The sequence below is a fragment of the Ranitomeya imitator genome, chromosome 1 (assembly GCF_032444005.1).
Source record: "Ranitomeya imitator isolate aRanImi1 chromosome 1, aRanImi1.pri, whole genome shotgun sequence".
Taxonomy (NCBI): Eukaryota; Metazoa; Chordata; class Amphibia; order Anura; family Dendrobatidae; genus Ranitomeya; species Ranitomeya imitator.
Window position 1 is genome coordinate 112,261,810 of NC_091282.1, and position 144,179 is coordinate 112,405,988.

General features: G+C 44.7%; 1 protein-coding gene across 1 annotated transcript; it reads left to right on the top strand.

The window, feature by feature from the left end:
* Positions 1-45,345: 45,345 nt before the first annotated feature.
* Positions 45,346-104,801, top strand: MTX3 (metaxin 3). Its single transcript, XM_069749795.1, has 9 exons — positions 45,346-45,510; positions 65,009-65,078; positions 77,765-77,841; positions 85,637-85,729; positions 87,028-87,210; positions 88,836-88,912; positions 93,973-94,130; positions 98,765-98,853; positions 101,431-104,801. The coding sequence occupies exons 1-9, from the start codon at positions 45,442-45,444 to the stop codon at positions 101,539-101,541; spliced, it is 927 nt and encodes a 308-aa protein (XP_069605896.1). The 5' UTR covers positions 45,346-45,441; the 3' UTR covers positions 101,542-104,801.
* Positions 104,802-144,179: the final 39,378 nt, after the last annotated feature.

Here is a 144,179-nt window from a genome sequence, read left to right on the forward strand (position 1 = left end):
CCTGGAATCAAGTCAATAGCACAATCGCAGTCCCTGTGCGGTGGAAGGAAACTGGACTTGGGCTCATCGAATACATCCTGAAAATCAGACAAAAACTCTGGAATTTCAGAAGAGGAAGAAGAGGAGATTGACATCAAAGGAACATCATTATGAACCCCCTGACAACCCCAACTAGTCACAGACATGGACTTCCAATCCAACACAGGATTATGTACCTGCAACCACGGAAAACCCAGCACGATAGCATCATGCAAATTATGCAACACCAGAAATCGACAATCTTCCTGATGGGCTGGCGCCATGCGCATGGTCACCTGTGTCCAAAACTGGGGCTTATTTTTAGCCAAGGGTGTAGCATCAATGCCCCTTAAAGGAATAAGGTTCTGCAAAGGCTGCAAGGGAAAACCACAACGCCTGGCAAACTCAAAGTCCATTAAGTTCAAGGCGGCGCCTGAATCCACAAACGCCATGACAGAAAATGATGACAATGAGCAGATCAAGGACACAGATAACAAAAATTTAGGTTGTACAGTACTGATGGTAAATTAACTAGCGATCCTCTTTGTCCGCTTAGGGCAGACTGAAATGACATGAGAAGCGTCGCCACAATAATAACACAACCTATTCTGACGTCTGAATCCTTGTCGTTCCGTTTTAGACAGAATCCTATCACACTGCATTGGCTCAGGAGTCTGCTCTGAGAACAACGCCACAGCGCGCACAGTTCTGCGCTCCCGTAAGCGCCGGTCAATCTGAATGGCCAGAGACATAGAATCACTCAGACCGGAAGGCGTGGGAAACCCCACCATAACATATTTAACGGATTCAGAAAGACCCTTTCTGAAAATTGCCGCCAAAGCATCCTCATTCCATTTAGTCAATACAGACCATTTTCTGAATTTCTAACAATACAATTCTGCCGCCTCTTGACCCTGAGACAGGGCCAACAAGGTCTTCTCAGCTTGATCCACAGAATTAGGTTCATCATATAATAATCCTAAAGCCTGAAAAAAGGAGTCTACATTAAGCAAAGCCGGATTCCCAGACTCCAGGGAAAACGCCCAATCCTGCGGGTCGCCACGCAGCAGGGAGATGACAAATTTAACCTGCTGAATGGAATCACCAGAGGATCGAGGTCTCAGAGCAAAAAATAGTTTACAGTTGTTTTTAGAACTCAAAAATTTGGACCTGTCTCCAAAAAACAAATCAGGAGTAGGAATCTTCGGCTCTAAAACAGGAGTTTGAACAATATAATCAGAAATACCCTGTACCCTAGCAGCAAGCTGGTCTACACGAGAAACTAATTCCTGAACATCCATGCTTGCACAAGGCTCCTCAGCCACCCAGAGATAAAGAGGGAAGAGAAGATAAAGCAGACTGAAGAAAAAAAAATGGCTCAACACCTTTCTTCCCTTCTTCTGAGATGCATTTAACTCATTATGGGCCAGTTGTACTGTTATGATCCGGTGACTTTGGAGCAGCATGAAAACTTTCACTGGAGTAGGTGGTAACTATACTGACCACAAATCCTGATCTTAACACTGCAACTAGAAGTAGCCGTGGGGTGTACCTAACAAGCCCTAGACACCTCGTCACAGCCGGAGGACTAAATACCCCTAAAGATGAAAATAGGAATACTATCTTGCCTCAGAGCAGAACCCCAAAGGATAGGCAGCCCCCCACAAATATTGTCTGTGAGTAGGAGAGGAAAGACACACACAGTCAGAAAACAGGATTTAGCACAAGAGGCCACTCTAGCTAAAATAGGAAAGGATAGGACAGAGTTCTGTGCGGTCAGTATTAAAACCCTTCCAAAAATATCCACAGCAGATTATACAAAAATTCCTCCATCTAACTAAAGACGTGGAACGTATATCTGCAACTCCAGAGACTACTAAACTCAGAGCAGGAATACAATAAAAAACAAGCACACAGCTTGTGTGCCATAGAAAAAGAAACAGACACTTATCTTTGCTGAAATGGCAGCTAAGCAGGAGAAGCCAGACAGAGATCAAATACTTCCCAAGAAACATTGACAACTGGCAAGAACTAATAAGTCCTGCAAACCTAAATATTCCAGTCAGAACTGCAATCAGTAGATACACCTGTCCAGGACTGCAGCCCAGAGACAACTGCATTACCACCTACAACCACCGGAGGGAGCCCAAAAGCAGAATTCACAACAGTATATAGCACAGCCACGTAGTATATAGCACAGCCACGTAGTATATAACACAACCACGTAGTATATAGCAACCACGTAGTATATAGCAGCCACATAGTATATAGCAGCCACATAGTATATAGCAGCCATGTAGTATATAGCACAACCATGTAGTATATAGCACAGCCACGTAGTATATAGCACAGCCACATAGGATATAACACAGCCCACATACTATATAACACAGACAGCAATGTAGTATATAACACAGCCACGTAGTATATAGCACAGCCACGTAGTATATAACAGCCACATAGTATGGAGCAGCCACGTAGTATATCGCAACCACATAGTATATAGCAGCCACGTAGTAAATAACACAGCCCACGCAGTAAATAACACAGCCCACACCAGTATATAACACTGCCCACGTAGTATATATTAGTGTGGGGCCATATGTCTGTTAAAAAAAGAATTAAAATAAAAAATAGTTATATACTCACCCTCTAGCGTCCACCGATGCGCGCGAGAGGCGAGGCTGCCACCAGCTTCAGTTCCCAGAGAAGCATTGCGAAATTACACAGATGACTTAGCGGTCTCACGAGACCAATCAGCGACTTGGGATTTCCAAGACAGACAGACAGATGGAAGTGCCCGTTAGACAATTATACGAGTATATATAGATTGTGGTCATATAGACTGTTCTGTCTTCCTCCACGTAGGATGCTGTGTGGATTACAACATACGGCTAAACCTTCATCCACATCCCAGTAAACAGACTGTGTTGATGCTTAAGTCTTATTTATTAGGGTGATGATAACCAAAACTATAACGTTGAACAACAATGGTGGACAGTATTCATAGTAGATGATCGAATAGTGAATGATGTTGATGTACAAAGTGGATGTTCAGTGAATAATCATAGTGGATGACTGATCATAGTGGATGACTGGTGAAAAACTGTAAAGAATAACAGCATTTCAGTATATGCACATACAGGGTGCAATCACATAAATAACTGGGACATTACGGCAAGAATTATACAGAGTGCATTACACAGTAATTCTAACAGCACTGCCCTATTCTATACAAGAATGCATCTATCTAAATGCAGAGTACACATTAACCTAACTGCAAGCTGCAAAACACATCTGCCTAACTATATCTGACTATAGGAGCTGCATAAGGCTTAAATACTAACACAAACATAAGATGCATTAAACCTTTATAAACGTACCGAGATCCGTTAGGACAGGGGTAAGAAAGTAAGCGAGACAGGAGCACGTGTGCCTCTCTGCAGATCTCAGGAAAAATGGCTACTGAAGCTTGTCTTCACAAGAAGAATGTGGGCGGAACTAACCCATAAGACATTGCTCTTAGGAGGGAAAGGTTGGTAAACAACATGAAAAGTAGGCAACTGATGACCTCCAGTGGCCACAACTTGAATAACATGATAATTAACTCTGCACATTAAGATGGGCAGAACATAGACAGATATTCCAGTCTCTGCTTGGTAACTCTGCAACTCATTTAGGGTTACCTTTGATCTTTCTTGCCCGGGCAGAGAGTTTTGGTGGGCGTCCCTCTTTGTTTGTTGGCGTGTTCTTTACATTTGATGATAATGAATTTGATAGTGCTACTGGAGATCATCACAGATTGGGATATTTTTTTTTTATAACCCCACCCTGAAGGTATGTGCACACGTCAGGATTTCTTGCAGAAATTTCCTGAAGAAAACCGGAAATTTTCTGCAAGAAATCCGCATTTTTTTTGCGTTTTTTTTTTAGCATTTTGCAAGCGAAATTAGCTTGCAGAATGCTAAAGTTTTCCAAGCGATCTGTAGCATCGCTTGGAAAACTGACTGATAGGTTGGTCACACTTGTCAAACATAGTGTTTGACAAGTGTGACCAACTTTTTACTATAGATGCTGCCTATGCAGCATCAATAGTAAAAGATAGAATGTTTAAAAATAATAAAAAAAAAAAAAATGGTTATACTTACCTGCAGACAGCCGATCTCCTCAGCGGCGTCTGTTCCTATAGATGGTGTGTGTGTGCAGGACCTTCGATGACGTCGCGGTCACGTGAGCGGTCACATGAGCAGTCACGCGACCAATCACAAGACGGCGACATCATCGCAGGTCCTTCACACAGAGCATCTATAGGAACGGAAGAGAGAGCATGCACCGATGAGAGGCGGGAGGACTCCGGGGCCATCAGAGGGTGAGTATATCACTATTTTTTATTTTAATTCTTTTTTTTAACCAATTATATGGTGCCCAGTCCGTGGAGGAGAGTCTCCTCTCCTCCACCCTGGGTACCAACCACACATAATCTGCTTACTTCCCGTATGGTGTGCACAGCCCCATGCAGAAAGTAAGTAGATTAATGCATTCCTAGGTGTGCGGAGTCACCGCAATTCCGCAAATTTAATGAACATGTTGCTTTTTTTTCCGCAATATGATTTTTTCGCGGAAAAAAATGCAACATTTGCACTAGAAATGCGGAATACACTGTAAATAATAGGAGGCATATGTAAGCGTTTTTTTCTCGTTTTTGTCGCGTTTTTATAGCGAAAAAACGCGAAAAAAACGTGAAAAATACTGATCGTGTGCACATGGCCTGACTTGTTCTTTTTCACAACTTTGTCCTTGATGTCTTTGGAGATCTCCTTGGTCTTCATGGTGTTGTTTGGTTAGTGGTGCCTCTTGCTTAATGGTGTTGCAGCCTTTGTGGCCTTCCAGAAAAGGTGTGTAATACTACCAGACCATGTGACACTTACATTGCACACAGTTGGACATCCTGTCACTAAGCATGTGACTTATGGAGGTAATTGCTTGTACCAGAAACTTTAAGGGGCTTCCTAGCAAAAAGAGTGAATACATATGTACATGCTAATTTTTAGTTATTTGATCGCATAAACTTAATTTATGTTTCTCACTTCACTTCACTAACTTCACCAGCTTAGACAGTGGCAAGATGGTAAGATGTGTAAAGCTCATAGAGACTTATCCAAAGCGACTTGCAGCTGGAATTACCGCAAAAGTAGACTCTTCAGGGGGGTAAATAGTTATGCACCCTGAACTTTTCAGTTATTTTGTCCTATTTATTGTTTGCTTCACATTAAAAAGAAATCCAAATTTTCATAGTCGTAGGCATGTTCTCAGATGATCAACCACAATCCAACACTAGCATATATAAACCTCAAAAACAATAAATAATATACTCATTTCCCCAAAAGAAAGGAGAAAAACCAAGGCATACAAAGATCAAAATTGTACACAAAATATTTTATTAAAGAAACAATATAAACAAAAATGATGAGCCACACGGATATATAAATACAGAAAAAACTCAATTAAAAACAAACAGCAACGGACCAAAAATTAGAAAAAATTGCCGAAAAAGTGGCATGGGCAGTATTACTATGAAATAAAGGCACTGGAATAATATGTGCAACAGATCCTATATATGTACAAAAATCGCAGCTAAAGTGCCTAGTGCTAAAGAAAAGCAGTCTCAATGGAACCGCAGATCACTGAAAGTGCTAGAGTACATATAAGAAATGGTATTAACCAGCTTCCTGCCTCAATCATTAAACATTCTATCAGCAGCCCCAACGCCACAAGGCCATATGGAAGAAGCCTGGTAGGCGAAACGGCGCTGTCGGGGTGGCAGCACGGACCTGATAAGTATATTCTTATACAGCATGTAAGTTATACTCATTTGCACATTAGCCTTGTGGCGTTGGGGCTGCTGATAGAATGTTTAATGATTGAGGCAGGAAGCTGGTTAATACCATTTCTTATATGTACTCTAGCACTTTCAGTGATCTGCGGTTCCATTGAGACTGATTTTCTTTAGCACTAGGCACTTTAGCTGCGATTTTTGTACATATATAGGATCTGTTGCACATATTATTCCAGTGCCTTTATTTCATTGTAGTACTGCCCATGCCACTTTTTCAGCAATTTTTTCTAATTTTTGGTCCGTTGCTGTTTGTTTTTAATTGAGTTTTTTCTGTATTTATATATCCGCGTGGCTCATCATTTTTGTTTATATTGTTTCTTTAATAAAATATTTTGTGTACAATTTTGATCTTTGTATGCCTTGGTTTTTCTCCTTTCTTTTGGGGAAATGAGTATATTATGTTCTCAGATGAACTGATGCAAACCCTCAAAAAATAGTGAAATTCCAGGTTGTGAAGTAGCAAAAAACAAAAAATACCAGGGGGTGAATACTTTTGAAAGTCACTTTACATACGCTGCGTTCCAAATTATTATGCAAATGCTATTTTTCTCTGATTTTTATAAATGATTGATGCAAATGAGTTAATATAATGTTCAAATCATCAACCATTAGAGTATAAATCTAATTTTCTTGAACAAACCTCCCAACGATAACAGTATTTTTCAAAACTTAAAAAAAAAAACATTAAAATGCACTGTTTCAAATTACTATGCATACCAGAGTTTACAAACATGTTATAGGTTGTAAAGAACTGAAAATGTTCAGTTGTTGAATTTGCAGCATAAACTGTATGTGCACACGATCAGTAAACGCTGCAGATTGCACGCTGAGTACTTGCACAGCGTCCAACCCGCAGAATCCAGATGTTACAGCATAGTGGATGGGATTTCAGGAACTCCTATACCCACTAAGCATGAACAGACACCGGCGGTTCACCTGCCCAGACGGCACCATACCTATTTATCTTGTAGAGACACAAGCCTCCACAAGAGAAATATCACCCGTACAATGTATTGGTAGCAGTGAATCTGCACGGTTCAATGAACACATGCAGATTCACCTGCGTTCAATGTCGGCAGCACTTTGGATGCAGCGGACATGTGCTGCGTCCAAAGCGCTGCAAATTCTTGATCGTGTGCACATACCCTAAGAGGTCACATTTACTGAAATCAAAAGTTTTTTTTCAATCAAAAACATCCTAACAGGCCACGTTACATGTTGACCCTTCTTTGATATCACTGTCACAATTTTTGCATCCACTGAACTGAGTTTTTGCATAATTTCTGCTTGAATTTCTTTGCAGGATGTCAGAATAGCCTCCCAAACCTGCTGTTTTGATGTATACTGCCTCCCAACCTCATAAGTCTCTTGCTTCTTTGTAGATACTCCAAAGGTTCTCAATTGGGTTGAATTCAGGGGAGGATGGTGGCCATGCCATGAGTATCTCTCCTTTTATGCCCATAGCAGCGAGTAGCTCGTTGTAGCATGAGATGGTGCATTGTCTTGCATGAAGATGATTTTGTTACTGATAGCATGGTTCTTCTTTTTGTATCATGGAAAAGTGGTCAGTCAGAAACGATATATACTTCACCAAGGTCATTTTTACACCTTAATGGACCCAAAATGGGTTTACCAGCTCTTTCCCTATGATTGTAGCTCAAAATATGATTCCACCAGCTCCTTGCTGACGTTGCAGCCTGGTTGGGACATGGTGGCTATCCATCAACCATCCAACTGAGCATTCAGGATTGCACAGCACTCATCAGTAAACAAGGCTTTTTTAAAAACTAGTCTTCATGTATGTCTGCACCCACTGCAACTGGTTCTGCTTGTAAGCACTGTTTAGGGGTGGACGAATAGGAGGTTTAGGCACAACTGCTAGCCTCTTGAGATTCCTACACAGGGCTGCCATCAGGACTTTCAGGATTCCCCTGACCGCTGACCCCAATTTGTCACGATTCACACCGTGACCGTCACCCCTACGTCACGGGTCGGGGTGACTTTAGGCCAACAGACGGCTATCACATGTGCAGGGGGGCTTATCTTAGTTATCCCTCCACTGCTAACAATGTGATGAAAAACACCCACAAGGCTATTGACCTCTTAGTTTCCAGCAGGGGCTTATTTTAGCTATCCCACTGCTTTTCAATATACCACAAACTGCAGGGATTTATGTATATCCCGCTTACAGTTCCACTTAACACTTGCAGCTCTCTGGCGCCCCCCTTACTCTCAGGTCAGATTAGGTACTGCACCCTGGGTAATTGGTCACCCGACAGGCTGCCTGCTATGTACTGGCTATTGGGCACGCTGCAGCGACGCGATAAACTACTCCCACTCAGGCAGGAACAATAATTATCAACGCCGCAGTCGCTACAACATAATCCAAAAGTCAGCACACTATCGCTGCCACCAGCTTCGATTAAACGGGTCCGAAGCTAACCCAACACAACAGTAGCATATTTCCCTTCAGAAGACTTAGGGTATGGTTTTTAGAGCATGGAGAATGAACTAATATATAATATTATATCCCATAAAAATTAGGCAGTGCTTTATCAAAAATATTTTATAAAGATGTTACAAATGAGACAATTGCAAATATGTACAAGGGTAATTATGAAATAAACAGGGATTAAATGAGAAAAGGTAACACTCACATGTTCAAAGCATGGCAGGCAACCATACGTCCCAGCTCATTGGACGTGCGCAGGGCTCTTCCAGGAGAAGCAAGCAAGCAAGCAGGAAGAAGAAGATGACTGAGCTGAGAGCCTGCCACAAACTTAAGACCTGCAGCTAGTGACATCACAGAAAGGCTGGCTTATCCAGACCCTCCTCTCTCTACATTCTGACTAAACTTTAAACTATTCTCTCTAATTTCTATAACTTCCCTACAAAACATGTCATAGTCATAACAAACCCATCATTCATCTCGGATTAACGTGGGCATTCTAATGAGATCAAATATGTCCTATCTGGGATACATATTTACAGAGAAATCCCTACTTCTTTACCAGATGGAGTTAGAAGCCCATGTTTCGCGGGATGGGTAGGTCCACCGAGTGCGACCAAGGATATATATTTTCGTGTTCGTAACGTAAACATTGTGCATAATATCTTACAAAAACAAAACAAAGAACTTTCATGAATCCTAGAAGTTTCTAGTTCACTGAACAAGAGCTAACACGGCAGGAAATGCCGGTCGTAAATACCTTTCGGCCATAAAACTCCCCCCAGTACATTGGCAAAGCAGCTCTTGGCTGAGTGAAAGGGAAGGGGGGCTTGTTAGCCCACAGCCTTGAGCAAGAGAGCTACTTATATGATATTTCATACCATATCGTGACACCTCCCCCTTTTGGTGTACGCTAGGGAGGCAGAACCCCATGGTATGCCTCCATGGGCACCTCAGTAGGTTCACCCTGGCGGGACAGTCCATCTGCATTCCCATGCTCTTTGCCCGCTTTGTGTTCAATGGTGAAGTCAAACTGCTGAAGGGCAAGGCTCCCGCGTAGCAACCTGCCGTTGGTTCCACACATGGCGTTTAGCCAGCGCAGAGGGTTGTGGTCGGTCACCACAGTGAAGGGGCGACCGTACAAGTAGGGCTGCTAGCGCTGCAGGGCCCAGACTATGGCCAGGCACTCCTTCTCGATGGTGGAGTAGGCCACTTCCCTCAGCAAAAGTTTCCGGCTCAGGTATAACACAGGGTGCTCTTGGTCCTCCGAGTCAACCTGGCTGAGCACAGCACCAAGGCCAAACTCGCTGGCGTCGGTCTGCACCAAGAACGGTTGACTGCTGTCGACTGCTTTCAACACAGGGGTGTTGCACAGTGCGGTTTTCAACGCCTGGAAGGCCCCCTCACAGCCATCTGTCCAGTTGACAATGTGGGGTAGCTTCTTCCTGGTGAGGTCCGTCAAAGGTTTTGCCAGGCTACTATAGTGCTGTACGAAGCGCCTATAGTACCCTGCAGTGCCCAGGAAGGACATCACCTGTTTCTTGGTCACGGGAGTGGGCCAGTTCACGATCGCGCCCACTTTCTCCGGCTCTGGCTTCAGGGTGTTCCCGCCTACCTGGTGCCCCAGGTAGTGAACCTCCCTCATGCCCATCTGGCACTTTCCTGGCTTGATAGTCAGTCCTGCTTGGTGAATTCGCCTGAGCACCTCCTCGAGATGCTGCAGGTGTTCCTCCCAGGAGGAACTGAAGATGGCAATGTCATCCAAGTACGCCACGGCGTACTTCTCCAGTCCTTGAAGCAGGAGGTTGACCATCCGCTGGAAAGTGGCAGGGGCATTCTTCCTGCCGAAGGGCATGACCGTGGACTCATACAGTCCAAAAGGTGTGATAAAGGCGGACTTCTCCTGCGCCTCGGGGCTCAGGGGAATCTGCCAGTATCCTCGACTCAGATCCATTATTGTTAGGTAATCTGCACCAGCTAACTTATCCAGCAGCTCCTCGATGCGCGGCATTGGGTGCGCGTCAGAGCCTGTGATGGCGTTGAGCCCTCTGTAGTCCACGCAGAACCGGGTGGTCCGGTCCTTCTTTGGCACGAGAACTACAGGTGATGCCTACGCGCTCTTTGACCATCAAATCACCCCCAGCTGTAACATCTCATCGATCTCTTGGCGCATAATCTGCTGCACCTGGTCAGAGATTCGATAGGGTGTTCGCCGTAGTGGGGCGTGATTCCCGGTGTCCACCTCGTGGACTGCTGAGTCGTCCCAGGTCTGTTGGAGAACACGACCCGGAAGGGTTCCAGTGTGGTTTGCAACTGCAAACGCTGGGGTTCAGTTAACGAGGCGCTTACCTCCACGTCCTCGATGGACCCATTGGCCTTGGCTTGGGCCAGCATGTCCAGGAGGGTGTCTTCCTCCCCGTCTTCGGGCAAGCTGCAGACCGGTAGGACGAAAGGTTCACGTTCGTGATGAGCCTTCATCATGTTGACGTGAAAGGCCTTTCGCCTACCACGAGCGTGGTCAAGCGTGACCACGTAAGTGACCGGGTTGAGCTGTTGGTGGACGACGTACGGGCCCTCCCAGGCTGCCTGAAGCTTATCCGTTGGTACGGGGACCAGCACCCACACCTTTTGACCCACGTGGTAGGTCCGCTCCTGGGCGTTCTGGTCGTACCAGTGCTTCTGGTCAGCCTGAGCCTGCGTCATGTTGTCATGCACCAACTGCGTCAAGGTCTGCATCTTGTCACGGAAGCGCATGACATACTCCACTATGGACACTTCAGAAGGGTTCGGCTCCTCTTCCCAGGATTCTCTTACCAACCCAAGGGGTCCCCGGACTCGCCTGCCGTACAGGAGCTCGAAGGGGGAGAACCCAGTCAAGGCCTGCGGAACCTCTCGGTAAGCGAACAGCAGGTGTGGGAGGTACCGCTCCCAGTCGCCCCCTTGAGTCTCAACCAGCATGCGTAGCATCTGTTTGAGGGTACCATTGAAGCGTTCACACAAGACATTGGTCTGTGGGTGATACGCACTCGATACCAGGTGCTTCACCTGCATTCTCTTACAGAGAGCCTCCATTAGGCGAGACATAAATTGGGTCCCTTGATCAGTAAGCATTTTCCTGGGAAATCCTACACGTGAAAAGATGGCCAACAGGGCATCCGCCACCTTATCTGCCCTAGTTGACGACAGAGCTACTGCCTCTGGGTACCGGGTAGTGTAGTCTACCACAGTAAGGATGTATTGCTTTCCAGAGCTGCTGGGGACGGCCCCGCCTTCCCCACTCTTTGACAAGTGATACAGGAGCGGCAGTAGTTTGACACATCTGTCCCCATCTTAGGCCAATAGAAGTGTTGAGACAGCCGGGCCTTAGTTTTGCTGATTCCCAAGTGTCCAGCTAGCGGGATCTCATGGGCAGTCCGCAACAACTCACCCCGGAATTGCTGCGGGACGACCAGCTGTCTTTCCCTCAACCACTCCTTTTGTGATTCTCCGGGTACGGTCTCCCGGTATAACCTTCCTCTTTCCCAGAACACCTTCTCCTTATCAGCCTCGGAGAAGTGCATCCCGGCAAGTTGTCTCAAACTCTCTAGGCTCGCATCTGTGTGCAGAGCGGCCTGAAACTCCTGGCTAGGGGAAGCCAGAAGCGACATCAGGGTCCCTTCCCCACGGGAACCCTCTTGGACCTGCTCTTGGTCCACCTCTGGTTCGTCACAGTGGTGACTGAGGAGGGTCCGGAAGGCTGACAGTTATCTGCGTTCCGGCACTCTGACTGCGGGTGACAGCAGCTACGTAGGCTGTCTCCCCGGGGATTTCTAAAGACCCATCAGCTGACGCTGTTATGGGCTCTGTTGTGAATTCTGTTATCGAACTCCCTCCTGTGGTCATGAATGGTACTTCGGCGAGTTCTGTCCATGGACTCCCTCTGGTGGCTGTGAGTGGAGCTGCTGCTTCTGAGGTTCCTTCCACATGTGACGTAGTTTATTCTTTGGCTGGCTGCTCTATTTAACTCCACTCAGATTGTTACTCCATGCCAGCTGTCAATGTTCTTGTACTGGTTCAGTTCTCTCTTGGATCTTTCTGGTGACCTGTCTACTCCAGCAGAAGCTAAGTCCCTGCTAGTTAATTATTTGTTAATTGTTTCCTTGTCCAGCTTGCTATCATGATTTTGCCTTGCTAGCTGGAAGCTCTGGGATGCAGAGTGGCACCTCCGCACCGTGAGTCGGTGCGGAGGTCTTTTTGCACACTCTGCGTGGTCTTTTTGTAGTTTTTTGTGCTGACCGCAAAGATACCTTTCCTATCCTCAGTCTGTTTAGTAAGTCTGGCCTCCCTTTGCTGAAACCTGTTTCATTTCTTTGTTTGTGACTTTCATCTTAACTCACAGTCAATATATGTGGGGGCTGCCTTTTCTTTTGGGGAATTTCTCTGAGGCAAGGTAGGCTTTATTTTCTATCTTTAGGGCTAGTTAGCTCTTAGGCTGTGAAGAGGCGTCTAGGCAGCGTTAGGTACGCTTCACGGCTATTTCTAGTTGTGTGATATGATTAGGGATTGCGGTCAGCAGAGCTCCCACTTCCCAGAGCTTGTCCTGTGTGAGTTTAACCATCAGGTCGTTCCGGGTGCTCCTAACCACCAGGTCCATAACAGGGCTCTACCTCCCCATCCACCCCCAACACTCCAGGGGCAGTGCTACTTATGGGCCAGTTACCTTCCTCGGTGGCACTGGTCACTTTCATGGCATCACCTTCCTCACGGTTCCCATGCATCTCCCCATTTCCTGTAGCACCGACACTTGCCCCTGTTTGGGGTTCCTCAGCCGTCTCACTCCGCAGAGCGACGTGGCTGGGCACGCCTGTACTTATGGACACATTAACCTTCACAGAAAAATCATTATCAGGTTCAGCTGGCACAGGTACAACATTTTTACCATCAATCCTAGGGAAAAAATGGTTAATAGATGCATCATTACAAGATAAAGCATGGTCAGGTAACACATGCGATTTCCCATCATTATCATCATCATCAGGGTTAACTTTACCCTCATTAGTAGGTTGGGGAGGGGTGTCAGGGACGTAGTATGCAACCATCCTCCCCAAATCAGTCCCCAACAAAACATCAGTGGGCAAATTATCAGACAGCCCCACTTCCTTCACTCCACTCCCAGCACTCCAATCAATATAAACCCGGGCCATTGGTAAGGGACAGCTGATGCCCCCAATCCCAGTGACAGTTAGGGTTTTCCCCGGAATGATTTCTTCAGGGGCCGCCAGTTCGGGTCGGATGAGGGTTCGTTCAGCCCCGGTGTCCTTGAGGCCTGTAGCAACATGGCCTCCCACAGTGACGTGCTGTACGTTGTCATACACCCTCCCAACCACACCACCCACCAAAAGAACTGCTGCATTAGGCCCTGGGGCCTTGGCTGGGGGGTTCTTCGGCCTGTCTGGACAGAAGGTACTGATATGCCCAGGCCGCTTGCAGTAGTAACACTGGCGAGGTTCGGAGGTAGGTCTGGTGTTGTTGGCCACAGGGCCAGGACCTCTGGTGTGTTGGCTGGCAGGGGTACTGGCATTGGGTGCAGGCTTACCCCCTCTTCAGCTGGTGGTGACTGGCTTCCGTGCTTCCGATCTACGATTGGCGTCATAGGCATCGGCAATCTGCGCTGCTTTCGTCACGTCTTTGGGTTATCTGTCCATCACGAACTGCTGCACCTGAGCTGCGCAAAGATGAAAGAACTGGTCTTTGATCATCAGGTCTCGCAGCTCTGCAAAGGTGGTCACTGACAGTCCTTGGGTCCACTGGTCAAAGTGGGTCCCCAGTCCATGCACCACATCACTGTAACTGTCGTGTGGGCCACTTTGGAGGGTCCGGAACTTTCTACGGTACACCTCGGGAGTAAGCTGGTACTTTGCTATCAGGGCCTGCTTGATGACCTCATAGTCTCCATCTTGTTCTTGAGGGAGGGCAGCAAACGCCTCCAGAGCTTTACCTCTCAGCCCTGGTTTCAGGTATCGGGCCCATTCATCTGTAGGCAGCCGGTACTGTCTGCAGGCTTTCTCAAAGGCCCGCAGAAAAGTGTCCAAGTCCCCGTCCTTCTCCATAACAGGAAAGTGATCGGGCCGGGGCTTAGGTATCTGAGCGCTGCTGGGCTCACGTCTCTGGGCGGTGGAGGGCATCCCCCCTGCCGGAGCATCTCCAGTTCATGTTCTCGCTGGGCTTGGCGCTCGGCTCTCTCAGCCTCCCGCTCGGCTCACTGGGCCTGGGCCTCTCGCTCGGCTTGCTCCTGGTATTGCTGGATCAGCTGCAGACGTCTCTCTAGGTCATCTGCGGAGCCTTGATGCAGAGCCAGCTGCAGGAGGTCTGCGCCCCCTTGGTTGCCAGTAGGGCCCGTATTCAGTGGTTGGACCTCTGCTGCAGCACCATGTTCGCTTGTACTGGCTCCTGCGGCCTCTGGGCTCTGTGGCCTGGCTTGGTCGGCTTCCCATTGCACCAGAACTGCGACCAGTTGGGCTTTGTTTTTGCCCGCAAAGTCAATGTGCTGTGACTTGCATAAGGCAATAAGGGTGTCTCTCGTCTGCTGCTCATAGAAAGTTCTCCTTGCACAACCATGGTTGCCAAATAAAAGATAGGATAGAAAAACGAAGAGAAAGGGAGGGGATAATTACCAGTACACAATTGTCTCACAACTAAAAAACACTGAGTTCGTTCTCCAAACTTATTTGCGCAGAGTCAAGAACTTTCTGCAAGTTTTTAGTGAGAGGAATGATTGCTCAAACCGAATCACTAATGCTCTAATATCCCACCGCCTTGCCACCAATTTGTCAGGATTCCCCTGACCGCTGCCCCCAATTTGTCACGATTCACACCGTGACCGTCACCCCTACGTCACGGGTCGGGGTGACTTTAGGCCAACAGATGGCTATCACATGTGCAGGGGGGCTTATCTTAGTTATCCCTCCACTGCTAACAATGTGATGAAAAACACCCACAAGGCTATTGACCTCTTAGTTTCCAGCAGGGGCTTATTTTAGCTATCCCACTGCTTTTCAATATACCACAAACTGCAGGGATTTATGTATATCCCGCTTACAGTTCCACTTAACACTTGCAGCTCTCTGGCGCCCCCCTTACTCTCAGGTCAGATTAGGTACTGCACCCTGGGTAATTGGTCGCCCGACAGGCTGCCTGCTATGTACTGGCTATTGGGCACGCTGCAGCGACGCGATAAACTACTCCCACTCAGGCAGGAACAATAATTATCAACGCCGCAGTCGCTACAACATAATCCAAAAGTCAGCACACTATCACTGCCACCAGCTTTGATTAAACGGGTCCGAAGCTAACCCAACACAACAGTAACGTATTTCCCTTCAGAAGACTTAGGGTACGGTTTTTAGAGCATGGAGAATGAACTAACATATAATATTATATCCCATAAAAATTAGGCAGTGCTTTATCAAAAATATTTTATAAAGATGTTACAAATGAGACAATTGCAAATATGTATAAGGGTAATTATGAAAAAACAGGGATTAAATGAGAAAAGGTAACACTCACATGTTCAAAGCATGGCAGGCAACCATATGTCCCAGCTCATTGGACGTGCGCAGGGCTCTTCCAGGAGAAGAAGCAAGCAAGCAAGCAGGAAGAAGAAGACGACTGAGCTGAGAGCCTGCCACAAACTTAAGACCTGCAGCTAGTGACATCACAGAAAGGCTGGCTTATCCAGATCCTCCTCTCTCTACATTCTGACTAAACTTTAAACTATTCTCTCTAATTTCTATAACTTCGCTACAAAACATGTCATAGTCATAACAAACCCATCATTCATCTCGGATTAACGTGGGCATTCTAATGAGATCAAATATGTCCTATTTTGGATACATATTTACAGAGAAATCCTTACTTCTTTACCAGATGGAGTTAGAAGCCCATGTTTCGCGGGATGGGTAGGTCCACCGAGTGCGACCAAGGATATATATTTTTGTGTTCGTAACGTAAACATTGTGCATAATATCTTACAAAAACAAAACAAAGAACTTTCATGAATCCTAGAAGTTTCTAGTTCACTTATAGCTGGACAAGAGCTTACACGGCAGGAAATGCCGGTCGTAAATACCTTTCAGCCATAAAACCCCCCCCAGTACATTGGCAAAGCAGCTCTTGGCTGAGTGAAAGGGAAGGGGGGCTTGTTAGCCCACAGCCTTGAGCAAGAGAGCTACTTATATATTTCATACCATATCGTGACAAGGACATTACTGCCCTTACTGTTGTATGGGGCCTGGTGAGCAGAAGTAAAAAAGGGCCAGTCTGGGCCCCCCTTTTGTGCCTCTGCTCACTGGGACCCAGGGCATAATGAAGCATTGTGCGCTGGTGCGCCACCACTGGCGGCACACATCTTGATGCAATGAGCCTTCTCGGAGTTGCACAGCACAGCTCAAAGGGAAACCTTCTGTTTCATCTGTGACTCACTGGTGACGTCATCGCGTACGCACCAGCAGGTACCCCCGCCACTTGCCAGGACACCAGAAGCGGAGCTGCGCCTGCAGGGGATTGTGTGAAAGATAAGTATGAAAAAGGTGTTTTTTTTTTCAAATAAATTAAATTAAATGGGCTTGGGGGGGGGAGGAAATGATGATGAATTGAGGGTGTGGGATGGGGAACAGTGAATGATAATGTATTGAGGTGGGGGAGTTTAAATAATTATGAATTGGGGGTGTGTAACAGCAAATGATGAATTGAGGGGGATGGGGCAGCACATGATAAATTGAGGGTGGGGACAGCAAATGATGGCTTGAGGGTGGGGAGGTGGGGAGAGCAAATAATGATGAATTGAGGGTGGGGTGCAACAAATGATAAAACGTTGAGGGAGGGGGAGAGCAAATGATGATTTGAGGGTTGGGTACAGCAAATGACAATGAATTGAGAGTGTGGGAGAGCAAATGATGATGAATTGACACTGGGGATGGGAGACAGCAAATGATAAAGAAATTGAGTGTGGGGACAGTAAATGATGAACTGAGGGTGGGGGAGAGTAAATGATTAATTGAGAGTGGGGGACAGCAAATTATGCTGTATTGAAGATGGGGGAGACCAAATGATGATGAATAGAGGGTGGGGGTGAGAGAGAGGATATGACATAATGAATTGGGGCTCAGGGGAGCATGTAAATATAATGAACCAGGGGAGTGGGAGGTATAGAGTGGGCGACGTTTTGGATGGAGTGTGACTTATAATGAATTGGGGGAAAGAATACAGGTTCTAATTAATTTATATATTTATTGGGTGAGGAAAGTGGCTATTTATAGTTAGTGGGGGCACAGAGGTGAATTAAAATTTACATTTGGAATGTGGGTTTCATAATAACTAATTATATATTAATAGTGGGTGCACATCTGTTTTCAGCTGCGTAGTGTAGGGGAAAAAGTGAGGAATGTACTGGAATAAGTGATGGCGGTCTGTGCTGAATGAAGAAGAAAGTGAATATGAAGGACTTCAACTAGCGATGTTACCCATGATTCAGTGTGTTACCTGTACACTAACACTGTCCATTAAATGGGGCCCATTATTTTGTATGGACAATATATGAGGCCCATTATTCTGTATGGAGCAATATATGAGGCCCATTATTCTGTATGGAGCATTATATGAGACCCATTATACTGTATGGAACAATATATGGAGCCAATTATTCTGTATGGAGCATTAAATAGGACCCATTATACTGTATGAAGCATTAAATGTGGCCCATTATTCTATATCGAGCAATATATGAGGCCCATTATTCTGTATGGAGCAATATATGGGGCCCATTATTCCGCCAATGCAGCCAACGCAGCTGCACCGAGGCCAGGAGATGGAAGGGGATCCTTGCAGGCAGACAGGACCATTGTCACCATCCGGCAAGTGCCAAGGCTCACTTGTCATTGGGGCCGGTGAGTCGGGGGAGGTGGGTGCACAGTGCCAGCACTATATGAGGTCCACTACACTGTATGGAGCAATATGTGGGGCTCATTATACTGTATTTAGCAGTATATCGGGCCCATAATACTCTATGGAGCAACATATGGGACCTATTATACCGTAAGAAAGACTAGGTGGTGCCCATAATACTGTATGGAGCACTATGTGGTGCCTATAATAATGTATGGTGCACTATGTGGGGCCCATAATACTGTATGGAGCACTATGTGGTACCTATAATACTGTATAGAGCACTATGTGGTGCTCATAATGCTGTTTGGAGAACTATGTGGTGCCCATAATACTGTATGGAGGACTACCGTATATACTATAAGAGGAAAATTACTTTTGTAAAGGGTATACTGCTGACAGTTTCTGCTGGTAGGGTACACTTATCAATATCCCGTTTACATCTAAAACTACAGGCACTGAAACCCTGAAACCTGTGGACTCTCAATCACCTGAATCCCCTCTGTTGTATGGTATTGTAGAATTTACAGTAGATATCACTCATGTAATGTGAGCATTACTGTATTTTTCGGACTATAAGGCACACCGGACCATAAGACGCATCTAGGTTTTAGAGGAGGAAAAATGATAATTTCTTACCGGTAATTTGATTTTCCAGATCCATGACAGCACCGGTACATGAGAGATGGCATCCGCCCCCAGGAACAGGAAACCTGCAGTGGAGATAAAAGATGGGGGCGGCACCTCTCTCCTCAGTTTGTTTACAGAGTATGCAAGGTAACTGCTTTGTTAGTATGGGTATATGTACATTACATTATTTCCCAAAAGGTTATTTATCTATTATCATTCTGTACATTTTAGGCGGATATTATCCCATCTTACATATGTATCTATGTAAAGATTTTTTTTTTGTGTGTGTGAATCACACAACCATCACCAAGATAGGGCGGGAATTAGTGCAGTGCTGTCATGGATCTGGAAAATCAAATTACCGGTAAGTACCGTATATACTCGAGTATAAGCCGACCCGAGTATAAGCCGACCCCCCTAATTTTGCCACAAAAAACTGGGAAAACTTATTGACTCGAGTATAAGCCTAGGGTGGAAATGCAGCATTTACCGGTGAATTTCAAAAATAAAAATAGATCATTATTTCCCCATAGCTGTGCCATATAGTGCTCTGCACCGTTCATATTTCCCCATAGGTGTGAACCATATAGTGCTCTGCACCGTTCATTGTGCCCCCTAGCTGTGCCATATACGGTGCTCTGCACAGTTCATTGTGCCCCATAGATGTGCCATATACGGTGCTCTGCACCGTTCACTGTGCCCCATAGCTGTGCCATATACGGTGCTCTGCACCGTTCACTGTGCCCCATAGCTGTGCTGTGCCATATACGGTGCTCTGCACCGTTCACTGTGCCCCATAGCTGTGCCATATACGGTGCTCTGCACCGTTCACTGTGCCCCATAGCTGTGCTGTGCCATATACGGTGCTCTGCACCATTCACTGTGCCCCATACATAGCTGTGCTGTGCCATATACGGTGCTCTGCACCGTTCACTGTGCCCCATAGCTGTGCTGTGCCATATACGGTGCTCTGCACCGTTCACTGTGCCCCATAGCTGTGCTGTGCCATATACGGTGCTCTGCACCGTTCACTGTGCCCCATAGCTGTGCTGTGCCATATACGGTGCTCTGCACCGTTCACTGTGCCCCATAGCTGTGCTGTGCCATATACGGTGCTCTGCACCGTTCACTGTGCCCCATAGCTGTGCTGTGCCATATACGGTGCTCTGCACCGTTCACTGTGCCCCATAGCTGTGCTGTGCCATATACGGTGCTCTGCACCGTTCACTGTGCCCCATAGCTGTGCTGTGCCATATACGGTGCTCTGCACCGTTCACTGTGCCCCATAGCTGTGCTGTGCCATATACGGTGCTCTGCACCGTTCACTGTGCCCCATAGCTGTGCTGTGCCATATACGGTGCTCTGCACCGTTCACTGTGCCCCATAGCTGTGCTGTGCCATATACGGTGCTCTGCACCGTTCATTGTGCCCCATAGATGTTCCACATAAATTTGTGCCGCCGCTGCCGCAATAAAGAAAAAAAAACACATACTCACCTCCCTTGATTGCAGCTCCCGGCGTCTCGTTCCGGCGCCTCCATCTTCCCGGCGTCTCTGCTCTGACTGATCAGGCAGAGGGCGCCGCGCACACTGTATGCGTCATCGCGCCCTCTGCCTCAACAGTCAGAGAGCAGAGACACCGGGAAGATGGAGGCGCCGGCCGGGAAGATGGATCGGCGCCCGGCGGCTGGAACGAGGACAGGTGAATATGCTATACTCACCTAGTCCTGGCGATCCTCGCGCTGTCCCCTCCTGTCTTCGGTGCCGCAGCTTCTTTCTCTATCAGCGGTCACCGGCACCGCTGATTAGAGAAATGAATAAGCGGCTCCGCCCCTATGGGAGGTGGAGCCGCTTATTCATTTCTGTAATGAGCGGTCCCACGTGACCGCTGAAGAGAGGAAGAAACTGCAGCGCCGAAGCCCGTGGGACGGCAGGGACAGCGCGAGGATCGCTGGGACTAGGTAAGTATGCCTCAGCGCCCTCACCCCCTCACCTGCCGACCCCACCGCTACCGTGACTCGAGTATAAGCCGAGGGGGGCACTTTCAGCCCAAAAATTTGGGCTGAAAATCTCGGCTTATACTCGAGTATATACGGTAATTATCATTTTTTCTCTTCCCCATGACAGCACCGGTACATGAGAGGAAGAAATAGAAGAGCTCTTAGGGTGGGATAACAGCAGATAGTACTTTTCTTCCAAAGGCGAGATTTGATAGTCCCAGATTTAAACTGTAATGGCAGAAGAAAGTAGAGGGTGAAGACCATGGTGCTGCATTACAAATTTGCTCTATAGACGCATTTGCTATCTATGCCCATGATGTGGCAATAGCCCTAGTAGAGTGGGCCGTAACACCAAGTGGAGGGCTATGCCCCGAAGAGGAATAGGAAAGTGATATAGCCATACGGAGCCACCGTGCAATGGTTGATTTTGTGGCCTTTTTTCCCGTTTGCCCCCTGAAAGGAGACAAAAAGGGCTGAAGACTGTCGCCATGGCTTTGACACTTCTATATATTGAAGTAAGCAACATCTGACGTCCAGACAATGGAAGGTTTCTTCTCCCTGGGATTTTGGGTTAGCACAAAATGAGGGCAAAACTATCTCCTGATCCCTGTGAAATTTTGAATTGACCATTGGTAAGAAGGCCGGGTCAGATCTTATAATCACTCTGTCATCCAGAAAGGTAGTGTATGGGGGGTCTACTGATATAGCCTGGAGTTCACTTATGCGCTTGGCTGAAGTAAGGGCAATCAGGAGAACGGTTTTTAAGGTTAGAGGCTTTACCGATATAGAAGAAAGAGGCTCAAAGGGAGAGGTGGTTAAAGCATTTAAAACTAAATTTAGATCCAAGGGAGCAACCTTTGGATGAGGTTTGAATGGTCTGGCTGTAAAGTAGGCTCGAATGAACCTACACACCCACTCAAAAAAATCCGTGACCAGGTTGTCTGACCCTTTTAAGTGCATGCTTGTAATAGATAAGAGATGGCTTTCGGCCCAACGAAATAGCCTTCTTGCTTCTTCCATTAGGAGACTCGATCTTGTTCCTCCTTGTCGATTTATATATGATACTGTTGAGCTGTTGTCGGACAACACCACTAAATGTTTCCCTTTGATGTTTTCTTCTGTTTGAAGAATTGCCTGCCTTACAGCTGTTAGTTCCTTCAGGTTTGAGGAAGCCATTTGCATTTGAGGATCCCATAGACCTTGTAGGATTTGATCTGACAGGTGTGCCCCCCAGCCTAATGGACTTGCATCCGTGGTCTGTACTGCCGGATTCTGGATTGACCATGGGACCCCTTTTTTTAGATTTCCGGATTTTAGACACCAATTTATAGAGTCCAGTACTTGTGGTGGTAATATGATCTTTCGATTTAGGTTGTAGGGGTTTTTTGCTTGCTCTGACAAGATCTGCCATTGTAAGTCTCTTGCATGCAGTTGTACCCATTGGACCGCTGGAATCGTTGCCATCAGCATACCTAAGAGGGACATGGCCTCTCTCACCGAGATGGACTGGGCTGCCTGTATTTGTATTACCCGTTGTTGTATGGCCTCGACTTTCCTGTCCGGAAGGACACAGTCTTGACTGATTGAATTTAATTGAATCCCCAGGAACTCCTGTATCTGGGCTGGAATCATTTTTGATTTCTTTAACCCTTATCCGGCTGAATAGGTACAATTGTAACTATTCCGTTTTAAAATTGCAATAACTTGTTTTTGAAAAGACGTAGAGGGCTGAAATTTCGTGACATCTCTACATTTTTGGTCCAGAATATATTGGCCAAATTTCAATAAAATATCTCCACCCGCTTCCGAGATAAGGGGTCGAGATCTTTTTGCATCCATAACAAGCTGCATAGGTACAAATGTACCTCATATATTTTGAATGAAGATAATGCAAGGGAAAAAGCATAAATTTTTTTTTAATGATAATGCTATTTAACTATTATAAACAAGTAAAAAACTGTTCATTTACATTATAAAAGAAAATGTAAGAAACTTTTTTTTATTGATTTTATTTGCAAGTAATGCATGTTGGCTTTGCTACAGAGTGTTCATCGCAAATGGGTTTCACACAAACCACACAAGACTTTCTAGTCTTGCGTTGTTTTCGCCTCAGGTCTCTGCAGACATAGCAACTACCAACAACAGGGGAGGGTCCACGACTACCATGAGGTATTTTGGGGCCAGCTGCTGGCTGCGATGCTACCACAATGCATCGTCCAAGCACCATTTCTACTGCACCTCGAAGAAAATGGTTTCTCATTATCATTTTGTTTGTACTACGATCTTCAATTGCAATCATACACAGCTGATTTGCGAGATCTTTCAGGAACTTTCTTCGTTGATCCTTTGCCCTGAAGCTTGGATTGTGTTCTCTGTAGATGATGTAGGATGCTAACCCACTGACATCAATCATATTGTAGAAAAATGCCAAAGTCCAACGTGATGTTCGTCGTTTCACAGTGTACTCTCCCAACATTTTATCCATAACATCAACGCCACCTTTTGTTATGTTGTAGTATTTTATTATCTCTGGCTTGGCTGCTAGTGTCTCTTCAACTTCTCCCGTCATGTGCATAGATGATAGAAGCACGACTGATTTGTTCTTCTTTGGTACATATGAACAGACTGTTGCATCATGATTGTAGGCAAAATTTGTCGAGTATACAGGCCTTTCTTTGGCAGGCTGCATGTTGTTAGGTAGGAACCTTTTGTTTTTTCTCACTGTACCAACTAGTGTCATGTTCCAGGAGTTCAATACCTTAGCTAGTTCCATGGTTGTAAAGAAGTTATCGGTGGTGACATTTCTTCCAGAGCCTTTATACGAGCTCACTAGGTCCAATACTGTTCGTTCTCCAATGTTTACTTGTCGAGGACCATCAGTTGGTTTCCCAGTGTAGAGCTGACCTTGTAAAGGGTAGGCATTTGATGAGTCACAAGCCCAGAAAATCTTTATGCCATATTTAGCTGGTTTTGAAGGTATATACTGGGTAAATTTAGTATGACCTCTAAATGGAAATAATTGCTCGTCGACGGTGATACAATGATATGGCTTGTAGGCTCTCTCCAGATTACTGTTCAGCATTGTCCAGATGTCCCGTATTGGTGCAGCTTTATCTGTTTGCACACGTTCTGCACGTGTATTTTCGTTGTCAAACCTGATAAATCTGAGTATCATCTTGAAGCGGTCACGAGACATGGCTGCACGTATAAGAGGCAGAGCAGCAACATTCCACATTTCCTCCAGATTCTCTTTGTTGGCTCTGTGCACACCAGCAGCAATCAGTATGCCCAAAAATGCATGAAGTTCAGTTTCAGTAAATTGCTTGAATGTTTTTTGTGGTGGCCGTTTGGAAGAATCAGGAAAACGTTGTACCAGTTCGTTGTTGTAAGCATCACAAACTCTCTTGGCCTTTCGATTCGTTTCCCGTAATATGATGTCACACATCTCGGGAGTCATGATGGACTTGAATAGCTCTTTTGCTGTATATAGGTTGCTGATTGCTGCAGGGCCACCTCTTTGTCGTAGGACATTACGAGATTTTGTTTGTGCATTTGGCAGTGGATTACTGCACCATTGAGTTTCATCCTTAGCAGTCCAAATGTCGCCTGCACTTTGAGGCACAGAATCATCCTCAACACTTTCGTCTGATTCGTATTCATTTTCATGCTCTATGACCATTTCTTGTTCAATGTCTGAATCTTCTTCAGTAACATCCACTTGTGGTACATAGTTTTCATCATCAGATGGAACATATGGTTCATCCTCATGCTCAGAATCAGATTCTTCTAGCATTCGCATTATTTCGTCAGACGTAAATCTGTAAATATGAAAAAATGTAAAATAAATAATTTTCCGAAATACTACATTATTGGCTTTTCACAAAATTATACTAACCTGCAAACACGTTTTCTTGGATTATGGCGGAAACTAGATCCAGCATTACTATCACTCATGATGACTTGCTAGATGAATTTTGGCTTCGTATTTTGTGCTGAATATAAATAAAACATCGTAAAACAATATGTAGATACTAATTATTATCCATTTTTCGTATAAAAATTATACCTATAGTGATAAGTTTCATACAAAATATATGTAAGCCAAGTCCAGGCTGAAAGACAATTTGACTGTTCTGTCCCCACATAATGAGAATAAAGGTATAACTGGCTGTTAGATGCTGTGAGACTTTCCTACCTTCGTTTCCAAGAAATTGAAGACTTCACAAGCCTAGAAATGTGTGCTCACAGCAATGAGATGAACAGCAAAATGGCTAATGAGAGGAGGGAGGCAGGAAGACAAGTAGAAGCCACTCCCAGTTTGAATTAACTTAATTGACAGCAACATAAGTGACCAGTAACAATACTGAACAATAGATATCAGCATAACATTTGTAGCTGAATGAACTTTAGTTTCTGAAACCAAGTAAAGTCTTCCCACAGTGGAGGTATATGTGAAGGTACAATTGTACCTATGCAGCCTGTTAAGGTTGTAAAATTATGCAGCCTGACAAGGGTTAAATTTATTATCCACCCCAATGTGGTCAATAGCTCTCGTACTCTCGTAACTGCCTTTGTGCAGTCTTCCTGATTGTTTGCTATAAGGAGAAAATCGTCCAAATAAGGCACTAGTAGAATATTTTCTCTTCTCACGAAGGATGCTATCTCTGAAATTATTTTTGTGACGATACGAGGAGCAATTGATACCCCGAAGGGGAGACATTGGTACTGTAGATGGGTGTCAACTTGGTCCAGCTGTACCACCAACCTCAGATACCGTTGATGCTCTACCCAGATTGGTACATGGTAGTAGGCATCTGTAAGGTCTATTACCGCCATGTAACAGCCTGGATACAGTAATGTTACTGTCGTTTTTAGAGTTTCCATTTTGAATTTTTCTATTCGGATGTATGGAATAAAAGAACAATTTACTGTACATTTTACTTAAAAATATACCTATAAAGAGAAAAATCAGACAAACTGAAAATTTTGCAGTGGTCTCTTAATTTTTGCCAGAGGTGGTTGGGCTCAGCAGAATCCTAAAGGAGATATATCTCTCCATCTCAGTAACAAAAATATAAATTTACATATTTTTAGAGGTGTGGGGGCCCAAATAGAACTTTTGCTATGGTGTCCTATGAGCTCTATGTATGCCCCTGCTTGCAGGGCAGTGATAATGAGGGTAATTTGGCCTGTTGCTCAGAACCCAAGGGGAGTCCCACTGCCAAATTGTCCTCATCATAAGTGGCATGCCAGACAGGGAGGGGGGCCCAGACATATTTCTTGTACAGGGGCCCCAGGCTGTCAGTGTTTGCCTCTGGATGAGTTTATTTGAAAAATAAAAAATGACATCTTTATGACACTCAAATCCAATTTGCATAATTTGGAAAGCGGCGTATAAGAGTTCCATATAGTAATAAAAAAGGGCTACAACATAAGGATAATGTCTCTGCTCCCACAGCTTATTTTGAGGATGAGATGAAATTATAGGAAGCAGGAAGCACATCATTATGGAACTGATGATTTTTCCAGACAATGACTTACAGTAGAAAATCTCTGAAGTCAAATTAAACAACATTATTTTAAATACTTGCAGATTTAGGCAAACGGACATAAAAAGAAAAAACACAGCTATGATTGATTGCATATATACTAAACATGGCTGCTAATTGCAGTGAATTGATGGTTCGCTGAAGGAATGTTCATAACTGTGTTCTACTGTAATCTGGAAGAAATATAAAACTTGGACTACGACCTATAATAAAAAAGTGGCAAAATATTGATTTGAGACACATAATGGGGTGGAAGCATAAAGCTAGTGTGGCATAATCTGGTCGTTAGGCCGGGGTCACACTTGCAAAGCGAGAAACTCGCACGAGTCTCTCTCATCGATACCCGTCACTGCCAGCGGCACTCGGGACCGGAGTGTGCGGCTCCATGTATGTCTATGCAGCTGAACACTCCGGTCCCGAGTGGCGGCCGCAGTGCCGGGTACTGATGAGAGAGACTCGTGCGAGTTTCTCGCTTTGCACTCGTAAGTGTGACCCCGGCCTTACCTATAGACTCCTACACTATATCATCTAGGATGGGCCCAAGAGCGGACACGAACCCCTGTACGAAAGCAATAGGTATATGGGCACTTTGCAGTGCTATAGCTCATCATAATGCACAGTTGCACCTCCTTTCGAGGTGGTAGTGGCCCCCTTACCTCTTGGGCCCCTGTGTGGCTGAACAGGTTGCACTAATGGCATGTTGGCCCCTGGATGGACCCCTATGATTATCTCATACAGTACCTGATTACACCTAATATTATGAAGAGAGCATGTCAGAGTTAAGTCACGTTTTGAAGTAAGCATATGACAATGGGGGGCAGCGCGTCCTGTGGAGCTTACCTGTTGTTCCATCAGGTGGGGTCCTGCACATGCGCAGAACAGGGCAGCATGGTGGCTCAGCCTTGCAGAGCTGGGGTCCTGGGTTAAAATCCCAACAAGTGGACCAAGAGAGGAAATCACAGAGCAGCACAGCTCGGGTACACGGACAAACTGAGATGCATACTTCAACAGCTGATGGTCCGACTGCTGATCACGGGTGCTTGCATGGAAAGTAGAATTGGATAGCAAACAACTCGCAGAATAAATGCGGCAGCACTCACCGATGCTGGAGTGAAAGAAAGTCCTTTATTCAAGCGTGTACAAAGACATCTTCACGGCTCGGGGGTGTGTGGTGGCAACGGTGGTGAGCAGGGAACGGCGACGGCCATTTCGGGCTGTGTGTAGCGCTTCTACGGGTCAAATCCCAACAAGGACATCATCTGGAAGGGGTTTGTATGTTCTCCCCGTGTTTGTATGGTTTTCCTCCCACACTGCAGAGACATAGTGATACGGAATGCAGATTGTGAGCCCAAACGTGGACAGTGATGATAATGTCTGTAAAGCGCTGTGGAATTAATGGCGCTATATAAGTGTGTAAAATAAGTAAACTAAATAAATACATAAACAGACCTTCTCCTGGAGTTTTGAAAGCCAGAGCTGTCAATCAAGAGAAGAAGTGGCAGTAATCCAAATAGTGGCTTGTACAGTGCAGGCAGGCGTTTAGCCACACCAAGGGGGACTGAGAACCTTCATTTGCATGTTACAATAAACAATAAAGTTGTTTTTTGGGGGCAATTGAGGAACAGATTAAACAGCCAAAAGAACCATTTGTATTGTTGCTCTATGTCCTACAAGGGTTTGCCGTTAGTTTGAAGTGTAAATTTGGAGTGACAGACTCCCTTTAAACTATATAATCCACACCAGCTGGGTGAAGACTGGATTTTCTCATGTGATTTGGGCAGTTATGACGATACAATAATGTAAATATAATGGTAATAATGACACTCTAAGGTCTCTAGTGACATTTTAAGCTGCACATTTTTTAAAGCAAATGATAAATCAAAACTAAGGCCCCGATTCATTGTGACTTGTGCTTGTACACCAGGCTCGTTCAGATGTCCGATTTTCACGTACGAGTGCTATTCATGGTTTTACGGGCAACACTTGTACCTGTGACAGTCTATGGGGCCATTCATATGTCCGTGATTTTTTTCAGTTAGAAAATCGCAGAGACATGCCTGATTTTTATCCAATGCTCAGATCTAAATCGGCCATGCAAGTCTATGAGTGAGTGAAAAAAATCGGACCGCACTCGGATGACATCTGTGTGCGGTCCGATCAGAGAGGAGAAGGTGGAGAAAGTTATTATTTTTATTTTTTTACACCTTCGAGAAAGACTGATGACACTCGAACCACGCTCTGATCAAAAATAATAGGTCTGCGGAAAAATAGGGCATGTGAATGAGGCCTTAATGAGGGCCGTGAAGGAATCAGGCCGTGTGCACATGTTCAGTATTTGGTCAGTATTACGTCAGTATTTGTAAACCAAAAACCAGGAGTGGGACAATCAAAGGAAAAGTATAATAGAAACACGACACAACTTAATAGTAATAATAATTAATAATAATGTAGCGCCAACATATTCTGCAGCACTTTATATTTTAGAGACTTGTACAGACAATAAAGACATTACATAGTAACACAGACGTCAGATACCGGGAGTGAGGACCCCGCTGCTCACAAGCTACAATCTGTGAGGATATAGGGGGACACGAAAGGTGGATGGTAGTAAGTGCTTGTGTTGTACAGTCATCAATATAATACATAGGGTGTACTGTTCACGTAATGCTGCATAAACCGGTCACCAGCCAGTATGTTGGCAGATATAGCGGGCTAGTAAGTGATGAAGGGTGTGAACAGATACGAGGCCCGAGGGTCCTGGTTTTCAAGAAAATGTTGTATGGGCAAAACCTGGATACTTAGATAAGTATGTTGAGGAGATAGATCAATCTGAAGAGATGTGTTTTTAGGCCACGCTTAACCCCTTCACCCCAAAGCCTGTTTTCACCTAAGTGACAGGGCCAATTTTTACAATTCTGACCACTGTCAATTTATGAGGTCATAACTCTGAAACGCTTCAATGGATCCCGGTGATTCTGACACTGTTTTCTCGTGACATATTGTACTTCATGATAGTGGTAAAACTTCTTCGATATGACTTGCATTTATTTGTGAAAAAAACAAAAATTTGTCGGAAATTATGAAAATTTAGCAATTTTCAAACTCTTAGTTTTTATGCCCTTAAATTAGAGAGTTATATCACATAATATAGTTAATAAACAACATTTCCCACATGTCTGCTTTACATCAGCACAATTTTGGAAACATAATTTTTTTTTGTTAGGAAGTTATAAGGGTTAAAAGTTGACCAGCGATTTCTCATTTTTGCAACAAAATTTGCAAAACCATTTTTTTTACGGACCACCTCACACTTGAAGTGACTTTGAGGGGTCTATATGACAGAAAATGCCCAAAAGTGACACCATTCTAAAAACTGCACCCCTCAAGGTACTCAAAACCACATTCAAAAAGTTTATTAACCCTTCAGGTGCTTCACAGGAATTTTAGAATGTTTAAAAAAATTGAACATTTAACTTTTTTTTTCACAAAATTTTTACTTCAGGTCCAATTTGTTTCATTTTACCAAGGGTAACAGGAGAAATTGGACCACAAAAGTCGTTGTACAATTTGTCCTGAGTAAGCCGATACCCCATATGTGGGGGTAAACCACTGTTTGGGCACATGGCAGAGCTCGGAAGGGAAGGAGTGCCATTTGACTTTTCAATGCAAGATTTGCTGGAATTGAGATCGGAGCCCATGTCACGATTGGAGAGCCCCTGACGTGCCTAAACAGTGGAAACCCCCACAAGTGACACCATTTTGGAAAGTAGACCCCCTAAGGAACTAATCTAGATGTGTGGTGAGCACTTTGAACCTCCAAGTGCTTCACAGAAGTTTATAATGTAGAGCCGTAAAAAATATTTCATATTAATTTTCACAAAAAATGATCTTTTTGCCCCAAATTTTTTATTTTCCCAAGGGTAACAGGATAAATTGGACCCCAAAAGTTGTTGTGCAATTTGTCCTGAGTATGCTGATACTTCATATATGGGGATAAACCACTGTTTGAGCGCATGGCAGAGCTCGGAAGGGAAGGAGTGCCATTTGACTTTTCAATGCAAAATTGGCTGGAATTGAGATCGGACGCCATGTCGCATTTGGAGAGCCCCTGACGTGCCTTAACAGTGGAAACCCCCCACAAGTGACCCCATTTTGGAAAGAAGACCCCCTAAGGAACTTATCTAGATGTGTGGTGAGCACTTTTAACCCCCAATTGTTTCACTAAAGTTTAGAATGTAGCATTGTGGAAATTAAAAAATCATTTTTTCTTTCCACAAAATGATGTTTTAGCCCGCAATTTTTTTTTCCCAAGGGTAACAGAAGAAATTGGACCACAAATGTTATTGTCCAATTTGTCCTGAGTACGCTGATACCCCATATGTGGGGGGGAACCACTGTTTGAGTGCATGGCAGAGCTCGGAAGGGAAGGAGCACCGTTTGAAATGCAGACTTAGATGGAATGGTCTGCAGGTGTCATGTTGCATTTGCAGAGCCCCTGATGTACCTAAACAGTAGAAACCCACCACAAGTGACCCCATATTGGAAACTAGACCCCCCAAGGAGCTTATCTAGATGTGTTGTGAGAGCTTTGAACCAACAAGTGTTTCACTACAGTTTAAAACGCAGAGCCGTGAAAATAAAAAATATTTTTTTTCCACGAAAATTATATTTTAGCCCCCACGTTTCTATTTTCCCAAGGGTAACAGGACAAATTAGACCCCAAAAGTTGTTGTCCAACTTGTCCTGAGAACGCTGATACCCCATATGTTGGGGGGGAACCACTGTTTGGGTGCACGGCGGAGCTCGGAAGGGAAGGAGCGCCATTTGAAATGCAGACTTAGATGGATTGGTCTGCAGGCGTCATGTTGCATTTGCAGAGCCCCTGATGTACCTAAACAGTAGAAACCCACCACAAGTGACCCCATATTGGAAACTAGACCCCCCAAGGAACTTATCTAGATGTGTTGTGAGAGCTTTGAACCAACAAGTGTTTCACTACAGTTTATAACGCAGAGCCGTGAAAATAAAAAATATTTTTTTTCCACAAAAATGATATTTTATCCCCTATGTTTTTATTTTCCCAAGGGTAACAGGACAAATTGGACCCCAAAAGTTGTTGTCCAACTTGTCCTGAGAACGCTGATACCCCATATGTTGGGGGGAACCACTGTTAGGGCGCACAGGAGAACTCGGAAGGGAAGGAGCCCTGTTTTACTTTTTCAAAGCAGAATTGGCTGGAATTGAGATCGGATGCCATGTCGCGTTTGGAGAGCCCCTGATGTGCCTAAACAGTGGAAACCCCCAATTCTAACTGAAACCCTAACCCCAACCCTAACCCTAGCCCCAACCCCAACCCTAGCCCTAACCCTAGCCCTAACCCTAGCCCTAACCCTAATGGGAAAATGGAAATAAATACATTTTTTTACATTTTATTATTTTTCCCTAACTAAGGGGGTGATGAAGGGGGGTTTGATTTACTTTTATAGCGTTTTTTTGGCGGATTTTTAGGGTTGGCAGCTGTCACACACTAAAAGACGCTTTTTATTGCAAAAAATAGTTTTTGCATCACCACAGTTTGAGAGCTATAATTTATCCATATTTTGGCCCACAGAGTCATGTGAGATCTTGTTTTTTGCGGGACGAGTTGACGTTTTTATTGGTAACATTTTCGGGCAGATGACATTTTTTGACCGCTTTTTATTCCGATTTTTGGGAGGCGGAATGAACAAAAACCAGCAATTCCTGAATTTCTTTTAGGGGGGGGCGTTTATACCGTTCCACGTGTGGTAAAATGGATAAAGCAGTTTTATTCTTCAGGTCAGTACGATTACAGCGATACCTCATTTATGTAATTTTTTTATGTTTTGGCGCTTTTACACAATAAAAACTATTTTATATAAAAAAATAATTGTTTTTGCATCGCTTTATTCTGAGAGCTATAACTTTTTTATTTTTCTGCTGATGATGCTGTGTGGCGGCTTTTTTTTTGCGGGACAAGATGACGTTTTCAGCGGTACCATGGTTATTTATATCCGTCGTTTTGATCGCGTCTTATTCCACTTTTTGTTCGCCTGTATGATAATAAAGCAATGTTTTTTGCCTTGTTTTTTTTTTTGCGGTGTTCACTGAAGGGGTTAACTAGTGGGATGGTTTTATAGAGCGGGTCGTTACGGACGCGGCAATGCCAAATATGTGTACTTTTATTGTTTTTTTTAATTTACATAAATAAATGGATTTACTGGGAAATGTTTTTTTTTTTTTTTATTTGGGGATTTTTTTTTTTTTTTTTTTACACATTCTATTTTTTTTTTTTACTTTCTAACATTGTCCCAGGGTGGGACATCTCTGTATTAGATCAGATCGTTGATCTGACACTGTGCATAGCACTCTGTCAGATCAACGATCTGACAGGCAGTTTAGCTGGCTTTCCGGCGCCTGCTCTCAGCAACTCTCAGCAGGCGCCGGCTAGCCAGGTCATTTCATGACCCGGAAGGAGTCCGGCGGCCATCTTGGATCCGGGGACTCCTTCCGGGTCACCAGAGCAACGCGATCTCATTGCGTTGCTCCGGTGGGAGAGCGCAGGGAGCCCCCGTCCCTGCGCGATCCCCCTCTATGCCGCTGTCACTATTGACAGCGGCATCAGAGGGGTTAAATGCCCGCGATCGGCGATAGCGCCGATCGTGGGCATTGCTGCGTGGTGTCAGCTGTCATATACAGCTGACACCCGCACCCGATCACCGCGGCGCTCAGCGCGAGACCGCGGTGATCGGTGCGCCGTACTAGTACTGCTGCTGGCACAAATGCAGTGCCGGCAGCGCAGTACTAGTACGGCGCAAGGCGCGATGGGGTTAAAACTCTGGGTATTGCTTATTTATTCATACTGAAGGCTTATGACAGGTCACTGATCCCTCACCTGCCCTCTATTTTACATACTGAATATAATTTGTTTTGAAATGAAATTCACATTCAGTAGGCGGCGGTGGCGGCAACTACGCAGCAGCATGATCGCATGTGTAATGTCCATGTAACGATTTTATTTGGTGATAGATATACATGTATTCAGAAAAAACAAAATCTCTCAAAGCAGAGCCGGCCGTGCCTGCGCAGTAGCATGTATTGGCGATCTGACAGATGCTACTCTGCAGGCGTCGCCGGAGCCATCTTGGTGGGGACAATCAAAGATCAAAATGGTGCTGGCTACACCTGCACTGTAGGAGCTATCGGCCGACGCTATTTTGGAGAGATTTAGTTTTTTTCTGAATACATGTACAGTACAGACCAAAAGTTTGGACACACATTCTAAATTAAAGATTTTTCTGTATTATCATGACTATGAAAATTGTACATTCACACTGAAGGCATCAAAACTATGAATTAACACATGTGGAATTATATACTGAACAAAAAAGTGTGAAACAACTGAAATTATGTCTTATACTGTAGGTTCTTCAAAGTAGCCACCTTTTGCTTTGATGACTGCTTTGCACACTCTTGGCATTCTCTTGATGAGCTTCAAGAGGTAGTCACTGGGAATGGTTTTCACTTCACAGGTGTGCCCTGTCAGGTATAAGTGGGATTTCTTGCCTTATAAATGGGATTGGGACAATAAGTTGTGTTGTGCAGAAGTCTGGTGGATACACAGCTGATAGTCCTACTGAATAGACAGTTAGAATTTGTATTATGGCAAGAAAAAAGCAGCTAAGTAAAGAAAAACAAGTGGCCATCATTACTTTAAGAAATGAAGGTCAGTCAGTCAGAAAAATTGGGAAACTTTGAAAGTGTCCCCAAGTGCAGTGGCAAAAACCATCAAGCGCTACAAAGAAACTGGCTCACATGAGGACTGCCCCAGGAAAGGAAGACCAAGAGTCACCTCTGCTTCTGAGGATACGTTTATCCGAGTCACCAGCCTCAGAAATCGCAGGTTAACAGCAGCTCAGATTAGAGACCAGGTCAATACCACACAGAATTCTAGCAGCAGACAGATCTCTACAACAACTGTTAAGAGAAGACTTTGTGCAGCAGGCACTGATGAGTCCAAATTTGAGATCTTTGATTCCAACCACCGTGTCTTTGTGTGATGCAGGAAAGGTGAACAGATGGACTCTACATGCCTGGTTCCCACCGTGAAGCATGGAGGAGGAGGTGTGATGGTGTGGGGGTGCTTTGCTGGTGACACTGTTGGGGATTTATTCAAAATTGAGGGTATACTGAACCAGCATGGCTACCACAGCATCTTGCAGCGGCATGCTATTCCATCCGGTCAGGGCTGCCACTAGAAATTTTGGGGCCCCATACTGGCAAAATTTTCGGGGCCCCCTTGAAACTCCACCCAGGCTCCACTCTAGCCCCGCCTCCAGGCTCCACCCCACGAACTGTCCACAGTCCCACCGCTCTCTCTTGGAAAATCTCCACTTCTCACCTATCACACATTGACAGTTCCCATCACCAGATCACACATATAGCCGGCAGCTTTTGTTTTGGCCAAAAGATTTTTTAAGCCGCCACCATAACACGGTAGACACTTTTGGCCGGGCCCTACTCTACTGTAACCTACTAATTATTTGTTAAAATATGCAATACAATTTAGGTATATTTTTATTTATTTTTCAATTTTTAAAATGACCTATAATATCACATACAAGGAACAAATACCACAGCACTATGACCAGATGACATATTACCACCACAGTGATCGAATAATATAAAATACAAGGAACAAATACCGCTACACCATGACCAGACCGCATATAACCACAAATGACTGAATACTACAATACTGATCAGTAATAAAAAAAAAACCACAATACTATCACCATCAGTGCCATTATACACAGGAGATCTGTAATTAGTAAGCAGTGTCTGTGTACAGGTAATACAGTGATCACCGGTGACATTATACACAGAAGCTCTGTATATAATGTATAGGTAATACAGTGATCACTGGTGACATTGTACACAGGACCTCTGTATATAGTATACAGTGTATAGTGTCAGTGTATAGGTAACACTGACTCACCAGTGACGTCTCTAGGTGAAGTCCTTCATCTTTCATCCAGCACAGACCGCCATCACTTCATCCAGCCAGGACTCGTCTCTGCAGGAAATAAAACAGTTATTTCGAGTTCCGCTTGTAGAACACATTACTTAATTTTCCCAACTTCTACATTACACCACATGAAGAAGGCAACATAGTATCACTCTACACAGTAACAGGACCTCCCCCCCATTTAAAACAGTATACTCAAAAAATAAAATAAATACATCACTGCAATAATAATATCCTTTAATTAGCCCCTATGGTAATATTCGCCATCCTAGCCCCCGTGTGTCTCATTCCAGGCTCCAGCCATATGTTCTCCCATCCTGCCCTCATGAGTATCCATTCTGCCCCATATGATCTCCCCATCCTGCCTCATCTGTCTCCATCGTATCCATCCTGCCCCATCTGTCTCCAATCTTGCCCCATCTGTCTCCATTCTGCCCCATCTGTTTCCAATCCTGCCCCATCTGTGTCCAGCACTCTGCCCCATCTGTGTCCAATCCTGCCCCATCTGTGTCCAGCACTCTGCCCAGTCTGTGTGCAATCCTGCCCCATCTGTGTCCAGCACTCTGCCCCATCTGTTTCCAATCCTGCCCCATCTCTGTCCAGCACTCTGCCCCATCTCTGTCCAGCACTCTGCCCCATCTCTGTCCAGCACTCTGCCCCATCTCTGTCCAGCACTCTGCCCCATCTCTGTCCAGCACTCTGCCCCATCAGTGTCCAGCACTCTGCCCCACCAGTGTCCAGCACTCTGCCCCATCTCTGTCCAGCACTCTGCCCCATCTCTGTCCAGCACTCTGCCCCATCTCTGTCCAGCACTCTGCCCCATCTCTGCCCAGCACTCTGCCCCATCTCTGTCCAGCACTCTGCCCAGCACTCTGCCCCATCTCTGTCCAGCACTCTGCCCCATCTCTGTCCAGCACTCTGCCCCATCTCTGCCCAGCACTCTGCCCCATCTCTGCCCAGCACTCTGCCCAGCACTCTGCCCCATCTCTGCCCAGCACTCTGCCCCATCTCTGCCCAGCACTCTGCCCCATCTCTGTCCAGCACTCTGCCCCATCTCTGTCCAGCACTCTGCCCCATCTCTGTCCAGCACTCTGCCCCATCTCTGTCCAGCACTCTGCCCCATCTCTGTCCTGCACTCTGCCCCATCTCTGTCCTGCACTCTGCCCCAACTCTGTCCTGCACTCTGCCCCATCTCTGTCCTGCACTCTGCCCCATCTCTGTCCTGCACTTTGCCCCATCTCTGTCCTGCACTCTGCCCCATCTCTGTCCAGCACTCTGCCCCATCTCTGTCCAGCACTCTGCCCCATCTCTGTCCAGCACTCTGCCCCATCTCTGTCCAGCACTCTGCCCCATCTCTGTCCAGCACTCTGCCCCATCTCTGTCCAGCACTCTGCCCCATCTCTGTCCAGCACTCTGCCCCATCTCTGTCCAGCACTCTGCCCCATCTCTGTCCAGCACTCTGCCCCATCTCTGTCCAGCACTCTGCCCCATCTCTGTTCAGCACTCTGCCCCATCTCTGTCCAGCACTCTGCCCCATCTCTGTTCAGCACTCTGCCCCATCTCTGTCCAGCACTCTGCCCCATCTCTGTCCAGCACTCTGCCCCCCTGTGTCCAGCTTTACTGCCCCCCGGCCCCCACCCTGTGTCCAGCTTTACTGCCCCCCGGCCCCCACCCTGTGTCCAGCTTTACTGCCCCCCGGCCCCCACCCTGTGTCCAGCTTTACTGCCCCCGGGCCCCCACCCTGTGTCCAGCTTTACTGCCCCCCGGCCCCCACCCTGTGTCCAGCTTTACTGCCCCCCGGCCCCCACCCTGTGTCCAGCTTTACTGCCCCCCGGCCCCCACCCTGTGTCCAGCTTTACTGCCCCCGGGCCCCCACCCTGTGTCCAGCTTTACTGCCCCCCGGCCCCCACCCTGTGTCCAGCTTTACTGCCCCCCGGCCCCCACCCTGTGTCCAGCTTTACTGCCCCCCGGCCCCCACCCTGTGTCCAGCTTTACTGCCCCCCGGCCCCCACCCTGTGTCCAGCTTTACTGCCCGCCGGCCCCCACCCTGTGTCCAGCTTTACTGCCCCCGGGCCCCCACCCTGTGTCCAGCTTTACTGCCCCCCGGCCCCCACCCTGTGTCCAGCTTTACTGCCCCCCGCCCCCCACCCTGTGTCCAGCTTTACTGCCCCCCGGCCCCCACCCTGTGTCCAGCTTTACTGCCCCGGGCCCCCACCCTGTGTCCAGCTTTACTGCCCCCGGGCCCCCATCCTGTGTCCAGCTTTACTGCCCCCGGGCCCCCACCCTGTGTCCAGCTTTACTGCCCCCCGGCCCCCACCCTGTGTCCAGCTTTATTGCCCCCGGGCCCCCACCCTGTGTCCAGCTTTACTGCCCCCCGGCCCCCACCCTGTGTCCAGCTTTACTGCCCCCGGGCCCCCACCCTGTGTCCAGCTTTACTGCCCCCCGGCCCCCACCCTGTGTCCAGCTTTACTGTCCCCCGGCCCCCACCCTGTGTCCAGCTTTACTGCCCCCCGGCCCCCACCCTGTGTCCAGCTTTACTGCCCCCCGGCCCCCACCCTGTGTCCAGCTTTACTGCCCCCCGGCCCCCACCCTGTGTCCAGCTATACTGCCCCCCGGCCCCCACCCTGTGTCCAGCTTTACTGCCCCCGGGCCCCCACCCTGTGTCCAGCTTTACTGCCCCCCGGCCCCCAACCTGTGTCCAGCTTTACTGCCCCCCGGCAACCACCCTGTGTCCAGCTTTATTGCCCCCCGGCCCCCACCCTGTGTCCAGCTTTACTGCCCCCGGGCCCCCACCCTGTGTCCAGCTTTACTGCCCCCCGGCCCCCACCCTGTGTCCAGCTTTACTGCCCCCCGGCCCCCACCCTGTGTCCAGCTTTACTGCCCCCCGGCCCCCACCCTGTATCCAGCTTTACTGCCCCCCGGCCCCCACCCTGTGTCCAGCTTTACTGCCCCCCGGCCCCCACCCTGTGTCCAGCTTTACTGCCCCCGGGCCCCCACCCTGTGTCCAGCTTTACTGCCCCCCGGCCCCCACCCTGTGTCCAGCTTTACTGCCCCCCGGCCCCCACCCTGTGTCCAGCTTTACTGCCCCTGGGCCCCCACCCTGTGTCCAGCTTTACTGCCCCTGGGCCCCCACCCTGTGTCCAGCTTTACTGCCCCCCGGCCCCCACCCTGTGTCCAGCTTTACTGCCCCCGGGCCCCCACCCTGTGTCCAGCTTTACTGCCCCCCGGCCCCCACCCTGTGTCCAGCTTTACTGCCCTGGCCCCCCCCCCCCCCCCGCATCGCCGCTCTCAAAAAAAAAAAAAAATTCTACTTACCTGCCGCGCTCCTCTCTCCACGCAGCTGCACCGTGCACTCGCCGGCGACTGACAATGACGTCAGACGCCGGCGACCAGCACGCTGCGGCTGGCGGCTGTTAATTATTGACATGCGGGCCCGCACGTCAATAGCGTACAGCTGTAGCGCTGGCCGCCGCTAAGGGTCCGGTTCAGCCTGCGGCTGCCGGTAGGGGCCCGGTGAGCAGGTAAGAGGGGGCCCGATGCGGGCCCCCTCTGCTCACCGGGCCCCATACGCCAGTCACGGCTGTAATGCCCTGATGGCGGCCCTGCATCCGGTTTGCGCTTAGTTGGACCATCATTTATTTTTCAACAGGACAATGACCCCAAACACACCTCCAGGCTGTGTAAGGGCTATTTGACCAAGAAGGAGAGTGATGGGGTGCTACGCCAGATGACCTGGCCTCCACAGTCACCAGACCTGAACCCAATCGAGATGGTTTGGGGTGAGCTGGACCGCAGAGTGAAGGCAAAAGGGCCAACAAGTGCTAAGCATCTCTGGGAACTCCTTCAAGATTGTTGGAAGACCATTCCCGGTGACTACCTCTTGAAGCTCATCAAGAGAATGCCAAGAGTGTGCAAAGCAGTCATCAAAGCAAAAGGTGGCTACTTTGAAGAACCTAGAATATAATACATATTTTCAGTTGTTTCACACTTTTTTGTTAAGTATATAATTCCACATGTGTTAATTCATAGTTTTGATGCCTTCAGTGTGAATGTACAATTTTCATAATCATGAAAATACAGAAAAATCTTTGAATGAGAAGGTGTGTCCAAACTTTTGGTCTGTACTGTATATCACCAAATAAAATACAGAACAGGGGTGGAGGGCACCATCAACAATACGACAAAACAATAGCGGATCTGCCCAAAGTATGCCAATACTGAGTTAAGGTAAGGGGAAAAGAGACATACCATAAACTGAGGAACACCCTCAATACAAAGTGTATTATTTATTAGAATAATTTATTAGAGTCCAAAAAAATACACAACAATACATTAAAAACATTAAAAACAATAAACAAACAACCCCATAGAGAGGTAGAACCCCCTAGGAACCGGACATATGAATCAAGTGTCAATGATTATGGTATTGCAATACTACAATAAATATACTCAGAACAAATATTTAAAGAATCCCTAATGGACATTGCAGGACATAGGTAAGTGATGCAATGTAATCTTTCCCAGCAAAATCAATTGCTATTATGTAGGTCTATTCAAGGTTTGTAGATTATACAGGCAGAATAATGCAGTGATGTATGACCAGCCGAACTGCACAGATAAATACCATGTATCATAGATTTGCAAGCAGACAGCTGGCATTACTGGAGTAACAGCATATGAACCGCTGGCACTGCTGGTGAATCCTAGGGGCAGATGCGGCCCTTCCGCTCCCCGCTGCACTCATTTTGGCACAGCTGCTTGATATTGGCACGAAAGCGCCACAAGCTTCAAAGATTTTATGCAATTCTTCGCTACACGACATTCTTGCCATTTCTCAGTGTTTCACACTAATTTTCTGGGAAAAAGACTTTGTTGAATCAGATCCCAAAGCTCCTACCAATGGCACACCTCCCAACCGTCCCGTATCTTGCAGGGCAGTCCCGATTTTGAGAGTCTGGCCCGCGATCACGGGGGAGGGGGCTGTACTTGTCCCGCACTGTAGACCCGCACACCACATTTATGGCTTCCGCTGCTCTGTGCACACAAGACCTGTGATGAGGTCACAGGAGGGGAGGAGTCAGGAGTCACATGATCAAAGACCTCCGTGTATTGCAGGACTCTGCCGTGCTGGTTGTCATGGTGCTAGATGAGGGTAAGCTAAGCTTAAGCCTCTTTCACACTTCTGTCGTTTGGCCAACGTCGCAATGCGTCGTTTTGGAGAAAAAACGCATCCTGCAAAGTTGCCCGCAGGATGCGTTTTTTCTCCATAGACTTGCATTAGCGACGCATTGCGACATATGGACACACGTCGCATCCGTCGTGCAACGGATGCATCATGATTTTGCGGCCCGTCGTGACGAAAAAACGTTCAATGTAACGTTTTTTCGTCCGTCGGAACCTCCATTTCCGACCGTGCATGCGCGGCCTGAACTCCGCCCCCTCCTCCCCGGAACTCATAATGGGCAGCAGATGTGTCTGAAAACTGCATCCGCTGCCCACGTTGTGCACTATTTGCACAACGTCCGTCGGTACGTCGGGCCGACGGTTTGCGATGGTCCTGTACCGACGGAAATGTGAAAGAGGCCTTAATGTGTGGGGTCAGGAGGGGTTTACAGTGTAGATGTAACAGAGCCATGTGTGTATGAGGTGTACGGAGCGGAGCCGTGTGTGTATGAGGTGCACAAAGCAGAGCCGTGTGTGTATGATGTGTACGGAGCAGAGCCATGTGTGTATGATGTGTATGGAGCAGAGCCATGTGTGTATGATGTGCACGGAGCGGAGCCATTATACAGTATGGAGCATCATGTGTGGTTATTATACAGTATGGAGCATCATGTGTGGCCATTATACAGTATGAAGCACTGTGTAGACAATATACAGTATTAAGCATCATGTGTGGCCATTATACAGTATTGAGCATCATGTGTGGCCATTATACATTATTGAGCATCATGTGTGGCCTTTATACTGTATGGAGCATCATGTGGGGCCATTATACTGTACACAGCATCATGTTGGGCCATTATACAGTATTGAGCACTGTGTGGCCATTGTACAGTAATGAGCATCATGTGTGGCCATTATACAGTATTGAGCATCATGTGTGGCCATTATACAGTATTGAGCATCATGTGTGGCCATTATAGAGTATGGAGCACTGTGTTGCCATTATACAGTATGGAGCATCATGTGTTGCCATTATACAGTATTGAGCAGCATGTGGGGCCATTATACAGTATTGAGAATCATGTTTGGCCATTATACAGTATGGAGCATCATGTGTGGCCATTATACAGTATAGAGCATCATGTGTGGCCATTATACAGTATGGAGCATCATGTGTGGCCATTATACAGTATGGAGAATCATGTGGCGCCATTATACAGTATTGAGAATCATGTGGGGCCATTATACAGTATGGAGCATCATGTGTGGCCATTATACAGTATGGAGAATCATGTGGCACCATTATACAGTATTGAGAATCATGTGGGGCCATTATACAGTATTGAGCATCATGTGTGGCCATTATACAGTATGGAGCAGCATGTGTGGCCATTATACAGTATGGAGCATCATGTGTGGCCATTATACTGTATGGAGCATCATGTGTGGCCATTATACAGTATGGAGCATCATGTGCAGCCATTATACAGTATGGAACATCATGTGGGGCCATTATACTGTACACAGCAATATGTGGGGCCATTATACAGTACTAGATGGTGGCCCGATTCTAACGCATTGGGTATTCTAGAATATGTATGTAGTTTATTTATGAAGTTTTCAGAATAATGCAATAAATACACAGGATTCGGCCGGGCTGGCGCGACCAATTAGTGAAGCATGGTTCAAATTCCACGCTAATTCGTGGCTGGACTGCTCCTGTCGCTGATTGGTCATGCCCAGCCAGCCACGAACAATCAGTGAAGCCAGGGCTGGCTCCAGTTTTTGAGGGCCCCGGGCGAAAGAGTCTCAGTGGGCCCCCCTCTTTAACACATACCACGATTCATGATGCACAGATACAGCAGAGAAATATACCACAGCCAAGTAGCATATAAAATAGCCCACAGAGCATATAATACAGCCCACATAGCATATAGCACAGCCATGTAGCATATAGCACAGGCCACGTAGTATATAGCACAGGCCATGTAGTATATAACACAGCCCACGTAGCATATAGCACAGCCACGTAGCATATAACACAGCCACGTAGCATATAGCACAGCCTTGTAGTATATAGTACAGCCCACGTAGCATATAGCACAGCCCACACAGTATATAACACAGCCCACGTAGTATATAGCACAGCCCACGTAGTATATAACACAGCCCAAGCAGTGTATAACAGCCCACGTAGTATATAGCACTGCCCACGCAGTATATAGCACAGCCCACGTAGTATATAGCACAGCCCACGTAAAATATAACACAGGCCACATAGTATATAACACAGGCCACGTAGTATATAACACAGCCCACGTAGTATATAGCACAGCCCACACAGTGTATAACACAGCCCACATAGTATATAGCACAGCCCACGTAGTATATAACACAGCCCACGCAGTGTATAATAGCCCATGTATTATATAGCACAGCCCACGCAGTGTATAACACAGCCCACGCAGTATATAGAACAGCCCACATAGTATATAATAAAGCCCACATAGTATATAACACAGCCCAAGTAGTATATAGCACAACCACGTAGTATATTGCCCAGCCATGTATATTGCACAGCTACGTAGTATATAGCACAGCCCACGTAGTATATAACACAGCCACGTAGTATATAGCACAGCTCACATAGTATAAAGCACAGCTCACGCAGTATATAACACAGCCCACGTAGTATATAGCACAGCGATGTAGTATATAGCACAGCCCACGTAGTATATAGCACAGAGACGTAGTATATAACACAGCCCACGTAGTATATAACACAGCCCACGTAGTATATAGCAATGTGGGCACCATATCCCAGTTAAAAAAAAGACTTAAAATGAAAAATAGTTATATACTCACCTTCCGTAGGCCCCCAGATCCAGCAAGGCGTTTAGCGATGCTCCTCGCGACGCTCCGGTCCCAAGAATGCATTTCGGTCTCGCAAGACCGCTATGTCATCATCTCGCGAGACCGCAATGCATGGCCCGCAGCTTCGCGAAGAGTGGGAAAGGCGCCGGAAGGTGAGTAAATAATGATTTTTTATTTTTATTATTTTAACATTAGATATTTTTAGGCAGCATCAATAGTAAAAAGTTGGTCACACAGGGTTAATAGCAGCGTTAACGGACTGCGTTACACCGCGGCACGATATATCAGATCCTCAGCGACGTAGTATATTGCCCAGCCACGTAGTATATTGCACAGCGACGTAGTATATTGCCCAGCCACGTAGTATATTGCCCAGTTATGTAGTATATTGCACAGCGACGTAGTATACAGCACAGAGCCACGTAGTATATTGCCCAGGCATGTATGTAACAGGTTACAAAATAAAAAAGAAACATATACTCACCTTCCGAGGGTCCGTTGTAGTCCTGTTGCCTGTGTGCGGTGCACGCGGCAGCTTCTGGTCCCAGGGTTGGTATGAGCGCAGGACCTGTGATGATGTCGCGGTCACATGACTGTGACGTCATGGCAGGTCCTTCTCCCATAGCATCTTTGGAAGCGGAACCTGCCGCTTGCACTGCCGAGGAGAGGACGCGACGTCGGAGGATGAGAATAACGTTTTGTTTTTTTATTATTAGTATTATTTGTAACATTAGATCATTTTACTATTGATGCTGCATACGAAGCATCAATAGTAAAAAGTTGGTCACACAGGGTTAATAGCTGCGTAACCGGAGTGCGTTACAAGGCGCTCCGGTAACGCTGGCATTAACCCTGTGTGAGGGCTGACTGGATGACTGCAGGGAGTAAGGAGCGGGCACTGACTGCGGGGAGGAAAGAGCGGCCATATTGCCGCCGGACTGTGCCCGTCGCTGATTGGTCGTGGCTGTTTTGCCACGACCAATCAGCGACTTGGATTCCATGACAGACAGAGGCCGTGACCAATGAATATCTGTGACAGAAGGACAGACAGAAAGACGGAAGTGACCCTTAGATAATTATATAGGACATAGATGAAGCACTGTGTGGCCATTTTTTTTGTTTATAATTATTGTTTATGAACCAGTGCGATCAGCAGTGCTAAATGGGTGTGGTTGGGGCGTGACTAGTTGTGAAATGGGTGTGGTCAGAGGCGTGGCCTAAAATTCGCCACAGCGCGCTGCACACGCCGCAAACTTTGTTCCTCTTTCCCTTCTTCAAAAGTTGGGAGGGATGCAATGGTGCATAACAAACTGTAAAAATTATAAACAAGAGAAAAATCGCAGGAAAAATTACTTGAGAGCACCAAAGTTACGCCTAGAACCCATATTTACAAAAAATGTTGCATCGAAAGGGTTAATAAAAGAAAAAATGGTTAAACAAGATAAAAAAAAGTCCTGATTTTTATGTTTTCTCAAATAATTATTCCAAATAAGTTGTAAGTTTTATGTTCGGGAAAAAAAAGACATTTTCTCCGTAAATCGGACCAGAAATGCCGCGTGTAGACGAAATGTGCACAGGGCGCTCCACAGGACGCAGGCGACTACTACCGTTACGTAGGTGGATGCGTCAAATGACGTAACCTAGGTGGGAGGGGTGTACATGGAAGTGGGCGGGTGTACAGTGAAATACATAAAGTGGGCGTGGCCTATTAATGTTTACCTTAGCGGCTTCCCCCCTGTAGTAGGCGGAGTTATTTACAGGTCTCGCGCAGTGTATGTAGCGCTCTGGCTCCGCCCCTTCGGGGGACGGACGTTGTGAGAGGTTGAGTCTCCGGCAGGAAATTCCGGACCGGCGCTCGGCTGTTGTGGCCGGTTTGCCCCGGGGCTCCCCGTGATGGAGCTGAGGTATTGGGGTGGTGACTGGGGGTTGCCCTCCGTGCACCACGAATGCCTGGTTGTGCTGGTAAGAGCGGTGTGACCCAGCAGATGTTGCAGTGGACAGGTGCACCCAGAATCATTGTGCGATGCTCTGCACCCCCCTCCTGATGTGCGATGCTCTGCAGCCCCCATAATCGTGCGATGCTCTGCACCCCCCTCCTGATGTGCGATGCTCTGCAGCCCCCATAATCATTGTGCGATGCTCTGCAGCCCCCTCCTGATGTGCAATGCTCTGCAGCCCCCTCCTGATGTGCAATGCTCTGCAGCCCCCTCCTGATGTGCGATGCTCTGCAGCCCCCATAATCATTGTGCAATGCTCTGCAGCCCCCTCCTGATGTGCAATGCTCTGCAGCCCTGTCTGATGTGCAATGCTCTGCAGCCCCCTCCTGATGTGCAATGCTCTGCAGCCCCCTCCTGATGTGCAATGCTCTGCAGCCCTGTCTGATGTGCAATGCTCTGCACCCCCCTCCTGATGTGCAATGCTTTGCAGCCCCCTCCTGATGTGCAATGCTCTGCAGCCCCCCGCCTGATGTGCAATGTTCTGCAGCCCGCCCCGCCTGATGTGCAATGCTCTGCAGCCCCCCGCCTGATGTGCAATGCTCTGCAGCCCCCCGCCTGATGTGCAATGTTCTGCAGCCGCCCGCCTGATGTGCAATGCTCTGCAGCCCCCCTGATGTGCAATGCTCTGCAGCCCCCCTGATGTGCAATGCTCTACACCCTCCGCCTGATGTGCAATGCTCTGCAGCCCCCCTGATGTGCAATGCTCTGCAGCCCCCCTGATGTGCAATGCTCTGCAGCCCCCCTGATGTGCAATGCTCTGCAGCCCCCCTGATGTGCAATGCTCTGCAGCCCCCCTGATGTGCAATGCTCTACACCCTCCGCCTGATGTGCAATGCTCTGCAGCCCCCCGCCTGATGTGCAATGCTCTGCAGCCCGCCCCGCCTGATGTGCAATGCTCTGCAGCCCCCCTGATGTGCAATGCTCTACACCCTCCGCCTGATGTGCAATGCTCTGCAGCCCCCCTGATGTGCAATGCTCTGCAGCCCCCCTGATGTGCAATGCTCTACACCCTCCGCCTGATGTGCAATGCTCTGCAGCCCCCCGCCTGATGTGCAATGCTCTGCAGCCCGCCTGATGTCCCAGATGTGTTCAATCAGATTCAGGTGTGGGGAACATGTGGGCCAGTCCATAGCTTCAGTGCCTTCATCTTGCAGGAACTGCTGACACAGTCCAGCCACATGAGGTCTAGCATTGTCCTGCATTAGGAGGAATCCAGGGCCAACCGCACCAACATATGGTCTCACAAGGGGTCTGAGGATCTCATATCGGGACCTAATGGCAGTCAGGGTACCTATGGCTAGGACATGGCGGGCTGTGCGACCCTCCAAAGAAATTCCTCCCCACACCATTACTGATCCAGTGCCAAACCGGTCATGCTGAAGGATGTTGCAGGCAGCAGAATGCTGTCACGTCTGTCACATGTGCTCAGTGTGAACCTGCTCTCATCCGTGAACAGCACAGTGCACCAATGTAGAATTTGCTAATCTTGGTCTTATCTGGTAAATGCCAATATTCCTGCACCCACTTGTGGTCGTTGGTCCCTCATACCACCCTCATGGAGTCTGTTTCTGACAGTTTGAGCAGACACATGGATGTTGGTGGTCTGCTGGGGGTCATTTTGCAGGGTTCTGGCACTGCTCCTATTCCTCCTTGCACAAAGGAGGAGAAAGCGATCCTGCTGCCATCCTACGGCCCTCTCCACGTCTCCTGGTGTACTGGCCTGTCTCCTGGTTTCTGATCCATGCTCTGGACACTATGCTGACAGACACAGATACCCTTCTTGCCATGGCTCGCATTGATGTGCCATCCTGGATGAGCTGCATTACCTGATCAACTTTTATAGGTTCTAGACACCTCCTCATGCTACTGTACTGTACCCCTAAGGGTGAGAGCAGTGACAAAATGCAAAAGTGACCAAAACAGCTAAAAAGGATGAGAACAGAGAAATGGTCTGTGGTCACCCAATGCAGAACCACTCCTTTATAGGGTTGTTTTGCTAGTTGCCTATCATTTCTACCTGTAGTCTGTTCCATTTGTACAACAGCCAGAGAAATTGATTCACAATCAGTGTTGCTTCAAAACTGGACAGGTTGATTTAACAGAAGTGTGATTGACTTGGTGTTACTTCGTGTTATTTAAGTGTTCCCTTTATTTTTTTTGCGTAGTGTACATGAAAATAAGCAACTTTGTGATATATCTTACCGGAGAGATTTGCTTCTTTCTCTCCCAGAACTAATCAGTCAGTATCAAAATTCCCAATTCTGAGATAAAGGGCTCATTCTCATTTGCAAGAAAAATGGAAGTGTGCAATCCGATAAAAAATCTGATTGCACTTTGACTAATGTTGTTTTACGAGTCCCTGCTCATCTGCAATTTTTTTTTCTCCTCAGCTCAGATCAGACTGCAAAAAAAATTGCAGCATGTTGTGATTGCCCGTGTATATCGGATGAGACTCACCAATGGAAGTCAATGGATGTGAGAAAAAAACGCATGGCACACTGACCATGTGTGTGACAACTGATTTATACAGTACAGACCAAAAGTTTGGATTCACCTTCTCATTTAAAATTTTTTCTGTATTTTCATGACCATGAAAATTGTACAGCTACATAGAAAAAGTCAACCACCAGCACACGGATGGGGGATGCACGCTCAGGAGTCCAAGGATCCAGTCGGACCCATAGTCACAAGTAGAGAAAAAGGAGCAGCATCCATACCAGGTGAATCGTGTCCAAAACGGTCTTTATTCAGCCATAAAAACGATACAACGTTTCGGTCATATACTTGACAAAGGCCGTCTTGGCCGAAACGTATCGTTTTTATGGCTGAATAAAGACCGTTTTGGACACAATTCACCTGGTATGGATGCTGCTCCTTTTTCTCTACATGAAAATTGTACATTCACACTAAAGGCATCAAAACTATGAATTAACACATGTGGAATTATATACTTAACAAAAAAGTGTGAAACAATTGAAATTATGTCTTATATTCTAGGTTCTTCAAAGTACGGTAGCCATCTTTTGCTTTGATGACTGCTTTGCACACTCTTGACAATTTTCATAGCCATAGTCATGAAAATACAGAAAAATCTTTAAATGAGAAGTTGTGTCCAAACTTTTGGTCTGTACTGTACACACCATCTCCTAGAAAACGTGACATTTCATCAGCCGAGTACAGTAAATTCATAGTGTGACCTGTTAGAATATAATAGATTACATACAGTCAATACACCTAGAATAGATAATAAGATGTCAGTTGCATATACTATCAGTGCAGTGAGTGTGTAGTTTAATGTTCATGTATTTAACTAATAGGGATGAGCAAGTATAGTCGTTGCTCTGGTTTTCCCGAGCATGCTCGTGTGGTCTCCGAGTATTTGGATGTGCTCAGAGATTTAGTTTTTGTCGACACAGCTGCATGATTTACAGCTGCTAGCCAGCCTGACTACATGTGGGGGTTGCCTGGTTGCAAGGGAATCCCCACATGTATTCAAGCTGTCTAGCAGCCATAAATCATGCAGCTGTGGTGAGGAAAACTAAATCTTCGAGCACTCACAAATACTCGGAGACTACCCGAGAGTGCTCAGGAAAACCCGAGCAACGAGTATAGTCGCTCATCACTACTAATAATTAACTTAAAAGAAAAAAGTGGCATTGATCCCCCGAAATTTTATTAACCAGCAGAGGGAAAACAGACAGCTGTAGGCAGATGTTTATACCCTGGGAAGGGGGTAATAAATATGGAGCTTCCCAGGCTATTAATATCGGCTCACAGATGTATACTTAGCTTTTACTGGTTATTAAAATGGGGGACCAAAAAAATGTTGTATTGGCTCACCTATAATTAATAATAAGCAATGGCTGGGCAGACAGCTGCAGGCTTATATTAATAGCCTAGGAAGGGGCCATGGATATTGGCCCCATTCCAGACTATAAACACAAGCTCTCAGCCGCCCCAGAAATATTGCATCCATAATATGCGCCAATTCTGGCGCTTAGCCTCCACTCTTCCCACTTTCCTTGGTGTGGTGGCAAGTAGGCTAATGGAAGTGGGGTTGATGTCAGCTTTGTATTGCCAGTTGACATCAAGTCCAAGGGTTAGTAATGGAGAGGCGTCTATAAGATGCCCCCATTATTAACTCCATAGTCATAAATAAAAAAACACCCAGAACAAAGTCCTTTAATTGAAATAAAGACACTGACACCTTTATTTGAAACCAAAATTAAAAAACAGTTATACTCACCTTTACCCCTAATCCATTAAAGTCCATGTCCCCTGTAAAAAAATAAAATGATAAACAGCCATAATCCTCACTTGTCCGAAGAGATGCTAATCTACTGAAGCTCATGTCCCCTGTAAAAGAAAATATTAAATAACCATATTCCTCACCTCTCCAAAGAGAAGATAATCCATTTGTCCTGCAAAGAGTGTAGCTCTGCTACATCTAGATGCATGCTGAAAGTTGGCATGATGTGAAAGTTCAGCCTGGCAGCCAGCAGAGACACTGAGTTGCATATCATAGCACAGCATCAGTGTCTCATGGTGATGTCAATAAGGTGAGCGGAGTTCTTAGCTGATGAACTCACTGACGTCATTGCTAGGGAGTGAGAACTTTCACAGAGTCATCAAAAGGGTTATTTTCATAATACAGCATATTCCTGGTAAAGGTATGTTCTCATAGACTTTTCTGACTTGGATTCTGAAGTTGATCCACTTCAAAATTCATGTAAAAAAAATTGTGTAAACATACACTATCCTAAGGGTATGTGCACACATCTTTTCCAGGCGGTGGACCCTTTTCAGGAGGATTTGCATTGTTTTCTATTGTAACGTATAGAGCATGATCCTCTCACTTCTTTTAACCTCTTGGTGTCTTATGAACACCTCTGAAGAGGATAAAAGACGCTCAAAAGCTCGAACAAATGAACAGCAAGTCCAAATTAGTTTTACATAGAAACGCATATGTTCATCCTTTTGAGACTCAAAAATACGTTGTGTATACATACCTTGAGGATTTTTTTTACTGATGCTTCCCCGTGTACTACTTTATGGAGCTTCAAAAAGGCAAGATAAATTAATGTACTAAATATAAAAAAAATGTAAAAAACACTAATAGTAGAGATGAGCAAAAATATTGGTGGTGACCCGATCTGACCTATGGTCAATGCTTGTCATGACCCAGTGTGAGGCCCGGAAAGTGACAGACACATCCAGGAGTTGCCAGTCACAGAAGTGAAGTCCATCCGGCATTAGGACCGAAATAGAGTACCACAAATCTTCCCACTCATCTGTATTAAAACTTATGTTAAAAAAAAAAATCATGAAAAATGTTAAAATTGATGACACAAGTTGTCACATAAATCCTTGGGAATATGAAGGGAAATGTGATTTGGTGCTACAGCCGACTTTCGCACTTTTACCTTGTGTTAGGCCGGGTTAACATCAGGTTATTGATCTCTACTCAGTGTGTACAATGGTAAAAGCTGCCAATGTCTCACTTCATGTCCTTAGGTATCCATAATGACACTTTCATCTTTGGAATTGCAAAAAAAAGGGATGGAATATTGCAATTTATAATGTAATGCTATACACTGGTATCCAGTAAAACCTATACTGCACAGTACACTTCAATTGTACAATGAGGCTCTATGGGATGGTCTCTTTTTCTGACTTATATGTTGATAGTCGGTCATGAACGTGATGTAATCAAGGTCTAAGTTTTGCTGAATATCCCCTCATGTTTCAATCAGAAGGGTTTGAGACGTTTGTTATCTTGGTTCTCAGTATATTACCACTTTTATAGCTTTTGTTCTCTCAATACCAGTTTTCTCTAATCATTTCCAGTTTAAACACGATTGGGAACAATGTCGTCCTTCCCGGCATGTGAAAGATGTCCAAGAAATCTTGTTTGTGCTGGAAATCATTGTGCACATAGTACGAGCTCCATTTCAGCACTGTGCGGATATGAAAGTGGAAATAAGATAATTGTATTTATCATGTTTGATATTACTGTTGTGTGAATGACGTATCACATGACTATCACAGATAGAACACCCACCCATTATAGTCTATAGGGCTAATTCAATGTCATCCAAGAAAAAAGTGAAAAGCGGCATCGCCAGGTACTGCAGTAAAATCCTTTATTCCACCAATCTAGCAAAGAACACAGTAGGCAGGGAGTGAGCGAGAGACTGTGAAGGACGACGTCTGTTTTGCGCTATCGAGGCGATTGTAGGGGGTCCAAACCGTCATCATGGTAAGAAACACCTTGATAGCGCGAAACAGCCGTTGTCCTTCACAGTCTCCCGCTCACTCCCTGCCTACCATGTTCTTTGCTAGACTGATGGAATAAACAATGTTACTGCAGAGCCTGGCGAGTGCCGCTTTCTCTAGTCGCCTTCCACGACAGCAGCATCGGAGGATGTCTCCCTGCCCTAATGGGGGACAGGAAACACAAAGTGGTTAAATATCCTCCCCTTCCTGCAACCACAAGTGTTTTTCCTTTCCCCCTTTGGGGCATGAAGAGGTCCTGCTGTGGTGCTGCCGTGGCCAGCGACCGGAGTACCCAGTTTTCCATTACCTATTGCCGGGCAGCTGAAGTTCGGGGGCTCCGCTCTCCTTCTTCCATACACTGCTCCTGTCATCATGTTGCCATGTGACTCGGGACCCTCCTTTACCGCTACTCCCGCGCACCCTCCGGGGGTAAAGCGGGGCGAGTGATGTGCGGCCGGGGTCCTCTCTAGCTCCCCGGGTTCCTCCTTTCTTTGTGGTGCGGACAGCGTGGTGCACGCGCACCGGAAGTGACGCAATCCCGAACTTCCAGTTTACTTCTGGTGCGTTCCAGAGTGCAGAACACACGTGTGCCGGCATCACCGCTGATCCCACAGGATTCCTCTGCCACATGGGGTGTTTCCGGGGGTCCCTCCCCCCGCACCACCTGCAGACCTGGGAGAGGAAGAGCACGATTAGATGATGCTGAGACCTCAATTATTTCATCCTGGTCGGCGATGCCACCAGGTAAGATCCTCTGTCTGTTAGTGACTGTGGACGGACAGACAGACCATGGACGGTGATAAAATTCCCCTCTCTGCCTCTGCTGAGCTCAGCGTCCTCCCTCCTACTGTAAGTAGTGGATGAAGGTCCTTTTCCCCTAGGTGGTTTAATAGGCTTAGCCCCCCCTTCTCTCTTTCTTTTAGGGAGACAAGGCCCCTGCCCCTAGAAGGGAAAAAACGTCCAGTCGCAAGTGTGGTGTATGTGCTGCCAGGCTTCCTTCCACATACATCAAGCAACTTTGCCAATCCTGCACTGATGAGGTGTTACGGGCCGAACAACCCTCCCTGCTGAGAGTATCAAGTCCCTCATTAAACAATAGGTTCAGTCCTCGGTATCGGCCCTGTCCCATACCTTATTACCACAGCCCCCTCCTCCAAAAAAGAGGAAATTAGCAGCTGTGGAGTCTGATTCAGATTCTGGTGAATTACACACTTCAGACTCAGAGGATATATGGGAGAATGAGGACTCCACTTCCACCCCCAAAGATGATACTAAAAAATATTATTTTTCCTCTGAGGACATACTGGAGTTAATCAGTATTGTGAGGGGTACAATGGGGGTAGAGGAAGAGGAGGTGAAACAATCCATGCAGGACGAAATGTTTCGGGGCCTCAAAGCTAGGAAGCTAAAAGGATTTCCCGTGCAATTAAAATGTGCAGAGCCTCATTCTTCACGAATGGGAATCTCCAGAGAAGGGGCTTAGTGTTCCCTCTGAATTAAAAAATCGCTTCCCGTTAGATGGAGATATTTTCCTTTGGGATACTCCTAAGGTAGATGTGCATTTGTATAGAGTGCCGAAAAAGACAGCCCTCCCATTTGAGGACTCCTCTCAACTCAGGGACCCCATGGATCGCAAAATTGAATGCCTGCTAAGGAGATCCTGGGATACCTCCACTAACCTCCTAAAAACAAACATAGCATCTACCTGTGTGGCTAGATCACTGTTTCACTGGCTCCGAACCCTGGAGGATCACCTAACCCAGTGTACTTCTAGGGAGGTGATTCTGGATTCCCTTCCCCTTCTCCAGAAGGCGACGAGGTTCCTGGCTCATGCCTTGGCGGAATCAGTTTGGGTGGCAGCCAAATCCGCTGTCCTCTCTAACTCAGCTAGGAGGGCCCTATGGTTGAAATCCTGGAGTGGCGACATCACATCAAAAGCAAAACTTTGTGCCATTCCATTTCAGGGTCACTATTTGTTTGGTCCAGCCCTCAACGATATCTTAGAGAAGGCTACGGACAAAAAGAAGGCACTTCCAGAACAAAGGAACCCCAAAAAATTGTTTTTTTCATTCCCCAAAGATCAGACTTCCCAAAGGGAATTCAAGTGGAAAGGCAAAACAGGCTGCTGGAGTTATCCCAAAGGGGGGAAGGGCAGGAATATCCTTGTCCCCCAACACCAGCAAACTCCTGACAAACATTGACTACTCTCGGCCTGTGGGGGGTTGACTCTCGAACTTCGTCCACCAATGGAGGACCATCTCAAACCAGTGGGTGCTCCGAATAATCCAGTATGTATTAAAACTAGAATTCAAGAGTTCTCCCCCTCAGTGCCTAAGGATCACCTCGTTGCAGGATCTCCATTCCCGGAACTCACTATTTTCGGGTATTCAGGATTTACTACAGGCAGGCACAATCTCTCCTGTACAGCTGCAAGAGACAGCCAAAAGGCCATTATTCTCGTCTCTTCTTGATTTGAAAACCTTCTGGGAAGCACAGGATCATCATCAACTTCAAGCCCCTAAATCGGGTGATCACATACAGGAGATTCAAGATGGAATCAATCAAGTTGGCAATTCCCCTTATTGCCTAGAATTGGGTGATGGCTACAATAGATTTGAGGGATGCTTATTACCATGTTACCATTCATCAAAAGTACCAGAAATTTCTCAGATTTACAATTGCCCAGGATTATCAAATCAGCCATTACCAATTCAATGTCCTCCCGTTTGGCATCTCGTCAGCACCTCGAGTGTTCACAAAAACCATGACGGAAGCGGTGATCTTCATTCGACATCAGGGGATTTGTATAATACTATATCTGTAAGACTTCCTTATTGTCGCCCCAACGGTCTCCCATCTAAACTCCGATGTGACAAAAACTCTAGAGATCCTGGAAACCTTAGGTTGGATCCCGAACCTGGAGAAGTCAGACCTTCTTCCCTCCACAAAAAATAAATTTCTAGGGGTCCTGCTAAATTCAAAAGTAAGGAAATCCTTCCTGCCCAGAGAGCGTCAGCTCGATCTGGTACAGAAGATCTCAGAATACAGAGTCCTGAAGGCCCCTACCCTTCGGCACTCTATGTCTATCCTGGGTTCCTTAACGTCCTGCATTCAGATGGTAACCTGGGGCCAAGCCCATACAAGAGCTCTTCAGACTCATGTACTCTCATCCTGGGACAGACAGCAGAACTCCCTATCCAAAAAAGTTCCTCTTCCCAATCACGTCAAGTTATCCCTGACATGGTGGCAATGCCGCAAAAATATCCAAAAAGGGGTCAGCTGGGACCAGCTTCCCTTAAAGATACTCGTATCAGATGCCAGTCGAAGGGGATGGGGAGCCATAGTGGAAAAGACCCACTTCCAGGGAATATGGTCTCCAGACATCAGAGCCAGCTCATTAAACTTCAGAGAGCTGAAGGCGGTAGAACAAGCACTGAAGGCTGCATCGACCCTCCTCCATGGTCACCATGTGTGGATATATTCCGACAATATGACCATAGTAGCGTACCTCCGTCACCAAGGGGGTACGAGATACGCAAAATTAAAATTGGTTGCTGCAAGAATTTTTTCCTGGGCAGAAAAACACCTCCTATCCATCACAGCGGTCCTTCTAAAAGGATCCGCCAACACCCAGGCAGATTTCCTCAGCAGGAAGGACATACATCCGGGGGAATGGTGCCTAGACCAGGAGGTTTTCCTCTCCCTAGTAAAGCGATGGGGGACCCTGGATGTGGATTTATTCGCCAACAGCTGGAATGCAAAAGTAGGAACATATTTCTCCCTGAACGCCACGGACGGAGCGCGGGATGTAGATGCCTTTTCCCACCCCTGGAGGTTCAATCGCGCCCACGCCTTCCCTCCAATCCTGATTCTGGCAAGGACAATACAGAAAATTCAATCCGATGGGGTTACTACGATTCTGATCGCCCCCATGTGGCCAGGAAGGAGCTGGTACAGTGCCCTGATGAACATGACCCAGGAGGGTCCACTACCATTACCTCAAAAGGACGACCTCCTTCGTCAAGGTCCCCTGTTACATCCGAATTTACACAGGTTGAACCTGGCGGCCTGGCTGCTGAAGCCAAAATACTAAAAGCAAGGTCTGTGATGAAGTGATTCAAACGCTTCATAAGAGCAGAAAACCAGTGACTAATGCCATTTATGGCAAGGTATGGAAAAAATTCATATTATGGTGTTCCCAGAACACTCCAGATCTGTTCCATCCAAATATTGCACAAATACTTGATTTCCTGCATATAGGCCTTGATATAGGACTCAATCCTAGCACCTTAAAGGTTCAGGTTTCAGCTGTTAGTTCCTTTTTCGACCAGAACTTAGCTAGTCACCATTGGGTAAAATTCTTCATGACATCAGCTATTAGAATCCGTCCCAGAATTCATAATCGCACTGCCCCTTGGGACCTTAATTTGGTTCTTAATAGCTTAACCCAAAACCCATTTGAGCCATTATCAGAAGCTAGTTTGAAGATTCTTACTCTTAAAACTGTCTTTTTAGTGGCAATTACTTCCGCTAGACGGATAGGAGAACTACAGGCCCGGTCTCTGCAGGAGCCTTACTTTAACTGTAACAACAAATAGTATTATCCTCCATCTAGACCCCACTTTCATGCCAAAATTAACCTCAGAGTTCCACAGCGGGCCCTCATTTTGCCCAAATCCTTCCAATATAAAGGAAGAATCCTTCCACACCCTTGATGTCCAAAGGGTAGTTCTCTATTACCTCCAACAAACTCAAATATGGAGGATTGATCGGAATTTGTTCATTCAACACTCCGGAAGAAACAGAGGCAAGAAGGCGGCAAAAAACACGATCACTAACTGGATCAAGCAAGCCATATCTCTTGCATACTCATCTCAGAACGTATCTCCTCCGTCATCATTGAAGGCCCATTCTACACGTTCGGTATCGACATCATGGGCGGAGAGAGGAGACGCATCTACGGAGCAGATATGCAGAGCCGCCACCTGGTCTTCAGTCCATACGTTCACCAGGCACTACAGACTGGATTTTAATAGGGATTTAACATTCGGCAGATGAGTTCTGCAGGCTGTTGTCCCTCCCTAAGAAATTAGTTTGTTGGTATCACTCCGATACTGCTAGAGAAAATAGAATTAGTCTTACCGGTAATTCAGTTTCTAGGAACCTTCCACGACAGAACTAATTTCTCTCCCTACCTGATATTCTTATTGGATGATTCCTGCACTTGAGTGGTAACTATTCATGCTACTTTGTCCAGAAAAAACACTGGTGGTTGCAGGGAGGGGTATTTAACCTCTCTGTGTTTCCTGTCCCCCATTAGGGCGGGGAGACATCCTCCGATGCTGCTGTTGTGGAAGGTACCTAGAAACCGAATTATCGGTAAGACTAATTTTTTTTTTCAGTTTTTTCTTGGATGACATTGAATTATTTCTAACGTGAGCACCACCAATAGTTTCTGTACTGAACTGCTCCACGTGTGGAGATCTTTTATGCCATCATTAGGAAGGACTGGTGCCGAAATAGCTCCACTTGAATCTCTGATAGTCTATAGTGCTGTTCACCCTATAGCCACAAAATAATCACAGAGACAAGTCTGTTTTTTATTTGAATCTCAGATAAAAATTACCCATATAAGTATGTAGAAAATCGGAGACAGCACATGGATGGTGTCGGTGCAATCAGTGTCCTGTCTGATTTAACATCGCAATGAATAGCGGGCGCTTTTTCAGTTTTTTATTTGTTCTTCATTTGTCACTGAGAAAACTCAGAAAAAGGGAACACAATCAATGCAGAACTAATAAGCACACCAATGAATACAAAAGGATCATTTATAACTGTATTTAGTATACATTTTGTTATATCAGTGAAACTCGGATCCAAAACACTAATGAATAATGGTTTGTTTGTAATAACACAGCAGGCCTTAGACTTTGTTCACATATCACTTCTGATTCCTGCTTTATCTATCCCGGAAGCATAAAACCATTCAAGTGGTTTTTCACTACTAGGACCACCTCTTCTTGACCTAACTGTTTAGCCCCAATAAAATAATGAAGCTTACGTTCGCCTCCCGTGCTGGCGCCATTCCGTGGTTTCGGCACTCGCGGTCTCGGGGCTCTCTTGGGGTTGCATGACGCGTGGTGCCCAGTGTCCAATCAGCGATGGCGTCACTCCTCCTTCTGTCGCATAGAACATGAAGAGGAAGTCCGGGCTGCAGCTGATCTCTGGCTTCCTTTTCATGTTCAAAATGTTGGAAGGTGGAGACAGTGGCGCCAGCATTGGTTTGGCGCCGGTCACTACCGCACGAGAGCCCCGGGGTGAGTGAGTGCCGACACCGCTGGAACAGCACCGACATGGGAGGTAAATATAGGCTTTATTATTTTTGGGGGGGGCAAATATTTAGATCAAGAAGGTTTTGTCCTAGTAGTAGACAACATCTTTAGTAAAGCAGTTATAGTATCCAGCCATTTGAAGGGGTTTAATTTTACCTAAACCATCATAACTTCCTATAAAATTGTTGTCCAACAAATCCCTCACATTAGTTGCTGTATTTCAGGGATGCTAGCCGGGCCTATACCCCACTGTAGAGGAAATAGTATTGTAGGTCGTTTGGTAAAATTCTTGCAGGTGTCACAAGTCATCAAATGTACGACCTCTGTGTATCCATGAAGTCCTGGCTCATAAGACATGTCGTGTCCAGCACATGTGCAGTGTGTGAGTGGACAGGCAGCACCTTGCTTCACGGCGTATGTAGTGTATGAGTGTATGGCTGCTTCTGAGATTGTGGACCCCCAACATGATTATTTACAGGTAAAGCAAGAAACTTTATTAATGTATCTTTTTTATTTAGGGCTTATTCACACATCAGTATTTGGTCAGTATTTTACATCAGCATTTGTATGCCAAAAACAGGAGTGCCACTTACAGAAGGAAAACTGTAATTGAAAGATTGACACCTATTCTGTGTTTTGGAGACTGCCCTGGTTTTGGCTTACAAGTACTGGTGAAACATGGATCAAAAATACTGATGTGTGAATAAAGCCGTATACTGTAAGTGACTTCTTCACAAACCACTGAATAACGTTTTGGCAGCTGTTCAGGGGCTTGTTATTTGACGACAGACTCCCTTGGGTGATAAAAATATTTCTCACCTATCCACAAATGTTTCTACCACCAAACATTTACTGAAACCTGATGCCGTGCAGGTCTGGTGCCTGATGAAGGGTTTGCAGCGTCACACCAATGTCGCGTCCTCTCCATTGCATTGCAAGCGTTTAGGCTGCATTCACACATTCATGTGTTGCTTTCTGATCTATGAACTAGCCACGGGTCTCCGACAGCCTCACAGGCATATATGAAACTGTCACGTTCCGGTCAGGAGACCCTTGGCCGGTCTGTGCATTATGGTCTATACTTAGGCATCGAAACATAGATGTGTGAATCCAGTCTGAGTCTGCGCGGAGCGGCAGTGTGGCCCCATTCATGTGAGTCGAGCTGCAGTTTCCTGTACAGCCAGATGGCCAAGAATGCCACTTTGTAGGGTATGAAGTAGGTTGGTGGTCCCAGAGTTCGGACCCTTACTGACAGTTTAGGACATATACACCATCACTTGGTGAGATGTGAATCACTCTTCGGGTAGGTTCATATGTATATAAAGTCATTCAGAGTTTGTTACAGAAAACTCGGACTATTCTTTTTACCCTTCGCCACGACAGCACCCCACATGAGAGAGAGGGATCCGCCCATAGGAACAGGAAACCTACAGAATAAAAGGAGGCGGTCCCCTCTCCTCCTCAGTTTAGGTTTCCTGTTCCTACAGGGACCCGGCTTACCTACAGATGAAGAGGATCCCTGGGCCATGCACCCGCCTGCGCCGGTTTCTGTGGGAACGGCAGGGGCTGCGGTACCAGAAGCAGCGGCGGGGGAGCCCCTGCTTGCAGCCTCCCCCCTCGTCTGGCCAAACATTCACGGTCCGGGTCCGGTCACCGTAGGTCCGGCCGGCACTGTGAGGACGCGCGCGCTGCAGCGGCCAGCTTAATAGCCTCCGGCTGCCGCATGGTGAGTGAGAGCGGCGCGTCTAACCCGGAAGTCGCGGGAGCACTTCTGGGTTGGTCCGGGGAGGCAGGAGAATGGGCGGCAGTTTTAAAAATGCAGCGCTAGCGTCGGGCCGGTGTGTGTGAAATGGCTTCACTGGCCGATGAAGCGCACCTGCCCGCAGTGCAACAGCGCTCTCCCAGCAGGGAGAGAAGCACGAGGAGCAGCACAAAGAGTGGTGGCCGACCTCCAGAGAAGAGTTCTACCACCAAACGAATTCCGCCTCCAGAACCGGTACCTGTCAGCTTCACTGGGTGAGTTTTTGAAAGAGTCTCTTCCTATATGCTGATATATGTTCCTCCTGTATCCTTCCTCTAGACTAAGAAAAGGACACACAAATCTAAGCATAAAGAGTGTGCTTTATGTACGCAGCCCCTCCCGGATGATTATGCCAAAAAACTGTGTGCGGAGTGTATCATGCAAACTCTACGGCAGGAAAATATCATGACTCCCTCAGATGTCAGAGCTATTATCCGAGAAGAGATGCAGGGTTTGGCGCAGACAAGTAGCGCCAGTACCCGTCAGCCTAGCAGGTCCCGGTCTCCGGTTAGTTCGGAGTCAGAGGTAGGTCCTTCCCCGTCATACAAACCATCAAAGATATTGTTAAAAAGGAGTGGGACAAGCAGAATAGAGGGTTTTTACCATCATCCTCTAAAAGGCGCTATCCCTTCAGCGATGAAGACCTAAACACCTGGTCAAAGGTGCCGAAAGTTGATGCTGCGGTAGCCTCCACAACCAAACAGTCGGTCCTACCAGTGGAGGATTCAGGGGTCCTGACAGACCCGCTGGACCGTAAAGCAGAAGCTTTACTAAAGAGGTCATGGGAAGTCAATACGGGGGCGTTCAGGCCCGCCATATCTAGTACCTGTACTGCAAGATCTCTACTAGTATGGACGGAGCAATTGGAGGAACAGATTAGAGGCAAAACTTCGAGGGAATCTATCCTGCTGAAATTACCTCAAATTAAAGAAGCAGTAGCATTCCTAGCTGATGCCTCAGTGGACTCGCTACGTCTTGCAGCCAGGTCAGCCGGCCTAGTCAACACAGCCCGGCGTGCACTCTGGCTAAAGAATTGGAAGGGGGACGCACAAGCTAAAGCGAAACTTTGTGCGATTCCCTGTCAGGGTGAGTTCCTTTTTGGGAAGACGCTGGATGAACTCCTGAATAAAGCAGGTGAAAGGAAGAAAGGCTTCCCTAACCAATATCTCCCATCCTACAGGAGAGCCTTCAGGAGACGCCCCTTTACTAGGAACAAGCCGCTTGAACAAAGAGAGCGATGGGAGTCGAAGGACCCAAAGCAAAAAGGTGCCTTTTTTAGCGGGTCCCATAATCCGAGACGTAAATACCGCTAACCAGGAAGTAGGCGGCAGATTAAAATTTTTTCTTCCCCAATGGGAACAGATAACATCCAGCCAGTGGATTCTGGACATTGTGCAATACGGCCTTAAATTAGAATTTGATCGAATCCCTTGGGATTCCTTCATAATAACATCTCCAAAAGGTCAGGACCAACAGAGGGCTCTTGAAATAGAGATCCTATCTCTTCTATCTAAAAAAGTCCTGATAGAAGTTCCCCAGGATCAAAAAGGGAAAGGGTTCTACTCCCCTTTATTCCTGATTAATAAACCAGATGGTTCATTTAGAACCATCATAAATCTTAAAAAATTAAATTCTTTCCTGCGTAATCATACCTTCAAAATGGAATCCATTAGTTCTACCATAAAACTCTTATTCCCTAGGTGTGTCATGGCCGGAATAGACTTAAAGGACGCCTATTACCATCTTCCCATACATGCCGAACATCAGCAGTACCTAAGGGTAGCAGTCACCCTGGAGGGAAAGGTTCGTCACTTTCAGTATGTTGCAATGCCATTTGGGCTTTCTATGGCTCCCCGCGTCTTCACTAAGGTGATACTAGAAGTGATGGCTCATCTACGCCAACGAGATACCTTGATAATACCCTACCTAGATGACTTTTGTAGTGGTAGGAAGCTCTGCACTTCAATGTAAAACTCGTTTATCTAATACGATCTCGTCCCTACAGGAGTTAGGTTGGATCGTCAACTTCGAAAAATCTCGGCTGAATCCAGAAACCGTTCAGACATTTCTAGGAATCCAGCTAGACTCCGTAAGTCAGAAATGCTTTCTTCCTCAGTCAAAGAGGTTGACTATACAATCAAAGGTATCAGACGCAATACGCAAACCCTACATGACACTAAGAAAGGCCATGTCCTTACTGGGGTCATTATCATCATGTATCCCTGCTGTACCTTGGGCACAATTCCATACCCGTCAATTGCAGTACGAAGTATTGTCGGCTCAGGGGAAAGACCGTTATCTAGAAAGTAGAATAACTCTTTCCAGTAATGTCTTAGAATCACTATCCTGGTGGCTAGACATGGACCACCTATCACGGGGTGTGCCATGGATAATAGACCCGTCTAAAATAATTACCACCGACGCCAGCCCTATTGGGTGGGGAGCACATATGGAAGACAATCTGGCCCAAAATACTTGGGATCAGACAGAATTAATATGTTCCTCCAACTGGAAGGAGTTAAAAGCAATAGAATGTGCCTTATATCATTTTCTTCCGCAGATTCATGGAACAAATGTAAGAATTTACTCAGACAATTCCACCGCAGTGGCATACTTGAACCGTCAGGGTGGTACAAAGTCAGGAAGTCTGATGACCATAGCTGCAAACATCTTTCAGCTGGCAGAGGCTCATCTAACATCCTTAACAGCCCTGCACATCAAAGGTGTAGAGAACATCAGGGCAGACTACCTCAGCAGAAACGAGTTGCGTCAAGGAGAATGGACCTTAAACAAATCCATATTCAGAAGGATAACAGAAGCATGGGGGATACCACAAATCGACCTATTTGCCACAAGAGACAACCGGCAAGTACAAAGGTTCGCTTCCCTGAACACCAGGGATCACCCAGATATGTTGGACTCTCTCCACCATCCTTGGCGGTTCAGACTGGCATATGCCTTTCCTCCAATGTCTCTGATTCCTCTAGTGATCAGAAAGATCAGGAGGGAACAGGCAAGAGTAATCCTCATTGCACCATTCTGGCCGAAAAGACCATGGTTCTCTTGTCTCCAGACCATGTGCCTATGCGATCCTTGGATTCTCCCATCAGACAAGGAGCTGCTGTACCAAGGCCCCTTTTTCCACCCGCAAGTGAAAGGTCTTCACTTGACGGCGTGGAATTTGAGAGGCAACTATTAAGTTCCAGAGGGTTCTCAACAGAACTAGTAAACACCCTCTTATTGAGCAGGAAAAGATCTACCACCCTAATATATAGTAGGGTATGGAATAAATTTTTAGACTTCTACACGGTACCGTTCACTAAGCAAGTTCCACTCACACCTATCCTAGAGTTCTTGCAAAAAGGCCGAGAGTTAGGACTATCTGTAAATACCTTAAGAGTTCAGGTCTCGGCATTAGGAGCCCTATATGGATGCAATATAGCAGCTAATAGGTGGATCTCCAGATTCATAAAATCTTGTGAACGTAGTAAACCGGTCCATATTCCCCGTCTACCTCCGTGGGATTTAAATCTAGTATTAGAGGCCTTAACAAGCTCTCCATTTGAACCATTAGATTCAATACCTTTAAAAATCCTAACATATAAAGTAGCCTTACTAGTAGCCCTATCCTCAGCTAGACGGGTTAGTGACATCCAGGCCCTATCAGTAGACCCACCTTTCTTACTGATATTTCATGATCGGATAGTCCTGAAACCAGACCCCTCATACCTCCCTAAGGTAGCGTCCACCTACCACAGGTCACAAGAAATATTTCTCCCTTCCTTTTTTGATTCACCTGTAACTCCAGAACATAAGTTCCACACCTTAGATGTCAGAAGAGCCATCCTGACTTATATAGAAAGGTGTCAGACATGGAGGGAGAGTAGGGCTCTGTTTATCTCCTTTCAGGGCCACAAGAAAGGACATGGGGTCACGAGAGCTACCATATCTCGGTGGATCAGAGATGCTATCTGCTTGGCCTATACGTCAAAAGGCGAGATTCCTCCAGTGGGTATAAAAGCGCACTCAACACGAGCCATGGCTTCCTCCTGGGCGGAACAAGCAGATGTACCGATCCATTTAATATGTAAGGCTGCAACTTGGTCTACACCTTCTACCTTCTACAACCATTATAGACTTGATCTGTCCACGTCTTCTGATCTGACCTTTGGTAGAGCTGTTCTTAATACAGTAATCCCACCCAAATAATGACTCTCTGAAAATCTCTCATGTGGGGTGCTGTCGTGGCGAAGGGTAAAAAGCCGGATTACGTACCGGTAATGCTCTTTTAATGAGTCCACGACAGCACCCATGTATTACCCTCCCTAAATTATGCACAGCTCTTTCCTTTAAGGTCACAAATAATGGTTGTATAGAGTTAAGAAATTTATGTGACTGAATAAGAATGAATACTAACACTTTTGCGGTTCCCTTTTTATACTCTGTAACTAAACTGAGGAGGAGAGGGGACCGCCTCCTTTTATTCTGTAGGTTTCCTGTTCCTATGGGCGGATCCCTCTCTCTCATGTGGGGTGCTGTCGTGGACTCATTAAAAGAGCATTACCGGTACGTAATCCGGCTTTTCTGACTTGTCATCCATGTGCAGCTCTTGTACAGTCCGTTATTTACAGCCGCTATTACTCATTTCCAGGACCATTTAGTTTCCTATGCTACAGAACTGCAATGTGTCCATAAAGATCGGATGCTATACTGTGGCTCCGTGTGACATCCAATTTTTTTTTTTTTTTTTACACACAAATTTGGTCAGAAAAAAAATTTGTCACCTGCACTGCCCCATTGAATGACATTGCTCCGAGTGCTGTCTGTTTTTTTTTTTACGGACAGAAAATACAGTACATTCGTGTGAATGAGCCCTTTAAGCTATTGACTGAATAAATATCTTTCTTTCATTTCGTTCTTAAGGCTTCCATATGTTTCAGGGCGACTTTCACCCATGGGCTGCCTGTTGCCCTCTGTTTTCTGCTCTTATTTCTGCGAATTTTAATCATAAACATATTTGTTTTCTTAACTGTTATTTTGCTTTTGTTTTTTAGGCCTATGCAAAATTTGCTTGTACCCCACTAATATTAAATCCTGTGGATTATACCTGGGCAGGCTCACAAGGTATTTCTATATTTCTGACCATACTTGGTTTTGTGTATTGCATATTCTTAAAGAGAACATGTCAAATGATTCCTTTTCCCTGAAAAATGGGCTTCGAGAATTACAGGCATGCTCCCTAAGGCCGGTTTCACACGTCAGTGGCTCCGGTACGTGAGGTGACAGTTTCCTCATGTACCGGAGACACTGACTCACGTAGACACATTGAAATCAATGTGTCACTGCACATGTCAGCGTGTTTTCACGGACCGTGTGTCCGTGTGCAAAACACGGAGACATGTCAGTGTTCGTGGGAGCGCACGGATTACATGGACCCATTAAAGTCAATGGGTCCGTGTAAAACACGTACCGCACACGGACGCTGTCCGTGTGCAGTCCGTGTGCCGTGCAGGAGACAGCGCTACTGTAAGCGCTGTCCCCCCACGTGGTGCTGAAGCGGCCATTCATATCTTCTCTCCAGCAGCGTTCGCTGGAAAGAAGATATGAAAAATCCTTTTTTTTGTCCTCGTGTTTAAAATAAAGATCCCTGCCGATTACAGTCATGAATATGCGGCTCTACCTCCCATACTGTAATAAGCGGCACCACGTGACCCCTCATACAGGAGAAGGTGCGGCAAGGACAGGACGCTGCGAGGGAGCCGGGTGAGTATTTTAGTAACAGTGGGGGGGGGGGGGGGAAGTCCCACAGGGGGTGGGAGGGGGGTTGCGACAGGGATCTTTATTTTAAACACGAGGACAAAAAAAAAAAAAAGGATTTTTCATATCTTCTTTCCAGCGAACGCTGCTGGAGAGAAGATATGAATGGCCGCTTCAGCACCAGATGCAGGGGACGTGTGCCGCTCGTGTGCCACACGGATGGCCTACGTGAGCTCACGGAGACACGGATAATTCCGGTACCGATTTTTCTCACACCTAGCTGGGCTAGATTGACGGTTCTCTTCTGCACACATAGGTGGAGACCTGTCTATGAAGCAGAGCCAGGTGGGGAGAAACCAGAGGGGACTCATCCCACAGACTATTCTCATTTCCACCTCTTGTTTATACTACAGTGGGTACAGAAAGTATTCAGACCCCTTTAAATTTTTCACTCTTTGTTTCATCGCAGCCATTTGGTAAATTCAAAAAAGTTCATTTTTTTCTCATTAATGTACACTCTGCACCCCATCTTGACTGAAAAAAACAGAAATGTTGAAACTTTTGCAAATTTGTTAAAAAACAAAAACTGAAATATCACATGGTCATAAGTATTCAGACCCTTTGCTCAGTATTGAGTAGAAGCACCTTTTGAGCTAGTACAGCCATGAGTCTTCCTGGAAATGATGCAACAAGTTTTTCACACCTGGATTTGGGGATCCTCTGCCATTCTTCCTTGCATATCCTCTCCAGTTCCGTCAGGTTGGATGGTGAACGTTGGTGGACACCCGTTTTCAGGTTTCTCCAGAGATGCTCAATTGGGTTTAGGTCAGGGCTCTGGCTGGGCCAGTCAAGAATGGTCACAGAGATGTTCTGAAGCCACTCCTTTGTTATCTTAGCTGTGTGCTTAGGGTCACTGTCTTGTTGGAAGGTGAACCTTCGGCCAAGTCTGAGGTCCAGAGCACTCTGGAAGAGGTTTTCATCCAGGACATCTCTGTACTTGGCCGTATTCACGTTTTCTTCAATGACAATCAGTCGTCCTGTCCCTGCAGCTGGAAAACACCCCCATAGCATGATTCTGCCACCACCATGTTTCACATTGGGATTGTATTGGGCAGGTGATGAGCAGTGCCTGGTTTTCTCCACACATACCGCTTAGAATTATCACCGAAAAGGTCTATCTTCATCTCATCAGACCAGAGAATCTTATTTCTCATAGTCCGGGAGTCCTTCATGTGTTTTTTAGCAAACTCTATGTGGGCTTTTATATGCCTTGCACTGAGGAGAGGCTTCCGTCGGGCCACTCTTCTATAAAGGCCCGACTGGTAGAGGGCTGCAGTGATAGTTGACTTTGTGGAGCTTTCTCCCATCTCCCTACTGCATCTCTGGAGCTCAGCCACAGTGATCTTGGGGTTCTTCTTTACCTCTCTCACCAAGGCTCTACTCCCACGATTGCTCAGTTTGACTGGTCGGCCAGGTCTAGGAAGACTTCTGGTGGTCCCAAACTTCTTCTATTTAAGAATTATGGAGGCCACTGTGCTCTTAGGAACCTTGAGTACTGCAGAAATTCTTTTGTAACCTTGGCCCAAATCTGTGCCTTGCCACCATTCTGTCTGTGTGCTCCTTGGCCAGTTCATGATTCTCATTTGGTCTGACATGCACTGTGAGCTGTGAGGTCTTATATAGACAGTCCTATCAAGTCCTATCATTTTCATTAAACACAGCTGGACTCCAATGAAGGAGTAGAACCACCTCAAGGAGGATCACAAGGAACTGGACAGCATGTGACTTAACGCCTTAATGACCGCCAATACGTCTTTTAACTGACCTGAGATATAAGAGCATAGCCTCCCCATACAGATGACAATCCAGCATCTGTTGGTTGTACACTATAGCTGACAACTTGCTGTATCAGCCACGATCAGTATTTGCACCTTCTAAATCTGTTTAACCCCTTAGATGCTGCTGTCAATAGTGACTACATCATTATAAATGGTTAACAGAGTGTGGGGGCTTCTTCTTTATCCCAATTGTTGCCCTCAGATCATGATTTTGTTGTCCTGATGTTTGTGATGGCAATTCATGACCAAATAGCGGCCTTAGAGTCTGACGGCTGTAGTAACTGTTTAGAAGTTAGCAACATTTAGGTGGTAAAAATACACATTTTCATTTCTGTCATGCCACTTTGCATTAATTCCTGTAAAGCACCTGAAGGGTTAATAATCTACCTGACAGCAGTTTTCAATATGTTTAGGGGTGCTGTTTTTAAAATGATATCACGTTTGGGGGTTTCCCAATATATGGGACCCCTAAAGTCACTTCAAACATGGATAAGTCCCTAAAAAAATAAATGTGGTAAATTTCTTTGAAAAAATGAAAAATTGCTGCTACATTTTTAAACCTCCTAAAATGCTAACAAAATAAAATAACATTTTACAAATGGTGCTGATGTAAAGCAGACATGTGGGAAATGTTATTTATTAACCCCTTCATGACCCAGCCTATTTTGACCTTAAAGACCTTGCCGTTTTTTGCAATTCTGACCAGTGTCCCTTTATGAGGTAATAACTCAGGAACGCTTCAACGGATCCTAGCGGTTCTGAGATTGTTTTTTCGTGACATATTGGGCTTCATGTTAGTGGTAAATTTAGGCCAATAAATTCTGCGTTTATTTGTGATAAAAACGGAAATTTGGCGAAAATTTTGAAAATTTCGCAATTTTCACATTTTGAATTTTTATTCTGTTAAACCAGAGAGATATGTGACACAAAATAGTTAATAAATAACATTTCCCACATGTTTACTTTACATCAGCACAATTTTGGAAACAAAATTTTTTTTTGTTAGGAAGTTATAAGGGTTAAAATTTGACCAGCGATTTGTCATTTTTACAACGAAATTTACAAAACCATTTTTTTTAGGGACCACCTCACATTTGAAGTCAGTTTGAGGGGTCTATATGGCTGAAAATACCCAAAAGTGACACCATTCTAAAAACTGCACCCCTCAAGGTACTCAAAACCACATTCAAGAAGTTTATTAACCCTTCAGGTGCTTCACAGCAGCAGAAGCAACATGGAAGGAAAAAATGAACATTTAACTTTTTAGTCACAAAAATTATCTTTTAGCAACAATTTTTTTATTTTCCCAATGGTAAAAGGAGAAACTGAACCACGAAAGTTGTTGTACAATTTGTCCTGAGTACGCTGATACCTCATATGTGGGGGTAAACCACTGTTTGGGCGCACGGCAGGGCTTGGAAGGGAAGGAGCGCCATTTGACTTTTTGAATCAAAAATTGGCTCCACTCTTTAGCGGACACCATGTCACGTTTGGAGAGCCCCCGTGTGCCTAAAAATTGGAGCTCCCCCACAAGTGACCCCATTTTGGAAACTAGACGCCCCAAGGAACTTATCTAGATGCATAGTGAGCACTTTGAACCCCCAGGTGCTTCACAAATTAATCCGTAAAAATGAAAAAGTACTTTTTTTTCACAAAAAAATTCTTTTAGCCTCAATTTTTTCATTTTCACATGGGCAACAGGATAAAATGGATCCTAAAATGTGTTGGGAAATTTCTCCTGAGTACACCAATACCTCACATGTGGGGGTAAACCACTGTTTGGGCACATGGTAAGGCTCGGAAGGGAAGGAGCGCCATTTGACTTTTTGAATGAAAAATTATTTCCATCGTTAGCGGACACCATGTCGCGTTTGGAGAGCTCCTGTGTGCCTAAACATTGGCGCTCCCCCACAAGTGACCCCATTTTGGAAACTAGACCCCCCAAGGAACTTATTTAAATGCCTAGTGAGCACTTTCAACCCTCAGGTGCTTCACAAATTGATCTGTAAAAATGAAAAAGTACTTTTTTTTTCACAAAAAAATTCTTTTCGCCTCAATTTTTTCATTTTCACATGGGCAGTAGGGTAAAATGGATCATAAAATTTGTTGGGCGATTTCTCCCGAGTACGTCGATACCTCATATGTGGGGGTAAACCACTGTTTGGGCACTCGGCAGGGCTCGGAAGGGAAGGCGCGCCATTTGACTTTTTGAATGGAAAATTAGCTCCAATTGTTAGCGGACACCATGTCGCGTTTGGAGAGCCCCTGTGTGCCTAAACATTGGAGCTCCCCCACAAGTGACCCCATTTTGGAAACTAGACCCCCCAAGGAACTTATCTAGATGCATATTGAGCACTTTAAACCCCCAGGTGCTTCACAGAAGTTTATAACGCAGAGCCATGAAAATAAAAGATAATTTTTCTTTCCTCAAAAATGATTTTTTAGCCTGGAATTTCCTATTTTGCCAAGGATAATAGGAGAAATTGGACCCCAAATATTGTTGTCCTGTTTGTCCTGAGTACGCAGATACCCCATATGTGGGGGTAAACCACTGTTTGGGCGCACGGCAGGGCTCGGAAGGGATGGCACGCCATTTGGCTTTTTAAATGGAAAATTAGCTCCAATCATTAGCGGACACCATGTCACATTTGGAGAGCCCCTGTGTGCCTAAACATTGGAGATCCCCCAGAAATGACACCATTTTGGAAACTAGACCCCCAAAGGAACTAATCTAGATGTGTGGTGAGGACTTTGAACCCCCAAGTGCTTCACAGAAGTTTATAACGCAGAGCCATGAAAAAAAAAAAAAAATTATTTTCTCAAAAATGATCTTTTAGCCTGCAATTTTTTATTTTCCCAAGGGTAACAGGAGAAATTTGACCCCAAAAGTTGTTGTCCAGTTTCTCCTGAGTACGGTGATACCCCATATGTGGGGGTAAACTACTGTTTGGGCACATGCCGGGGCTTGGAATTGAAGTAGTGACGTTTTGAAATGCAGACTTTGATGGAATGCTCTGCGGGCGTCACGTTGCGTTTGCAGAGCCCCTGATGTGCCTAAACAGTAGAAACCCCCCACAAGTGACCCCATTTTGGAAACTAGACCCCGAAAGGAACTTATCTAGATGTGTGGTGAGCACTTTGAACCCCCAAGTGCTTCATAGAAGTTTATAATGCAGAGCCGTGAAAATAATAAATACGTTTTCTTTCCTCAAAAATAATTATTTAGCCCAGAATTTTTTATTTTCCCTAAGGGTTACAGGAGAAATTGGACCCCAAAAGTTGTTGTCCAGTTTCTCCTGAGTACGCTGATACCCCATGAGTGGGGGTAAACCACTGTTTGGGCACACGTCGGGGCTCAGAAGGGAAGTAGTGACTTTTGAAATGCAGACTTTGATGGAATGGTCTGCGGTTGTCACGTTGCGTTTGCAGAGCCCCTGGTGTGCCTAAACAGTAGAAACCCCCACAAGTGACCCCATTTTAGAAATTAGACCCCCCAAGGAACTTATCTAGATATGTGGTGAGCACTTTGAACCCCCAAGTGCTTCACAGACGTTTACAACGCAGAGCCGTGAAAATAAAAAATCATTTTTCTTTCCTCAAAAATTATGTTTTAGCAAGCATTTTTTTTGATTCACAAGGGTAACAGGAGAAATTGGACCCCAGTAATTGTTGCGCAGTTTGTCCTGAGTATGCTGGTACTCCATATGTGGGGGTAAACCACTGTTTGGGCACACGTCAGGGCTCGGAAGTGAGGGAGCACCATTTGACTTTTTGAATACGAGATTGGCTGGAATCAATGGTGGCGCCATGTTGCGTTTGGAGACCCCTGATGTGCCTAAACAGTGGTAACCCCTCAATTCTACCTCCAACACTAACCCCAACACACCCCTAACCCTAATCCCAACTGTAGCCATAACCCTAAACACAACCCTAACCGCAACACACCCCTAACCACAACCCTAACCCCAACACACCCCTAACCATAACCACAACCCTAATTCCAACCCTAACCCTAAGGCTATGTGCCCACGTTGCGGATTCGTGTGAGATATTTTCGCACCATTTTTGAAAAATCCGCGGGTAAAAGGCACTGCGTTTTACCTGCGGATTTTCCGCGGATTTCACCTGCGGATTCCTATTGAGGAACAGGTGTAAAACGCTGCGGAATCCGCACAAAGAATTGACATGCTGCGGAAAATACAATGCAGCGTTTCCGCGCGGTATTTTCCGCACCATGGGCACAGCGGATTTGGTTTTTCATATGTTTACATGGTACTGTAAACCTGATTGAACACTGCTGCGGATCCGCAGCCAAATCCGCACCGTGTGCACATAGCCTAATTCTAAAGGTATGTGCACACGCTGCGGAAAACGCTGCGGATCCGCAGCAGTTTCCCATGAGTTTACAGTTCAATGTAAACCTACGGGAAACAAAAATCGCTGTGCCCATGCTGCGGAAAAACTGCACGGAAACGCAGCGGTTTACATTCCGCAGCATGTCACTTCTTTGTGCGGATTCCGCAGCGGTTTTACAACTGCTCAAATAGAAAATCGCAGTTGTAAAACCGCAGTGAAATGCGCAGAAAAACCGCGGTAAATCCGCCATAAATCCGCAGCGGTTTAGCACTGCGGATTTATCAAATCCGCAGTGGAAAAATCCGCAGAGGACCAGAATACGTGTGCACATACCGAAACCCTAACCCTAGCCCTAACCCTACCCCTAACCCTAGCCCTAACCCTACCCCTAACCCTAACCCTACCCCTAGCCCTAACCTTAACCCTAACCCTACCCCTAACCCTAACCCTATTCTAACATTAGTGGAAAAAAAAAATTTCTTTATTTTTTTATTGTCCCTACCTATGGGGGTGACAAAGGGGGGGGGGTCATTTATTATTTTTTTTATTTTGATCACTGAGATAGATTATATCTCAGTGATCAAAATGCACTTTGGAACGAATCTGCCGGCCGGCAGATTCGGCGGGCGCACTGCGCATGCGCCCGCCATTTTGGAAGATGGCGGCGCCCAGGGAGAAGACGGACGGGACCCCGGCTGGATCGGTAAGTATGATGGGGTGGGGGGGGGACCACGGGGGGGGATCGGAGCACGGGGGGGGAATCGGAGTGCGGGAGGGGTGGAACGGAGCACGGGGGGCGTGGAACGGAGCACGGGGGGGCTGGAACGGAGCACGGGGGGGTGGAATGGAGCACCGGGGGGGGTGGATCGGAGTGCAGGGGGGGTGATTGGAGCACGGGGGGGTGATTGGAGCACGGGGGGAGCGGACAAGAGCACGGGGGGAGCGGAGCACTGGACGGAGGGGAGCCGGAGCAGTGTACCGGCCAGATCGGAGGGCTGGGGGGGCGATCGGTGGGGTGGGGTGGGGGCACACTAGTATTTCCAGCCATGGCCGATGATATTTCAGCATCGGCCATGGCTGGATTGTAATATTTCACCCGTTATAATAGGTGAAATATTACAAATCGCTCTGATTGGCAGTTTCACTTTCAACAGCCAATCAGAGCGATCGTAGCCACGAGGGGGTGAAGCCACCCCCCCTGGGCTAAACTACCACTCCCCCTGTCCCTGCAGATCGGGTGAAATGGGAGTTAACCCTTTCACCCGATCTGCAGGGACGCGATCTTTCCATGACGCCGCATAGGCGTCATGGGTCGGAATGGCACCGACTTTCATGACGCCTACGTGGCGTCATGGGTCGGGAAGGGGTTAATGGTTTGCTGTTGTATGACTATCTGGATTAAAGGGATAATCATTCAAATTTAGAAAATTGCTAATTTTTTAACATTTTTCTCAAATTTTTTATATTTTTTTATAAATAAACACAAAAAATGTTGAACTAAATTTACCATTATCATAAAGTATAATGTGTCACGAAAAAACAATCTCAAAATCACTGGGATTTGTTGAAACGTTGCAGTTATTACCACATAAATTGACACTGGTCAGATTTCAAAAATTTGGCTCGGTCACTAAAGGGTTAAATATGATTGTCTGAGCAAAGGGTCTGAATACTTATGACCATGTGATATTTCAGTTTTTCTTTTTCAATAAACTTGCAAAAATTTCTACATTTCTGTTTTTTTTAGACAAGATGGGGTGCAGAGTGTACATTAATGAGGAAAAAAATGAACTTTTTTTGAATTTACCAAATTTCTGCAATGAAACAGAGTGAAAAATGTAAAGGGATCTGAATACTTTCTGTAGCCTCGTATGTTTCTCTAAAAAATTGCACAGAGAGAACCTTGAACAGTACCTAAATGTACTTTATCTTGCTTTATAGATGTTAATGAGTCACTAAGTTATGTATGTATAAAAGAATGAACATGAAGCAGGTTGGGGACCAGATTGGTTTTATTTTAACCCTTTAATGAAAATGGAAATACCAGTACATCATTACTGTGGTCAGCAGGTATGGAGGGGCTTAAAGGCAGGGTCCACTACAAACAAAGGCAGGGATGCTGGCCTTGTTACATAGACAGCATGTGTTTCTGTATACTGTATTGCTATGGTATTGTAGTAAATAGAATAAATGATGAAAGGATCGCAGATTCAGGTCTCCAGGAGACAAATGAATAGGATATAAAAAGTAAAAATTACATTCTCCTACCAGGTTTCCTCCATTAAAAAAAAATCTATATTTGTTATTGCCACACTCCTAAATGTCCGGTCTATCAAAGTATAAAGTCAATTAACACGTATGGTAAATGCAGAAAAGAGGTAAAAAAAATAAAAATGCCAGAATTGCTTTTTTATCAACACAGCTACTTGAAAATACTAAAAAAATTTAATAAAAAATGATCAAAGCTTTATATTTACCCCAAATTGGTAATACAAAAAAAAAATGTGTGTCTCGGAAATCATAATTTATTTATTTTTTTTACTAATTTCTGAAACTTTTCTTTAAAAAAAAACAAACAAACAAATTACTAAGCAGGTTTGGAATTGTACTGACTTGGAGAATTATGCTTCCAGTTCTTTTTTACCATACAATGAATGCTGTGAAAACAAACCCCAGAAGCAATGGCAGAATTGCATTTTCATCAGTGGTTTTTGATGTTACTGCATATGATAAAATGGATGGCGTCATTCAAAACTACAACTACTCTTTAAAAAACACCCTCATTTGGCCATGTCGACTGACAGATAAAAAAGTTATGGCTCCTGGAAGAGGAAAAATAAAATAGAGCGAAAATGAAATCTCACCCCAGTCATCTAGGGGTTAATATGTGCTTCTGAAAGTTTAAATAAAAACTTCAGAGTTTTCATTCTTGCTCCATTTGATCAAAAAATGCATAAGAAATTTGAGAAAGATATTTGACTTCTTTAGATTAATGAAGAACATGTGAAAATGGAATTACCATCACGTTCTAGGGGCATTGCACTTGAAGAATGGGCTATTTAATATATATCCACGTTCTGGATAGCATTACCAGTATATACGGAGATGCCCCCGCTCACATAGACGTGACTTACTGCGGAAAGAACGCTTACTAATAGTTTTCTTTGGGTGATAGGGGATTTGAGGGGATTGTGTAACCTGTTTTACAATTCAGGGGTCTGGTATTTAAACAAAGAACATCTAGTTTTGACTTTTGAAACAGATGCCATGAGCATTATCTCAGGCATATGCCGTATACACTGATTAAACCGGCCTGGCCATTTTGATGTCCTTATCCCAGATTACAAGTCATTGCATATTGCTCTCTTGTAATCAAGCATAAAGATGCCTGTATGGCATAGATATCCATTAGACCTTAGTGTTCACATGCTTGATGTGTACCTTTTGAAAATAATGGGAGATACTGTTAAATATAAAGGGATATTCTGGGGTTACCGAAACAAGTTGCCTCCTATCTGCTGGATAGAAGAGAATTGATAAATCAGTGTGTGTTTCTCAGCTAGGACCCCACCAATGGCCATTATGGGGTGTTTGTGTTCCCCCACCCTCTCCTGGATCAAAAAGTTATATGGAGCTGCTGGTTGCGCATGCATCCTGCCGCCGCATTTAAGTCTATGGGAATGATCAAGTTGGCCCACCTTAGCATTCCACTATATACAGGTATCTCCAGTATAATTTTGGTGGAAATTTATGGTGCATAAGTACACCAACTAATAGATGGTATAAACTTTAACTAATTTTGCCTCAAAAAACTGGGAAAACTTATTGACTCGAGTATAAGCCTAGGGTGGGAAATGCAGCAGCTACTGGTAAATTTCAAAAATAAAAAGATACCAATAAAAGTAAAATTAATTGGGACATCAGTAGGTTAAGTGTTTTTGAATATCCATATTGAATCAGGAGCCCCATATTATGCTCTATACAGTTCATAATGGGCCCCATAAGATGCTCCATACAAAATATGCCCCATATAATGCTGCACAAAGGTTAATAATGGCCCCATACGATGCTCCATATTAAAATATGCCCCATATAATGCTGCATAAAAGGTTAATGATGGCCCCATAAGATCCTCCATAGAATAATATGCCCCATATGCTGCTCCATAAAGGTTTATGGCCCCATAAGATGCTCCATAGAATATTATGCTCTATATACTGCTCCATAAAGGTTGATGGCCACATAAGATGGTCCATAGAATAATATGCCCCATATAACGCTGCTGCGATTAAAAAAAATTAAAATAATAATGACATGCTCACCTCTCGTCGCTAGGGGCCAGGTGCCGGTGTTGCCACTGGCTCAGGCCCCCGGCACTTGTGATATTCACACCGCCACGCGCCGCTGTGTCTTCCGGGTCCTCTGGCTGTGACTGTTCAGGCAGAGGGCGTGCACTAACGTCATCGCACCCTCTGACCTGAACGTCACATCCAGAGGACGTGGAAGACAGAACCAGGCGGTGGAACGGGGACAGGTGAATGTCACATGGCTCACCCTCCCCCATCATACTCACCCCCTCCTGCCGCATCTCTGCATGTCCCAGCTTCTCCGATGGTCTCTGGCGCTGGCAGCTTGATCCTGTATTCAGCGGTCACATCGTACCGCTCATTAAAGCAATGAATATGCGCTCCACGCCTATGGGAGTGGAGGCGAGTCCATATTCATTAATTAATGAGCGGTACCATGTGACCGCTGAACACAGGAAGAGCTGCCGGCGCCGTCTGAGAAGCAGATCATGTGAGAAGCAGGGACGTGCAGAGACATGCCAGAATGGGGTGAGTATGATGTGACCACCGCGGACTCCTGCCACTCCCACTCCCCCGCCGACCCCCTGGGACAATGACTCGAGTATAAGCCGAGAGGGGCACTTTCAGCCGAAAAAAATGGGCTTATACTCCAGTATATACGGTAGGTATTTTTTATTAATTTTAAACAATAACGACATGAAAAGAAAATCCAGACACCTATCATCCACGATTATAATTAATATTTCTTGACACTGCTCCTCTTCAATGGGAAAGATATCCGATTCCTATTTTTCCCTAATGTTTTCTGCATATCGTTCATACACTTTCCCAAAAAGATGTTGCTTTACTATATACAGTGCGGAAAAAAAGTATTTAGTCAGCCACCAATTGTGCAAGTTTTCCCACTTAAAAAGATGAGAGAGGCCAGTAACTGACATTATAGGTAGACCACAACTATGAGAGTCAAAATGAGAAAACAAATCCAGAAAATCACCTTGTCTGATTTGGCAAGATTTATTTATTTTTATCCCCATTTTCTCTGGAACCTCAGAATCCTGGATTTTTTGTTTCTGCTAATAAGGCTAAGTTGAATTTGAGAGGAAAGCTGCTAGAAGTGTTTGTAATGAGACTCGGCTTGTGCGGTACTGCCCTTCCCCCCATACTGACTGCCAGAGATGAGAGCTGAAAGCTGTAGAGTAATCACACTGCTGTGCTCCAGCACATGTCATCACTCTGCAGTGAGGAGAGCAGACGGTCAATGCTATATGGCAGCGTGTTCTTCTTTCTACAGTGTGTTGTTGTCTGCTTATGATTGGTCAGAAAGAGGAAGCAGTACATACCTCCAGTGAAATCTCTCTGGTAATGCCATATGGACTTAACCAAAATTAACTGTTTAAATGCCAAATATTTGCTTGCAACAGGGAGGAAAAAGAAAAAAAAATGTTTTATTCTGCTACTATTACATCGTGTGTCCAGCTCAGCATGAAAAATTTGGTGAACGGTGCTTTTTATGTCCCGTAAAGATTTAATGTATCTCGTATTCTTCATTTAGGTGCAGTGCCCACATTAACATATGAGGATGACATTATTACCCACCCTGTCAACATTTTAAGCTTTTTTAGAAAACAGGTGAGTGGCTCTCATGTTATTGTATAGGTTGCGCTGATTAGATTTACAGACTGATTAGTTTTGCTGTTCTGCCTTGGTATTTTCATCATAAAATGTCTTTTGTTCTGTTTCACTAACTGGGAAAACTAGACTGATTGTGGAACTGGACTATCCCTCATCACTGCCATAATCTGATGGTATTAAATTAGAAAGAAAGGTATTTGTAAGGTAGTGGTAATTTTTCCAAAAAGGAACTTGTCACCTGCCCTAGTCCTCCAAAACTGCCACCATGTCTTTATTACACCCTATAGCCACTTTATAATAAGCCCCTTTTTCGCGGTTAAGTGATGGCTAAATAATATCCATTTAGAAACTGCTTGCGATATGCAAATTAGTGCATGACTAGTCAGGGAGTGAGTGTTAGTGCTGTGGAGTCATAGAGGAGCTGAATCTGTGCTGCACTTAATGTACAAGCTCAGTAGTGACCAGTGCTGTGGAGTCATAGAGGAGATGAATCTGTGCTGCACTTTATGTACATGCTCAGTAGTGACCAGGGCTGCGGAGTCATAGAGGAGATAAATCTGTGCTGCACTTTATGTACATGCACAGTAGAGACCAGGGCTGCGGAGTAATAGAGGAGATGAATCTGTGCTGCACTTAATGTACATGCTCAGTAGTGACCAGTGCTGTGGAGTCTGAGGAGATGAATCTGTGCTGCACTTAATGTACATGCTCAGTAGAGACCAGGGCTGCGGAGTAATAGAGGAGATGAATCTGTGCTGCACTTAATGTACATGCTCAGTAGTGACCAGTGCTGTGGAGTCTGAGGAGATGAATCTGTGCTGCACTTAATGTACATGCTCAGTAGTGACCAGGGCTGTGGAGTCATAGAGGAGATAAATCTGTGCTGCACTTTATGTACATGCTCAGTAGAGACCAGGGCTGCGGAGTCATAGAGGAGATGAATCTGTGCTGCACTTTATGTACATGCTCAGTAGAGACCAGAGCTGCGGAGTCATAGAGGAGATGAATCTGTGCTGCACTTAATGTACATGCTCAGTAGTGACCAGTGCTGTGGAGTCATAGAGGAGATGAATCTGTGCTGCACTTAATGTACATGCTCAGTAGTGACCAGTGCTGTGGAGTCATAGAGGAGATGAATCTGTGCTTCACTTTATGTACATGCTCAGTAGTGACCAGTGCTGTGGAGTCATAGAGGAGATAAATCTGTGCTGCACTTTATGTACATGCTCAGTAGAGACCAGGGCTGCGGAGTCATAGAGGAGATGAATCTGTGCTGCACTTTATGTACATGCTCAGTAGAGACCAGGGCTGCGGAGTCATAGAGGAGATGAATCTGTGCTGCACTTAATGTACATGCTCAGTAGTGACCAGTGCTGTGGAGTCATAGAGGAGATGAATCTGTGCTGCACTTAATGTACATGCTCAGTAGTGACCAGTGCTGTGGAGTCATAGAGGAGATAAATCTGTGCTGCACTTTATGTACATGCACAGTAGAGACCAGGGCTGCGGAGTCATAGAGGAGCTGAATCTGTGCTGCACTTTATGTACATGCTCAGTAGTGACCAGTGCTGTGGAGTCATAGAGATGAATCTGTGCTGCACTTAATGTACAAGCTCAGTAGTGACCAGTGCTGTCAGAGTCGGGGAAAGTGACGTGTGGGAGGTTTGGCTTACTGACTCCACAGTCTTGGTGCTAAGGGCCCGGGACTTGTCCTGGTGTGCCAGGTGCTGACTCCGCCCTGACAGTACCTGTCCCTATCATTGAGAGCCTAGTATAATGCATGGTCGACAAGTCTTCCACAGCTGGAGACTCTCTCTATAGCTTTTCTGTAAACTGGTTCATTTTAAAAACTGATGTCATTCTTTGAAAGTCATTGAATAAGTTCCCTAATTCTGGACTCAAACTCTGTCTTCTGACTGGAGTTAATTGAGTGTGGCACAGTCATGAAACATCTGTAAGAAGCATTCTTAGAAATGCCAGTCAGCCACCTGACTTTAAGTGGAAAGTTTGGTAATCCACAAAATGTTTAGTTTTTGTTCTCATGAATTTCCACTTGCTCAGTTTGACGAATACTCGTGCAAAAGGAATGTGGATGTGTTGGGATCAAACTAAAGTTACAGTGGCGAAAATATTGGGCTTAAAAAAAGGGTTGTCCGGTCAAAAGTTATTAAATATGCCCTCCATTTAATTTGTAGTAGACCCTGCTGAGTATTGCAGCACACATCCTATCCTGTTCCCTTATATTCTCCTGAATTAGAGCTGTTCTGTAGTACCCAGCAGAGGCAGCAACACCTTAATAAAGATGCGCAGTGCAACTCCATTCATTCATACTAAATCAACCCCATCATTTCATGACTTTCCTAGTTAATCTGGTAAGTTCCTGGTTATGTCTCCTTTTATTAGGCCATATACCATAACTAATTTTTATGTTATATCATAACATTAGCTTATAAATACATGAAATGTTTTATGTCAGAAAGTACAGTATAAAAGAGAATTGGCGTTGGCTTAGGAGCTAGCTAAGATTCCAACTGTTGAAACCCATAGATTCCTCGATCAATAGCAGTCAAGGGGTTCTGATAGGTTGCCAATGCAACCAGAAGCCTAACAAGTGTGTGCCATGTACATTGACCTGCCCGAGTCTAATAGGCTGCTTAGCAGTAGGTTATCAAAAAAAATTGCAGTGAACAAACAAAATAATAAAACATACTATTTTATGGTGAATAAAATGACAAAACTGGTATCGCCACTTTGTAATTATCACATTATTTACCCTGTATGATGAACACTGTGAAAAGGAAATTACCATATATACTCGAGTATTAGTGCTCCTCTCGGCTTATACTCGAGTCACGGTAGCGGTGGGGTCGGCGGGTGAGGGGGAGAGGGCGCTGAGGCATACTCACCTAGTCCCGGCGATCCTGGCGCTCCCTCTGCCGTCCCACGGTCTTCGGGTGCTGCAGATCTTCCCCTGTTCAGCGGTCACGTATGACAGCTCATTAGAAAAATGAATATGGACTCCACTCCCATAGGGGTGGAGCCGCATATTCATTTCTCTAATCAGCGGTAACGGTGACCGCTGATAGAGGAAGAGGCTGCGGCACCGAAGACCAGCTGTCAGGGGGAAGGAGCGGGACGCCGGGAGCAGGTAAGTATCGCATATTTACCTATCCCCGTTACACACGCCGGGCGTCGCTCCATCTTCCCGGCGCCGCTCCATCTTCCCGGCGTCTCTCCGCTCTGACTGTGCAGGTCAGAGGGCGCGATGACGCATATAGTGTGCGCGGCGCCCTCTGCCTGATCAGTCAGAGCAGAGAGACGCCGGGACCGGACGCTGGGAGCTGCAAGCAAGAGAGGTGAGTGTGTTTTTTTTTTTTTGCAGCAGCAGCAGCAATGGCAGAGCTTTCTATGGTACATCAATGGGGCAAGAATGAACGGTGCAGAGCACTATATGGCACAGCTATGGGGCAATAATGAACGGTGCAGAGCACTATATGGCACAGCTATGGGGCAATAATGAACAGTGCAGAGCACTATATGGCACAGCTATGGGGCAATAATGAACGGTGCAGAGCACTATATGGCACAGCTATGGGGCAATAATAAACGGTGCAGAGCACTATATGGCACAGCTATGGGGCAATAATGAACGGTGCAGAGCACTATATGGCACAGCTATGGGTCAATAATGAATGGTGCAGAGCACTATATGGCACAGCTATGGGGCAATAATGAACGGTGCAGAGCACTATATGGCACAGCTATGGGGCAATAATGAACGGTGCAGAGCACTATATGGCACAGCTATGGGGCAATAATGAACGGTGCAGAGCACTATATGGCACAGCTATGGGGCAAAAATGAACGGTGCAGAGCACTATATGGCACAGCTATGGGGCAATAATGAACGGTGCAGAGCACTATATGGCACAGCTATGGGACAAAAATGAACGGTGCAGAGCACTATATGGCACAGCTATGGGGCAATAATAAACGGTGCAGAGCACTATATGGCACAGCTATGGGGCAATAATGAACGGTGCAGAGCACTATATGGCACAGCTATAGGGCAATAATGAACGGTGCAGAGCACTATATGGCACAGCTATGGGGCAATAATGAACGGTGCAGCACACTATATGGCACCGCTATGGGGCAATAATGAACGGTGCAGAGCATTGTATATGGGGCACAGCTTTATATGGAGCATCTATGGGGCAATAATGAACTGTATGGAGCATTATATGTTGCACATTTTTATATAGAGCATCTTATGGGCCCATCATGAACTGTATGGGGCTCCTGATTCAATATGGATATTCAAATACACTTAACCTACAGATGTCTCAATTAATTTTACTTTTATTGGTATCTATTTTTATTTTTGACAGTAACCGGTAGCTGCTGCATTTTCCACCCTAGGCTTATACTCGAGTCAATAAGTTTTCCCATTTTTTTGTGGCAAAATTAGGGGGGTCGGCTTATACTCGGGTCGGCTTATACTCGAGTATATACGGTAATAGCATTATTCAACTTGATGTTGTTGGTTTATCCCGACTCCCAAACAAAGAAATTAGAAGTTGCTTTTACCCATGAGAATGGAAACTACAGCTTGTCATGCAAAATACATAAACACCGCTAAATCAAATTTTTTTTTAAATAAATAGGTGTATTTTTCATGAAAAGTCATAAAACATGCATAAATTTGGTACTTTTGTAATCATACTGATTCATAGAATAAATATAGCACATTGTTTGTGTTGCACAGTGAATGGCATTAAAACCTTAAAAAAAAGGGCAATAGCGTAGTTACTGTTTTTCAAAATCAAGGGTTAATAGAAGTTGTTCAGTAAGTCATGTGCTGAAAAATAATGCCATGTGAAAAATGCAACTTTTCCTTTTGGCTTTCAGAATAACCCTGTCCTTTAGGGGTTAAATAAAAAGAACAGTTGTATTAAAGTATTGACGTCTCCACAGTGTAGATTGTTATAGGCTGGGTATATAATTCACACATGTAAGATCATCTCCAGGAGAACTTAGTTTCAGTCCATTACTTTTATTAGTGACATGTAAATCCCACCTCTCCGCTGACCCCTGAGTATATCGCGCACATCTCTGAGTCCCATATGGGGGACAAAGGTGTCAGTTCAAAGATCTGGCTCCGGAATGCTTGTATCATTTTACTAGGGACTGGCACACATTTCATAACTAGTAAGAAGAAATGAGTCGGATTCCTAAGCTAGAACAGCAGGCCGCAGTAGCTTTTTGTAGAGACGCCCGCATCTTCGGTGGTCTGCTTATCCCACTGAAATTACAAAGCTTAACACCGCTTCCTATTCTGCTGGAGAGAAATGGCAGAATCTGACAAATGAAATAGAAGCAGTTGTATGTGGATATCGCCTTTATGCCTTTTAATGACCAATGTGAAATACGCTGGTCTTGATGAATCGGGACCCTAACGTTCATGTTTTCATACCTTGACATGTTTATCTACGGTTGGTGAAATAAGTAACGAACAAGTCACCAATTTTCTATGTAAATATATTTCTAAAGATGCTATTGACATGAAATTCTCACCAGATGTCAGTAACAACCCATCCAATCCACACAGGCAAAGCCACCATAAATGTCCATAAGTTAAGTGTAAGATTTCAGAAAGAGGAGTGAAAAGAGTTATCAGAAGAGTTGTTCACGAACCAAGGACCACATGTGAAAAGCTACAGAAAGACCAGGAATTGTTTCAAAGAAAACTTTAAGTAATGCACTCAACCTCCATGGCCTGTGTGCAGACTCACCACGCAAAACTCCATTGTTGAACAAAAAGCATGTTCCAGCACGTTTACAGTTTACTCAACAACGTGAGACAAGCCTGTGAAATACTGGGAGAATGTAGTCTGGTCAGATGAGGCCAAAATTGAACTTTTTGGATACCACAATACAAACTATTTTAGGACACCATACCAACAGTGAAGATTGGAGGCAGGAACATCATGGTGTGGGGCTGTTTTCAGCATACTGCACTGTCAAACTTCATGTGATTGAAGGAAGAGTGACTGGACAAATGTACTGAGACATTCTTGATAAAATTCCTCTGCCATCTACCAGGATGATGAACATGAAACAAGGGTGGACATTTCAGCAAAACAAAATGAGCCGAACAGCCATGGAAACGCTCAGTTGGTTTTATAGAAAGAAACTAAAGCTGATAAAATGGCCCAGCCAATCACCTGACCTGAATCCAGAAAATGTATTACAGGAACTAAAGCTCCGAGTTCATAGAAGGAGCCCACACAAAATTCAGGATTTGAGGAGTGTTTGTGAGGAAGAATTGGCCAAAATGACACCTGAGCAATGCCTGCGACTAGTTTTTCCATTGAGGAGGCATCTAAAAACTACCACCACCAACAAAGGCTTTTGTACGAAGTATGAAATAAATTTCAGTAAGGCCTTCTACGCATGACAATTTTTTTGTGTCCGTATGCGGTCCGTTTTTTTAGGGCCATAAATACGGACACGCACGCGCATTGTATTCAATGGTGGTGTGCACATGTCAGGTTTTTCATATCGACTCTGTCCATGTAAAAAAAACCGCAGACATGATAGGTTTTTTTTGCACAGCACAGACGAAATGCGCGCTGCAGATGTGAATTTTCTCATGGTGCTTGCTGTGATCTCATTAAGCTTGCCGCAGTTCATCGGGCCGCTCGCAGTGAATTGTGGGAATGTAGATTCAATGACCGGCGGTGACCTCAATGACGTTACCGTTTGTCACTGCGGCTGCGCGCGCTTCACCTCATTCTCCAATGGTTTTCAGCCTGGACAGTCGCATCATGCCACCACTTAGGTTGTAAACCACATACTATGTGGAACAGTATGGCTCATCTGCACTTCGGACAGCTGAGGGATATGGTTGTTTTATTATTTTCTTCTTTTTACAGGGACAAGGGCTTCAATTTGTTTTTTATTTTTAAATAAATGTGTAAAACAGGGTGTTTTTATTTCAAATAAAGGATTTTATTCTTGCTGTGTTTATTTCAATACTTACTATGGGGTTAGTAATGGGGGCGTCATATAGATGCCTCTCCATTACTAACCCCTGGGCTTGATGTCACCTCACAATACAAAGGTGGCATCAACCTCACAAATATTATCCCACTTGCCACCTCCATAGGGCAAGTGGGGAGAGCGAGGCTAAGCCCCAGATTTGGCGCATCTTATGGATGCACCATTTCAAGGGTGGCAAAGGGCTGATGTTGGTAGCCTGGGGGAGGCAATATCTCTGACACCTTCCCAGGCTATGGATATCAACTCGCAGCTGTCTGTTTAACCTTTGCTGGTTTGAATTTATAGGGGGACCCTACGCAATTTTTTTTCTGGGGGCTCCCGTAAATTCACCAGTAAAAGCTAAGCAAACGGCCCTGAGCTAATTTCCTATGAACCTTATGGGGTATTGTCCCAGATTATTAACATCAGCCATGGGCTTTCTTTCTGTTCGTTATAAAAATTGTGCAGCAGCCCACACCGTTTTTTATAATTCTATATTTTACACAGTATTTTACAATGCTGCAGCCAATGATTGGCTGCAGTGAACACATTGCCATACAGATGGGGCAGGAAGTACAGAGACTGGCGAGTGATCAGTTTGGGGATGACAGTGACGTAGAGGAACAGTAAAGTGAATATACTGTTCTTATGATTTTTCACTATTTTTGGACTAATAGGAACAGCATAACTCAGTATTATATAAAATGCAAATGTTATCACTGATGATGTTTACATGTGTTGTTTACAGAAATATAATGCCGATTATGTGTTGTCAGCAAGAGAGGGATCCGACACCCTGGCATACATTGCCCTACTTGAGGAGATGCTTCTACCGGCAATAGTATGTATTTAGACAATGCTGTAGAAATCTTAATAACCCCATGAATTATACTGACAGAGAAGAGGGTATGTAGGAGTGGGATTATCTGGGCCCCTTGCTCTTGTGAAATAAATGTTATTTAGTAGAATATATTAGTATTAGTACAAATTGTGCACTGGGAGAGCACTGCTGCTCATGTAGGGTCGGAAAAGTCTGAAAAGTGTCCAGTAATAATAATGATAAGGCTGTCATTGTTTAAAACATGTTAAAGAAATGCTCCTCTAGATGTATAGCAACTTTTTTGGTTGTATTCGCTGCAATGGAAAATGTAAAGATCCTTGTGGTGTATTGGATAGGTGTCAACAAATTTGTCAATATATACATGGGTTTATAAATAAAGGGTTGGTCCCAAGATACTAAGTTATCCCCTATCCTAAAGACAGAGGATAACTTACTGATTGCTGGGGATCCGACCAGTGGGACCATCAGCTATATTAAAGTGAACCTGTAAGCAGAACTTTGCTAAGTAAACTACAGGGATTGTCAGATTGGCGTTGTTGCACTGATTAAAATGATACCTGGGGTGAAGAAATCTGTCTTGTGGTTCTTGTGAAATTACAATGAGGCTGCCCCGTACAAACATGTTCCACATCATAGAGACAGGGAGAGAGACAGACTGTTTGTGCTTCGGGGCGCCTGTGGGCAGGTCTTTCCTCGGTTTCTCTTGCCTAGAGCAGGAAGATGAGACTCAGCCTACAGTCCCGCCCAAGAGCACGGGCATCGCATTAACTGAAAACACGGATTACACAAGAACCACAAGACAGATTTATTCACCTCAGGGATCATTTTAATCAGTGTAACGAAGCCAACCTGACAATGCCTGTAGTTTACTTGGCAAAATCCTTCTGACAGGTTCAATTTAAGAACAGGACTCTGAAATCCGGCTCTGCAGAGCCCCATTGTGAATGGCTTGGAGGTTGTAGAGTCATATTCTTGGAGTAACTTGGGTCTGACCGCTATGTATAGGGAATAACACTATTTTGGGAATAACTCTTTAAGCTAGAATGTTGATGTGGCTGTTTTTTTTTGTAAACATTCCTTTTGTTTAGAAAAAATACTTTAAAGCAACTCCATCATTTCTGGTCAGTTACAAAAATAATGATGCCCTTCTTCTAGGCCCATAGGGCTCGCACATAATAAATTGCGTCTACAGAAGGGTCACATATTGTAGTGTCCAGGCAATATCTCCACTTTGACATCACAAAAAGATATTCCAGCAGTTCCTGTATACTCACCAATCTTTTCTAATGTTGTCCCAGCTGCATACGTTTTGGGTTGATTCTGACAATTATTCCAGTGTGACGAGGCCCTGGTACTCTTCACGGACTCCTTTCCCTTTAAGATTTTACTTACCCGGAAAGATGTCAAGAGAAGCTCTGAATAGAATTCTAGTGACCAAGGGACAACCACCGCTATACAGCATGAATGAAGTGGAAGCTAAGGTAATCACAGAATGCAGATTGTTAGGATTTTATTGCATTTTATGTCCTAAAAGGTCACTGTCCTTTCCAGTCGCTGGAAAGATGGCATGCTGCCTGATGCTGGGCGCTTTTAATGCTCAATGACTTTTTTTTCCTACTGTCTTCAAAATAAGTGCCAGGATATTACTCGTACTCAAAGGAGCAAAGACACCAAAAAACGCATTAAAAATGCATGTAATAAAAATGCACTAACAAAAAGCAATAAAAAAAAAAATAATTTACCAAGTAAACTATTTACCTAATAGGTGCAGAAATTCTGTAAAATATCTGCAACGTCAAAAACTCACCAAAAGCTCATCATGGGAACATAGCCTTAAAGTATAACTGTGGTCACAAACAAACCAAGGGAAGGACATAAGTGCTTTTTTTCCCAGCCGTGGCATCACTCCTACCCAAGGACTATGTAGCTCAGCGTCATTTGATTGTGGTTTAAAGGGAATCTGTCAGCGCTTTTTTGGCATATCATGTAAAAATATATTTCAATCTAGTGCCAGCTCTGCATTATACAAGTGCTTTTTATACCCCTTGACTCCCCACCAATGATAAATAAATACCGTTTTTATTCCTCCCGCGGTGTATGTAAATGTGCTCGGTCCGATGGGCGGGGCTTATTGTCCATCCCCCCTCCCCCCCCGGTTAGCTCTACACACTCCTTTTGTGTAATTCCTGCATTCGCGTAGAGTTACTGCACGTGCGCATTCAAATTTGCATCGCAATACTTCCGGGCCATAGAATGTAATGGCGTATGTCAGCGCACGCGCAATATTGATTTTATGCTTTGCATGCGCGAGAGACCATTTGATTGTGCACACGCGGTAACTGTATGCTATCTGTGATGTTCACAGAAACGCATGCGTACAGCAAGACGAGGGGGGGGAGATGGACAATAAGCCTCACCCATCGGACCGGACTGAGCATATTTACATACACCGCAGGAGGAATAAAAACTGTATTTATATATCATTGATGGGGAGTCAAGGGGGAAGAGTACTTGTATAATTTTCACATACCGTATTTATTTTCTGATATAAGGCATAAATGAGATTTTACTGTGGAGATCTGCCATTATTTACTTTGTCTCTTTACCGCTTTGGTTTGCTAGAAATAAAATAGCTGACAAAGTTTTCCACTTTCTGAATCCAGAAACAATAGCAGAGAGAAAGTTCATATATTCTTAGTGGTTAGAACAAGTAATCGCTTACTGGCAGGGCTCGGGATCTTCTGGAAGGCAGACTTATATTTAATCATAGGTTCGTTAGTCTAATCCTTTCTGAGTCTTATAATGTTAACACGTCATTATCATATGCAAATCTAACTTTCTATTGAAATATTGCCTTTATAACAGTATTGGTCGGCTCAGTGTAAGGTTGGGAATTACTACTTATTGCCCAATGTTAAACCTCCATTAGCAAAATCTGTTAGGCCTCATGATGGAGCGCCAAGCCCCAAAATCTTTGCGGTTATTCTATGCCAGAATAGTGTCCTTTTAATTGACACAAGAGTGGCAGGTATATCACTTTTCAGTTTCAGTATATTTGGGGATTTTTCTGTCAGTCGATTTAAGCAGGTTCTGTTTGTTTTGACAGATCTATAAAGATGCCAAGGAATGTCTGAATCTCCTCTCCAACAGACTCGGGACATCGCAGTTCTTTTTTGGAGACTTGTGAGTAGTAGAAAAGGTTATATACGCAAAAAATAGGGCAAAGGATAGTGGATGTGTTTCCATAGAAAACAATCCCATTTCTGCTATCTGTGACATTCGTATTAGTGTCTGCCTTTCCTGTGTTAAAGTACTGTCACACTAGACGATATCGCTAGCGATCCGTGACGTTGCAGCGTCCTCGCTAGCGATATCGTCCAGTGTGACAGGCAGCAGCGATCAGGCCCCTGCTGGGAGATCGCTGGTCGGGGAAGAAAGTCCAGAACTTTATTTCGTCGCTGGACTCCCCGCAGACATCGCTGAATCGGCGTGTGTGACACCGATTCAGCGATGTCTTTGCCGGTAACCAGGGTAAACATCGGGTAACTAAGCGCAGGGCCGCGCTTAGTAACCCGATGTTTACCCTGGTTACCATCCTAAAAGTAAAAAAACAAACAGTACATACTTACCTACCGCTGTCTGTCCTCCAGCGCTGTGCTCTGCTCTCCTCATGTACTGGCTGTGAGCGTCGGTCAGCCGGAAAGCAGAGCGGTGACGTCACCGCTCTGCTTTCTGGCTGCCCGGCGCTCACAGCCAGACCAGAGAAGCAGAGCGCCGAGGACAGACAGCAGAAGGTAAGTATGTAGCGTTTGTTTTTTTACTTTTTAGGATGGTAACCAGGGTAAACATCGGGTTACTAAGCGCGGCCCTGCGCTTAGTTACCCGATGTTTACCCTGGTTACCGGGGACCTCGGGATCGTTGGTCGCTGGAGAGCTGTCTGTGTGACAGCTCTCCAGCGACCAAACAGCGACGCTGCAGCGATCAGGATCGTTGTCGGTATCGCTGCAGCGTCGCTATGTGTGACGGTACCTTTAGCTTCTGTCGCCGGGTGAACCTAGAGTTAACTTTGGTCAGTGTTTGCTCCCTGCTGTGTGACCTGGGTGGGGCTGCAAGCTATTTATGCTCCTGAACTCCTGCTGTCTATTGCCAGTTATAATTTGACTACCTTCCGTGAAGTTCTGGTTATCCTGATTGTATTAACTATAGACATTCTTGAATTTGACTTTGGCTCGTTTTTTGACTATTCTCGTGTCTTATGTGTGGTAGTTCAGTTTACTCAGCGGTAGACAGACTTAGAAAACAGGAACACTGTCTCTTTAAATCTTCTGTTGGTTTATTAGACAGACGACATAAACCAACATGAAAGGAAAAAAATACACAGCCCTTCGGGCAAAATAGGTAGTCAAAAAAATACTGTAACACAATCCATACATTTGTGGGGAGCTGCCAACTCTGGAGCAAAACAGGTTCAGTCTTTCCTCCTCAGAACACAAACCACAGGAGATCCCCTCTTCAGCCCTACTGAACCAAGACTGTCTCTGGAGTCCAGGTATTTAAGCCCCAGACCACTCCCTGGGAGGGAGATAAGGTTGACAATCTTCCACCCACTCTATGGTTGTCCACAAAAACCCAGCCCATTATGTAAATTCGCTGTTAAACCCTCTGAGCACTTAGTGTGTTGGAGGAAAATCTCTGGGTTTCATATCACGAACACCATTAAGCTCAGTGAAACATATCTCACTTCCAGAACTTTACCAGCGACTTCATCACATATCCACTCCCCTCTGCCCAAAGCTGGGGGTTTTATCACCTTCACTCGCTAGACAAGGGAGTCTGGACAGTACATCTGCATTTCCATGCAGCTTCCCTGGCCTGTGCTTGACATGAAAATTAAAGTCCTGGAGCGCTAAAAACCATCTAGTCATACGAGCATTGTTCCCCTTCCTTTCCATCAACCATCTCAGAGGGGCATGGTCTGACACTAGCTTAAAACTATGGCCTAGCATTTAATATTTCAGAGTGTGTACGGCCCATTTTATGGCTAAGCACTCCTTTTCAACGATGACATGGTTTATTATAAAGAGGGTTTCCAGCTCAGATACAGGATAGGATTTTCTTCCCCAATTGTTTCTTGAGACAGCACAGCTCCCAAGCCGACTTCTGATGCATCTGTCTGGACCACAAATTCTTTGCCGAAATCTGGTGCGATCAGAACTGGATGTTTACACAGAGCCTGCTTCAGCTCCTGGAAAGACATCTCAATCTCAGCAGACCATTTAACCATTGTCAATTTTGTCCCTTTAAGGAGATCCATCAATTATGGCGAAATTTGGGATAAACCGCCCACAAACCCATAATTCCAAGAAACGCCCACACTTGCTTCAAGGAAAGTTGTGGCCACTTCTGAATTGTCTCAACCTTGTTTATTTGTGGCTTGATTTTGCCTCTCCTGATGACGTAGCCTAAGTACTTTGCCTTTTCCTTTCCTATGGCACATTTTGACGGTGAACCCTGCGTTTCTCAAGGCATCCAGGATCGCCCATACCTTTGGTAGATGACCCCAGTCATGGCTGAAGACCACAATGTCTTCTAGGTAGGCCGCGGCATACTTCTTAAGTGGAGCTAGGATCCGATCCATAGCCCTCTGGAAGATTGCTGGGGCCCCTGAAGTCCGAAGGGCATTCTGGTGTATTGTGGTCCCCACTGCTGATCCTTGTCCTTACTGCTGATCCTTGTGGTCCCTATTGCTCATCCTTATGGTCCCCACTGCTAACCTTTTCCCATGTACCATTTACAGCAACTCTTAGTTTTGTGTTCCTTAACCATTTTTTTTACCTTTGCATATACAGTTGAAATAAGAAGTTTACATACAATATATAAAAAGACACATCTGCATGTTTTTCTCAATATCTAACATGAAATCAGAATAAACCTTTCATAAGTGATAAAAATGACTTAAAACATTCCCTCTCTCTCATTATTCTGGCATTTTGAAACTATTAATAATTAAGGTAATCCTAATTCACCTAAAACGGGAAAGGTTTATTCTGATCTCATGTCAGATATTGAGAAAAACATACATATGTGTCTTTTTATATAGTGCATGTAAACTTCTGGTTTCAACTGTAGTTTGCCTCAGTCCTTGCTTCTGTAGCTTCAGAATAAGGCTGTTTTGCAGTACAGTATTAAATACCTTTGCAAAGTCCAGATAAATCGCATCAGCCACATAACCAACAGCCTGGTTTGCACTTACATCCTCATAGGAAGCCAACATGATAGTTAGACACGACTAATTCTTCATGAATCCGTGCTGGTTGTCAATTATTATATTATTCTCTGCTGATCATCTTTTTATATAATTGCCTTGCAATGTTTTCATTTCCTGTTCTGTCCAGATATCACCGTCTCCCAGAATTCCAATTGGAGGAAGTTCACCGACCGCCATATTGGGACACTTAAGTGATGGGTGTCTCAATATGGAAACTGCTGCTGGTACCAACCTACTGCGCGGTACCACCAGCGGAACACCGTCGCACCACACACACTCACACACACTCTCTCACACACACACACACTCACGCAGCCTCTTGTGTGGTACCATCAGCGGAACACCGTCGCGAACACGCCGCCGCCGGGATCAGCCGAATGATTCACTGACTGCTGCCATCTTTGTACAGGAGCGTATGCTCAGTTTTAATGCGACCGCCGCTATCTGACTGCACAAAGATGGCGGCGGTCTGATTTACTGCGCCTTCGCGAATTAGGAGCAGGTGCAGTGAATCATTCGGCTGATCCCGGTGGTAAATGCGCGACGTGTCTACAGGCAGAGGAAGCCTTTGACATTAAAGGGGTTTTCCCACGAACGAAAGTTCATTTTAAAAATTAACTGTGTCTGACCGTGTACAGAGCATACCACATCTCCTGGGCAGGGGGGAAGCAAAAGACAATTCTGACATTACAGCAGGGGATCACAGTGGATTCATTTTGTGAGGTAAAATATTTCACTGACTGTTTTTAAAAAATATTTTACCTCACAAAATGTATCCTCTGCGACCTCCTGCTGTAATGTCAGTATTGTCTTTTGCTTCCTCCCCTGCCCAGGAGTTGTGATATGTTCGGTACACGGTCAGACACAGACAATTTTTAAAATGAACTTTTGTTCTTGGGAAAACCCCTTTAAAAAGCAAATATCAACACCAACCTGGCTCCTCCTAAAAAGTACGCCAATGACAATGAAAGGAAAGCAGCAAAGGCACAACGCCGAAGACAACAAAGGGCAAATGAGACTTTTAAAGAGCAACAGCATCGCTGGGACAAAAACAATGCATATAAGCGTAGGCATCAAGCATATGAGTCTCCTGATGCAAAAGTCATTAGATTATCACAGGATGCCATTAGGCATCAACAGCGCTGCATGCCTGCCCCCATCGTGACATTATGGCCCCCCGATGCGATAGCATCAGGCCTCCATCTATAATGTTCTCCCCTTTACACTACTGATGTCAGACTTACGGTAGTTGCCCGGATCCACCTTCTTACCTTTCTTACATATCAATAACACGTGAGTCATCCTCCAGTCTTGTGGCACCACCCCTGTTACAAGAGAGACTAAAAAGATGAGATGTGAAAGATAAGTCTGCTCATTGTGGCTGACGTACATGTATTATTTCCTGAAGCAACAGCAAGTTAAAGTTAAAAAAAAGCCCCAGTGACTACTGTGAAAATTGCAAGATTTTTCATTTTGTTTTTTAACAAAGATTGTAATCTGAAAAAATATATATATTTTTAAATAAATGTAACTAAAAACCTAATTTATTAAACATTAGGTTATCTTCTGATGATAGCTTTCCTTTCAACAATCTGTGCAAGGGCACAGTCAAAAGGACTAAATTGGACTGAGTTTGTACGGACTGGCCGGCGGCTCTCACGGCCGGAACGTGACAGCTTCATATGTTTCTATATAACAGATATCGGGCTGCGGCTTGGAGAGCCGCTTCCAGCCCAAGCATCGTGATCCAATTTATACTGCCATCTGACTGCGCCCTAAAGTTAGGCAATCAATATTCAAGTCCGGGACAACCGGATAAATCTATTATCTAATAAATCCATGCTTTGTGGTGGTAAAGCAAAAAAATGTTTCTTCTATTCCGACCTGTTTCGAATATATTGTACTTGTAGTATGAAACGGCACAGGATACATTGTTTTCACTGTCAGAATAACCCATATATTATTTTATTGCAGGCCTACAACACTAGATGCCTTTGCTTTTGGTTTCCTTGCCCCCCTGTATAAAGCTCGTCTGCTTAAAATCCAGCTACAAGAACATTTAAAGCAGCTTCCCAACTTGTGTGACTTCTGTGACCACATTATCTGCGTCTATTTCACGGAGCATGCGGAAGGTATCTGTACAATTCACCTTAAAAGTGCTCAGGTTCTAGAATAGATCAAAGTGGAATACTTATGGTGGTCTCTATTCTTGTGAAAAAGTCACTACCTGGAAGCTACTGCTCTGCAAATCCCTGATCTGTCTTATCACTATCTGTAGTTGGAGCCTGTGGTGAAATGTTTCCCTATAGAGGACTTTCTGTATGCCCCTTTAGGAGGCCATGTAGGTAGTATTATCGTTGTCGACTACTTCTGAAGGAGCAAACTATGGAAGCAGATCAAACAAAGTGTTTGTTTTGGACATGGATTGTGTCCATTAAACGGCCGCTGTCGTTTTGCCATGTGCAATCTTATCGTCGGTTATTTAATGGCTCGTTTAGACAAGGAGATCTGAATTCTATGCTCACAGAATGATCATTCATGCAATTGTTTCGTACACGTAGAAGATCATGTTATCTGCAGCACATGGGACTATGCTCTAAAGATAATGAATTTTAAGCCTGATAATCATCTCACCCCACCAATGAGAGCTTTGCTCATTCATTGGGTTATTGCCACCATGTTTGGCCAGGCTTATTATTCAGACAAAACTGTCGTAAAACTGCTCGTTCTCCAATTATTGGACCGTCTAAATGGGCCTTAAAAGGAGTTTAATGGTTTCTGAAAACCCCAGTTCCCCAGCTTTAGTTTGTTTAAAAAATACAAGCTCCCCCACCTCTGCTCCTGGTGTGTGTTATTGTCTGCAGCACTCATATCACATTAACAGCGCTGCAGCTAATCAGTGAACTTTGAGGCTGTGAGTGGCTCAGGTCATCAACTCAGCCAGTGCCGTTGAGCTGACCTGACTACAGCGCTGCATACAATAGCCACATCAGGTGCTCTCCAAACGCGACATGGTTTCCGTTCTCGATTCCAGCTATTTTTGCGTTCAAAAAGTCAAAAGGTGCTCCTTCCCTTCTGAGCCCTGCTATGCGCCAAAACATTAGTTTTCTCTCACAGATCTGGTATCGGCTAACTCTGGAGAAGTTGCACAGCAAATTTTGGGATTCTTTTCTCCTGTTACCCTTGTGAAACTAAAAAAAATTGGGGTCTAAAGTTAAAATTTGTGTGAGAAAAAAGTAAAATGTACATTTTTTCCTTTCACATTGCACTAATTCCTGTGAAGCACCTGAAGGATTAGGCTTCTTTCACACTTCCGTTTTTACAATCTGCACAGGATCCGTGAAAATGTTGAAATGACGGATCCTGTGCAGATTGTAAAAATCGGGTGCACTGGGCCCGTTTTTCTGACGGACCCGTTGAGGCTATGTGCAATATTCATCGCATACACAACACAACCCAGGTTTAAAAATAATTTAAAAAATCTCAATATTCTTACCTTCTGGCGTCCCGCGCAGCATTACCGATCCTCCCGGCAGCTGGCGTTCCCAGTAATGCCTTGCGTGCAATGACCTCTGACGTAGTGGTCTCACGAGACGTGACGTCATCGGGTCATTTCGCAATGCATTACTGGGAATGCTAGCTGCCTGGAGCATCGGTAACGCTGCGTGGGACGCCGGAAGGTAAGAATATCGCAAATTTTTATTTTTAACATTATTTCTTGTTACTATTGATGCTGCAAAGGCAGCATCAATAGTAAAAAAAGAGAGAGCGAGCAAGAGAGAATTTCCCTGACTGGAAATTCTTCCACGCATGCTCAGTTTCAAAAGACGGCATCCGTCGCTGGATTCCTGCTTTTGACTGTCAGCGACGGATCCTGCATCCATAGGCTCCCATTATAGCCAACGACGGGCAGCGCAGGATCCGTCGCTGACCGATTTTCCGACGTGCAGAAAAAACGTTCCTCTGAACGTTTTCTCCATCCGATGGACAGCAATTTTCCGACGGATCCAGTGCACGACGGATGGCCATCCGTCACAATCCGTCGCTAAGGCTACTTTCACACTTCCGTTGGTACGGGCCCATCACAATGCGTCAGGCTGACGTACCGACGGACATTGTAAAAATAACTGCATGACGTGGGCAGCGGATGCAGTTTTTCAACGCATCCGCTGCCCATTCTGCAGTCTGGGGAGGAGGGGGTGGATGCGACGCACAAAAAAGTTTACATGGAATTTTTTTTGTGCCGACGGTCCGCCAAAACACGACGCATCCGTCGCATGATGGATGCAACGTTTGACCATACTTCGCAATGCGTCGCTAATGCAAGTCTATGGAGAAAAAATGCATCCTGCGGGCAAATTTGCAGGATGCGTTTTTTCTCCAAAACGACGCATTGTGACGGCCGTCAGAAGACGAAAGTGTGAAAGTAGCCTAATAAAAGTCTATGGGAAAAAACAGGATCCAGCAGAAAAATTTGCTGGATCCTGTTTTTTCAAAAATCAACGGATTTCGACGGGAGCTAAAAGATGGAAGTGTGAAAGAGGCCAGGCTTCTTTCACACTTCCGTCTTTCAGCTCCTGTCACAATCCGTCATTTTTTTGAGAATGCAGGATTCTGCAAAAAAATTTGCAGGATCCTGCATTTTCTCATAGACTTGTATTAGTGACAGATGGCCATCCGTTTCATCCGTCATGCACTGGATCCTGCATAAAAAAAATGATCCGTCGGGCAGAGAAAACGTTCAGAGGAACGTTTTTCCTGCACGTCGGAAAATCGGTCAGCGTCGCTGTCTGTGAAAAGCAGGAATCCAGCGACGGGTCCCGCCTTTTCAAAGAGAGCATGCGTGGAAGAAATTCCCGTCAGTCAGGGAAATTCTCTCTCGCTCGCTCTCTTTCTCTTTTTACTATTGATGCTGCCTATGCAGCATCAATAGTAACAAGATATAATGTTAAAAACAATAATGAAAAAAAAAATCGCAATATTCTCACCTACCGGCGTTCCCGCTCGGTGTCACCGATGTTCCTGGCAGCTATCGTTTTACTTCATAGTAATACATTGCAAAATCTCGCGAGAAGACCGTGACTTCTCGCGAGATTTCACAATGTATTACTAGGATGTAACGCTAGCTGCCGGGAGCATCGCTGAGCGGGAACGCTGGTAGGTGAGAAGACTGTGATTTTTTTTTTTTTTTTTTTTTTAAACCTGGTTTATGTTGTGTATGCATTTTCACTGCAAAGACGCATACACAACAGGTGCACATAGCCTCGATGAGTCCGTCAGAAAGACGGGCCCAGTGCACACGTTTTCCACAATCTGCACAAGATCCGTCATTTCAACTTCTTGACGGATCCTGTGCAGATTTGGTAGACGGAAGTGTAAAAGAAGCCTTACTAAACTTCTTGAATGTGGTTTTGAGGGGTGCAGTGTTTAGAATGGTGTCACTTTTAGGTACTTTCTGTCATATAGGCCCCCCAAGTACCTTCATATGGTCCCTAAAATGTTATTGGAAAAATGAGAAATTGCTGATCAACTTTGAACCCTTGTATCTTCCCAACAAAAAAAAGATGTTTAAAAATGATGCTGATATAGAGTAAACATATGGTAAATGTTATATATTAACTATTTTAGTATAGTTATCTGATTTACAGGCATTAAATGTAAAGTTTTAAAAATTGTTGTAATTTTTTTATATATATTTTCATAAATATACGCAAATCATATCGACCAAAATTTACCACTAACGTGAAGTACGTTCTGTTACAGAAAAAGATCTCAGAATTAGCGGGATCTGTTGAAGCGTTCCAGAGTTATTACCTCATAAAGTGACGTTGGTCAGATTTCAAAAATTTGGCTGTGTCATTAAGGTCAAAACTAGCTTAGTCACTAAGGGGTTAAATATTGAGAGACACAGGACTGCATAGGATCTGTAAACACAAAACTGTAGGCTATTTTAAATTTAAAGGTTATATCCAGGACTGTACAACAAAATTGCAGCTTACCTGCCTGTTGCCGCTGGCTGTGTTCTTCTCCGGTACAGAACGGTCACAGACCGCTCCTGCCGGGGATTCAGCTGACTCGACTGGGCTGGACTTCCGAGGTCATTTTGATTGACAGCCGGCTCCCCCAGTTGGGCAGTGGGGATCCGGCTGTCAATCAGAATGACCTTGGAAGTCCCTCCCAGTCTACAGAGAGGACTGGAAAAGTGGCTTTCCCTGTTTAGACGTGACATCAACAGAAGCTTCTGAATCCCCGGCAGGAGGGTCTGTGTCCGCTGTGTGCTGGGGAAGAACAGTGCCGTGCACAATAAGCAGGTAAGATGCAATTACCTGCCTGTTCGTGCTTAGATACATCTTTTGTATTTTCGTAAAATCCCGGATACCTTTAAACTATTTGCAAAATTGCTTATTTTTAAAAAAAAAATTTGGATACAGTAAAAATAATTGAAAAACTATAAATGCCCTTAAGGCTTGTAGAGAGCCATAACTTTGGGCAAAGCTAGAACCTTAAGATTTACTCTTGAAATGTCAGACCGCAGATGCTATGCTGGTTCTTACAGCCAAGTTTTGGTCACTTGATCATAAATGTTAAGCGGTTTGAAAGTATGTGCTGAAAACCTCACATTTCTGCAGTTCTTGTTAACATTGCTAGCACGTTTTCCTTCTTCTCTTTAGACATTTGCTTTTCTTTTGCTTGCTGCTGTCTTCTTGTTGCCCGTACTAACCCTGTGCATCTGGTGTTTCCACCTGTCTCTTCTTGCTGTCTGTAGGAACCTCTCCTGCTGGCCAGGAACATGTAGATGCAAACTTGCAGAAACTCACTCAACTTGTAAATAAGGAGTCCAACCTGATAGAAAAGGTCATAACTTGCTTTCTTCTTTCTATACCTTCTTGTAACCCATTTCTTGCCAGAAAATTTTCTTACATGTAAAAATATATTTGTCAGTGAACTTTTTATGCTCTATATCTGCTACGCTAAACATGCATCCACTACTTAACATTGTTTTGAAGGGTAAGTCTGTGGGTAACATAATCGGGTAGCATTATAAAAACGAGCAATTTATCCCTTTTTAAAAATCTTCTCCATCTTCAAGTAAGGTGGAATTTTTAATTCCATTATTCACAGGTCATTGCCTAGGTTACTGGCCAGCTCTTCATTCTAACAAAGGTGGCCAGTTTCATAGTTGTGGAGTGCAGCGCTTGCATGCTCTTTATGATAGACCTCGTAAGGACTGCTCTGAGGCTGGCCGGTCCACTGAATCCAGCCGTCATCATTGCCCATGTGGTCCTCTGATGCTGCAGAGGTCAAGCTATTTATTCTCAATGCAGGACAGTGGTGCGGCCATGCTGCTGGTTCAGGCTGTCAGTGATTCAGAAGCCCACCTCTAACCGGCAAGAAAAAAAGACAAGGGAGCAGTGCGCTCTGAAGAATGATAATGGGAGCATAAAAACGTGGGAGAAGTGGCAGACGCTGGTCTTATTGTATCCCCTCACACGTTCGGAAAAAAAATCCAACAACTTTTTCCATGTCGCAACCAATCATAGTGCTGCTTTAATTTCTTAAAAAGGAAAAATGGGCAAATTTGTATTAATGGGATAGAAATCCCAATGACACCCCCAATTATGTCAATTATAAGGAAAGTATTATAATTGCATATTTCCCATAAGGGATGGGGGCAGTGTTCTGGATCACTGCGTTGAGAAAAACGTGATAGTGTCTCCGCGGTGTTGGATGTTTTGATCTCCCCGAGGTCATTCATCCTTATGTTTATAGTCCTTTTACCAGGCACTGCTCCTAATAGCCAGTTTCATACTCCACACTGATGAGGGGCATATACCCCGAAACAGCTGACTGTGGATGGATACCATGTTTTGGCATAGGTGGTTTTCCTTTTTGGATGCTGCCCTTCCCGTGGTTGTTCCTTCCCGGTGAAAGACCTGACTATTTATTGCTTGCGTTGAGAAACACGTGATGGTGTCTCCACCGCTTTTCTACATGAATTATAAGGAAAGAACAGCTGTACAGAACTGATACCATCATGACAGGAGGTAATTTTTCAGGGGTAATTGATCTTTAACCTTGAGTGCTACAGATCTTGACCTTTTGGAAGCCTATCTTGAGAAAACAAGGTGCAGTAAGATGAATCCTCAAGGATAATGTTTCTGGAGAACTGAATAGCACACATCTGCTAATGCAATTGTAGTTTAGTCACAATTCCCTCCGCGTGGTCATCTGGAAGATGGTTTAATATTTCTGGGAATAAAGTAGGTGTTAAATGGACACAACATCCACTGACTCAGTGAGACCCCCTATTATTCATCGCCCAATCATGAAATGCTAAAACAAAGGATCCAGGAAAGCAAATGATCTGTCCTTGCATACATACAATTGGTGATAGGAGTGAACCGTGCAGACAAAGCTCGTGTTATACCTCCAGCATTCCTTCCTGATTATATTTTGCCTTGAGACAAGTCAGATTTTCCAATGATAGAAAAGCAAGACCTTATTTTCTCAATTATCCCAACTTCAGTGGCTAAAGAAAAAAAAAAAAAACCTCTGTGTATTTTATGTAGCTGATGTCATTGCAGGGAAGGTATCCATTAACATTGTCTTTGTGACTACAAACTCATTGTCTGGGCTGAAAAACATGAATTTCTCATGACCACATGTTAAAGGAACACTTACGGTACATTGCACATGGTCAAATATATGGCTCTAACGACACTCGACCCATTCATTTTACAGTGGTCCTGGAAACTGAGATACCAAGAGGTTTTTGAAAGGGTCCTCACACTTTAAGGCTGGCCTTACATATAAGATGGCTTCCACCTGAACAGCTATCCCTCCCGAGACCCCCATATACCAGAATGCTGTGTTCTCAGTAGGAAGAGGGAGTCAGGCTTCTTTGGAATTGGCTTATCTCGCTGAAATCCAACTGCCCACTCCTGATCTTCCTGGACATCTGCTATCGGGGGACAGTCAGGAAGACCCCATAAACATGAGAATAATGGGCAGCCCTGCTAAAATCAGAGGGCCCAACCGATATAAAAATAATGTGAATTGTCATCTTGTTCTCGGTCATCAGCCCGTGTAAACATGTCACTAGAAGGCTTGTTTATCGGCTGATTGGATCTTTTATAACGGCATGAAAATATGTGTTATCGGCAGCATATCGCCCAGGGTAAACAGTGAAAGTGCTGCCGACAAAATGCAAGATCCGATCCGGTCAGTTGGCTCTGATTTATGGCTGGAACTGGGCCTCAAGCCTCCATCATGCAATAAAGTGGTTACTGCAAATATTATATCCTTAATATAGAAAAGAATTGCAGTGGCAGTCCTATGTAAAGCATGTGTTCTGATGGAGGCAGCGTACACTCTTCTGGGCGATATTCTACTCTATGTACAGTACTGATCTGCTGTGTTTCCTTGTTGCAGATGGATAACAATCTCCGGCGGAGCCCTCAGAACCGTCCAAAGACCATGACAACACTACAACCCTCATCTTCTGCTGAACCTCGCCATTCCAGCCAGCTGCTCACGCCATGAACGATCACGTGCTTCCCAATTACAGTCAGGATTCCAGTGTTATGTCCGCTCTGCCTTGTGACAATTGTGACAGCTGCTTTTTTTTTTTCCCAAATCCTTTGACGAAGTGCAATAAACTGATCACAAGTCCTCCGTTTGTACCAATATAGCATATTTAACTTTGGAAACATAGTGGTAAAATATCATAAAAATCTCTCGGACATCCAAGAGAAGTCAACTGCTGTGTTACAGGCCGCCCTATGTCTGCTTTCAGTATTCAGAGTTTCCATGGATTTTTAAGGGAAAAAAATATTTATTTCTCAATAATGGCTTTCTTTCAATAGGTTATCCAGTTCTTGCTTGATGCTCAGAAATTTATACCGAATATAAGATACACTTTTTTTTCCCAAAATTTTTTTTAGAGGGAAATAGGGGTGCGTCTTATATTCCGTATGTACTTACCAGGAGTATGGTGACAGTAGTAGTCAGGCGATAATGCCGACCCTGTGCTGGGAAGAGGGAATGTTCAGTAGTCCGACGCTGCAGGGCGATGATCTGACTCCCATCCCAGGCTGGTTCAGTGGTGCTGGGGCTCCGAGATTTTGTGGTAGCCAGAAGCCCCCCAAAATTCCAGTGCTTCAGTACGCTACCACCAGCACTACCGATCTCCCCGGTAAGCTGAATTCAGACTGTAAAACGAAACCCCCATTCGACGCATTCATTTTTTTGCCTATTTTCCTTCAGAAAATTTGGGGTGCGTCTTATGGTCCGGTGCGTCTTATGGTCCGAAAAATACATTTGCCGGCATGAGAAACCTGTTCATGTAAAATTGTTAAAAGATGTGAGAAACTGGAGAAACCTGTTCTGCATAAATCATAAGAACCCCATAGTACAGTAATTCTGGTCATTTAGAAGTGCTCTGCAGATAATACAACATATCAGATACTAGAATAATACCGTGCAATGTTATATACTGCCCCAGGTGTAAATATAAGTACAGACCTATGGGAATGAGAGGCGACAATTATCACTTTTTGATAATCTGGATTTTTTATGGCGTTCCCTGTGAAACTACGCGATTATTTTGTAATGACGCAGTTTATTAAGCATTTCTTATATAACTACATGATACGACTGAATGTCTTACTCTCTACGGTATTCAATATAGTATCTCCGATATAGTTTATTCTTTTAGAAAAAGAGTTTTGTGCATGGGGCTACTGTAATAATGATTTCATTATATGCATATTTTGCTAAAGTAATATATATACAGCAGCGAATGAAAATGTATAACTATTTTAATATTGCATATTCAAAATACAGATTGTTTGGGTGGAAGGGTGGGTGATATATTATATTTTTCAGTATACTATATTTATGCATAGGTTTTATTGTTATTGAGCCTTTCAGCTGTCATTTAGGTTATATGGTTTTTGTCTATTTTTTTTGCTTTTTTCAGGCATTGGTTCTTTTAAACTATAAGTCTGGGTAGGTTTTCAAGTGGCATGTGCCTGTTGGTAGATTGTAGATTGAGGGCATGTATAGTTAAATCACATGGCTTATATGTGCTTCACCTGGTTTTGCTGCAAACTTTCAGCAAATGATGATTGCTCTCACTACTTGATCTAGTTGAAATGGAACAATACATCATGTAATAAAATTTAATCTAAAAAAAACAGGTAACGCCCCCTCCTGGGATAGGCAGCTCACTGTTTATTGACTTTGTACATAGAGAGCCTGGTGTGGGCGGGGTTAGCTTTCTCTGCTCTGCTTCATTCTAAATTTAAAAGCTCTGATTGTGTCATAACCCAGTAATCAGAGTGATACATCGTTGGATACAGCGTCTCTTTATCAACATTATGCTGCTCTTAGATAAGGTAGCAAAAACCTGCTGACACATTCCTTTTAAAAAATGGTAGAGGAGTTTGTATGTTCTCCCCATGTTTGCGTGGGTTTCCTCCAGGTTCTCCGGTTTCCTCCCATATTCCAAAGACATACTGATAGGGAATTTAGATTGTGAGCCCCATCGGGGACAGCGATAATTTGTGCCAAAAAAACTGTAAAGTGCTGCGGAATATGTTGGCGCTGTATAAATAAAGATTATTATTACTATTCTTATATTGTCCAGCTCAATCTAAGTGTACAAATCACTTTTTTATATAATTACAATTAACATCCTCATTTTTTGAGCCATTTAGTGATTCACCAATGCTTTTTTACATGTTTCTTAAGTTGTTTGAGTGGCGTTGGATTGTACTTAAATAAAGAAGTGATTTTTACTCTTGGACTCCGCTGGACAATATCTACACACTTTGAAATGCTTTATATATGTAATGACTCGGTGGGAATATGGTGCTTCACAAAAGGGCCTAAAGGTCTATAGCACACAGCCATGTCCACTAGCTCGTAGGCTGTTCAAAGGTTATTTTTGTCGCTTCGCCCCTGGCTATTATTGATGTCCTAATTTTTCTTAGTGCCTTTTTTTTAGATGGCTGAAATTAAAGATTTCTGTTTCATGTGAAAAATGGTTTTAATTTTGACTAGGTGTTTTTCAAATACTTTCTTATACATTTATTATTATTACATTATTATTAATAATAAAAGTAATGTATAGTATGTAGTTTATACCTACATTTGGGAACCTCTGGGGCTATTCTGGATCCAATAACACTCTTAACCCTTTTTCTTTCGTGCTTATGTTTCAGCGTCTTGCTTTGATATTTGCTCATTGGTTTTATTTTGGGTTTTGATAGCCATAAGCTTCTCTATATAATTTATGTAAAGTTATAACCTTTGATATATACTGACGTAAAGTCTCCTTTTCTTTTTATTTAATGTTATATGCTAATGTCCTATTTATGATGACTTATGTGAAGCTACTATTTGACTTCATTAAAGGTGTTGTCCAGTCCAAAATGAAAAGTCTGCAGTGACTTTATGACTGCAGACTTGTCAATCCTCCCAGTGTATGCACTGTTCGCTGCGATGATTCGGCATTGTCTGGCCCGAGAATGGCGGTCAAGCAGGCGATATGCGTACGCCCAGACAGGGTGGGGCGCATCCTCGCTCCATACACTTGTATGGAGCGAGGCCTCGTCCACTAGATGGGTTCTGCCATGGCAGACAACAGAATCCTCACAGCGTACAGTGCATGTGCTGGGAGGATACACAAGTCTGCAGTCACATAGTGACTGCAGACTTTTTATTTTTGACTGGACAACCCTTTTACATTTCCCTTCTTATGAAAATTCTTTTTGTCAATAAAAATTCTAAAATTAAAACGAGTTATTTAGTTCAATATTGCAGTTCAATATGCAAGTCACATGAGGATTATACATAGAGAAGTAACAGAACAGTGCAAATTGAACAGAAATATTGGTTGTACAATCATAAAAATAAAGACTGCAGCAGTAAAAGCAAAAATGTTATTAAAGGGATTCTGCCACCAGATGTTTGCTCTGAATCTGAGAGCAGTCTGATTTAGGTGCAGAGACCCTGATTCTAGTGATGTGTCACTAACTGATCTGCATGCAGTAATTTTGATAAAACCACTGTTTTCTCTGCTGCAAGTCTGAGTTTTCTGAATGCGGAGATCTGTATTACCCAATTCACACCACTGAGTGTCAGCTTTCTGTGTACACTGTGCATAGGCATAAAGCTGCTAATCATTGTTGTAGGCAGGACTATATGACACAAGACAGGTTGTCTTGTACTGATAATCTCCTAATGATAAAACACTATCAATTTTATTGAAACTACAACATACAGCCTAGTAAGTGACAGATCACTTGAATCATTAACATTATTAAACCACACCTCCCTTATAATGTTGTGACTGTACAACCCCTTTAAACCAAAAAACACTTGACAGTTAATGATTAGAGATGGGCTGACACCTGGATGTTGGGCTCCAGCGGGTTCGGCTGAACAGTTACAAAAAGTTCAGGTTCGGGTACCAGAATAGTGCCCAGACCCGGACCCCATTTACTTGAATGGGGGCCCGAACATCCAGTGTTTGCCACCCTGTCATGTGCATGACAACACGGCTTCTGATCAGTGGTGAAATCATCCCCAGCAGCCGAACCCAAACAGGGCCATGGACTTCCCGGTGAAGTCCGTGTTGAGTGTCCGTGGCCGAACAATAGGTGTTCGGTATGGATGCCAAAGTTTACTGTTCAGGTTCGCCCATTTCTGTTAATAATGCAAGGCTTAACTATATCAGAAAATTATGTTTAAAGGGAACGTATCAGGTCTTTAGATGTATTTAAGCTACACCCTTGACCTTTTAGAACTTTATTCAGTAAGCCCAGAGACATATGTATCCTTGTATGGACCTTCACATACAAGTGCTTCTCACTAAATTAGAATATCATCAAAAAGTTAATTTATTTCAGTTCTTCAATACAAAAAGAGAAACTCGTATATTATATAGTCATTACAGAGTGATCTATTTCAAGAGATTATTTCTGTTAATGTAGATGATTATGGCTTACAGACAATGAAAACCCAAATGTCATTATCTCAGTAAACTTGAATACTTAACAAAAAAACACCTGCAAAGGTTTCCTAAGCATTTAAAAAGGTCCCTTAGTCTGTTTCAGTAGGCTCCACAATCATGGGGAAGACTGCTGACTTGACAGAGGTCCAGAAGGCAGTCATTGACACACTCCACAAGGAGGGTAAGCCACAAAAGGTCATTGCTAAAGAAGCTGGCTGTTCACAGAGGGCTGTATCCAAGCATATTAATGGGAAGTTGAGTGGCAGGAAAAAGTGTGGTAGAAAAAGGTGCACAAGCAACCGGATAACCGCAGCCTTGAAAGGATTGTTAAGAAAAAAATTATGGGAGATTCACAAGGAGTGGACTGCTACTGGAGTCATTGCTTCAAGAGCCATCACACAGAGATGTATCCAGGACATGGGCTACAAGTGTCGCATTCCTTGTGTCAAGCCACTCATGACCAATAGACAACGCCTGAAGCGTCTTACCTGGGCCAAGGAGAAAAAGAACTGGACTGCTGCTCAGTGGTCCAAGGTGTTTTCAGATGAAAGTAAATTTTTCATTTCATTTGGAAATCAAGGTCCCAGAGTCTGGAGGAAGAGTGGAGAGGCCACATTCCAAGATGCTTGAGGTCTAGAGTGAAGTTTCTACAATCAGTGAGGGTTTGGGGAGCCAAGTCCTCTGCTGATGTAGGTCCACTGTGTTTTATAAAGACCACAGTCAGCGCAGCCGTCTACCAGGAAATTTTAGAGCACTTCATACTCCCTCTGCCGACAAGCTTTTTGGAGATGGTAATTTCATTCTCCAGCAGGCCTTGGCACCTGTCCACACTGCCAATAGTACCAATACCTGGTTTAAAACCAACAGTATCACTGTGCTTGCTTGTCCAGCAAACTCGCCTGACCTTAACCGTATTGTCAAGAGGAAGATGAGACACCAGACCCAACAATACAGAGACAAGCTGAAAGCTGCTATCACAGCAACCTGGGCTTTCATAACACCTCAGCAGTGCCACAGACTGATCCCCATCCATGCTATGCCGCATTGATGCAATAATTGATGCAGAAGGAGCCCTGAACATATGTTTCAGAAGGCCAACATTTCGGATTTTAACCCCCAAGGGTGGTTTGCACGTTAATGACCAGGCCAATTTTTACAATTCTGACCAGTGTCCCTTTATGAGGTTATAACTTTGGAACGCTTCAACGGATCCTGATGATTCTCAGATTGTTTTCTCATGACATATTGTACTTCATGATAGTGGTAAAATTTCTTTGATATTACCTGCGTTTATTTGTGAAAAAAAAGTGGAAATTTGACAAATTTAGAAAATTTTGCAATTTTCCAACTTTGAATTTTTATGCAGTTAAATCACAGAGATATGTCACACAAAATACTTAAGTAACATTTCCCACATGTCTACTTTACATCAGCACAATTTTGGAACCAAAATTCTTTTTGTTAGGGAGTTATAAGGGTTAAAGTTTGACCAGCAATTTCTCATTTTACAACACCATTTTTTTTAGGGACTACATCACATTTGAAGTCACTTTGAGGGGTCTATATGATAGAAAATAGCCAAGTGTGACACCATTCTAAAAACTGCACCCCTCAAGGTGCTCAAAACCACATTCAAGACGTTTATTAACCCTTCAGGTGTTTCACAGGAATTTTTGGAATGTTTAAATAAAAATGAACATTTAACTTTTTTTTACAAAAAATTAACTTCAGCTCCAATTTGTTTTATTTTACCAAGTGTAACAGGAGAATTTGGACCCCACAAGTTGTACAATTTGTTCTGAGTATGCTGATAGCCCATATGTGGGGGTAAACCAATGTTTGGGTGCATGGCAGAGCTCGGAAGGGAAGGAGCGCCATTTGACTTTTCAATGCAAAATTGACTGGAATTGAGATGGGACACCATGTCTCGTTTGGAGAGCCCCTGATGTGCCTAAACGTTGAAACCCTCCAAAAGTGACATCATTTTAGAAAGTAGACCCCCCTAAGGAACTTATCTAGATGTGTGGTGAGCACTTTGACCCACCAAGTGCTTCACAGAAGTTTATAATGTAGAGCCGTAAAAATCAAAAATCATATTTTTTCACAAAATTGACTTTTCTCCCCCAATTTTTTATTTTCCCAAGGATAACAGAGGAAATTGGACATCAAAATTTGTTGTGCAGTTTGTCCTGAGTACGCTGATACCCCATATGTGGGGGTAAACCACTGTTTGGGCGCATGGCAGAGCTCGGAAGGGGAGGAGCGCTGTAAGACTTTTCACTGCAAAATTGACTGGAATTGAGATGGGATGCCATGTCGCGTTTGGAGAGCCCCTGATGTGCCTAAACATTGAAATCCCCCACAAGTGACACCATTTTGGAAAGTAGACCCCCCACAAGTGACCCCATGTTGGAAACTAGACCCCTCAAGGAACTTATCTAGATGTGTTGTGAGAACTTTGAACCCCCAAGTGTTTCACTACAGTTTATAACACAGAGCTGTGAAAATAAAAAATCATTTTTTTTCACAAAAATTATTTTTAGCCCCCAGTTTTGTATTTTCCCAAGGGTAACCAGAGAATTTGCACCCCAAAAGTTGTTGTCCAATTTGTCCTGAGTACGCCGATACCCCATATGTTGGGGTAACTCCTGTTTTGGTGCACGGGAGAGCTCGGAAGGGAAGGAGCACTGTTTTACTTTTTCAACGCAGAATTGCCTGGAATTGAGATCAGACTCCATGTTGCATTTGGGGAGCCCCTGATGTGCCTAAATAGTGGAACCCCCCCCAATTCTCACTGAATCCCTAACCCAAACACACCCCTAATCCCAACCTAAACCATAACCTAACCACACCCCTAAACCGAACATGCCCCTAACCCTAATCCCAACCACACCCCTAACCCCAACACACCCCTAATCCCTAACCAAACCCCTGACTCCAACACACCCCTTACCCTAAACCCAACCATAACCCTAACCACACCTCTAACCCTGACACATCCCTAATCATAACCGTAAATGTAATCCTAACTTTAACCCCAACCCTAACACTAAGTTTAGCCCCAACCCTATCCCTAATGGGAAAATGGAAATAAATACATTTTATGAATTTTATTATTTTTCCCTAAGAGGGTGATGAAGGGGGGTTTGATTTACTTTTATAGCAGGTTTTTTATTGGATTTTTTTGATTGGCTGTCACACACTAAAAGACGTTTTTTATTTTTTTATTGCAAAAAAGTTTTTGCGTCCCCACATTTTGAGAGCAGTGGCGTAGGAAGTGGGTGCGGGGGGGGCGGTCCGCCCCGGGCGGCACAATGCGGGGGGCGGCCGGCGCTGCAGGAGAAGAAAAAAAAAAAAAAAGACGCCCCTTTAAATCTTCGGGCGGCGCCGTCCGCCGCCACGACCAGGGCCAGCTCCCCCCACCACCGGACCCCGCCCCCCGCTCTATACTCACCTCTCCTGGTTCCTGCGGCGCCGGGAGCTGCAGCGTCCTCTGACTCTGCGACGTCTCAGAGCAGAGGGCGCGATGACGTCACTACTGTGCGCGCCGCTCTGCCTCTCTGTCCTGAGCGTCGCAGAGCCGGAGAGACGCTGACTGCACCGGACCTGCGCTAGGAACGGGAGAGGTGAGGATTTTACTTTTTTTTTTTTTTCTTTATGTCTGACTGTCTGGGGCTGGGGCAATGCTGGACACACTGGGGCAATACTGGAGACCATGGGGCAGATTGCTGGACACACTGGGGCAATACATGAGACCATGGGGCAGATTGCTGGACACACTGGGGCAATACATGAGACCATGGGGCAGATTGCTGGACACACTGGGGCAATACAGGAGACTATGGGGCAGATTGCTGGACACACTGGGGCAATACTGGAGACCATGGGGCAGATTGCTGGACACACTGGGGCAATACAGGAGACCATGTGGCAGAATGCTGGACACACTGGGGCAATACAGGAGACCATGGGGCAGATTGCTGGACACACTGGGGCAATACTGGAGACCATGGGGCAGATTGCTGGACACACTGGGGCAATACAGGAGACCATGTGGCAGAATGCTGGACACACTGGGGCAATACAGGAGACCATGGGGCAGATTGCTGGACACACTGGGGCAATACAGGAGACCATGTGGCAGAATGCTGGACACACTGGGGCAATACAGGAGACCATGGGGCAGATTGCTGGACACACTGGGGCAATACAGGAGACCATGGGGAAGATTGCTGGACACACGGGCAATACAGGAGACCATGGGGCAGATTGCTGGACACACTGGGGCAATACTGGAGACCATGGGGCAGAATGCTGGACACACTGGGGCAATACAGGAGACCATGTGGCAGAATGCTGGACACACTGGGGCAATACAGGAGACCATGGGGCAGATTGCTGGACACACTGGGGCAATACTGGAGACCATGGGGCAGAATGCTGGACACACTGGGGAAATACTGGAGACCATGGGGCAGAATGCTGGACACACTGGGGCAATACAGGAGACTATGGGGCAGATTGCTGGACACACTGAATACTGGAGACCATGGGGCAGATTTCAGGACACATTGAGGCAATGCTGGAGACCCTGGGCAGACTTCTGGACATACTGGGGCAATACTGGAGACCATGGGGCAGATTGCTGGACACACCGGGGCAATACTGGAGACCATGGGGCAGAATGCTGGACACACTGGGGCAATACAGGAGACCATGGGGCAGATTGCTGGATACACCGGGGCAATACTGGAGACCATGGGGCAGAATGCTGGACACACTGGGGCAATACAGGAGACCATGGGGCAGATTGCTGGACACTGGGGCAATACTGGAGACCCTGGGGCAGATTTCTGGACACATTGAGGCAATGCTGGAGACCCTGGGGCAGACTTCTGGACACACTGGGGCAATGCTGGACACTGGGGCAGATTGCTGGACACACTGGGGGTAATATGCTGGACACACTGGGGCAATGCTGGACACTGGGGGTAATATGCTGGACACACTGGGGCAGACTGCTGGACACACTGGGGAAAGGCTGGACACTGGGGCAGATTGCTGGACACACTGGGGGCAGTGCTGGACATACTGGGGCAGATTGCTGGACACACTGGGGGTAATATGCTGGACACACTGGGGCAGATTGCTGGACAACATGGGGGTAATATGCTGGACACACTGGGGCAGATTGCTGGACAACATGGGGGTAATATGCTGGACACACTGGGGGCAGGACTTGAGGCATGGGCAGAATGTAGATACGGGGCATGATTGGAGACACGGGGCAGGATTGGATCATGGGGCAGGACGGATACGATGGAGGCTGGTGGGGCAGGATGTGGAGATCATATGGGGTAGAATGGATACTCATGAGGGCAGGATGCGAGAACATATGGCTGGAGCCAGGAATGAGATACGGGGCCAGGGTGGGGAATATTATTACCATAGGGGCTAATTAAGGGATATTATTACTGCAGTGATGTATTTATTTTATTTTTTGAGTATACTGTTTTAAATGGGGGGGCGGTCCTGTTACTGTGCAGAGTGACACTATATCACCTTTTTTTCTTCGTGTGATGTAATGTAGAAGTTGTGAAAAATTAAGTAATGTGTTCTGCAAGCGGAGCTCGAGATAACTGTGTTATTTCCTGCAGAAACGAGTCCTGGCTGGAAGGAATGATGGCGGTCTGTGCTGGATGAAAGATGAAGGACTTCACCTAGAGACGTCACCTATACACTGACACTATACACTGTATACTATATAGAGGTCCTGTGTATAATGTCACCAGTGATCTCTGTATTACCTCTACACAGACACTGCATACTAAGTACAGATCTCCTGTGAATACTGGCACTTATGGTGATAGTATTGTGGGGTTTTTTTTATTACTGATCAGTATTGTAGTATTCAGTCACTATGTGGTGGTAATATGTGGTCTGGAAATGGTGTTGTGGTATTTGTCCCTTGTATGTAGTATTATTCGGTCACTATGTGGCCTGGCCATGGTGTGGTGGTATTAAGTCACAGGTGTGGCATGTGGGGGTGACACCATTAGGCCCAGTTTAAGTTCTACAAAACAGGAAAACCGTTTTTGGTAACCTTTGTGTGTATTGAGCCGGGGGGGGGGGGGGGGGGGGCGCCAAACTCGGGAACAGCCCCGGGCGGCAAAAGCTCTAGCTACGCCTCTGTTTGAGAGCTATAATTTTTTTTATATTTTGGTCCATAGAGTCATGTGAGGTCTTGTATTTTGCGGGACGAGTTGCCGTTTTTAATTGGTACCATTTTCGGGGGGGCGGGGGGGGGGCGTTTATACCGTTCCACGTTTGATAAAATTGATGAAACCGTTTTATTCTTCGGGTCAGTACGATTACAGCGATACCTCATTTATATCTTTTTTTTATGTTTTGGCACTTTTATACGATAACTATTTTATATAAAAATAATTATTTTTGCATTGCTTTATTCTAAGGACTATACCTTTTTTATCTTTTGGCTGAGGATGATGTTTGGCGGCTTATTTTTGGCGGGACAAGATGACGTTTTCAGCGGTACCATGATTATTTATATCCGTCTTTTTGATCGCGTGTTATTACACTTTTTGTTCGGCATGATAATAAAGCGTTTTTTGCCTTTTTTTTACGGTGTTCACTGAAGGGGTTAGCTAGTGGGACAGTTTTATAGGTCGGGTCATTACGGACGCGGCAATACTAAATATGTGTACTTTTATTGTTTTATTTTTATTTAGATAAATGTATTTATTGGAACAATTTTTTTTTTTCATTATTTAGGTTTTTTTTTTTTTTTTATACATGTACATTTTTTTTTTTTTACTTTATCCCAGGGTGGGACGTCACTATACAGGTCCTTCTCAAAAAATTAGCATATAGTGTTAAATTTCATTATTTACCATAATGTAATGATTACAATTAAACTTTCATATATTATAGATTCATTATCCACCAACTGAAATTTGTCAGGTCTTTTATTGTTTTAATACTGATGATTTTGGCATACAACTCCTGATAACCCAAAAAACCTGTCTCAATAAATTAGCATATTTCACCCATCCAATCAAATAAAAGTGTTTTTTAATAACAAACAAAAAAACCAACAAATAATAATGTTCAGTTATGCACTCAATACTTGGTCGGGAATCCTTTGGCAGAAATGACTGCTTCAATGCGGCGTGGCATGGAGGCAATCAGCCTGTGACACTGCTGAGATGTTATGGAGGCCCAGGATGCTTCAATAGCGGCCTTAAGCTCATCCAGAGTGTTGGGTCTTGCGTCTCTCAACTTTCTCTTCACAATATCCCACAGATTCTCTATGGGGTTCAGGTCAGGAGAGTTGGCAGGCCAATTGAGCACAGTAATACCATGGTCAGTAAACCATTTACCAGTGGTTTTGGCACTGTGAGCAGGTGCCAGGTCGTGCTGAAAAATGAAATCTTCATCTCCATAAAGCATTTCAGCCGATGGAAGCATGAAGTGCTCCAAAATCTCCTGATAGCTAGCTGCATTGACCCTGCCCTTGATGAAACACAGTGGACCAACACCAGCAGCTGACATGGCACCCCACACCATCACTGACTGTGGGTACTTGACACTGGACTTCAGGCATTTTGGCATTTCCTTCTCCCCAGTCTTCCTCCAGACTCTGGCACCTTGATTTCCGAATGACATGCAAAATTTGCTTTCATCAGAAAAAAGTACTTGGGACCACTTAGCAACAGTCCAGTGCTGCTTCTCTGTAGCTCAAAAGTGGCTTAACCTGGGGAATGCGGCACCTGTAGCCCATTTCCTGCACACGCCTGTGCACGGTGGCTCTGGATGTTTCCACACCAGACTCAGTCCACTGCTTCCTCAGGTTCCCCAAGGTCTGGAATCGGTCCTTCTCCACAATCTTCCTCAGGGTCCGGTCTCCTCTTCTCGTACAGCGTTTTCTGCCACATTGTTTCCTTCCAACAGACTTACCATTGAGGTGCCTTGATACAGCACTCTGGGAACAGCCTATTTGTTGAGAAATTTCTTTCTGGGTCTTACCCTCTTGCTTGAGGGTGTCAATGATGGCCTTCTTGACATCTGTCAGGTCGCTAGTCTTACCCATGATGGGGGTTTTGAGTAATGAACCAGGCAGGGAGTTTATAAAAGCCTCAGGTATCTTTTGCATGTGTTTAGAGTTAATTAGTTGATTCAGAAGATTAGGGTAATAGGTCGTTTAGAGAACCTTTTCTTGATATGCTAATTTATTGAGACAGGTTTTTTGGGTTATCAGGAGTTGTATGCCAAAATCATCAGTATTAAAACAATAAAAGACCTGACAAATTTCAGTTGGTGGATAATTAATCTATAATATATGAAAGTTTAATTGTAATCATTACATTATGGTAAATAATGAAATTTAACACTATATGCAAATTTTTTGAGAAGGACCTGTATTTTGTCAGATCACTGATCTGACACTTTGCAAAGCACTGTGTCAGATCAGCGATCTGACAGGCAGTGCTCCAGGCTTGCCGGCGCCTTCTCTGAGCAGGCGCTTGCAAGCCACCTCCCTGACTGACCCGGAAGGAGCCCCGTGGCCATTTTGGATCCGGGGCCTGCAGGAAGGAGGACGTAGGAGACCCTCTGAACAATGCGATCACATCCGAGGGTTTCAAGGAAGCACGCAAGGAGCCCCCTCCAAGCGCGATGCTTCCCTATGCTGCCGGAACGCTGCGATCATGTTTGATCGCAGTGTTCCGGGGGTTAATGTGTCGGGAGTGATCCGTGACCGCTCCTGGCATATAGTGCCGGATGTCAGCTGTAATAATCAGCTGAAACCCGGCGGCGATCGGCCGCGCTCCCCCCGTGAGCGCGGCCGATCGTCTTTGACGTACTATCCCGTCCCTGGGAATTAAGTCCCAGGTCACCTCGACGGGATAGTACGTCATATGGGATTAAGGGGTTAAAATCATTTTTCAATCTGGTGTTATAAAGTTTTGTAATTTACTGAGATAATGACTTTTGGGTTTTCATTGACTGTAATCATCAACATTAACAGGAATAAACATTTGAAATAGATCAAGAGAGGCCTGGATGTCTTCCTGGAGCAGAACAATATTGTATCATACAATTAGGTTCTGTAGAAGGACGTAGATCTGGGGATTTATTATGATGGAATATAGGCTGAACTGGATGGACAAATGTCTTTTTTCGGCCTTACTAACTATGTTACTATGTTACTGTTTGTAATGACTATATAATATATGAGTTTCACTTTTTGTATTGAAGCACTGAAATAAATGAACTTTTTGATGATATTCTAATTTAGTGAGAACCACTTGTATTTGCATATGTCAAGGAGAACAGCCGGGGCATCTCAAAGATCCCACCCGTGCCACCAATTGTGAAGGATAACAGATGGGGGAATACCTCAGATATCCCCTGGCTGCCACCAATACATGGAACGATGTATATATACAGTATATACACACACTCCAATACAGTCACCACCACGCTCCACAATAACCACGAAAACTAGCTGCCACCACTAATCGTTTTTACAAGCCAATTGATTGGACACCTGTTTCTGGTAACTTGCTGCCTCACAAGGCTTCAGTGATGCGGTTTATAGAGCAAGAGAAAAGCTATTACATTTTACATATTTCATCCGAAAAGTAGGCAGTGTTTATAAAAATTTACGGAAAAGGGGAGCAAAACAATACGGTATATACACTTACATAAAATAAAAAGAAATGTACTAAACCTGATGTCTCTGGAATGGTTTTGACTTATGAAGGGGGCTCTTGGTTTTTTCAACAATGGACAAATACAGCGAACTGTACCTCCCTGTACTGACACCAAATACAATTTGGCATTTGCTTTTCTTAAAAGTCAGGTCCATATAACTCCCCTTTGTGAGCCCATATGGCGGCTGGTCATGGTATGTGGCTAGGTCTTTAGAAAACAATGGGATGCCCAACTTTCTAGATATTTTTGCCTCTGGCGGTCCCAGGCAGGAGATATGTCATATTTCCCATGATGATTTTAGCTTCTCATTGCTAGGAAACATGGAATATATATTATCATCCGTCAGATTTTAATTTGGGACTTACAGTGATATGAGTAAATGTGTTACATTCGCCACTTCGTCTTGACGCCCCAAAAATATATCCCATAATTATCAGCTCTATGCCTCCCACAAAAAAACAAATATTCATAACTGGACATCGGAGACAGGGTGTCCGACTGTAATTGTCCATTGTTGCTTTGAACAGAGGAAGCCTTTACCTCTGAAGGTGCTAGATTTATTACTTCTTCACCTCTTGAATATACGGATGCCATACTTTGCGTCTGTCCCTCCTCCCCCCCCCCCCCCCCCCCCGCAGATATCCTGCTTTAATTACCTGTTTACAGCAGTAGTTCATAGTTCAATATGGAATGAAGTTCCGGCTCTTTGTCACTTCCCATGCTATAATTAAGCCATGTTTCAATCTGCAATATGAGTTTCCCCCCCCCCTAAAGAGATTGCTTTGTAGATTTTACAATTACATCTATGGCAGAGTAAAATTAACTATTATACAATGGTAATTAAAACTTTGTGAACCCTCGAGAATTTTCCATATTTCTGCATCAAAGTTTCACACAATTCCTAAAAAGTAGATTGGGAACCAAATCACACAAAGGAGTAAAAAATGTTAGACACTGTCATTTTTTATTGAGGAAAATGAGCCAACATAACATGTCCCATGTCTGATGAGGAAAGTGACCACTATATTGAGCACTCTTGTCTTGTCCACATCCGGTCCTCTATTTGTTGCAGTCCGGCCCGCCGACATGGACAGCCAAAGAGCTGGAAAACAAATTCTGCAGCTGGCGCTTATCTCAGTGCGCGTGACTGATCGCTGCTTCCCGCCTGCAGCACACCAAGAGAATTCATCCTTGAGATGCCAGGCCACAGTAAGGTCCCTGCTGCCACCAAACCAAAAACCTAATAAAGTAGTGGTGGGTTCAAGATAAGCATCTATTTAAAGTTTAAATTAGAAACACATTAAATGGCCACGATATATTTTCCCCCCGCCTAGAGTTTGGTTGTTTGATTCTGGAACAGAATGAAGCTTAGTGCCGTAGAGGGGGACACAAAACTGTATGGGGGCCTCAGCTCAGAGGGAGATATACTTTATGGGGGAATAGAGAGGGAGATTATACTAAATTGGCACCTAATACAGAGCTATATTGTATGGGAGCCTCCAGAGGAAGTTATACTTTTTGGGGGACATTTTACTGTATTAGGACGAGAATGGAAGACGTTATACTGTATGGTTGACAGAATTGGGGGACTTGACACTGTGTGGTTTGAGGATTGGAGGCGGACCTGGGGTTGAGCCTGGGAGGAGTCTCAAGGGGGCTCGAAAATTTTACCTGTATGGGGCCCTGAAATTCCTGGTGGCAGTCCTGGTAACACCAGAGGGAAATTGATCGCTTCCAAGTATTCTGCGAGCGATTGCTCTTGGAGAAAAAAACAAATGCAAAAAGTGCACAACTTTGCATTGGTTTTGCTTAGCTCAGGTTTAAAAAAAGGTCTGACCAGTCACAAGTGATGTATAGAAATCCAGCATAATTATCATAAATCGAAATCAAGGAGAACTTGATGAATGTAATGTTAGAATATAAAGTATTGCTTCCTCAGCTGAGGTCATCACTCCATGCTATAAATTTGCACAAATAGATTCTTGAAATTATTTTATTCCTGTGGGGAATGAGTTTATAAAATGAAATCACAATGAGCTACATCAAAGGTGAAACCAGTAAATGCATGAAATACAGCAAGTTAAAATATATACCATAAGTTAGAGAATCTCCATAGCTACTCAGAATGCAGTAAATACAATAAGATTAAAGATGTTTAGATAGAATAGTAACATGGTGATGTGATTTCCAACATAAGCCAGCATGAATATATGAAGGACAGATCTACCGGAACTTTCTTTTGTGAAGACATGGGAAGAATTCATTTAAAAGTATACATTGTTTGATTAAAGGGTTCCAACGCAGAAGCCGCCTGAATTGGTGAGAAATTGAGTCGCTTGTCTTGAATGTTGTTCAAAGTAACCTGTCAGCATGTTTTTTTTTCATATGGAAGTCCCGGTATGGCTGTATAGATGTATATGAAGTTGTTCAGAAGCACCTCCAGTCTAATGTGTTATAGATCGTATGCTAGATTTCTCAGGCTCATTAGATCTCTAAAAAAAGTATTATGTTTATTAGGGGACAAGCGCCTATACAGAAGGATTATAGTAAGTTTATTATACTACTAGATGGTGGCCTGATTCTAACGCATCGGGTACTCTAGAATATGTATGTATGTATGTATGTACGTCGCGCTGTGAGTGGGGGTTAAATTCCACACCAATATCGCTGATTGGTCGCGCCCGGCTGGCCGATCAGCGAAGCGTGGTTCAAATCTGGCTCCAATTCGCGGCCGGACTGCGCCTGTCGCTGATTGGTCGCGGCTGGCAGGGCACAACCAATGACCGAAGCATTGTTTAAATACCATGCCAATATCGCTGATTGGTCGCGGTTGGCTGTGAGCTACCAATCACTGAAGCGGTGTTTAAATCCTGTGCCAATATCGCTGATTTGTCACGACTGGCCGGCGCGACCAATCAGTGAAGTGTTGTTTAAATACCGTGTCAATTCGTATCTGGACTGCGTCTGTCACTGGTCGCAGGATGTCGGGGGTTCGAGGCACTGGATGTCGGGGGTTCGGGGTGCAGGATATAGTACAGCCACATAGTATATAACACAGCCACGTAGTATATAACACAGCCACGTAGTATATAGCACAGTCACATAGTATATAGCAGCCACGTAGTATATAGCACAGCCCATAGTATATAGCACAGCCACATAGTATAAAGCAGCCACCGAGTATATAGCACAGCTCATAGTATATAGCACAGCCACATAGTATATAGCTCAGCCACGTAGTATATAGCACAGGCACGTAGTATATAACAGCCCATGTACTATATAACACAGCCACGTAGTATATAGCACAGTCATGTAGTATATAGCACAGCCACGTAGTATATAGCAGCCACGTAGTATATAGCAGCCACGTAGTATATAGCAGCCACGTAGTATGTAGCAGCCACATAGTATATAGCAGCCACGTAGTGTATAACACAGCCCACACAGTAAATAACACAGCCCAGACAGTATATAACACTGCCCACGTAGTATACGTATATCAGTCACACAGTATATAACATAGTCCACATAGTATACAGAAGTGTGGGCACCATATCTCTGTTAAAAAAAAAAGAATTAAAATAAAAAATAGTTATATACTCACCCTCTGGCATCCACCTCTGCGCGCGAGCGGCGAGACTGCCACCAGCTTCCGTTCCCAGAGAAGCATTTCTAAATTACCCAGATGACTTAGCAGTCTCGCGAGGACTATGGAGAACTATGGGCTGTGTATTATACGATATGGAGGATGATGGGGAATGTATTATGCTATATGGAAGGCTATGGGGCACATTATGTTACATGGAGGGCTGGGGGTGTGCATTATACTATACGGAGGACTATGGGGTGTGCATTATAGAATATGGAAGACTGGTGTATTATAGTAAACAAGCAAAATGCTGCCTATCCATCGAGTTATTGGATTGTTTGCTGGAGCAAAAATTGTTCTCAGTAGTACATCACCTGGTGAAAACTGCAGATGTGCTGCTGATAATATGATGCTGTATGGGAACAGACTGATCTGTTAGTGATCGTTCTGTCCCCATCGTTATTCCTCAGCCGGTGTAAAGAGGAAAGGAAACAAGCATCGAGCGATTCAATATTGACGATCACACTCGTTTAGCGGCCTGAATTCAGTGCATATAAAAACAACCAAAATGTTTCTGTATGATGAAGCAATATATTAGTATTTAGGGCCCCATTTTAAACTTTTGCCCAAGGCCCCACTTTGTCTAAAATCAGTCCTGTGAAGGAGTAGCAGCTTCCTTCTGTCTATTCATGGCCAAGTAGGCAAAGGAGCAGCCGCTTCCTTCTGTCTTCCCATTTCCTAAGTTAAGGAGCAGTCGCTTACTTCTGTCTGTCAGCATCTGGTAGGTTAAGGAGCAGTCACTGCCTTCTTTATATCTATATCTGGTAGTCTTCTTCTTACCGCCATGTTGTAGATGGTGACATAGCAAGTATGACTGATAGAAGTCCTTCAATTTCTGACTTTAGTAACTTGCTTTGTTGATACAGCGGAAAGTTAAAAATAGCCCTGAGGACTCGTTAATGGATTATCATGATATCAAGGGAAAAAAAATTCCTTCCTGATCTTAAATATGGCAATCAGAATAAATCCCTGGATGTTTTGTGCTCAAATCTACTGTATGTGAATGATACATGGTGGAAGTTTAACAAGGTGGCACGGGGTGGTAGTCATGGATAAGTTCACTAAGCAACAGCCAGTGAGCAACTCGGCACCTTGTACATGAAAAGATAAAGTCCCTTTTGCTGCATGTGCAGCATGCACCACAGCACACTCACAGGTTCTGTCAGATTCCTGTCACAACTCTCAGTATACTGCTGCGGGGAGAGCTGCACACCACAGCAAGGGAGCTGAGAGCAGAGCGGCAGGGAACTCACCGGGTAGCAAACAGGACCTGAACCACGTGACAGGGAAGGAGGTAGTTGAGGGCGGGGCCAGACATCGGGGTGCAGAGGAGATGATGTACACTGGAGAGTAGTTAACTTTGCTAGAATCAAACCAGGAGATAACGAGGTAACCAAGGGTGAGGCGGAGGGATAGTCAGAAAGGGAGCCAAAGGTCAGAAAACCAGCAGAACAAACAAGCAGAGTAACGCACGGAGCACAAGGAAAACAAATGAAAACCAAGCGCACACTTAAGGGGTCAGACACACAGACTAAACAAAAGTATAGCTGACAGGGAATCCTAGTCCGGAGTGTGTATAAATACCCCTCCCAGATCCAAAGAGAGGCTAGCAACTTTAATCCTGAGAGAGCAGGACATGAACCATGTCCTATACCATGACAATTCGCCTCAGCTGCTGCCATGCTGGCTCCACATTCATGAGCTCCACAAATCACTTCAGAGACAAGGTCTTTTTCCAAAAGTTGAACTTTACTGGACAGCAGCATATTCATCTCACAGACGGCACCGTTCAAACACAGACATTTTCTTTTCTGCATTCTTCACATCAGCAGCACAGTTCACACAAGGCAATGTTTCCTGTACTTTCCCTTCCTCTACTTTCCCTCCCTCTTCCATACGGGCAGATTCTAGTGTCTCTGCCATTTGTCTCTTTACTCTCTGCGTTCATCGCCGTACCTCTAGCCAGACTCTGTCCTGTCTGTGCTTTCCTTTCCTCTGCCATCTGGGCAGCATCTTTGGACAGTTCATGTCCCATCTGTACCATCAGCATCACCAGCTCGCTGTCAGCCCCTTGTCCGGTTCCAATAGGGAAAGGTTCCGAGAATGCCATCTCAGCTGCTCCCGCCCCAGTCTTAGACCCCGGAACCTTCTTGGGGATGGTCATGTTGAACTGGTGCCCAACTGCACTATTCTTCAGCCGGAGTGCCTATTATTGCCATCTGCAGACTTATCCCCCACAGCCTGTAACTGTCTCACTGTATGCATTTCGCCCATTGGGCAAAGTGCCCGGGTGTCTGACAGAACCAGGAAGAGTCTGTACTATATCTCCCTGCTCTGTGCCCCTCACATCTACTTACCTCTGTGCTGCATGTGCCTAAACTAATACTCTTATCTATCCTATTCTCTATCTCTAATGTGCTCCCTCTATTCTAATCCCTCTATGGTCCTATACTGTCCCTAAGCTTATAACAAATGCATCACATTACAATACATGACACACATTAATGAACATTAGGGAACAGCACATTACATTAGCATTAGTGAACATGAATAACTGTCAGGGTGCCACACGTGACACATGTGCTCAGTGTTCAGGAGGGAGGAAGCACACGAGGGTCACTGACACCTCCTTACAGAAGATGAATAGGTTTGTCACAGTCTGGTAAATAAGAAACTCCAGTTTAGGCCCCTTTCACACATCAGTTTTTTGCCGTCAGTCACAATCCGACTAGCAGATCCAGCAAAAAAACGGATCCGTTGCATCAGTTTTCCATCTGTTTCTTCCATTTTTTTAATCTGTTTTACGACGGATCTGTTTTTTAAAAACGCCCAATGGGAGGCACCCAAACGTTATTGGCTATTGAAAACCTATATATACAGTGTTTCTACAGCCCATCTTTGACAGGTTGTAGAGCAAGTGGCAAAGATGGAAGGTGTGATTGTGAACATTGTGAAGATCTATGTGGATTTTACTTTTGAGGCAAATCGTTTGGAAGCGATTTTTCTTGAGAAGGAGCGAGAAAGACAGGGCATCATGTTTCTGCATCGTTTTTGGATCCACCCAATCACTGCACTGAGAATGACACGTGGGGTGTATTCTACATTACGTATATGGAGTTGAGAGGAAACCCCGAGAAGTTTTTCAGCTACGTTCGGATGAAAGCGGAGAACTTTGATTTTTTGGTTGAACGGATTGGACACCTCATCCGTAGAAGTGACATGTATTGCCGCTTCTCCATTTCAGTGGTGGAGCGTTTGATGGTGACTCTTTGGTAAGCCATTTTTATTGTATCTCCTACTGATAAAGCACACTTGTAACTGTAATGTTGTTGCTGGTATTTTGTAGTAATTATTGCCTTGCCTTTTTTCACAGATTCCTTGCAACTGGCGAATCCCTTTCGGCACTCCATTTCCAGTTCTGACTCGAGATTTCCACCATAGTGGGGATTGTTAAACACACCTGGCGTGCATTGTGGTATTGTTTACATGAAGGATATATCCCACAACAGAGAGTTGGCTGGACATTGCAGAAAACTTCCAAAAAATTTGTCAGTTTCCCAATTGCTTGGGTGCAGTGAACGAGAAACATATCCGTATCGTCAAACCTGCTGCATCTGGCTCTGAATATTTCACCTACAAGAAATATGTCTCCATCGTGCTCATGGCCATTGCTGACACACAATACAAGTTTATAGCGGTCGATATTGGGGCCTATTGCCACTCCAATGACTCTCAAGTTTTTAAAGTGTCTGCAATGGGGTGTCATTTATATGGAAACAACTTCCAATTTCCACCACCAAGACCACTTCCTGAGCCACCAATGCCATTTGTATGTGTTGGAGATGAAGCGTTCCAACTCTCGGAACACCTGCTGAAGCCATACTCAAGTAGTGGATTGACGCCAACAAAAAGAGTTTTTAATTACTGCATAACAAGAGCATGAAGAATGGTGGAGTGTGCTTTTGGCATTCTAACATACAAATGGCGAGTTCTGTTGATTGCTATTAACCTGAAGACTGACACTGTGGATGAGATGGTGAAGCTTGTGTGGTCCTGCACAATTTCATAATATGCAAGGAACAAATTGCCATGGATGACAACTTCCTTGAAACCTCCTTGAATGATTTATCATATTACTTTTCGAAGTCCTGTAGCAGTTTCAAGAATGAGGGACAAATTTACAGAGTACTTTATTTCACCTCAAGGAAGAGTAGACTGGCAGGATGAGATAGTTTGATAGTTTTGTCCTGGACCTTGTTACCCAAAGTATTGGATTTTACCCAAAGTATTGGACCTTATCCTTAAATAAATGAAATACAACAAGCTTGTTTTATTTATAACAAAATTATAAATTAAGGTAGTGTGGAGTGGAGATAGCACTGGAGGGGCTGAGAGATCGGACCACTTCGATAGTGGGAGTGTGGAAAGTGGATTGTGGTGTTAACGGATCAGAAGCACAAGGTAAAGGGGTTGAGAAAACGAGAGGTGGGTGGACAATAAATGGTAGTAATGATGAGATTTGGTAAGGTTTTAAGGGTGGAGTGGAGGGACTTGGAGGCAGAAGAGGTGGTGGGTGGAGAAGAGGGTTGTGTTTGGGGCATGATGGGTGTGGAAGGAGACTGGTGGTAGTGGACAGGGAGTACAAGTTGGGCAGGGAGTGGAGGCACAGATGCTGTCATTGGGAACTGGTATGGGGCAGGAAGATGACATTGTGTAGGAGAGGAGAAGGGACAGTGGCTGGAGGGGGGCAAGTGCGGGAGGAACTACTGGGGCGGGTGGAGGGGCTTTGGAGGTAAACTGCACTAGGGCAAACTGGCAGGTTTGCAGTACATGCATCTGCTGGTCAGGAGATAGCTTGTCTATGTGATCGACTACTGCCTGGAAAAATAATAATCTTTATTTTTTTTTTATATAGCGCTAACATATTCCGCAGAGCTTTACAGTTTTGCACACATTATCATCACTGTCCCCAATGGGGCTCACAATCTAGAATCCCTATCAGTATGTCTTTGGAATGTGGGAGGAAACCGGAGTGCCCGGAGGAAACCCACGCAAACACGGAGAGAACATACAAACTCTTTGCAGATGTTGTCCTGGGTGGGATTAGAACCCAGGACCCCAGCGCTGCAAGGCTGCTGTGCTAACTACTGCGCCACCGTGCTGCCCTCACTGCGCCACCGTGCTGAGCGATTGGGCGATTTACTTGCATCTAAATGCATCCTATCCAGACGCGTGCTCATTTCAAGCATACTGTTGTTCATGAGGTTGAATCCAGCAGTGATTTGCTCAGACAACAGTTTAAGTGAGTTCTGGAAGGATGCATTTAGATGCAAGAACTCAGGCGCATAGCCCTTTTCTTGACCCCTCTGGTGCTGCCGCCCAGAACCCAAAGGTGTTCTATAGGTGGCAGCAGTGTCAGAGGGGTGGGGTAAAAGAAAAAACACATCATCACCAGCAGCTTCATGTATCGAAGTCTGCCGCGATGCTCCAGCGCTGGTGGATGGGACCGAGGGACCAGATGTGAGGGAATGGTAACTTGACAAAGATTATACACACGATATTGGGTACAAATTCTTATGGACATTTGCTTTACAATTAGAAGCATTTTTTCATTGCTTCCAGCTGGGTCCTAGGTCCTTCACAGCACAATTACTTGATGTGAAGCAAATGCTTAAGATGTTAATCGACTTCCACTGGCACAACTGGGAGCGGTAACTTCCACATCTACTATTTGCCTGCCAGGAGGTTTCACAGGCCTCGATGGGGTTCTCCCTCTTTGAGCTCCTGTATGGACGATGTGTCCATGACAAGATGCAGGCCTAGGCGCAGCTGGGGCACGATAATATGATGACGAGCCCAGGCAGACCAAAATCGATGGTGCTACCTGAATGCGTGTGAGAGAACCTACAAGATGGGTCCAAAGATGTGGGTTAGTCTCAATACCCTAGGACAATCTTCAGCTGGTCTCGGAGGGCCCAATTCTTGTGCACCAGCAGCTCGACCGTGTAACACCCCTGGTCACCCTGAACCACACCTGAGGAAGGTGGAAGGCCTTCCACGTCAACATGATGAAGGCACATCAGAAGAGGAGAGGCAGAGTCCTTCCCGGATATGCTTGCCCAGGCTAGGGCGAATGGGACCATTGAGGATATGGAGGTTTGTCACCAGCTCTTAACGGACCAATGGTCCCAGCAGTGGGCAACCCTACAACCCTTCCGGGATTTGTTCAGCAACAAGCCCAGAAGGATAGAGTGGGCGGTCCATCATGTGGACACCGAGGATCACCCCTATTCCGGTGTTCAGCATATTGGGTCTTTCTGGAGGTGCATCAGCACGTGCCAGGAGCTTGACGAGTTGCTGAATCTGGGGGTCATTCAAACACCCAGCAGTCCTTGGGCCTCGCCCATAGTCCTCGTCTCAAAGAAGGACTGGACAACACAGTTCTGCCTGGACTACAGGGGGCTCAATGGTGTTACAATCACCGATGCGTGATTGGCCGGGGTCAAGTACCTGACATCATGGATTTGTTTCGGGGTTATTGATAAATTCCCTTGACCGGCAAGGTGCAGGAATGCTTTGCCTTTTTCACCCCATTTTAACTGTGAGAGTCCACAGTGATGCCATTCGGCATGAAGAATGCCCCTGCCATTTTTGTTCAATATGCTGCTTAAATGACTTGAAGGGTACGCTGCCACGTACTTGAATGAAATTTCCATCTTCAGTCCCACTTAGGAGGATCTCCCAGAGCATCTGGGCAGGTGCTCTAGCACAGAGGTCCCCAACTCCAGTCCTCAAGGCCCACCAACATGTCATGTTTTCAGGATTTCCTTAGTCTTGCCCAGGTAATAATTGCATCACCTGTGCAATGCAAAGGAAATCCTGAAAACATGACCTGTTGGTGGGCCTTGAGGACTGGAGTTGGGGATCCCTGCTCTAGCAGATCTGCCAGGCAGGCTTGATAATTAAGCTGAAAAAATTGCCAGCTGGGTATGAGTGAGGTCCACTATCTAGGACATCGGGAGGGTGGGGGGACTCTGAATCCAGAGCCTGGGAAGGTGGATGCCATCATATCTTGACCCATCCCCAGAATCAAGAAACAGGTGATGTCCTTCTTGGGCACCACTGGGTACTTTAGGAGGTTCGTCCTCCACTATAGTAACCTGGCGAAACCCTGGCGGACCTCACCAAGAATAAGCTGCCCTCTGCAGTCGATTGGAAAACGACTGTGAGACAGCCTTCCTGTCTCTGAAGACCACCCTTTCCAGCTTCCTCGTACTACAAGCAGCCGACTTCACATGACTATTTGTAGTACAGACCGACACCAGTCAATTTGTCCATTGTGCTGTGCTCATCCAGATCGAATCTATGGGCTAAGAGCACCTCATTTTTTTTACCTGAGCCAGAAGCTCCTGCCAAGGGAGGTGGCCAACTCCACAATGGAGAAGAAATGTCTGGCATTTGTGTGGGCCCTGCAGTGTCTGCAAACATACTTGTATGCACACCAATTCACTGTTGAAATGGACCACAACTCCATCAGCTGATTACACACCGTATCTGGAATGAATGGGAGTTGCTATGCTGGAGCCTTGCTCTCCAGCAGTACCACTTCGCCATAAAAAGGCCGTGACCACAGTAATGCCGATGGGTTATCCTGTTGAGGGGATGCTGCAGGCGGACAAGCGGGGGAGAAATGGATAGTACTGCCCACGAGCGCCTTCTTAAGAGCCAGGTGTGAAGAATATTGGAGATATAATTTCATGCCAATCATTTGTATCCTATTTGGCCTTGGATTATAAAACCCCCTTTCTTTTGTCTAGCTCAGCAGGGGAGTCAAGCATCAAATGGCTGTGAGTAACAGATCTCACACCTTGAGCCATCTCAGAGCAGGCTTGCTTGTAATATAGAGTCATGCCGAAGCTGTCAAAGAACATTCTAGAAACATAATTTCATAAAGAGTTATGGAGATACTATTCTTCCTAGCTGTACATTGTGTATATTTTTGAGATCTCTGGGGCAGGCTGAACGTCTTCCAGGGTCTCTATCTGTTCTAGCACCCCAGGATGGGGAGATACGTAGAATGGCTAGTAGGAGCCAGGTAGCAAAGCTGTAGTGTGTCTCAACATGTATCAAGGGTGATTGGCACCAAAACTGCTTCCCTAGGACCATCAATTAAGGAGTTATGACCCATCTTAGGTTTTGGTGTTTGCAGCTGCTAGAGACAAGGAGAGGGGATTGAGGTTCAGCCTAGGGTGCAGGAGGACAGTGACCCAGAGAGGTTAAATGCTTATGTAAAGCATGACTGATTGCTCTTTCTCTGGGGAGGTCATGGCAACATATTATGTTCCTGTGGGGAGAAGTCAAAGCAGAGGGGACCACAAGGTTCCCATGTGGCACCCCCTCCCCCAAAAGCCAGGCCTTTTATCTGACTGGTAACTGACTCATATGTTCTGCATACTTTGTCCTACCACTATTGTATTTGCATACCTAGTCATTGTGTATATAGTGTTTTGTTTTGTGTGCCCTTATGGAGGCTAAATATGTCATTTAAAGTTGGGCTGCTCTTTTATCTTGATCCACGAATCCACCTGTCCATGATTTCGACTTAACTTTCCGTGTTACCAGGGCTGGTTTCAGGACCGATATAATCTCGCTAATGGACAGCGCTGATATCTAGCGGGAAACTGGTGGCAGTCCGACCGGGCTGGCAGAACTCTTTTTCCCTACCTATGCCTCCATGGGCCCGTGTAGGCAGGGAGTGTCCTTTAGCTACTAAGTAGACAGGGAGCAGATAGACAGCACAAGGTAAGTATTGAAGAAGGATAAATGATCAGCATCCTGGTCCTGGAAAAACCTCTTTATCTGTGGGCGTATTCAGGTTTAGTGCTTAGGACAGTGTGGGCTGTAAATACAACGCTGTACAAGACTGTAGGAGTACTTACTGCACCATCTTGAGTTTTGGATCATGAAGCACTAGACTACAAGAACTTCATTATAATTGATTATATGCTCCTTGAGTATATAACATTCCTAACAGATGTGTCTACGTCAGGGGAATTACATTGCCCAGATGTAAGTTAGTCTTAGTGCCTTATGTGGTCTACTGCATTTTGTTGTGCATGGAGGCTGGTTTATTACGCAGTAATCATAACATTCAAAACTAGTTCTATAACATCTGCTTAGTGGATTTCACATCATATGGCTTGAATAGGAACCAAATATTTTCCAGGCACCGATCAGAGATGATTGGTTTACCATTGTGACTGTGTTGCTGCATGCCAAACGTGTTACTGCAGATGGTGATGGAAGGTGTAGGATGTCTGTTCTCTCTCATACCAAGCACAGGCTTTACTCCTGTGTTAGGTTCTGTTTGTCTTGTGTTTTGCAAATCCTGGAAAATGTATCTTCCTTGTCTTAACTTAAAACAGAAAAAAATGAGATTGTTGTAAATTGTCTGTAACAACTGTCCCAATTGTCGCAATGACAAGTGATGATCGGGAAAAGGTGTAATTGTCTCTGCAAGTGGTTTTCCTCAGTGAAGTCTGGTTATATCATCAGAACCTCTCCTCGACAAAAGAATTTTATGTATCACCTAATAAGTGAGTGCAAAAGAATCTGGAAACATAATATCCACAGAGGACATTTCATTCAGGAAATAAACCAATGAGATTCGTTTAGTTTATTTTATTCCTGGCAATATTAGACTATAGCTGGAAGCTACATCAGTAGCAATTGCTAGATCATTGTCAGATGCCTGTTATACCTTTTCAAAATAACTCTTACATTAAGGGTATGTTCACATGCGATGGAAGTGCTGCAGATTTTCTATACAAATTTAATATGAAATATCCACAAGAGCATATTGAAACAGCAAAGTGGATCAGATTTAAGCTAATTTCATCAACTTACTGTGGAAAATTTCACAGAAACTGCCCAATTCATAATTTTTTTGTGTCCCTTATTTTTTTTGCTAATTGTTCAGACTTTTTGCTGAATAATGTATTAATGTATAAAACTAAATGGTGTCTTGTCTTTAATGGGGGGGAGGGAGGGTAGAACTTTTTAACTGAGCCATTGGCCATTGGAGCTACCAATTTTATTTGCTGATTATTATTATTTATTATTATAGCGCCATTTATTCCATGGCGCTTTACATGTGAGGAGGGGTATACACAATAAAAACAAGTACAATAATCTTGAACAATACAAGTGACAACTGGTACAGGAGGAGAGAGGACCCTGCCCGTGAGGGCTCACAATCTACAAGGGATGGGTGAGGATACAGTAGGTGAGGATAGAGCTGGTCATGCAATGGTTTGGTCGATCGATCATTACTGCAGGTTGTAGGCTTGCCGGAAGAGGTAGGTCTCCAGGTTCTTTCTGAAGGTTTCGATGGTAGGTGAGAGTCTGATATGTTGTAGTAGAGGGTTCCAGAGTAGGGGTGATACGCGAGAGAAATCTTGTATACGATTGTGGGAAGAGGAGATAAGAGGGGAGTAGAGAAGGAGATCTTGTGAGGATCGGAGGTTGCATGCAGGAAAGAACCGGGAGACAAGGTCACAGATGTATGGAGGAGACAGGTTGTGGATGGCTTTGTATATCATGGTTAGGGTTTTGTACTGGAGTCTCTGGGCAATGGGGAGCCAGTGTAGGGATTGACAGAGGGGAGAGGCCGGGGAATAGCGGGGGGACAGGTGTATTAGTCGGGCAGCTGAGTTTAGAATAGATTGGAGGGGTGCGAGATTGTTAGAGGGGAGGCCACAGAGCAGGAGGTTACAGTAGTCGAGGCAGGAGACGATGAGGGCATGGACTAGGGTTTTTGCAGATTCTTGGTTTAGGAATGTACGGATCCGTGAAATATTTTTGAGTTGAAAGTGGCAGGAAGTGGAAAGGGCTTGGATATGCGGTTTGAAGGAGAGATCAGTGTCAAGGATTACCCCGAGGCAGCGAGCTTGTGGGACTAGGGAGAGTGGGCAGCCATTTACTGTGATGGATAGGTTCGTTGGGGGGTCGCGTGAGATGGGGAAAGACGATGAATTCTGTTTTGTCCATGTTAAGTTTTAGAAATCTAGCAGAGAAAAAGGATGAAATAGCGGATAGACATTGAGGGATTCTGGTTAATAGGGTGGTAACATAGTAACATAGTAACATAGTTAGTAAGGCCGAAAAAAGACATTTGTCCATCCAGTTCAGCCTATATTCCATCATAATAAATAAATACCCAGATCTACGTCCTTCTACAGAACCTAATAATTGTATGATACAATATTGTTCTGCTCCAGGAAGACATCCAGGCCTCTCTTGAACCCCTCGACTGAGTTCGCCATCACCACCTCCTCAGGCAAGCAATTCCAGATTCTCACTGCCCTAACAGTAAAGAATCCTCTTCTATGTTGGTGGAAAAACCTTCTCTCCTCCAGACGCAAAGAATGCCCCCTTGTGCCCGTCACCTTCCTTGGTATAAACAGATCCTCAGCGAGATATTTGTATTGTCCCCTTATATACTTATACATGGTTATTAGATCGCCCCTCAGTCGTCTTTTTTCTAGACTAAATAATCCTAATTTCGCTAATCTATCTGGGTATTGTAGTTCTCCCATCCCCTTTATTAATTTTGTTGCCCTCCTTTGTACTCTCTCTAGTTCCATTATATCCTTCCTGAGCACCGGTGCCCAAAACTGGACACAGTACTCCATGTGCGGTCTAACTAGGGATTTGTACAGAGGCAGTATAATGCTCTCATCATGTGTATCCAGACCTCTTTTAATGCACCCCATGATCCTGTTTGCCTTGGCAGCTGCTGCCTGGCACTGGCTGCTCCAGGTAAGTTTATCATTAACTAGGATCCCCAAGTCCTTCTCCCTGTCAGATTTACCCAGTGGTTTCCCGTTCAGTGTGTAATGGTGATATTGATTCCCTCTTCCCATGTGTATAACCTTACATTTATCATTGTTAAACCTCATCTGCCACCTTTCAGCCCAAGTTTCCAACTTATCCAGATCCATCTGTAGCAGAATACTATCTTCTGTGGTGATATCTGGTCCAGAGATGTAGATCTGTGTGTCATCAGCATAGAGGTGATACTGAAAACCGTGAGAATCTATGAGCTGTCCTAGGCCAAAAGTGTAAATGGAGAAGAGCAGGGGCCCTAGAACTGAACCTCGCGGGACTCTGACAGATAGGTGGCTAGGTGAGGAGGTGGTGTGTGAATGGGAGATGCTGAATGTCCGGTCAGTTAGCTATGACGAGATCCAGGATAGGGCCAAGTCTGTGATGCCAAGGGATGAGAGGGTTCGCAGCAACAGGGAATGGTCCACTGTGTCAAAGGCAGAGGACAGGTCCAGGAGGAGGAGGATAAAGTAGTGTCGCTTGCTCTTGGCGGTTAATAGGTAATTGGTGACCTTAGTTAGGGCAGTTTCAGTGGAGTGGTGTGACCGGAAGCCTGATTGTAAGTGGTCGAAGGGGGAGCAGGAAGATAGATGGGAGGACAGTTCAAGGTAGACGTGTTGTTCCAGTAGTTTTGAGGCATAGGGATATAGGGCGATAGCTCGATACAAAGGATGGGTTAAGAGAGGGCTTTTTGAGGATAGGTGTGATTGAGGCATGTTTAAAGCTTGAGGGGAAAACACCAGTTGTTAGTGATAGTTTGAAGAGATGGGTTAAGGTTGAGATGAAGACTGTGGCGAGGTTCGGGATGAAGTGGGATGGGATTGGATCAAGTGCACAGTTGGTTAGATGCGATCTTGAGAGTAGAGTGGAGAGTCGATCATCTGTAATGGTGGAGAATTTGATGATGTGTAAGTGTCAAGGCATGACAATTACACCCATAGAAGGCTAGGTTTGGACAATGAGTTTGGAACCCAGTAACATTTTATTGTTACAACTTCCCTCTATCCCCTGTAATTGCTGTGATCTGAGCAAAGCCGTCATGTCATTGTGGTGCTTATGTTACAGTAATAAACAGTCCTCAGCAAACCGGAGATCTCCTTGTCGTTGGCCTGCTGGGCATGCATAAATTGGCCAAATTATGTGCTGTCTTTCTTATTACTTAGTGCAGTAATGCTATTCATATTTCATATATTTCATATTTACATGCTTTAGTATTACAGAATGCAACTTTTATTTGTTTGTTATATATAGAGATGGCTACTTCTAGTTTGCACCTGTACACACCAGTTTTCTGATTTGGAAGTGCCAGCTAGTTTTTTTTTATTCATCAAGTAATGTGTAATCACCACTGGATGAAGTCACCACCATAGTCCTGGTGGTTGGACCTGGAGGGCGTTCACCTCTCATTGCTGTGATCTGAGCAGAAAATTTACGTAATTGTGGCACTCAGATCACAGTAATAACTGGTAAGCGCTCATTCGAGCCAAGCACAAGAAATGCAGCAGTGACTTCATCCAGTGGTGAGCAGACATCCCTGAATGAAATTTCTGTCACAGCCTTGGTGCCCAAACCTGGTGAGCACTCACCGCTGATTACTGTGACCTGAGCACTACAGCCCTAATGACATGACAGTTATGCTCAAACAACAATAATTGTCTGCTGAGCTGTGTATCTATTCCTATTATGTGTGATACAGTGTGCAGAGTTATGTATCTAATCCTACATGTGATACTGTCCTGAGAGTAATGAATGTGTGATACAGTCCACTCAGCTGTGCATCTAATCTTATCATGTTGTGATACAGTTCACAGATCAGCGTATCTAATCCTGTCATCACTTTTCTTTTTCTAACTTTTGGTATTTGCTGATGTTTTATGCTTTTTTGAGCTAAATTCAGCAGGATGGCTCACATGGTTCATGAATTTTGTGCAAAGATAAAAATGGTCTTTTTGTCTGTCCATCTTATTTTTGCAACTGTTTAGAGCAAAGTGTCACATGCAATAGTGTAGCTACTGGGGATACAGAGGGTCCGGCTGCCAAGTGCTCCATGCTCTGAGGAGCCCACTCGGAGCTACGCTACTGTTAACTGTATCGGCATGTGCAGTGTGAGATCTCTCTGCACTGCCGCTATGGGGCCCTATTAGCTGGGGGGCCCCGGTGCCAGCACCAGGACCCCCGCTCTTCATCGCAACTTCAACTGTGTCAGCATCCTAGATGCCACTACATTTGAAAGAAATGATGAAGGAGGGAGCATCAGCTGACGCTTCTTCTCCCATGATTCTTCCTCGGCATCTGATGTCTCAGAAAAATGGGCGCAAGGATATCACTCCATTGTGCCCGCTTTGCTGAGATTCAGATCGCTCACTGCAGAGACTGGAGCAGTGGAGGAACGAGGAGGAGAGGTGAGTATTTGTATTTTTTTTAAGAACATTGTGGTGCCCATAACATTGTATGGAGGACTATGGGGTGCATTATACTATGTAGAGTACTATGGGGTGCATTATACTACACAGGGGACTATGGGGTGCATTATACTGTTTGGACTATGGGGTGCATTATACTGTATGGACTATGGGGTGCATTATACTTTATGGAGGACTAGTGAATACTGCATTGAGCAGGAGGTTGGACACGATGATCCCATAGGTCCCGTCCAACTGTCACATTCTGTGCTTCTATGATTCTATGACTATGGGGTGCATTATACGGTATGCAAGCAATTATACACTGTGAAGGTTTGTGTGGGGTCCATTATTCTGTGTGGAGGGCTGTATGAGGGCCATTATATAGTGTGGAGAAATGTGGGGCCAATATACTGTATGTAGGACCATAATACTGCATGGAGGGCTGTGTGGGGGTCACAGTTGAGGGATCAAACTGTGTTGGGGTCAACATGCTTTTCCAGGGTAGTTTAGGGGTGGGGTACTGAAGGTTCATTATACTGTGCATGTGGAGGGTACTTTGGAGGAATTCACTGTGGAAGTATCTTGCAGTGTGTGTGTGCACTTTTGTAGACATCATACTTTATAAGTGCAATGAAAGGGGGATCCAGGGCTCCAGTAGGAGGAAAATTAGATGACACACAGTATCTCACAGTAGGTGCAATAAGAGGAACACATATGGCAGCAGCTGCTCAGCATTGGGGTATCAGTAGGATACGGATGTTGTTCATGTTGTGGATCGAAGGGGATGGTGTCTGAAATGTGAGAAGTCATATGTGCCTTTGTTGTAATACAGTGGGGAAATTTGAGTCCCTGGCAGTGTAATGTGTTACTGATGATAGCCTTTGTTACGGTGGTCCCAGCTCTATGCAGGTCATTCACCAGGTCCCCCCGTGTGGTTCTGGGCTTATTGCTCACCGTTCTTGTGATCATTTTGATCCCACGGGGTGAGATCTTGCATGGAGCCCCTGAACGAGAGAGATTATCAGTGGTCTTGTATGTCTTCGATTTTCTTATTATTGTTCCCACAGTTGATTTCATCACACCAAGCTGCTTGCCTATTGCAGATTCAGTCTTCCCAGCCTGGTGCAGGGCTACAATTTTGTTTCTGTTGTCCTTCGACAGCTCTTTGGTCTTCACCATAGTGGAGTTTGGAGTGTGACTGTTTGAGGTTGTGGACAGGTGTCTTTTATACTGATAACAAGTTCAAACAGGTGCCATTACTGCAGGTAATGAGTGGAGGACAGAGAAGCCTCTTAAAGAAGAAGTTACAGGTCTGTGAGAGCCAGAAATCTTGCATGTTTTTAGGTGACCAAAAAAGAATGGACCATAGAGAAGAATTACCGCACACTCAATACTGGTATGATGCAAAAGGTGTATGCCAATTTTATTCAAGGAAACAAAAACAGAGTTGCCACATTGATTTGAGAAGACAGAAACCCAACGTTTCGACCCTCCCGGGTCTTATTCATGGGGTTCACTAAAAAAGTAAAAAAACTGTGTAAGGCAATGTTTTAAATAAACTGGCATCATAGGAAAAACAGAACAATACATAAACCAATAAATCACCAACAAGAGATAGAGAAAAAAACAAGGGGAGACAAGAAACATTATTATGTACAAGGCAACACAGAAACAACATAGAACGGCGAAGGTCGTGTGATCAGGAGCGGCGAAAAGCTAGAACGATATAGTGTAAACATTAGAGAAACATGATACTGAGCTATACAAGGTTTACCTCTAGTCCTTTGATAAAACGCATAAAGGTGGCAGTGGTAGGGGGTGAACAACCGATCCCATTTAAAGCATAACCTGTCACAGTAGCAAGGTAACACAATCACTAAGTATGCAAAAAAAACAGAATGTATAGAAAAATCAAGATGGGATACAGACACGTGAGTACCTCATGGAATATACAGTTAGGTCCATATATATTTGGACAGAGACAAAATTTTTCTAATTTTGGCTATAGACATTACCACAATGAATTTTAAACAAAACAATTCAGATGCAGTTGAAGTTCAGACTTTCAGCTTTCATTTGAGGGTATCCACATTTAAATTGGATGAAGGGTTTAGGAGTTTCAGCTCCTTAACATGTGCCACCCTGTTTTTAAAGGGACCAAAAGTAATTGGACAATTGACTCCAAGGCTATTTCATGGGCAGGTGTGGGCAATCCCTTCGTTATGTCATTCTCAATTAGGCAGATAAAAGGCCTGGAGTTGATTTGAGGTGTGGTGCTTGCATTTGGAAGGTTTTGCTGTGAAGTAAACATGCGGTCAAAGGAGCTCTCCATGCAGGTGAAACAAGCCATCCTTAAGCTGCGAAAACAGAAAAAAAACATCTGAGAAATTGCTGCAATATTAGGAGTGGCAAAATCTACAGTTTGGTACATCCTGAGAAAGAAAGAAAGCACTGGTGAACTCATCAATGCAAAAAGACCTGGGTGCCCACGGAAGGCAACAGTGGTGGATGATCGCAGAATAATCTCCATGGTGAAGAGAAACCCTTTCACAACAGCCAACCAAGTGACCAACACTCTCCAGGAGGTCGGCGTATCAATATCCAAATCTACCATAAAGAGAAGACTGCATGAAAGTAAATACAGAGGGTTCACTGCACGGTGCAAGCCACTCATAAGCATCAAGAATAAAAAGGCTAGACTGGACTTTGCTAAAAAAAAATCTAAAAAAGCCAGCACAGTTCTGGAATAACATTTTTTGGACAGGTGAAACCAAGATCAACCTGTACCAGAATGATGGAAAGGAAAAAGTATGGCGAAGGCGTGGTACAGCTCATGATCCAAAGCATACCACATCATCTGTAAAACACGGCGGAGGCAGTGTGATGGCTTGGGCATGCATGGCTGCCAGTGGCAATGGGTCACTAGTGTTTATTGATGATGTGACACAGGACAGAAGCAGCCGAATGAATTCTGAGGTATTCAGAGACATACTGTGTGCTCAGATCCAGCCAAATGCAGCAAAACTGATTGGTCGTCGTTTCATACTACAGATGGACAATGACCCAAAACATAAAGCCAGATCAACCAAGGAGTTTATTAAAGCAAAGAAGTGGAATATTCTTGAATGGCCAAGTCAGTCATCTGATCTCAACCCATTTGAGCATGCATTTCACTTGTTAAAGACTAAACTTCAGACAGAAAGGCTCACAAACAAACAGCAGCTGAAAACCACCGCAGTGAAGGCCTGGCAGAGCATCAAAAAGGAGGAAACACGGCGTCTGGTGATGTCCATGAGCTCAAGACTTCAGGCAGTCATTGCCAACAAAGGGTTTTCCAACAAGTACTAAAAATAAACATTTTATTTAAAATTATTCAAATCTGTCCAATTACTTATTAAAAACAGGGTGGCACATGTTAAGGAGCTGAAACTCCTAAACCCTTCATCCAATTTAAATGTGGATACCCTCAAATGAAAGCTGAAAGTCTGAACTTCAACTGCATCTGAATTGTTTTCTTTAAAATTCATTGTGGTAATGTCTATAACCAAAATTAGAAAAATGTTGTCTCTGTCCAAATATATGTGGACCTAACTGTATTATATTATAAAGCGGTGCTGATAGTAATAGGTTATGGTAGTGGATGTAGCAGGGGAATGATATATAGTAATAGGCTATGGTAGTGGATGTAGCAGGGGAATGATATATAGTACCCGTGGTTATGCCTGCGTTATAATGTGACCAGGATGGAACTACAGGTCTAAAAAAATGAGGCTGTGAAAGGTCCCGTCTCAGGCGCCCCCAGGATACTGGGCAGTAGCTAAAATCACACATATGTATAGGGCAAAGTAGAGAAAATAAGGATACATTATATAGAGGCCAGTATGGGCTGCTGCGTCCCAGGTGCAGAGAGCTTGTGTAAGAAGGGCCGTAAAATTCACTGTGGGCCTGTAAGTTGCGCAAAGGGGGGTCAGAGGGTGGTTACAGAAAGTTAATAGGCAAAGCGTAGCCGGAAATGACCGGCAGAAAGGGGAGAGGTGGCGCTGCGTGGGTACCTGGTAGGAGTCTTGGAAGAGGTTAGCGGCGCGTCCCGCGCCCTGCTGTGTTGTCCTGGAGGAGATTAGGAGATTGAGGGTGGGTGTGAATGCCGCCCTCAAATACCGCCGGACCGGAAGTGCCGGACCGGAAGTGACGTGGTACCGGGGCCTGCGCCTGCGCACAAGGCTCTGTATGCAAGTACTGGCATGACACTGCCCAAGAGTGGGAGTGTGATAGTGCTATGTGAAGCAATGGGAGGGTTCACATGTGGACAAGGAAATAGGCGCTGACAGGGTGATCCATATGGGATAGTATAGTAAGGGCACCGCTCGAGAGTATGGATAGGCAGGTGAAAGTGCCTATAAGCTGAAGCTGAAGTAAGTGGGACTGTAAAAAACTGAAAAAAACTGAAAAAAAAGGGGGGAAAAAATGCAATTTTGAGATAAAGATGGGTAAAGAAAAAATAAAAATGGACTGAAATATTAAGAAAATAATAAAAAAATAAAGTGAACAAAAATAAATATAGAGAATAAAATGCTACGCAGTGAGCAAAAGGAAAAAAGGTAATGGAAATAAATGAGAAAAAAATTTGAGTAATAAAAAAATAAAGAATGAAAATTAAAAATAAGAATAAAAAAATAAAGAATGGAGTTGAAAAAAAGAAAAGAAGTATAATAAAAGAAAAATGATAAAAATAATAATGGAAAAAATGATGAAAATAAAAATAAAATTGAAACAAGATGACTTGTTACATGGACGGCAAAAATAACTGTATGAAAGAGGACTCACCTAGTGAAGAGTGGACTCAATGTGTCTGGAAGGTAAAGAATTAGAAAAATTAGACGATTGTTACAGTAACCAATCCATTTCCCTGTTGAGGCCCTTGGGGCTTAGGGTCTCAAGTTTGTGGATCCAATACGTTTCCCTCATTTTAAGTTGCCTTATATGGTTCCCCCCTCTCCTGGGTCTAGGGACCTGCTCAATGACCTGATATTTTAGCTGTGCCACCGTATGTCTACATTTAATAAAATGTTCAGGAATTGGTAGCCAAGTTTTATTACAGCGAATGGTCGATTTGTGGCTAGCTATGCGGTCTTTAATGTGCTGAGTAGTCTCTCCTACATATAGGAGGCCACACGGGCATTTGATTACGTAGACAACGAAATTTGAGACACGGGTGAACAATGGAGACACAGGGGTCAAGAATGGAGACACAGGCTGTAAGAATGGAGATACAGGGGCAAGAATGGAGACACAGGGGCAAGAATGGAGATACGGGCAAGAATGGAGACACAGGGGATAAGAATGGAGACACAGGGGGCAAGAATGGAGACAGGGGCAAGAATGGAGACAGAGGGGCAGGAATGGAGACATAGGGGCAAGAATGGAGACAGAGGGCAAGAACGGAGACAAAGGGGGCAAGAAGGGAGACACGGGGCAAGAATCGAGACAGATGGGGCAGGATGGAGACAGATGGGGCAGGATCATGGGGCAGGATGGAGACAGATGGTACAGAATCAAGGGACAGGATGGATACGATGGGGCAGGATCATGGGTATTTGTTCCTTGTATGTGATATTATTCGGTCACTGTGGTGGTAATATGTGATCTGGACATGGTGTGGCGTTATTTGTTCCTTGTATGTGGTATTATAGGTCCCTATGTGGTGGTAATATGGCGTCTGATCATGGTGCGGTGGTATTTGTCCCTTGTATGTGATATTATTGGTCATTTTAAAAATTGACAAATAAAAATATACCAAAATTGTATTGGATATTATAACAAATGATTAATAGGTTAGAGTAGAGCTGGGCCAAAAGAGTCTACCTTGTCGTGGTGGAGGCTTAAAAAATCTTTTGACCAAAACAAAGCTGCTGGCTGTATGTGTGTGATCTGGTGATGGGAACTGTTAGGCTGGGGTCACACTTGCAAATTCAATGCGAGAAACTCGCATCAAGTCCCGGCACTACCACCAGCTCTTTGGACTGGAGTTTGTGGCTGCATGTATTTCTATGCAGCCGCACGCTCCTGTCTGGAGAGGCGGCGGCAGTGCCAGGACTTGATGCGAGAGACTCACACAAGTTTCCTGCATTGATCTCGCAAGTGTGACTCCGTCCTTAATGTGTGATTGATGAGAAGTGGAGTTTTTTCAAGAGAGAGCGGTGGGGCTATGGGCAGTTCGAGGGGTGGAGCCTGGGTGGAGTCTCAAGGGGGCCCCGAAAATTTTGCCACTATGGGGCCCCAAAATTCCTAGTGGCAGCCTTGTGCACAATTTCAATAGTTTACATTAAAGGTGTTCTTTGGTGATAACAAGTTATCACCGATTCACAGGTTAGGTGGGTGATAGCTTATTGATCGTGGAATCTGACCATTGGAAACTGCACCAATCAGAAGAACTGTGAACTTGTATACTTGACAGGGCACTTTTATCTCCATTTTGAAATGCAGCAGAAGGTCAGATGTCTGACCGCAGCTCAATTCATCCTCTTTGGGTTGTCCAGAAAAAGCCAAGCCCGGCATGTGCAGCCACTGAAGGAATGAATGGATCAGTGGTCGAGTCATACATACCGCTCCATTCTAATAGCGAAGAAAGTTCCACATTCTGCTGATCGGCCAGGACCCAGCAATCGGACCCACACTAATGAATACCTTATCACTTATTCTCAGAGCACCCCGACGCGCGTTTCGGACCGTGTCCTTCGCCAGGGAACACGAAGGACACGGTCCGAAACGCGTGTCGGTGTGCTCTGTACCTGGAGGACCGGACGCAACTTAGGAGGTAATATTACTGCTTTTTGTATGTAACTCTGCATTTGTCTCCATACTTTCCAGTTTATGCTGCATCATCCATACTCGGTTGTGTGTACTTGCACATTGCTCTTTTTGCTTGTAAGGTATTCTTACATTCATACTTTCCGGTATGTAGGCGCTGCATGTTTTGTTGCGCATTGCATTTATCTCTTTGCACAAATACACGCAATTGTCGTACAACCCATTTTTTGCAGAAACATACGCAATTGTCATACAGCCTATTCCATATCTATGAGCCGGTTCTTACACATGCTCTCCTGTATTTAGGTGCTGCATGTTTTGCTGCGCATTGCACTTTTCTTTTTGAACTAATATACGCAATTGTCGTACAGCTCGTTCTATACCCATGAGCCGTTCTTAACACTGTTGTTAACAAACCTGGGAAACACACATTCGCCAGAAGACTCGCTACACTCATCAGGAGGGCGTTAAACTAGAAGAAGAGGGGACGGGAAGAAAAACATTAGACTTGAACAAAGAAGATCCAGGAAAACATACTCAGAAGGGAGGTAAGAACATTTCTAAAACAATCCACAGCGAGGAGATTGGAACAAAACAAAATCCTCTAAACTGCATGCTCGCAAACGCCAGAAGCCTGACAAACAAGATGGAAGAACTAGAAGCAGAAATATCTACAGGTAACTTTGACGTAGTGGGAATAACCGAGACATGGTTAGATGAAAGCTATGACTGGGCAGTTAACTTACAGGGTTACAGTCTGTTTAGAAAGGATCGTAAAAATCGGAGAGGAGGAGGTGTTTGTCTCTATGTAAAGTCTTGTCTAAAGTCCACTTTAAGGGAGGATATTAGCGAAGGAAATGAGGATGTCGAGTCCATATGGGTCGAAATTCATGGAGGGAAAAATGGTAACAAAATTCTCATTGGGGTCTGTTACAAACCCCCAAATATAACAGAAACCATGGAAAGTCTACTTCTAAAGCAGATAAATGAAGCTGCAACCCATAATGAGGTCCTGGTTATGGGGGACTTTAACTACCCGGATATTAACTGGGAAACAGAAACCTGTGAAACCCATAAAGGCAACAGGTTTCTGCTAATAACCAAGAAAAATTATCTTTCACAATTGGTGCAGAATCCCACCAGAGGAGCAGCACTTTTAGACCTAATACTATCTAATAGACCTGACAGAATAACAAATCTGCAGGTGGTCGGGCATCTAGGAAATAGCGACCACAATATTGTACAGTTTCACCTGTCTTTCACTAGGGGGACTTGTCAGGGAGTCACAAAAACACTGAACTTTAGGAAGGCAAAGTTTGACCAGCTTAGAGATGCCCTTAATCTGGTAGACTGGGACAATATCCTCAGACATAAAAATACAGATAATAAATGGGAAATGTTTAAGAACATCCTAAATAGGCAGTGTAAGCGGTTTATACCTTGTGGGAATAAAAGGACTAGAAATAGGAAAAACCCAATGTGGCTAAACAAAGAAGTAAGACAGGCAATTAACAGTAAAAAGAAAGCATTTGCACTACTAAAGCAGGATGGCACCATTGAAGCTCTAAAAAACTATAGGGAGAAAAATACTTTATCTAAAAAACTAATTAAAGCTGCCAAAAAGGAAACAGAGAAGCACATTGCTAAGGAGAGTAAAACTAATCCCAAACTGTTCTTCAACTATATCAATAGTAAAAGAATAAAAACTGAAAATGTAGGCCCCTTAAAAAATAGTGAGGAAAGAATGGTTGTAGATGACGAGGAAAAAGCTAACATATTAAACACCTTCTTCTCCACGGTATTCACGGTGGAAAATGAAATGCTAGGTGAAATCCCAAGAAACAATGAAAACCCTATATTAAGGGTCACCAATCTAACCCAAGAAGAGGTGCGAAACCGGCTAAATAAGATTAAAATAGATAAATCTCCGGGTCCGGATGGCATACACCCACGAGTACTAAGAGAACTAAGTAATGTAATAGATAAACCATTATTTCTTATTTTTAGGGACTCTATAGCGACAGGGTCTGTTCCGCAGGATTGGCGCATAGCAAATGTGGTGCCAATATTCAAAAAGGGCTCTAAAAGTGAACCTGGAAATTATAGGCCAGTAAGTCTAACCTCTATTGTTGGTAAAATATTTGAAGGGTTTCTGAGGGATGTTATTCTGGATTATCTCAATGAGAATAACTGTTTAACTCCATATCAGCATGGGTTTATGAGAAATCGCTCCTGTCAAACCAATCTAATCAGTTTTTATGAAGAGGTAAGCTATAGGCTGGACCACGGTGAGTCATTGGACGTGGTATATCTCGATTTTTCCAAAGCGTTTGATACCGTGCCGCACAAGAGGTTGGTACACAAAATGAGAATGCTTGGTCTGGGGGAAAATGTGTGTAAATGGGTTAGTAACTGGCTTAGTGATAGAAAGCAGAGGGTGGTTATAAATGGTATAGTCTCTAACTGGGTCACTGTGACCAGTGGGGTACCGCAGGGGTCAGTATTGGGACCTGTTCTCTTCAACATATTCATTAATGATCTGGTAGAAGGTTTACACAGTAAAATATCGATATTTGCAGATGATACAAAACTATGTAAAGCAGTTAATACAAGAGAAGATAGTATTCTGCTACAGATGGATCTGGATAAGTTGGAAACTTGGGCTGAAAGGTGGCAGATGAGGTTTAACAATGATAAATGTAAGGTTATACACATGGGAAGAAGGAATCAATGTCACCATTACACACTGAATGGGAAACCACTGGGTAAATCTGACAGGGAGAAGGACTTGGGGATCCTAGTTAATGATAAACTTACCTGGAGCAGCCAGTGCCAGGCAGCAGCTGCCAAGGCAAACAGGATCATGGGGTGCATTAAAAGAGGTCTGGATACACATGATGAGAGCATTATACTGCCTCTGTACAAATCCCTAGTTAGACCGCACATGGAGTACTGTGTCCAGTTTTGGGCACCGGTGCTCAGGAAGGATATAATGGAACTAGAGAGAGTACAAAGGAGGGCAACAAAATTAATAAAGGGGATGGGAGAACTACAATACCCAGATAGATTAGCGAAATTAGGATTATTTAGTCTAGAAAAAAGACGACTGAGGGGCGATCTAATAACCATGTATAAGTATATAAGGGGACAATACAAATATCTCGCTGAGGATCTGTTTATACCAAGGAAGGTGACGGGCACAAGGGGGCATTCTTTGCGTCTGGAGGAGAGAAGGTTTTTCCACCAACATAGAAGAGGATTCTTTACTGTTAGGGCAGTGAGAATCTGGAATTGCTTGCCTGAGGAGGTGGTGATGGCGAACTCAGTCGAGGGGTTCAAGAGAGGCCTGGATGTCTTCCTGGAGCAGAACAATATTGTATCATACAATTAGGTTCTGTAGAAGGACGTAGATCTGGGGATTTATTATGATGGAATATAGGCTGAACTGGATGGACAAATGTCTTTTTTCGGCCTTACTAACTATGTTACTATGTTACTTTGTTATACACTGTCTTTATTATCATCACGGTTTATTCAGTTGCCTATTTTTTGTGCTTTCTGTTTATACACAACACGTTTTTTTATTGTTTATTCATTTATATATATTTTTTTATATATTTTTTTAATATATATATATATTTTTGTTTCTTACACCTGTATTTTTTACACATTTTTG

Coding starts and splice junctions, on each gene's coding strand:
- MTX3 (XM_069749795.1), top strand. CDS start 45,442: ATGGAGCTGAGGTATTGGGGTGGTGACTGGGGGTTGCCCTCCGTGCAC. Junction 65,079..77,764: donor TACCTGGGCAGGCTCACAAG/GTATTTCTATAT, acceptor TTCTTCATTTAG/GTGCAGTGCCCACATTAACA. Junction 94,131..98,764: donor TTTCACGGAGCATGCGGAAG/GTATCTGTACAA, acceptor TGCTGTCTGTAG/GAACCTCTCCTGCTGGCCAG.